This window comes from Pelmatolapia mariae, linkage group LG5 (genome assembly GCF_036321145.2).
Source record: "Pelmatolapia mariae isolate MD_Pm_ZW linkage group LG5, Pm_UMD_F_2, whole genome shotgun sequence".
NCBI lineage: Eukaryota > Metazoa > Chordata > Actinopteri > Cichliformes > Cichlidae > Pelmatolapia > Pelmatolapia mariae.
Window position 1 is genome coordinate 33,463,647 of NC_086231.1, and position 119,840 is coordinate 33,583,486.

The 119,840-nt window shown below is 40.2% G+C and overlaps 3 protein-coding genes across 6 annotated transcripts; 2 read left to right on the forward strand and 1 right to left on the reverse strand.

Annotated features, from left to right (window-relative positions):
- Nucleotides 1-2,747: 2,747 nt before the first annotated feature.
- cdk18 (cyclin dependent kinase 18) lies at nucleotides 2,748-58,480 on the forward strand. 3 transcript variants are annotated; one of them, XM_063474823.1, is made up of 17 exons: nucleotides 2,748-2,874; nucleotides 2,961-3,112; nucleotides 24,825-24,960; nucleotides 34,509-34,645; nucleotides 38,365-38,496; nucleotides 38,890-38,946; nucleotides 42,192-42,306; nucleotides 43,333-43,427; nucleotides 43,538-43,600; nucleotides 44,943-45,066; nucleotides 45,448-45,568; nucleotides 46,233-46,330; nucleotides 50,217-50,322; nucleotides 50,826-50,868; nucleotides 50,955-51,045; nucleotides 51,740-51,817; nucleotides 52,328-58,480. In XM_063474823.1, exons 3-17 carry the CDS (start codon nucleotides 24,843-24,845, stop codon nucleotides 52,360-52,362), a joined length of 1,413 nt encoding a protein of 470 aa, XP_063330893.1. In that variant the 5' UTR covers nucleotides 2,748-2,874; nucleotides 2,961-3,112; nucleotides 24,825-24,842; the 3' UTR covers nucleotides 52,363-58,480. The 3 variants fall into 3 exon arrangements, with proteins under 3 accessions (XP_063330893.1, XP_063330894.1, XP_063330895.1); XM_063474824.1 differs by having other exon boundaries at nucleotides 2,748-3,108; XM_063474825.1 differs by lacking the exon at nucleotides 2,961-3,112.
- A 2,798-nt stretch (nucleotides 58,481-61,278) lies between these two features.
- mfsd4aa (major facilitator superfamily domain containing 4Aa) lies at nucleotides 61,279-85,231 on the forward strand. Of its 2 annotated transcripts, XM_065470754.1 has the most exons (10): nucleotides 61,279-61,564; nucleotides 71,750-71,948; nucleotides 73,124-73,378; nucleotides 79,049-79,172; nucleotides 79,254-79,369; nucleotides 81,042-81,215; nucleotides 82,100-82,247; nucleotides 83,714-83,784; nucleotides 84,122-84,242; nucleotides 84,583-85,231. In XM_065470754.1, exons 1-10 carry the CDS (start codon nucleotides 61,335-61,337, stop codon nucleotides 84,633-84,635), a joined length of 1,491 nt encoding a protein of 496 aa, XP_065326826.1. In that variant the 5' UTR covers nucleotides 61,279-61,334; the 3' UTR covers nucleotides 84,636-85,231. The 2 variants fall into 2 exon arrangements, with proteins under 2 accessions (XP_065326826.1, XP_063329297.1); XM_063473227.1 differs by having other exon boundaries at nucleotides 79,049-79,369.
- Nucleotides 85,232-89,474: 4,243 nt separating this feature from the next.
- elk4 (ETS transcription factor ELK4) lies at nucleotides 89,475-111,923 on the reverse strand. The gene is made up of 6 exons (XM_063474826.1): nucleotides 111,717-111,923; nucleotides 101,013-101,227; nucleotides 97,819-98,592; nucleotides 95,039-95,281; nucleotides 93,075-93,194; nucleotides 89,475-92,994 (listed from the first exon to the last, which is right to left on the reverse strand). The coding sequence occupies exons 2-6, from the start codon at nucleotides 101,217-101,219 to the stop codon at nucleotides 92,896-92,898; spliced, it is 1,443 nt and encodes a 480-aa protein (XP_063330896.1). The 5' UTR covers nucleotides 101,220-101,227; nucleotides 111,717-111,923; the 3' UTR covers nucleotides 89,475-92,895.
- Nucleotides 111,924-119,840: the final 7,917 nt, after the last annotated feature.

Consider the following 119,840-nt stretch of genomic DNA (forward strand, 5'->3'; position numbering starts at 1 on the left):
GAACATTTGTTTGATTTAGCCTGAGTAATATAACTTCTGTATAGAAAGGATGGGCGTGGTTGTGTGTCTTTTAATTGTATTCTTTCTAATGGCCAGCAGGGAGCAACTCCTCTGTTTGCAAAATGTTCTGCTTCCTTTATCTTTGACTGCAGTCAACACTTTCCCGATGAGTTTCTGGGGTCATTTAATAGTTTCTTTTATTCACAGTCTTTGATTTAGTGTCATAACATGGACCAGACCTACCGGATGTGTCATGGTCTTCAAGTCCTCCTATGCTGCCTCACTCTTTTCTATCTTTTCTCTTATCTTTATTGCACGATCTCTCGTTCTCCCTGTCTATCTGAATGTTGGTGTCAGTGTGTGTGCTAGCCACACGCTGTGTTTCAGGGGTGGGTCCTACTCTGGTTTCCCACCCTCAGAATCTGCACACCTGGAACTAACAAATTCACCTGTTGGTTATTACCTGAGTCTTCTACCTAAGAGGAAGGAAGACCTTCAGCTGATGCCTGATCATTTTTTGGGACCGACTTAGTGATGGTGCCTCCTTACCTGCCTGTTGCTTTATTTTTGCTCTGTGACTTTGTCTAACCTTCTGTTCTCCTCTGTGCAGAAAACCTGGAAGTGGAAACTGAGTGAGTTACCAAGAGAGAGATTCCTGAGAGAGGTTTATTCTGTGCATGTGTTTGTGGGAGCCCAGGCTAAGCTAACCTTGAACCTTCCACCTTTAATTACTGTAAATAAACATGCTGAACTTTTCTCCCAAGTCCAACCTGTACCACTAGTCAAGAAAACATAGTATGATAATGTCTCAGTAGCTCTTCCATGGTAGCTGGAGCCTGGCTATGTAGAGCTTTATGAATTAATGATAGAATTTTAAAGTGGATGCTGAATTTCACTGGAAGCCAGTAAAGTGAAGAAAGAATGGGAGTGTTGTGCACCTGCCTTCTAGCTCTTGTTAGCAGCCTACCTGCTGCATTCTCAACCAAGTGAAGTCAGGCCAAGGAAGACAGAGATGCACGTAACACAGTAGTTACAATAATCACAGCAGGAGAGAATCCAAGTGCGTACTGAAAGTTCCAAATTATTGAATGACAGTAAATGTTTAATTTTTGCAAGACTGGATAAACTTAGAGATGTAAGATTCAAACTTCAGATCGATTCAATTCAATTTTATTTGTACAGCGCCAAATCACAACAACAGTCATCTTAAGGCATTTTATATTGTAAGGTAGACCCTACAATAATACATAAAAACCCAACAATCATATGACCCCCTATGAGCAAGCACTTTGGCGACAGTGGGAAGGAAAAACTCCCTTTTAACAGGAAGAAACCTCCAGCAGAACCAGGCTCGGGGAGGGGCGGGGCCATCTGCTGCGACCGGTTGGGGAGAGAGAAGAAAGACAGGATAAAAGACATCATGGTCAAAGATGATACCGTGGTTTTGCTTTAAAGGGGGCCGATATAATGACCAGCCTCCTTAGAGAAGCTGTCAGGGTCAAACACAAGAACCCGAGATATCTCAGGGTTGAGATGGAGGAAATATGGGGACATCCAATTCTTAATAGAAATGGAGAGGCTTTTGAGGTTGTTTTGAGGCTGCTGGGCTTAACAGAAAAATTGAAAATAATTATGATGAAACCCATTTGAGAACATCACTGTGCCAATGATGCGAAAACAGTTCTATAATCCATTAATAAGAAAAAGATGCTGAAAAACTGAAATGGAAAATTCACCTTTGTCTAAGTGCATAAAAATATTAGTCATTTTCAGTAAAGTGGACTCAATGAGCGATGGCAGTTTGAAATAAATGGCAGTTTGGAAGTAGGCCTGTAATTCTAAAAGGACAGAACTCTAGGAAGAAGTTGTTTTAAGCAGAGGAAGACATGAGCTCTTTGACCCCTAAACTGGGCGAGTGGCTCCAGCAGATCCCAGGAACAACATCTGAGATCTCTGTCCAGAAGAGCGCAGTCTCAGGCCTCTGGTAGAGGACCTGAGATTGAAGGGCAAAGACTGTTGCTAGGTGAAATTAGAACTCTTTGGCCCCTAGCTAATTGCTTCATTTGCCCATAGTTTGCATGGAAGATGCTGACTTGTTTGCCACGCTCGCTAATTAACCACTAAGCAGTATTTAAAAAATGAAGACATGAGGCAAACAAAGTAAAATCTGTGCCCTGCACACATAATTTTTTATGCTCATCAGCCATTCTGTGAGATCTTGTGTTTTATTACCAATTATTATAGAAATGTTCCATTACAGGTGAGCATTTAGAGGAACATCCTGAAACTTTCCTCCAAGGGAACAAGTAGACCCAAAGCAAAACTTCCCCACAGCATGACAGATTGACAAAATCCCCTCACTGTGGCGGTCAGTGTTTCATTTTGTTCCTTAAAGAGTTGGAGTCACGCACACAGACACTTTATGTGCAGTACATAGAAACAAGGATACTGTGCATGTTCAGATTTACACACAAATATGCACTGTTATATGCATTCTTTCACACACAGAAACACACACACATGCTTTCATAGATGTCGCCACGCTAGTGTGTGTGCCCTGTCAACACCACAGGCTGGCTCTGGGGGAGGAGGGGGAGGGGGAGGGCTGAGAGGCAGAGGCTCGTGTGTTCCCGAGTGGTAATTGGCAGTCGCCATACCAACGAGGGAGGGCCAAAGTCAGAGATTGGTGGGGGAGGAGTTGCAGGCTGATTAAAAAGCCCTCCTCAGCAGCAGTTTCTCCTCTCCTGAGCTGTCTCCACTGTATTTCTGTGTCTTTATTTAGTCCTTCCTGTTATCTGGCCAGTGAAGCGACGCTTTGCGTGGAGGACGGAAGGGAGGGTGGAAGGGTGAGCTGTCAGAAGGACTGCTGGACAGGTTGGTCAGTTTCTTTACCCTGCCAAGTCATCTGTCCATCACTGTGGTAGAGCTGCCTGCATCCTGTGGATTTATCTCTGTTTAAGACTGTGAGTGACACCTGGGAAGGCGAGGAGAAACCTGAGAGACAGGAGGCAGGAGGCTGCTCAAATCCCCTCCTCACCTCGCCTCTCACTCCCTCCATCTATCCATCCATCCATCCTCTGTGTGTGTGTAGATGACCTCTGCTCTTCTGTAAGTAAGTAGCTCTGCTGCAGCAACGTCCACTCACAATGTTTATTAAAGGCGAACAGACTTCATAGCACCGATCAGGGGTTCAGGAAAAGCATACTTACATTTCTTTTTTTTCTTTTTTCTTTAGAAATCCTCATTATCTCACTGAATATCTCATTCAGTAGCTGTAATTTGCCACATAAGTCGTCAGTTTCAGTTTGACGCTTTGTCTGGTGCAAATACAAGGTCAGACTTAGAGACTGTTTACCCATAATAAAAGCTGCTATTACATAACATGCTCTAAGTACAACAGGTACTGATATGAGGAAGCATTTTTCTTAAAGTTGTACGTCTGTACAATAACTGTAGCTGCTACAAAAATAACATCTGAGCACATCTGAAATCCCTGCCTACTCCCACCTCTCCCCTCAAGGTCTCTTCTCTGTGATCAGCTTCATGCATTAGTACTCACATGTAACCTGACACAGTGATAGCTGTGATGTAATAAGGACCCCTCACCCCAATTTACAGAGATCCATCTACAAACACTGTACACACTGCACTGTTTGCCCATAAGGGCCTGCAGGTGTAATTGTGCATCTGATGTGTGTATATGTGTGTGCAGACCAGCTTCTCTTTTCCACTTCATTGTCACACGTTGTTGAATCATGCAGAGTTAAGTCTGCAGCGTTGCTGCTGTGGCATCACGAAAATAACTGACTGTAACATTTTAGTGAGAAGTTTTACGTCTGCTTAAGTGTTGCATACTGAGCACGCTAAGAATGTGAAGTCATTATTAAATAGTTTAAAGTCTTTGCAGGCGTCAAATAGCTTCGACTTTAATTCAGTTTCATTTTTCTGCAACTGCATTTAATGACATACAGTTGGCAAATGTTTAGTTTGGCAATAACTGATCTCCCCTTATTCTGGACAGCAACTATAAGCTGGCCTGGCATGTTTGACAGGCTTTGATTATATCAAAATAGCAAAGTAGTGTCTGCAGGGCTTAAAGTTATCAAAACACCTCAGTAAAGGTGCACAGGCAAAATGTGTGTTTTAGTTACTCCAACGTTACCATTAGCTTGCTGCCTACTGTGGTACCTTAGTGCTGTGTGGATATTAGCTGCCATTACGGGTAACCTTAAAAAGCCACTCAGGACCAAAATATACTGAACACAGAGCTGCAAGCAAGTGTGAAAACACAACCAAAAATGAATCTTTGAACTTGTTGCTAAGCCATCCAGGTCATTATAATCCTAAGTGGTTGAGTTAAAGGCAACGGGACTCCTTTTTAGGTGCATGAAGATATTTCTTTGAGACATTTTGGTTACACAACTTGCCTCATTCCCCCATTTACACAAACACTTTTTTCCTCTTGCCAAAAGATATTTGGCATGCAGACTGGAGCAACCAGGGATGGAACCACCAACCTTCCGATTAGCAGATGACCTTAGCTTGAGCAAGAGGTAGCCAGGGGTGCCTAATAAAGTGTCTGGTGAACATAAATATGTAGCCATAGACACATCGTAGCTTTTTGCAGGGTTCTTTGTTGTAAAATAGATTATCAGGTTACAATTTGAATGTTAACTGGCTATCTGGCTAGCTAGTAGTTCTAAAACTCCCATTAGCAGTTTCCAGCTTACCTGGCAAACATGCTTATTTTTGTATTTGTTAACTGCATATGTGTCAAGCAAAAATGAATTGCAAGTGTAGCAGCGGTGGCTCAGAGGGGTCTGAACGGGATGTGAAGGCTTACCTGTCTGCATGCAAGACAGCAGCTTGGATGTGAATAAAGTGACGTTGCATAAACGGTCACTTTCTTTCTAGTATTCAAGTGTTTAACACTGAATTTGTCCCATCACTCCAGGATTAATCCAACAGACCAAACACAACATTTGCTCCTGCTTTTTTGTATTCTGTTAGTCTTTGTCAGCCTCATGACAGCTTCCCATTTCAGATGACATTATCACATGCCTCACGTGGTTGTGGGTTTTTTTAACAGTTAACACTTTGCCACACAGAGAGGTTTTTATAATTTGGAAATCATCATCATGTGTGCAGCTGAGGCACAATAGTAATATTTACATAAGCAGCTTATTATTGAGTTCCTAATTACAGAGCTCTAGGCCCACTCAGCCATGATAATGTGAAGATAGACCTTATCGTATTCAACAATAGCCATGGCACCAGCTCTCAGAGATGAACAAACACACGCAAACATTTGGTCAAACACACCAAATGGAAGATCGCTTGCCTTTCACACAGCACCAGGCCTCTCTCGCAACTAATGTGATGAAACATTAAAAGATTAAATGCTCCAGCAAGCCAGAATCTTTTGTGCAAATATATCCACCGTGTCCGTCACCTGAGACTCCATTTCTCTTTACTGTGTCTGCATTATTACAAAGGTGTATTTCATTCATGTAACCTGTTTAAACAGGACATGGCGCATCACCACTTTGTTTCTTTGTTTTCCATGAGATGTACAAAAAGTTATGTTTACTCGCTGTTCTCATAAATCATTTGTCAATCTTTAATAGTACATTTGTAATCATAAACTAGCAGAACTGCCTGACATCCTTACCACAAATGTGCATCATATTGCAAGTGGCTTCGCATGAATGCTGGGCTGCTGGTGGGACCTTTAAATACGATCTTCTATAAATCATATTCACATTTTATAAAGTGTTATAATGTTCCAATATGTGGACAAACTGAAAACTGTCAGTAAATTGCATGTAGCAGTCAACTGAATTCTGTTTTCTTATTATGCATAATCCGAGCTATGGTGGCCTCACCTGGCTGACTAAAGCATACTTGTTCTACAGCAATCAAAAACATTAAATTAAATTAAATTAAATTAAATTAAATTAACTCATAACTTTCATTTAACTGATAACAGACTCCAAGGAATGAGAAATTAGGTGAAAAATGGATATGTCTTCATATTTTGCACTGTCACTGTGCAGAACCGTATGTTACTGGTTAAAAGGGCTGAACTAGTGCTGCACAATTATCGCCAAAATGATTATCTTAATTATTTTTTATTAATATTGAGATGATAAACATTTGTCAAGATTATGCAATGGGTTCAGTGACAAAAACGTTTTTATTCCACATAACACTGGTTTCACATCCATATTGGGGTGACATTCATTCATACATTGTTGCATCACATAAAACTGATGACGCTTATTCACCTAAATTCAGTTTTATCTTTTAGAAGAAAAGTGTAAAAATATAATTAGAAGAACTGCATCAAAAACAGGGAATTGTTTTCACTTTTAGATTCTGTTCCATTCCTGTTGGTCGCATTGGAAGGCTGGCCCTCCCTGAGCCTGGTCCTTCCAGAGGTTACTTCCTGTTAAAAAGGAGTTTTTCCTTCCCACAGTCGCCAAATGCAGGGTGTCATCTGATGGATGGAGCGTTCTCTGTATTATTGTAGGCCCTTTGCCTTTCAGTAAAAGCTGCCTCGACACAAATGTTGTTGTGAAATGGCACCACATAAATGAAATTGAATTGAATTATTTAAAACATCTATGTAGGCAAACAAGGTATTTATTCACCTGACCTACGTGCATCTATTAGAAGCTCAATGTAAAGTCTTTCACTCTGTTAACTGTGCCCGCATTATGGATGTGACTAAAACCCATATCAAAGCACTCAACAGCTGTATGACAGCTGTACGCTGACCATTTTCCTGAAGCGTGTTCCTCACTGTGTTTAATGGACAGATGACTTTGGCCAAAACAAATCTGACTGCTTGGTGATTTCAGTGTGTCTTAGTGAGCTGGATGGATTGTAAACCAGCTGTACAGGCTCATCTTTATATAAGCCTGAGTTGATGTTGTAACATTCACATTAGTTACCTTACATTGTTTTTCTTTGCTTTCATGCAGTAATTATACTGCAGCCTGTGGTGGCTTTCCAGGCAGCTGAATAAATCAGTTGTGTTGCTTTACAGCACAGACAAAGCTCTAGACCGCTCTGCATATGATTTGTTCTTGATCACTTGTGCTCAGTCCAAATTATTTCTAAACAACAGCTGATGGTCCTCTTCGAGGGACAAACTCTTCACTGTCTGCCGTTTGATTTTTGTTTAACATAGTGTTACTCTTCCAGACTAGTACAGGAGACTTCAAGGTGCACAATACACGATGAGTGCATCATTTGGTTTTGTTTTGTTCTATTGGTGAAGCAGCCATTTTCAATACCGCTTAGGTGGTAGAGTGCACGGTCAAGTCAATCAGAAGGTCGGTGAATCGAACCCTGGCTTTTATAGTCCACGTGTCAAAGTAACCTTGGGCAAGATACTGGACCCCAAGTTGCCCCTGATGCATCTATCAGTGTGTGTGTGAGAGAGAGAGTGTGTGGATGTTAGATAAAAGCACTGCATGAATGCATTTGTGAGCATTATAACACACAGTCAATATATGAAATGGTCAAATTTCACAAGCATTCACAGACTGCATGTCAGATTATGTCATGTGCACAGGCAGTAACCACATACTGCATCGTGTGCAGCGCTGGCTGCTGCTGCTGCCAAGGTCACACTAAATTATTATTATTATTATTTTTTAAAGCCCTAAAGGACGCAGTGTTGCTGGGTATTCTTACCTCACTCACACCCATCACGCTTCAAATGATTGTCACAGGTGTGTGGGCAGCGCTTTCGCAGCCTAGCAGTCCAGCTCATTTAAATGATCCACCCTATCTCAGGCAGCCAGTGCTTTTTAAAGAATAATTGTTGTTTTCAGGAATGTTGGACAAAAGCAATTGTTGTGACAGGCTCCTTCTCGAGGGGGGGTTCGGTGATGGCATGGGAAAACTGACATCCAGGATCTGCTTCCTTCTCTGTTCAGGAGGATAAACACTTTAAACTGTGAGCTCAGTTTTGTATTTGAACACTCTGGATAATTGCAGGGCTTTTTCTCAGAAGTTGCTACAGTGCTGCAGCTGTGTTGGCTTATTAGATGCCCGCTCACACACAGACATGTAGAAGACACCTCTGGAAATGTGGTGTAAGGTAAGCTGTGAGTCACCAAGCTGCTCCTGTCAGAAACCTGACCAGAAGCTAAAACCTGAGGGAAGAGTCTCAAAAACACCAGAATAATCACACACACCAGGTGATGTGAGGCAGTCTGACAGGTGTGAATGTCTGAAACACGATTCCTGTTTCTGGCTTTAAAATGTGTTAATTTCACAACCAAAGTTTGTTTTTCCGCTTATACAAACTGAAAGAAACAGAAGATCCATAAAGCTAAAAATCACAACTAGCAGCCCTAATCTGACAGTTAATATCTGTCAGTGAAACACTGTTTTGAGTATTTGCCCCCTTTCTTAATTATTTTTGCATAGATTTGAATGACTTTGTTTCTCAGCTGTTTCTTTTGATAGTGGCATGATTTGTTGCTTTCTGAGCTATTTTAGCCTGCTTCACTTTATCAGACAGGTTTTATTTAAGTGATTTATTTCTGTTTAAGGTCTGGCAGTAACCAGGCCTGGGTGTGGCTAGTGAAACTTTGGATGTTGATTGGTTAAGCTATAAGGACATTAAATTGTAGCAGGTACAATGCACAGCTCCTTATCAGGAGTGCGGAGCAATATCAACAGTAGTACACATGACCTGAAGGATAAGCCTGAAACGTGCCCTCAGTAATTCCTCAGACGGCGTTTGTGAGATAGAAAGCAACACCAGTGTCAAATAAAGCGTATGTATGGTGCCGATCAGAACGCCCTGACTAAACTTAACATTTCTTTCTGTCAACAGGAAGTCCCTCACTCTAATTTTGCACTGAGCCTTTCTGGCCTCACTCGAGTAATTTCATGTTTTCAGTCACAACAAATGTCCATTAGGCTGAGCTGAGCTTGTTTGAGCATGATAGCCTTTCAGTGACACTGCTCCTTTTATATTCTGACTTTATAGTCTGGGATTTGTTTTTCTTCTTTGTTCTTATACCCTTTGTTTTTCTGTTTGGCAGCTAAATTATTTGGAGAGACATTTTATTTATGCTGCACTTTGCATCACATGATACCACATTTCAGTCTGAATCCTGAGCACTGTCAATGTGAAATCTCCATATCTTTAAGTTAACAGTAAACCTGAGCTAGCAGGATGGTTTATGTTGTATCTATGTGTTTATTGTTGTTCGTGGTGGAGTGCAGACACTCGTTCCCTGTTCTTTGTAAGGATATTGCGTGCCCTGTTAGCCACTATGCAGGTGTAGACAGTCTAAATAGATGCAGCAAAAAGGAAATCCCTTCATTCATTTAGGTTGCTGATGCAAAATTTTTACCCTCATTTGTAGAGAAAATAAAGGAAGCCTGTAGCAGTCATGCAGTAATAGCATTTTGGCCTCTGCTTTTTTTGGAGGCAGTGGTGACCATAGTTGGTAGGGGTTGCTTAAGTTTGGTTATCAAAGTTTATTCATAAGCTGTATGTGTCCAGTGCACAGACACACATGGTAAATGGACTGGTTCTTATATAGCGCTTTTCTACTGAAGCACTTCAGCATTTTATACAACATTACCCAGTTATACAAACACCGTCTTTCTACACCTAAGTGCTTTCTATCAAACATTCAGAAACACTCATATTCCAATGAACGGCTCAAAGACCCTTGGTGATCAGTGTCTTGCTTAAGGATCCTTACAATGCAGAGTTGAGACTGGAGAGCAGTCTGGCATTGAATCTGTCACGGACTGCGATGGCAGACCGTGGGAATGCGGGGAAATAGGACCCAAATGCAGGACAGGATGAATGCATAAGTACCTTAACAATGCGGCAGACTCACACTCACTACAAACAGTTGCTGAGAAACGTAGTCATGCAACAATCCAGCGTCGATGGGAGCTCAGCCACACTGCTAAGTAGCTCCCCCGAAGATCCTGATCAGCTGCAGGTGTGTGAGATCATCCTCGTCAGGTGTGGCCAGCCTCCCAATGGGACACACCCGGGACACAGGGTTGACAGGCCTGACGGTTACTGTAAACCGGTCCTCCAGAACACGCACACACCCACACACAAACACCTATACACACAAGCCTGGAAACGAGGGACACAAGCACCACGGACCAGCAAATATACACAATTCCACAACCTACTCAAGAACCCTGGTTCCACAGACCCAGGTCCTTGACAGTACCACTAAGTTTCCCTTGTCTTTTTAATCGAACTGTGTGACAAATGTTGTCACCTTCTGTGTGGTAAGGCCTCAGTTTTGGTGACTGGTATTTTTTTAGTCCGTTACCTAATCATAATTAGGAGTTTTCTGTGGGGTGGGGTGGCTGTAGCTACTAATCAGAAAGGAGCACAAACACAGTTGGACAGTCCAAGTGATACTTGAATTAAGCCTAGAAGCAAGTGGCTACAGCTACATAAGTCAGAGTAGTCATGCCCCTCACTGTAAGTCTCACCAATATTATATTTATTATTAACTATTATAAAGTTTTACAAACTTTCCCCACTATAGAGTTATTATGAAAGGGGAAACTGGCCAAAAAGGCCAAAGCAATTTATGTGCTCGGTTGTTAAGGTTTTCCAAGCACATTCATCTGTTAGGAAGTCAGATGCAGGTTCTGGGAATGTCCATCAGCTGACTGCCTAGAGCAAGAATTAATTTTAAAATAAATACTAAAGCTCTTACAAACACATTTGCTGTTTTATTAAAACCTCTGACTGATTAAAAAATAAGCAAAACTCTAAATGAATTAGAGGATATGATAAACAAGGAAACAGAACAACCTCTATGACATTTAACACGTGCAGCACAAACCATGTCGGCCTGGGTTACAATAGGCCAGTCTGACCTGTTTGACCTCAGTACTTTTGCTATTCACTCATGAATACAGTGGGGCTACTGTTGACACGGGGACATGGGGTGACATGTAACAGAAAACAGCAGAGTACAAAGAGATTTATTGTTTCTGTCAAACGTCTTGTCAGTTTTATCTCTATTATTAGCATTTATCTTCATCATCGAAGATGTGAACTGAGAATTTAAGAGCGATGGGAGATGAACAAAGTGATGGAAATGGCAAATGATGTGTAGCAGAGAACAGAAGGCTGCGACTGTAGTCTAGTCAGCCTTGATTGAAAAAACAAGAATAGATGGGATGGAAGCAAACAAAATGCCATCTTTATTAAGGCTTCAGCCTGGAGACAAAGAGGAGGCGAGAATGTGACATCATATTTCTAATTACAAGTATTGTGTAATATGTCACACAAACGTTAAGCACAACAATGCTTGATTTTTCATCATTGATAAAAGGGGGACACCGACTCATAAACAAGTGAGTCGGTGTCATTCAGGCTCGACTTTGCTTAACACAACACTGCACAGAGACATGTCTGGCAGAATTGATTATCACTGTGGGACATGGAGGCAGGGGGAATGTCTGGGTTGCTATCTCTTAAGCTAATCACACTTGTTCCTGACACGACTTAAGTCCCTATCAAATGTGCTTTAACTCTAAACTCTTCTTAAAACTGTGCTGACGCCTGTGAAAAGTAAAGAGTAAGCATTCAAGGTGCTGCTTTGTCCACAGTAACTTCAGATTTAGTTAAATATGTTAAAGGACATGTTAGACTGCTGAGAGCTCTTCTTTAAGTTTGGTTTAAAGTTTCTGAGATGTTTGATTGTTATTTGTATTGTTATGTCAGCCAGCTACAGGAAGCTCACACTGTCATGGACTAAACTCAGGCCTCAAGGTCTAATTTTAAAAAGCCACAAAAGTTACAGCTTGCTTTTAAAGCTCAAATTATAAATGTTTTTAAAGCATCAGATAATAAATGACTACATGTAATCGTACTTCTGGTGGTGACAACATTAACCGTGTTACAATCCCTCAGTTTACTCTGCTCCAAAGAGCTTTTAGCAGCTTTAGCAAATTGCTTTGGTTCCTCTTGGTCACCAACTCCACGTTCATTGTTTTACCATTAGAAGGTAGTTATTCTATCTTCTAAGTTCAAGACTTGACCTGTTTTAACATTTAAATGACCAGTATTTAACATTTAGTCTTCTTGTGGTGAGAAGTTGAAGACTGAAATCAGTGCGTACCCTTCTATCACACCTTAACTTTAGTCCACACAGGACAGAAGAGACTAGCAGCAACATGGGGACCAGAGATCATGAATTGGCAAAGAAATTCGGCAATTTGCAGCAAAAACAGGTGAAATAACTGCTATAGACCCTTTCCACTAGTGCCTGCTGGGTCAGCTCAGCATGACTCTACTTGGTTTTTAGGCTTTTCCATTAGGTGGTAGTACCTGCCCTTTTAGTACCTACTTGGGCAGGGTTTCAAGCAATTGGCTGGTCAGTGGCGTCACTGGATGAATCATGAGTGTGTGTCTTCTTCCTTAAAATCAAAAGTGCCATTTCTCAGAGCAGCAGGTATACCATCGCCTCGACGTCCCCCATTGTGTTGTTTGTGTCGCATATAAATGACATCAAGGGACTTTCAGGCACGTTGCTATAGCAACCCTACGCACATTAGGTGCTACTTGATTGTAATGGAACCAAGTTGAGTTGAGCAGAGAAGATTGATGGGTGGGTGGGGGGTACTTAGTGGATCATAGCACGGTTTTTGTGCTCTCAAAGAACTGGGACTGTGGACAGGAAGAATTCATTCATAGCGTGATGGCATTGGTTCCAGGGTGGATGAAATTTACTCTGTATTAGAGAATTACCTATACAACCAGGTTTCAACTCCAAATAGCTTTTAATGACTGTTCTGGGCTACAGTAGAAAGAAGACAGCTCACTTCCATCTAAATAAAGTGCTTATTTGATTAATTTTACTAATATTCATATAAGGAGTTCATTGCCATTGTGATTGTTCTGTATTCAGGGCTTATTTATGTAATGTCTTAGATTATATAACACTTTGCTCATACAGAGACGTGTATTTGATTATATATGTGTATTGTTGCAGTATGGCTGGATAATGGCAGCTAAACCTTGATTGGCTGCATTACAGACTGTACAGCAGCTATTTCACAGTGATTGTCTTTCACCACTCTGTGAGCAGCACTGTCACTCCCATTCATCTTCTTTTAGGGAAAATGCGCGTGTATTTGTGCCCGTGTGATGGTGGGTGTTGTGCAAGCAAAGGTTTTTTTCAGTTTATATGAAGCAGTGGAGCACACAGTAATTTAACCCCAGGCTCAAGGTCAGTTAAGAGCGCATGAGCCATCAAACGAATACACAGAAGACACTGACAGACATGTTCACGTGCTGAACTCTACTCCCTCTGTTTCTCACACACGTTGAACATAAAGCAGAGAAAAGCATGTATGACAATGATTTTCACACATGAACAACATGCGAGAACATGGCATGAACTACATAGAAAATAACAAAGTGGTGTGTGATAACAAGACCAACCTTGTGGAATGCACATATACAGTACAACAAACTGTTTACCTTTGCACCACATGTGCTGTTGGTGTGCAGCTGGAGACGTTCTTGCAGGAGGAGTCATGATACTCAAAGAATCCTGAACAGAAATCTGTGGGAGACTTCAAAAAATGGTGGTTACCTCTGCCCCTCAAGAGCTAATTAGCAGCTGAAATATATTAGCTGTTCCACTGACATCGGTGCATGGCAGAGATTTAGCTGTATGGTAGACTCTCTTATTCATTACCAAAGTAAAGATTTACATAAGGGTACTTTTTAATTTTTTTGTCTTAGTATCTATGATGTAATGTGAGCCTTTGATCACACAGTGAGTTATTAATACAGCTTTAATCTTGTGAAACTTTGAGCATTAAAGTGATTTATTTCTAAAGGAAAAAGTCTTTCAAACCTTTTTTGTAGATCCTAGTGGTGTGGATCAGATCACAGCTTGTGCTGTCAGAAACAAGAAACGGCCATGCCAGGTTTCACTGGACAAACACAGCAGTCAGATGATGCAGCAGTGTGAGTGATAGCAGGCTTATGGCCTGCTCTGACACTACGCCAGAGCTGCTTTTTACCAGCCTCTCAGGGTCATTCATTCACTCACTTTCAACAAACTGAATGGAGAGATAAAAATATATGTTTGCCCAAGGCTCTATATCTGAATGAGTGCACATGTGAACTCATCCTGTGGTTTGAGTCACAGTGGTACATAGTCATGCCTGTTCTGTTAAATGCAGATGGACTGTTGAATGTGTCATATTTTCTGAGGTCTGTGCTTACTGACCATGAAGCCCATCTAAACAACCCATCAGCTGGCCCCATTCTAAACAAGCGCACACAAGGGGAGTTGTGTATGCCACGGTTCACTGGGCCATGGGTATATGGCTTTTTGCTGAATCAAACACAACGTCCACTGAACTACTCCAGTAGATCTGATTCTAACCCAAAAGTGCAATATTTTGTTAGCACTCAGCAGCTGAGCCAAGTTACTTGATGCATTTATAAGTACGTAACTAACAGGGCTACTGTCAGCTTTTGCGATTATCTAAACCACCATAGTAAAAAGCAGATTGTTATTTCCATCCACAGTACTTTATATTTAGCTAAGCCTGCACTGGACCTCCCCGTCCTTTCATGTGCATACATGGAAAGCCAGAGGGAGGGAGAGCAGCAGCAAGACCCCCCAGCACAGAAAAGGACAGGCATCAGTGACAAGTGTCTTCTATCTGCTTGGTTGTGGTGAGAGTGTAACTAACCCTCTGCAGTCCAACTCACCATAAGTGCCAACCCCTAATCATATATTTTGAAGAAAGGCAAAACGGGGGGGTGACTTACAGGTCACTCTGTGCATGTAAGTCATCATACTGCTTATTTTGCAATCACAATATAAAATTGTCTGTATCCATGGCCAAATCATCATAATAATATACTCTAATGTTATCCTAATACCTAGAGATATTTTGAAGAATAAACAATATTCCATCCTGTTAATTGCCAAATAAATACTGGTGTAGAGAGTAGAGCCATATGTGTCCAAGCGCTTTCTGATTGGCTGTTAGTCGCATAATATGTTTGTTAACAACATGACATCAAAATGTAATTTTTAAAGTTTTCATAGCTGTGGTTTGCCTGGATGTAGAAGGCCAGGCAAAATAATTCAACTAGATTTTTTAAACAGACACTGAGTCATAGTGAGCTCAAAGTGCCCAATGATTTTAATCTGAAGCTTAATAAGCAAAAGGATAAAAAAGAAAAAAACACAAACACAAACACACATTAACTAAAAACTGATCATTAGTGATTGTTTAGATTGACTTGGTTCCAGACTCACAAGTTTCACAGCTGCATCTCTTCTTTATTCTCTTCCTCTCTACTTTGCTTTTCTTTCTTTCCTTTTTCCTGATTGATGTGTCTAACATTGGCTCCATGTGTCCATTTACGTGTGTAATTAGCCATTAGAGAGCATGCAGTCTGTGGCTGAGACTCTGGCACCTGGCACATAAACTGTTTGCTGATCAAGTGGAATCGCAGTAAAGTGGCTCATGGTGTTGTGGGATTCCTAATGCTAACAGAAATGTATTTTAATATAACTCAAATCCATAAAAACATCTAAAAATGGAAAAACACATTATTTATGCATGAAAAGAAATTCTGAATTTTCAGAGCTGAAAACTAATTGATAATAACACTAAGACAACACACATGAATATGTCTAGCAGGCCAAAATGACCCTCGGGACACCAGGAAATATCCAGTGTCCCCTGGAATAGTGACCAGTCTGCCTCTGACAGTTACAATCATTTAGTATTTTAATTTCTTTTACATACATATCATTCTGTTAACCAGCTCAAATCTAAATTATTCACAGTAAAAACAGCATATTTTAAAGAAAAGCTGGTGGTGCAGCAAGTGCAGTGGCTCTATAAGCTCTATGGGTTAGGGCTTTGTCTACATTCACAAATAAGCAGACTATAATCAGCTAGACTTCCTTGTGGAAGAACATGATGTTCATACAGGTTTCCATCCATTCCCTTCTGCTTATCCTTTTATACCTTCATTTTTTTCTTGATTCTGTTCTCTTACCTATCATCCAATGTTTTAGTCAAGATCCTGTTTTTAATGTTGTGCCATAGAATATCATCTTAAGTTCATCGTATGTATTTACAGTGACAATGTTTATTTTTTAAACTACCAGATCTCTGGCAGTTTATTCAGGGTGAAGGTTTGGATTTTGTTGTGCTGAACTCGGGTGTGCCAGATGTTTCATTAAAAAATACAATAAAAAATAGAATCTAATTGTAGCCTAACCTTAACTGGTCCACAGACAGGCTTGTTAGTGTTAAGAGGTTAAAAATAAAGTCACTGGCATGTTTCTGTCTGCAGTGGGACCGAGGGTGCAATGCTGATTTAGAAAATTTCTAATAGAACAAATTAAGGTTACATGAGTGACGTGTGTGAAAGAAGCCCTCATCCAGATGCATGAGAGGTGGGAGGGTTGATGGAGAAAGACAAAGAGAGATCAAAGAGGAGAGTGGGTGCTGTAGCAACGTGAAGTGTCCAGGCAGGATCACAGTGAGGGGAAAACTGAGATATGCTGGCACCTTGCTTTGAGCAGATGCACTTATGAGATCAAGCGTGTGTGTGTGTGTGTGTGTGTGTGTGTGTGTGGTCAGACAGTATCACACAACTACAACCACAAAGACCAGCTTCCTCCCTTTGATGGAGTAACTCTGAGTGTGATGCCAGATTCTGCTGATTGGATGCAACCATCCAGGACCTAAATCTGCACTCTTCTCCAAACAGAGGAGTCTGTTGTCTAGAAGATAAATACAACACACCGCTGGTCTCACAGAAAAACACACAAACACTGTCCACTGCAATCAGGAACTTTCTCCGTCACGACCTATGCAATTATGTTGTTCAAGAGGGCAAATGAGGGAGCAGAGAGAATAAAGGGAGGCTTTCAATCAGATGTTTTTCAAAGTCCTGTGTGGAAGATGAAACTTTTGATTTTCTTTCGGAGAGCAAAAGGGCAAGATCAACTGATATTATCTTTGTGTGGACACTGCAAACAGAAAACATGTTGTGGCTGATTGGCACTCTGTGTGAATAGAGTTGGAGGGGAACTACAGATGAACAGATCTGTGGTTAAAATCTGAGGTTTCAGAGACTATTTCCACTTTGCTCTCTGTCTAAACTTTGGAAATTAAGTCATTTCACATATGCATAATACTGTACATGGGGTTTCAATTGCGCTGGCCTAAAGTTGCCATTAAATCTTAATGAAATTTAGACAAAGTAATTTGGAGAAATAACTGAAGAGCAATAAAGTTTACAAATGTCATTTTAATACTCTGGGCAGTGTTGTGGTTAGCACTTGAATCCGCAGGGTTCTGGATTCACACTTCTTGGTCATCTGGGGCCTTTCTGTGTGGGGCTTGCATGTTTTCCCTATATTTTTGTGGTTTTTGTGAGTGTCAGTGTGTGGTTGTCTGTCTCTCTGACCTGCACACTCTATGTGTGCATTAGCTTGGAGTGCCCAGCATATTAAGTGCTGTGTCAAACCAAGTAGTGTTAAGTGGATTTTAAAGTCCTCCAACACTAATGCATACTTACTAACCTCACTCCGTGAAGGAGCAGCACCTGGTTTGTTTCTGCTATGGAGGAAACAATCACTTCCAAAACTTAGTTTTTATTATTTCAGTGGAAAAGGAATGGTTTTAATGGAAACTTTGTACATGACTTTCTACATCTGTACATTTAACCCTCAATATTGAATTTTTCCCTCTATTGCATACCAAAAATGTTTTTTATTTTGAATGAAGTAATGCCAAAACAGATGCCAGAGACTTAGTTTGAAGGGTTAGAAGCTTCTGAAACTAAGCTTGTTTAGTGTGTTGCTGAAATGCAACTCTAACCCGAGTTCTAAGTAGTTCACTGGGTGATCTGGTGGATTTGAACCCTTTGGGTCTAAGTCATAATCCTGCCCCTGTGATGGACTGGCAAACTATCCAGGCTGTACCTTGCCCTATGGCACAGGTGTCAAACTCGAGTCCTCGAGGGCCGATGTCCTGAAACTCTTCCGTGTGTTCCTGCTGCAACACACCTGAATACAGTCATTAGCAAGACTCTATAGAACCGGACTGCATGCTGAGGTGACAATTCAGTTACTTGATTCATGTAACAGCAGCTCATGAGTGAATGAACATGGTGCAATGAAAGTACTTTTAGAACTACATTTTCCCAACACTTAAATTTACTTAGATTTACTTGAGTAGAGTCTATAGAGTCTTGCTAATGACCTACTAATTTTATTCAGGTGTGTTGCAGCAGGGACACATTTAAACATTTCAGGACACCGTCCCTCGAGGACTGGAGTTTGACACCTGTGCTGTATGGCATCTGGTTGTCTCGACACACTGTGAAATAATCGGCAAAGACTGGTATGTAAAAACAATATTTACTTAGGGTTTTAGGCCCAGTGTCGGGGGCAGAGTTAGGGGTTAGGAGGTTTATCTAAAAATAAAAACTGGAAACTATTTTCTTCAATGATGCTGATAAAGATAAAAAAAAAAAAAAAAGAAAAAAGAAAAACACCTCCTCAATCTCCTTAGAAAGAACAGCTCAGCCAGTACGCCAGTGCTGATGTAACACGAGGAAGTGTTTGTATTGCTGGTTTTTTTTGCTTTGTTTTAGATCAATTTCCTTGACTTCAGTTTTAGACCACAGACTGAGCTACAATGTTCCTTTGTGTAACTCAGCTCCTGGATAAAGTGCATCGGAGGTACTCCTTGTCTGTGCAGCAGACTTCCATACCCTGCTGATACACTGGGGAATTCAGCCTTCACACAGGCAGCCCCACAAATCCTCATGGGGAAAAACATTTGCCACAACTACAAACAAAGCAACACTTCAGTCAGCCTGCTGGTATTGATTTCTGTCTTCTCAGTAAGCCTCTTTCCGCTTCCATTCTCAACTCGTTAATCTGCTTTCTATCTGATGGCTTTTATTATTCCAGCTTCCCAAATTTAGAACTATTGTGCATTCCAACAATTCACAATAAATGCCTCAGTCGTCAGGGTTCATTGTTTATTCTAGTCTCTGGGGTTATGGGATTATTATTGGCATATTATGGACATTGCTTTAAATAACTGCAGCAAAGATATTTACTGGTAGTCAGAACAACTGCAATTTTACTGATACATTTAACTTAATCTAATGCATATATAAAATGTGAAATATCAGCTGCTCGTTTGACTTGATACTATCAGGTCTTTAAAAAAAAAAAGGTGATCTTTAGTTCTTGTAGCACTGCTATGACAGTGCTGTTGCGATTTATGCCTCCAAGAGTGAGATTCCCTCTACAACGAGGCTTCACGTGAGCTGAATTTGATTTCTAAAGGCTTCCCCCTTTAGAAAATTAGAAATCCTCTCTTTCTCTGCACTGATCTGGGGATTATTTGCTTCCACCATCTTCTTGTGAGCGGCTTCCTCTCCTCTTATTCACTGTTCAATTTATGGCTGCCACCTACACGTCTTTGGTTCTGAGAATGCATTCATTATCTTCTCCCAACTTCCTGGCCTTTATTCATTTTTCACACCTTTAAGTAATTTTTATAACAGATTAAAGCACCAAACTAGTTATGCACTGTCATCTGTAGAGCTGAAAAATAACTAAATACATAAACATATACACAGTATGTGGTAACTGTTCCCTGGTTGTTGAAATGACAATCAGCTGAACACAAGCTTACAGGCAGGGCTGAGGATACTGTCTCATAACTGTTGCTGTCTGGCCAAAGCCATCAAAGGAATCTTAAATAATCAAACCAAAACAGTTAAAGCAAACTTTAATAAGTCAGTTTTTGATTTTCTTCCCGACTCCAGTCTCCTTTTGTATGAAGATCCAGATTCCTGTTACTAAAATGAGAATCAGACCTCAGCCAATGCACTTATAAATCTGCTTATATTTCCTGTTTAAAAGAAGAAAAAACTATTGGCTTCTATATTGCAGTGTCAGACATTTATCCAGAACATTCTTAATAGCCCTGTATCCTTTGGGTTATGATGAGTATGCTACAAAAATATTATGTATGTATCAAAATTTGTTTGACAGTTACATTGATACTTTCTGGATGTCTGATGACAGCATGAAATAAACTTCTTCCACTTAACATTAAGTTTTAAGAGATTATGGATATCTGCCACATACACAAAACCTAATATTAGATTAATGCTAATGTTGAAATTAGCCTCATATCAAACTTTTCCATTTAATAATATTTAATCAGCTACAAAAACCTATCAAGATTATGAACGAGTGTGTGCACACCTGTTTCTAATGATTTTTCTCTGAGTCATCACAAGGCTAACATTATTCATGCTAATCTCATTAGTCTGCAGTCCCACTGTTATCAAAAGTATCAGTCGCAATATTGACTAAGCAGCGTGTGTTGTCTTACCTTGAAGCTGGATTTTAAAGGTTATTCACCACCTTCAGTGTTTCCCCTGGATTGACCAGTTTGGAAAGGGGGAGGTGGTTTGTAGTGGCAACATCACCGAGTCCAGCAATGACACTCTTCCCTCAGAGACCATTTAGAACTCAGAAGGTGCACAGACTTTGTCATACTGACTGCTCCGGTGCCTGCCTGCTTTAGAATTCCTTGGAATGTTGTGGAAGATTCTGGAAATGACCATTGTCGTACTGCTGCCTTTAACTTTACTGAGAAAGAATCAAGAAAATAACTGAAATTAAAATTAAAAATGTTATTTTTAGCTCTGTGTGCATATTTGTGAATAATTCATCTAATTTCACTTACAGGAAATGTGTGTATGAATCATTTCTGTGAGTGAAAATTTCAAAATTTTAATTCCATTCCCAGATCTCCAAATACAAGTCTAGATTTTTCTCCTCAAGGTTTTGTGGCCAGCTTTGTGTTAACATGTTGGAAATGCTAAGAGTGATTTGATGTCCTGTTTGCAGCAGTGAGCTGTTGTGTAGGATTGGGCACAGTCTGTACTTTACCATCATGTTCTTGTCCTTTTGCACAAAAAAGTCAAAGCATTTTCAGAAAAGACCTCCTTTCTGAAAGCTGCAGAAGTTTTAACTAAAAGTGCTCTCACGTTAGAGTGATCTGAATGCAGTTCGTACACTGCCTCCTGATTGTCAGCTATTGAAAGACACTGTATGGGCATGCTTTAATTTAAGCCTAAAATGTTACCCACCTTAACCAGAGACTAACTAAAAATATTCAATCTTAGCAAAGAGTGAAATCTGCTCTGTCATTAATAGCAAAATGCTAAACATAAGATGTCATGGCTCAAAATATCAGATTTTCTAGTTTTTTGACAGAATAAAACAAGATATCATAAAATAAATCTTCCCAGAAAATAGAGTGCTGCTGGCGTGTGTCATGACTTTTAGATTGCTGCTATTTTCTGTGTGCGTCTTTGTTGTTTTTGCTTTCAGTCTTTGTTTCTCTGCCACCTTGTGTCTTTCCTGCTCCTTTGTTCTGTTTTCTTCCTGTCTCCAGCCTTGGTGTTTTCACTGTATATGGCAAATAGACTGGTATTTACATAGCACTTTTCTAGCTGTAATGACTATGAGCCACATTTATAAAACATTCATTTCAAATACTTTTTCTGTTTTGCCCACACTCTCTCACACTGGAAATTAAAAGCTCAGTATCTTGCAGACTGAACCATCCAACCTCCAGTTTGCAGATGAACAGTTCTGCCTCCACAGCCACATCCCCGTGCTTTTCCCAGTCTTTTTGCTTTTCCTGGAATTGGATATGTTTGTGGTCCTGCATCAGACCTTTGTTCATTATACCTCCCTCCTGATCTACATCTGTGTCCTCTTTTAAACTCTAATGTCAGGGTAAAGGGAGATGAGTAGTTTGATTAGGTTTCTCAATCATGCTTTTATCTATTAAAAAACTTTAGTGATTGTTAAGGAGGGAAAATTCTGGGTAACAGATTCATATCAGGGGTTTGACATTTTCTGCAGTTACAAAAGATCTTTGTGAAACCAGGCTCACTAATCATGAATAGCTAACATGTTCGCTTCTTGGAAAATTAAAGTATTTCCCACTGATTGCATGTGAATTGTGCTGCTTGGCACCAAAATAACTCCTGATATTCATCTTGCATTTTTGGCGCAGATGTTTAGCGAGGTAAAGGTGCAGCTGCTGTATTTCCCAGAAAGAGAAAAAAATATCTGATCATTTTATGATGGAGAAAGATGTCATGTTGGAATGCAGGAATTATTTTTGAACGTAAGGACTGCTCCATGACATTTGATAAACTGGACATTTAAAGCCTACATGTAATGTCCTTTGTCATGTTAGAGTTTAACAGAGCCAGATCATTTGGTGCTGATATGTTTTTTCTTTTTCTTCTTTCTTTTTAAAATATCTTCCAAAACAAATTGTAAAAAAAAAAAGTATACTAACTTGAGCATGAAAATATTAGGCAGTTTCATGTTAATCAAATCAAGCTGAATTTAAGCTGTTGTCGATCTGCAGAACTCATCAAATTCCAGCTTTATACTGGGTTTATATTGTCTAGAGGTTGAAAATCAACCATCACAGATGCAACAACATCTGTGTATATCTTGTTAAATTCTCTTGGCTAAATCCATAAAGAGCAGTGAATCTCAGATAAGAGAGCACAACTTCTCATCCCAGTCTATACACATAAATCTTAACCTATTTTTAATGGACCTGACGGGACTCAACTGGACTTAACTTTTTCTGTTAAGGTGAGGAGGTAAAGACAACCATCTACAATGTAAGAAACAGCAAATACAACTGGATGTTTTAATTCCCTGTTTCCTGCTTTTCTTCTACAAAATAGATGTTCAAATTGAGCACATTCAGAATAATTTGAATTTAACTTGAAAAAAAGTTTGTACTCCCCTCTACAAAGTGATTTATTTTATGTTATACATTAATATATGTTGTACAGTTTCCTTTGCAAACATTATCTGCTAGAAATGTCCTCCAACAATGTGCTTTTTACTTTTACTCTTTTACAACCTGAACTTTTTCAATGCAAATAAGTTAAATCTTCTACTTCAACTTTTACCAGAGTTTGTTGTCTCTTTAAGTCAAAATGTTTGTACGTTGCCACTGCAAAAGTCACCAGATGCAGATGAAGTGGTGATGATTCCATCTCAAAACCTTCAAATGAAGGATTTTGAGTGCAGCAGGCTTTCCTTTTACTTTTGTTCTGCACCTTTTCCCTGGATGTGTTGTTGGATGTGTAACGGTTATGTCTATACACTAATGCTACTCGGTAAATAAAAGTGAAACTTTTCTAGATGTTGAAGGATTACAGTAGAGCAATACAATACTGTGCACTGAGAAATGATGCTAGAAACATATACAGCAGACTATATTGTGCCAGGGATGGATCCTGACCACATCATTGTGCTAACCATCTGAGGTCTCAACCATAATAAGTGCCAACCCTAACCCTAAACAATATTTTTGTGAAGGCAAAACTAACTTTTTGGGTATATTTTTCTTTTCTTTTAGATAGTGTGATCATTTACTATGTTCCTTAATTACCAGAGACTTGGAGAACAATTGAATAAAAGCAAAAAGGGACATATTCTGATTCACTAAGGGGGATGGGGCTGTCAAAGATAATGACATAAACCTCGGGGCTAAGACTCGGGAGTGAGAACAGGTTGCACTGTACATTAAAATCCATATATTCAAATATTTGGTAGTGGGCTAGAAGATTGCACCTGCTACTGGCAGAGCTCTTAAAAATAGAGAATATTGTCTCCTAACCCTCTTAAGACTTCTGCATCATCAACAACCTCAAACCTGGCTCCAAACCCTAACCTTGACCCTTTTCTAGGAAAATGTAAATAGTTTTTGAAATGTTTCAGTTATATATTCTGATAACACAGGGTTAGCGTAATCACAGATGACAACTTCCCTTACATTATCCCTTACATTATATATGCCTTACAGGGATATATAATGGACAAGCACAATATTTTACTTGGTGCATTCACACATATTTTTACATTTTCTTGACTGGGCTAGGCCGCCGTCTGACCTGCACTGTGTACAGACGCTCTCTTAGTACCTACGAAGATTTCTCTGAGATAGCAATACTCTTATGAGCGAAGGCTCAGAGTACTGGTTGTATTTGAACCCACCACACACATCTCTTAGCTTTTTGCAGTAATGAGCAAAAACACATATACATATATGCTATATGTGGAAATCTTAGATCGTAAAGAAATGGTGGCGACCCTATGATACCAGTCTGTGCAACACACAGACCACAGGAAAAGAGGAGGATCAAAAAAACAAGACCAACAAAGTGAAAACTAACTGTTAGGGCAGGATTTGGCTGTGTAACCTACTGAGAGAGAGAGTATATTGATCAGCTGCTTTCCCGCTGCTTTCTGCCTCATTATCAGACAACACAGATGACTTTATTTGGTCAAGCTGCACATGAAGATCAATCAGAGCTGTACAACATGCCCTGCAGCCTGTGCCATGTAGACAGTGTACCAAGGAGGATTAACACTTAGTTACTTGTATTGATGCTGTCCTCTTTTTCTTTTTTCTTTTTTTTTTACATCAATCATTCTCTTTGCCTGGATGGAGGTATGTGTTTACTGCCGTTTTTTTAGTTAGGTGGCTTTTGCATGACCTTGCTAACACAAAAAGGACGAAGGAAAAAAATCCCTCCAAGTGCACTCATTCTAAATAGTTTGCATTCAAAATGACGGACTACCAAGTGTAGTTTGCATGGCTTCATTACACCTTAAAGGTTTTTGTGAAATCTCTCTCTGCTTGTCTTCTCCTAGAGTCAACTACTCAGCATCATGAACAAGATGAAGAACTTTAAGAGACGTTTCTCTTTGTCGGTTCCTCGGACTGAGACAATTGAAGAAAATGAGTTCACTGAGCAGATCAACCAGCTCAACATACGGCACACTCAGGGTAAGAACACCTTTCCCCCTCAAATCACCAGCACTGTCTGAGATTACTACAATTATCTGTTCAATTTTGAAATTTCACAGATTATGAAATCCATTGCTGTTGCCAGGCAAACATTTTAACAGCAAATAATTCTTCAAAACTCACTATGATGGTCGATTTTTCGTAACATCCACCGGGCCACTGGTAACCCACATAGTGTCATATGATGTGGAATTGAGCACCCGAAGGACGAGTTGTGGGACAGAGTTCATAAAGAAAAAGACAAACATTTATTCAGGTGTACCAGAGAAGTCCAAGTGGCAACTGATAAGCAAAGTCCGTAAGTCCAAACCAAGAGAGGAAGGACTGAAAATCAACAGCACAACAGAGAACTGAGGGGAGACCGAGGGTATAAATATACAGGGTGGGCCATTTATATGGATACACCGTAATAAAATGGGAATGGTTGGTGATATTAAAGTCCTGTTTGTGGCACGTTAGTATATGTGAGGGGGCAAACTCCTCAAGATGGGTGGTGACCATGGTGGCCATTTAGAAGTCGGCCATCTTGGATACAACTTTTGTTTTTTCAATAGGAAGAGGGCCATGTGACACATCACACTTATTGGTAATGTCACAAGAAAAACAATGGTGTGCTTGGTTTCAACGTAACTTTATTCTTTCATGAGTTATTTACAAGTTTCTGACCACTTATAAAATGTGTTCAATGTGCTGCCCATTGTGTTGGATTGTCAATCCAACCCTCTTCTCCCACTCTTCACACACTGATAGCAACACCGCAGGAGAAATGCCAGCACAGGCATCCAGTATCCATAGTTTCAGGTGCTGCACATCTCGTATCTTCACACCATAGACAATTGCCTTCAGATGACCCCAAAGATAAAAGTCTAAGGGGGTCAGATCGGGAGACCTTGGGGGCCATTCAACTGGCCCACGACGACCAATCCACTGTTCATCTAGGAATGCTCGGACCTGGCACCCATAATGTGGTGGTGCACCATCTTGCTGGAAAAACTCAGGGAACGTGCCAGCTTCAGTGCATAAAGAGGGAAACACATCATCATGTAGCAATTTCAAATATCCAGTGGCCTTGAGGTTTCCATTGATGAAGAATGGACCCACTATCGTTGTACCCCATATACCACACCAAACCATCACTTTTGTTGTTCCAACAGTCTTGGAGGGATCCATCCAATGTGGGTTAGTGTCAGACCAATAGCGGTGGTTTTGTTTGTTAACTTCACCATTCACATAAAAGTTTGCCTCATCACTGAACAAAATCTTCTGCGTGAACTGAGGGTCCTGTTCCAATTTTTGTTTTGCCCATTCTGCAAATTCTGTGCGCCGATCTGGGTCATCCTCGTTGAGATGCTGCAGTAGCTGGAGTTTGTAAGGGTGCCATTTGTGAGTAGCTAATATCCGCCGAAGGGATGTTCGACTAACGCCACTCTTCAGTGATATGCGGTGAGTGCTACGCTGTGGGCTCTTGCTGAATGAAGCTAGGACAGCCACTGATGTTTCTTCATTAGTGACAGTTTTCTTGCGTCCACATTTTGGCAAATCCAACACTGAACCAGTTTCATGAAACTTAGCAAGCAGTTTGCTAACTGTAGCATGGGAGATGGGTGGTCTCGTAGGGTGTCTTGCATTGAAATCTGCTGCAATGACCCGGTTACTGCGTTCACCAGATATCAACACGATTTCGATCCGCTCCTCACGTGTTAACCTCTTCGACATGTCAATGGCTGTGAACAAAGAGAAACTTGTAAAAAACCCATGAAAGAATAAAGTTACATTGAAACCAAGCACACCATTGTTTTTCTTGTGACATTACCAATAAGTTTGATGTGTCACATGGCCCTCTTCCTATTGAAAAAACAAAAGTTGTATCCAAGATGGCCGACTTCTAAATGGCCACCATGGTCACCACCCATCTTGAGGAGTTTGCCCCCTCACATAGAGGGCCTTTCTCAAAATGCGTACTTGTGTGTACTTGCGTTCTCGTGTACTCGTGATACGTCATCAGTCGGAGACCAAGTACTGTTCCAATTCAAAGTACGCATCAAGCCGAGAACGCGAAAAAGTCCCGGATGTGTTCTCGCTCCGCCTGTTTTATCGAGCATGCATCGGTGGTGACTTGTGTGGACTTGGTACAGCTAAATATCCCAGAATGCATTTCGTCCAAAGCTCAAACGCGGCAATGGCGGACGAGCGGGGCTAAAAACTTTTAAATATTACTCTTTCTGGGTCACAAGATAAACTTTTAAGTTATTTTCAAGTGAGAATGTAGCTGTGTAAGCTTCAAATATCTGCTTGATTTATCAAGATATCATATATTTCCAAACGTGCTCTGACGTTTTCGGAGACGTCTGTGACCCGCCAGCTCCATAGCAGACAGCGAGATCGAGGATCACTAGAGCCGGCGAGAACAGCGGACTCCCGGCACATCATTTTTAACCCCCCCCCCCCCCCCCCCCGCGGTCTTTTCGCTACTCAGGTTAAACAAACCCCAAACCCCAGCAGCTGTCTGTTGTATTGAGTGTCCACTAAAATAAAAATAAAAGCGTTCTAACATCTCACCTGTTTGTTTTTATTAAGACATACATGTACACTATTTTTATTAATAGAGATTTCGCTACTGAGTTTAAACATGATATATAAGTAACTTAGATCACTTCTAAATGTTAATGTTTGGTTTATTTCAGTGTTTTATTTGTTCCTGGGTAAACCGGTTTGGCTGTGATTAAAGTTAAGCTTCATAACATATTACTCACAGTTAAATTAAGAGGGGACAGCAGTAAAAACTCCGGACATGTGACATTATCAAGTACGCTGGTGTTCCAATTATACAAATTGCGAGTCCGTGCTCGCATTCTCGGCAAGTCCGTACTCCCGTGAGGTCTCGGCAAGTCCGGTCTCGCCGAGAACGCGAGTACGTACTTGCGTACTTAGAATTGAGAAAGGGCCATACTAATGTGCCACAAACAGGACTTTAATATCACCAACCATTCCCATTTTATTACGGTGTATCCATATAAATGGCCCACCCTGTACAGTAGGCAATCAGGGAGAGTGACAAAACACAGATGCAAATAACCAATAATTAAGAAAAAGACAAGGGAAGTAAACTTAAATATACAAACATCATTCAATTTAGTTGCTTCACTTAACAACTTTCTATGCATTGTTTTGATTTAACAGCCAATTCAAAGATGTCCACTCTCGTCAACAACTTTTGGCACCAAAACAACAAACAACAATCCACACGTTAGCAACTAGGTGGTGAATGCAGTGGAGCATTTAGCATCTGCAGCTAGAGAGAAGACCAGAGCAGAGTTGGTGGAATTGATCACTTTACTGTTAGAACAGGTAGCTGATGGAACATTTAGGAGCTTGAAAAGCCAGATATTTTTGCCTTTCTAGATTTAAAGAAAAAATAGTGCATATCTGACTTAAGGTTGTAAGGCGAGCACGAGCTCGATATTAAATGGAAAACTTTGTTCTTTAACTGTTGAATGTGTGATTTCTCAGAGTATTCAGAGGCCAAACGAGCCATTTTACAAACAAAGCACTGGGTAATTAAAAGCATTCAAATCCATTCACATTCCCAACCCATGAGCTCTCCTACCTCTTTGCATCTTTGGTCTCCATGTGAGCATGAATGGCTTGTGTCTAATAATAGAGCGCAAACTGCAATACCGCTCTGGGTTTTAATACAAAAGCCTTCCTTCCTTCCGTGTCTGTAGCAGACCCTCACAGATTAACTGGGGGTTTTCCGGCTATGACTGGTACCACCACCAAGTCGGAGCCAGAGGATCAGCAGGCTTCAAAGGGGAATAAGGGTTATAGTGGGATAAATTGGGGTAGATAATACCAGGGAGCTGAATGCATTCACAAGTAGATCTTTGAGTGCCTGTGCTTGATTATGTAAACCACGTCTGATACTGAGAGATGGAATAACAGTGCAGAGTGTATAAAATGCATCTGATTTAAACTTTCATCACAATTTCCAACCATTTGTTCCCAGGTTCAATTCAATTTTATTTGCACAGCACCTACTGATACAGTGCTATTTTGACGATTCAGTATTATTATGACGTGTTATTATAAGATACGTTAGGCGTTCGTGTGTACTACCACATAAGTAATCAAAATGAGGCATCTAAAGTGCTTGCCTCCTATGTAAATATTACAGTTAAATGAGGATGTTATTCAGCTGTCTAACGGAGTAGCAGCTGGCTATGTAGTCTTACCCCCCCAGAGTCCATCAGTCTGCATTACTGTCTGCTACTGAAGGTCAGGAGAGAGGTAAGCAGACAAACCCAGCTACCTCCTGATATTAACAGTCCACTCGTAGCTCTTACTGATCATTTCTCTTTTTTGTTTTGCTCTGTTCCATCTGAAGCATGTAGGATTATATCATGCCCCATGGTGTAGCAGACTTGAATAAAAAACATCTCGCATTTTCATCAGGATATAAGCATCACATGGAAAAATCATGTGGTGCCTTCACATTTTATTATTGATGTATGCCGATGTCAAAATTTGTGTGGTGATGGAAAAAGTTTGGTCGGCATCAGCAAACATGGTTTTTGGGATTAAATTCAACCCAGAATTGTTTTTCATGCAGCAAAATAAGTAGACTACCATACTACGTCAAAAGTTTGGACTTCTTTGTTTCTTCTTTATTCTCATTACTATTTACATTGTAGATTCTCACTGAAGTGAAACTATGAATGAAAAGATACAGAATTATGTAGTAAACAAAGTGTGAAATAACTCAAAACATGTTTTAGATTTTAGATTCTTTAAAACAGCCACCCTTAGCTTTGATTACTGCTTTGGACACTCTGCATTCTCTTGATGAACTTTATGAGGTCGTCACCTGAAATGGTTTTCCAACAGTCTTGAAGGAGTTCCCAGAGATGCTGAGCACTTGTTGGCTCTTTTGCCTTCACTCTGCGCTCCATCTCATCCCAAACCATCTCCATTGGAGGTCAGCCTCCATATGTCAGGTGACTGTGGAGGCCAGGCCATCTGGTGCAGCACTCCATCGCTCTTCTTCTTAGTCTTCCATTCAGTGTGCCTTCAGTTTTGAATAAATCCCCAACAGTGTCACCAGCAAAGCACCCCACACCATCACACCTCCTCCTCCATGCTTTACAGTGGGAACCATGCATGTAGAGACCATCCGTTCACCTTTTCTGTGTCGCACATAGGTGTGGTGGAACCAAACTTGGACTCATCAGACCAAATCACAGATTTCCACTGGTCTAATGTCCACTCCTTGTGTTTCTTGGCCCAAACAAATCTCTTCTGCTTGTTGCTTTTCCTTAGTAGTGGTTTCTTAGCAGTTATTTCACCATAAAGACCTGATTCACGCAGAAGCTGAGGCTGGTGACTCGGATGAATTTATCCTCAGCAGCAGAGGTGGCTCTTGGTCTTCCTTTCCTGGGGCGGTCCTCATGTGAGCCAGTTTCTTCGTAGCACTTGATGGTCACATTGGGGACACATTCAAAGTTTTAGAAAATTTCCAGACTGACCTGGCAGTAATGACGGACTGTCATTTCTCTTTACTTAGCTGATTGGTTCTTGCCATAATATGAATTCTAACAGTTGACAAGGCACACCTGTGAAGGGAAAACCATTTCAGGTGACTACATCATGAAGCTCATCGAGAGAAGGCCAACGGTTTGGAGCACTGTCAACAAAGCAAAGGGTGGCTACTTTCAGGAATCTAAAATATAAGACATATTTAGAGTTATTGATCAATTTTTTCTTTCCCACATAATTTCATATATCTTGCTTCATATATTTGATGACTGTATCTATAAAGAAAACCCATTAAATGAAAAGGTGTGTCCAAACCTTTGACTGGCAGTGTGTATAAGTGGTCAAATAATTCATGCAAACTCCCACACATGAGCTGGCAATGTACGTGTCTATTTTTAAAATACAATCAATTACATGACTAACTGAATGATTTTACAGACCTGTGGCAACAGGACTGAAAACACCTGATGAAAAATTACTTATACATATAGACCTATACTACAGCGCTGTAATAGTGAAACACAATAGTGCAGGACAGTGTAGTATATGTTGCATAATATATGTTGTTTTGGTAAATTGTCTCTATCATTGTAGTAATAATATGGTACTTTGTCATAAAGATGTAAATAAAGGCTCAACTTATAAGATCCCACTATCCATACTATAATAGTTTTAATGTAGTGTATCCTGTCAAATAATCGGTTTCTATTACATGTTTAAAAAAACATTGCAGCATCAAACAGAGACGATTACAATCCCTGATCATGGTGTACAATCAGCTCATCAGCATAACCTAAAGATTCATGCACACATGAACAAAAACACACACTTTCAATGTTGTCTTCAGTCATTATAAAATTAATTATATTACATTGCAGGAATATTTTTTTGTTTGCATGAAACTACGTGAGAGTGATTTTGTTTTAATGGGTAATTTAAAGCCACTTTGCTGAATATGCCTTTGTATGAGTGTGATATTTAAATGTCAAGTGTTTTCCCTTAAGGAGCTATACCAGATCAGAAATTCTTCTCAGTCAATTGTCTGTGCAGACGACGTGCAACACTGATGAAAAGCAAAGAAAATAATCTAACATGTCCAAGTCAGTACTGAAGGTATTTCTTTCCCCGCTCATTTGTTCCTATTTCAGCCTCTCACTATGAGCACAGTTTGAGATGGAAATGCTACAAAAACATCATGTGGCGTCCCATATTGGATTGTCCTTTTTCTAACAAGATTTCTAGCAGGCATCCATCCATATTTCACAGCAATGTGACACTTTGTTAGCGTGTGTTCATATCAGTGTCACCTTCACTGACCCTAATTAGCATCAAGAGATCAAAGGAGTGCTGTAGCTGTGATATTCAAATGACCAGCAAACAGGTTGTCATTTCATCCCCCCGGCCCATTTAGACAGTCACTGAATACAACGCATAGCATGGCTTGTTAAAAGCCTCTCTGCGGTGCCTCTGCTGCGGTGCCTCTCTGCGCATCAAAGTCAACCAGGCATGCTCAAATCTGAGCACCTGCCTCTAGTTTTGCTTATATATATATATAGATAGATATAGATAGATAGATATATATCTATATATATCTATATCTATCTATCTATGTCTCTCTATCTCTCTAGATCGATATATACATATGTGTATGTATATGTATGCATATACGTGTGTATGTGTGTATATATATATATATATATATATATATATATACATACATACATACATACACATACACACACGTATATGCATACATATACATACACATATGTATATGTATGCATATACGTGTGTGTATGTATGTATGTATGTATGTATGTATATATATATATATATATATATATATATATATATATATATATATATATATATATACATACATACGTGTTGGGATGGGTATCGTTTAGGTTTTATCCGATACCGGTGCCAAACCGGTACTTTTGAAACTGTGCCGGTGCTTAAACGGTGCTCAAATCGGTGCTTAAAGAATGGAGAACACAAAATTGGTCCAAAAACCTCTCATGTTTAACTGTTTTTTGTAAAAAGATAACAATGTTAGCCTTTTCTGCAGCTATAGGGCATATATGGTATCACTCTTGGCTGGAAGCAGTGCTTAAACAATGGAAAAAAAAACACAAACTTTGTCCAAAAACCTCTCATGTTTAGCTGTTTTTTGTAAAAAAAATAACAATGTTAGCCTTTTCTTCAGCTATAGGGCATATATGGTATCACTCTTGGCTGGAAGCAGTGCTTAAACAATGGAAAAAACCCCACAAACTTTGTCCAAAAACCTCTCATGTTTAACTGTTTTCCAGGTTTTCTTTGGTCATTTTAGCCTTTTTGGCCAGGGTGAAGGGAGTATCTGCCATCAAACAAGAAGACAGCCGCATGTAACTACGACGGTGTTTGCTAGTTCACCTTACGTGCATTAATTTAATAACGTGGTTAGCCTACTCAACGTAAATTACACACGAACAACATTAAGCTACTCACGCAGAGAAGAACGGCTGCTGCTGCCATCATCATCCGTCATCATTTCTGCTACACTGGCAGGGCTAGGGGCCAGGACTCTCCTCTTCGGGTTTTTGGGGGATGTTGCTAACTCCGGGTCCGATAACAGGCACCACACCCGCAGTAGATGTGCTCGGTGTGAGGTCTCGCAGCAAGCTATCAAACACGGCGCATTTCTCGGCTTTAAAAAAAACGCTATGTGTCGCCAGGTGTTTCATCAGATTCGAGGTGTTACCTCCTTTGACAGTATCACAGTATCACCTTAAAGCACTTGTTGCAGGCTGCTGAGTTTGCATATTTTGCTGTGAAGTACAGCCAGACTTTTGACCGCTTCACCTTGGGCATTTTTAATCTGTAGCTCTGCTCTAAAAGAGCGTACGTACCTGGGCCCGCCTACTATCCTCGGAAACGTAAAATGATTGGCTAGAATTGGCTTAGGAAAAAAAAGCACCGAAAAAAAGCACCGAAATGTGCGCTGCTTTTCGGTCTGGTTACTACCGTTTATGTCAGAACCGGTGCCATCATGGCAACGGATACCGGTACCCATCCCTACATACGTGTATGTGTGTATGTGTATATTGAGAAAGACCATAGTTACACAGTAAATGTTTACCGTGTACACATATAAATGTGAGTGTGTGTGTGCTGTGCGGAAGCTAAGAAGAAACCTACTGTCTGAGACCTCCTCCTTAACACCGAGACCTGCTTCCCTTGTTAACCAATATCCCCATGGAAACAGGGGCGCTTTGTATTTTAATGCACATACACATGCCTGGAGGCTGCAGATGAGATGAAGCTTATGGACCCCTGTGCTGGCACAGCTGTCAATCAAATCAGGTCAACATTCAAACTTTAAGTCTCAGCAAAATGGTTGTAAAAAATAAAAAAAGTCACACACACAAATGGAAGACAAAATATCCATAAAATCGAATACTCTTTTGTTCCACCCTGTAAACATGGCGTTTAGTTGGGCATTTTAAAACCGTCCTTATTTCACATAAGCATTTAAAGTACATAAGCAGAGTTTTAAACATAAAAGGAGAAGGCAATTTTCTTGGGAAAAACACAGATTTGTGCACACATGGATATCAGGGTCAGATGTACAGCTTTGAAGTCGGACTTAATTACATGGGTTGGGGATGGATGTTTTCCCTTGATATTGAAAGTCAGCTGTAGTTCTGTGATTAAAGGACCATCTCTGCAGAGACTATCGGAAACCCAAACTGAATTACTGCTTAAACTTAATGAATGCCGACGCTTTCATACAGGAGCCAAGGTGCCAGTCGCTGACTGTTCTGTCAACTTTAAAAATTAAAAACCTTAAAATTTACATGATATGTTTTCACAGTCACCAGATTTGAACCCAACTAAATTATGTTCATCTCTGCAGAAAATTTCTCTGAGAACGTATCCCACTGAGATCTTAAGCTGTTCTCAAAGTTTTCGGTGGCCCACCATCGTTGATTATATTTCCCCTCTGTCAGGCCTGACTCCAGACAGACTGGGTCCTCCATCTCATGATGTCAGCCCAGTCAGCCCTGAACCAACCACTCCAGGAGCTCAGTCTCCATCCCACCTCCACTACCACAGCAAGGCCCAGCACAGACGCTTCTCCATGGAGGTAAGTAAAAACTCAAATTGCAATATTACAGTACAGTAAATAAACCAGTGCAGTGGAATTATAAGACGTGTGTGTGTGTGTGTGTGTGTGTGTGTGTGTGTGTGTGTGTGTGTGTGCGTGCGTGCGTCACACATCTGTGTATTATCTGTTGTTTTCTCCTTACTACACTGATACAAATTATTGTACCATTTGCCCATATGTGTCACAGCATGCAAAAACCAGGCTACAGTCCAAAATTTAATTTTTAATTTTTTTAATGAATTATAAACTTTCAAAGCCTGTGGGTTAACATGTAAAAACAGATTGGTTTAATTTTCGATGAATTTGTTGCTTAAACATGTCACACTGTGTCTGTTCTGTGAATTATTGTGGTTTAGCAATGATGCATAAATAGTAATCTATAAATCATCACTTACAGCATGTTTGTAAATAATTAAACTTCCAATAAAAACTCGACCAGGGTTACAAGAAACTGTTAATCAATCAAACCACACAGTGTTTGGACATGACCTGGAAAAATGGGCTGCCAAGTGACTGTAGAGTGGACAACCAGATGATCTGGCAGAGACCATATATACAATGAGTCGAAGAAGAGGAAGTCATAGAAAAGGAGAAGACTATGAGAGCAGGGCAGACAATCACAACAGAAGGAGACAAAAACAGAAAGTAAAATTATCAAAGGTAATATCCGAAACACAGCAACATGAAGATGAGATGTGAAGACTAACACTAAAAAAGATGTCAGACAAAGAGACAGAAAGGACGAAGGCACTGAAGGAGAGACAAGACAGAAGGAGATGAAAGGGAAGCAATCAAAGCAGGGGTCATGGAGTGAATCACTTTAATTCCATCAGGAATTTTTACTGAAAGGTGAAACTATAAAGATTAAAACTGATAACTTCGTCATCAGAAGGACCCAGCAGAGGTGGTTTGGGTATCTGACAACAACCAGGAGGAGGCCCCAGGGAAGACCCATTACAAGCTGGAGAGATTGTATCTGTCGACACTATGAGCTGGTTAAGGTGGGCTGTTGGAAGTCTGGGCTTCTCTGCTCAGACTGTTGCCTCCACGACCTTAACCCAGATAAGGGACAAATGGAAACTGATCGCTAGAATAACAAAGAAATCAAAACAGGAGCCGAAACTCATGTGAACTCAAATCCATCATGTCTAGAAAAAAAATCTGGATGATAACAGAATGACAAATGTTCCTTCTTATGTGCAGAGGTAATGAATTGTTCTGAAGGACTTTACAGCTTCTTTTAAAACCTTCATCTGTCATTTGAGAACTGAACAAAAGAAACTGAGAAAACTCTTAATACTTAGTGTATTTTTTGAGGATAACTAAGTGTTGTCGAGTATTCAGTGTCACTGAAATACCTGGTTTAAAGAATCTCGAAGGAAGACGACATTTTGATGGCAGTGAATTATTCATGCAAAGATTTGATTTTGATGTAAAAGCAATACTTTGCTGTGTGTATGAGTTCTTTTATGGAAAGCATCTTCAGAGGTGAGGCGTTAAAAATGTTGTGTCACAGCACTACAGAAAAACTGTAATATAATAGATGGTAGGGTTTGGATTCCTGTAATGCCTTCCATCTCACACGCTGCTTTCACACTAATTTGTGTTTTGCCAACTGACTGAAAGGAAACTGTCTAGGTTGGAGTGCATATTAAAAACATGAAACATCAGCCAGGCGCAGATATCAGCAGTTACACGAGGAGATGTCCTCCTCCCCAGGAGTTATTTCTCCATTTCCACCTCCGTGGGCTCAGTGAGATGAGTCAGAAGCTTTTAACCCTGCCCGCTGCAGCAGACATTTTTATTGAAAATGTGAGAGTTCACAGTTCCACCTTTGCAGAAAAAGTCCCCGTGGAGCAAATGTGATTCACGCCACACAGCCCAGACAGTCAAGCGAAGCCAAGAGAGAAATGAGTGCTCAGTAAGAAGACAGAAATAGGTTGCAGCCTGCGAGCTTACACAGACTTGGGCAGCTTTTGTGTGCAGCTCTTTCTAATAAAAGGCTTTAAATACTGTAACTAATTAATGTGCTTTAATAAGAGATCGTTTCATGGATGCAGCACTCCTCTGCTCACCTTCAGACTTAGCAGAGTTGCAGTAAATCCAAATAGCCCCTGTGTGGGTGCTGTCTTATCAAGTAACACTTTTTGACCACACACTCTTTAATTACACGTCATGTTGCAGTTACTAAAACCGACTGAGTAAATTGCTCAAGGGCAGTCATTAATGACTGTTTAATAGCAGCGCAGTTACTTCACTTTGTTTTCATTAAAGTGTCATTTCTTTCATTTTAAGATGCAAAAGTGCAAAATGGAATTTAACCTATAACAAAGGTGCACTGCGTCATTTAAGTGTGTATGTAGGACATATTAAATCCGATATGTATTTTAACCCCCCTGCTCCCCAACCTCTCACTTAAGATGATTGCTCCTCCCTGAGCCTGGTTCTGCTGGAGATTTCTTCCTGTTAAAGGGAACTTTCCCTTCGCACTATTGCCAAGTCCTGCTCATACGGGGGCTGTTTGATTGTTGGGGTTTCTTTCTAATGTTTAGGTTTTTACCTTGCAGTAAAGTGCTTTAAGATGACTGTTGTGAATTGGTGCTTTATACAACACTGACTTGAATTGAATTGAAATCATCCTGTAGTAACTATATTACTATTTGTGGGGAAATTTCCAGCTTTTACTAGATCTATGAGGTTTTGGCTGCAAGTAATTAATTTCTGTTTAATATGAATTTCTATAAATGTAGACAACTACATGCCAATTAACTAGACTCAATCCCTGTATTATCACAAACACATTGCCAGTTTGTTCCCATTCTGTCACAAAATGATAGCAGACTGATTGTCTTATTGCTGCTTCATCACAGTCCTGATGCTCTAAAGACACTCGGAAGATGGCAACTGACTGGAGAGTCATCGCAGATCTGGTCCCCATCTTTGAAGCAGCCATTTGAAAGGCAACAAGACTGCATGTTCATTGCACACGGTCAAAATAATTGTGGTAGTGCCGCAGTTTCCAACCACTATTTTTACCCAGTCTGACTTTGGCATGATTTAATAAGGTTGTGTTATGTAGGTTGTGTAGCATTGTGTGGACTTTGTATTTTGAAGGCAGACATGACTAACAAGTGAATTGGACTGAGTGAAAATAAACAGACAATAAAAACTGTTAAGCAATGACGTAATTTAAAAATAATAATAGTTATAAATGGTAAAAGAATTAACAGTATTAATGACAATACAAACAGAAAAAGAGTGCAAAGAATGTTTATGGTGTGGCATGGCTCAAAAAGTACAGATTCTCCTCAGCCTTCAGGAACAGTAAAGCCATTATTGTGGATTACAGATGACAGCTGAGGTGTGTGGAGACCAAGAGAAGGCCTAAGTGATATTCCCTCCCAGAAATGTGCAGCTTGGGACTTTGTACCCAGCCTACTTATTGAGGTCAGGTCAGTTCTCTTGTTGGATTGACCCGTGTGTTGAGGATGAGACTGCTGGTGGAGCACCAAGCTGACAGGTTTAGGTTGACTGTTGTGTCAACTGCAAATTGTATGATGATGTTGTTGCATGAATGGTTTGCGAGCCACGGGTACAAGGAGGAGAGGGCTCAGCACTGCTTTTGTGCCAGGATCAGTCCCTCGAAGCACTTGGAAATGAGAACGTACAGTTTTTATGAATCACTTTTATTCTTGCAGGACGTTAGTAAGCGTATGTCCCTGCCAATGGACATCCGCCTGCCTCCAGAGTTTCTGAAGAAGTTGCAGATGGAGAATGAAAACTCACCGCTCTGCAAACCTCTCAGTCGCATGTCTCGACGCGCCTCACTGGTTAGTGATGTGTCTGTTTTTGCCATGTTTGTCTGCCTTTTTAATAGAATTTTATCATTTTAGTGACTTCATTGGCTTTTGAAGAAATTGCCCTTGATTGAAAGAACATCTCAATTTCCTTTGAACAGATTATTAAGTCCTCTTACCTTGCTTCTGTGTTTTTGTTGTTATCTAGTTCCTTCTGTAATAATATAATGTCTCATTCTGAGCCAATTGTTTTCTTGGACCTTCTCAATTAAGAGGTATTTGCTTCCTGCTTGCTTGACAGAATAAACTCTCTTGCTCTAATTAATATATAAAGCATTAGCTAATAAAAGCAGGGTGTAATCAGATTGAAGGTACTACAGCAGTGGATGCTATAAGATTAAGCTTTCCTTTTCTTCTTGCTTCTAGTCTGATATAGGATTTGGGAAACTGGAAACATACGTTAAGCTTGGCAAACTGGGTGAGGTAAGTTGTATCTTTCAACAGTTTTCATGTTTCATTAAGAGCATACACATAGGTTAAACACTCAATTTTGCTTAGAAAGGCTTTGAAACGAGGGAAATGACCTGGACACATCTGTATAGCAGCCATAATAAGAGCTGGGTGAATTCTCTAAACACCTGAAATTGCATCATTGCTTCCTGTATTACCTCTTTTATCAGAGGGCCATCCTTTGTGAAAGGAAAGGAGATAATGCCGTCCAATATTTCACAGTGACACACTACAAAAACAAACCATCAACAGAAGGTTATCATGTAAGCTGCGGCTGTGTTTCTTATCTTACAGGCTACAATGTGCTGTTAATACATGTTTTGAACTCTATACAATTTGTTAAACCCACCGGTGAACTATAAACACTTTGCTGTCATGTTAAGTAGTTGTTGTGTCAAGTACTTTGGAAATGGAGCAGACTGGAATTTGTATAGTGCTTTTCTAGCCTTACTGACCAATCAGAAAGGTTATGCTACGTTCATACACTTCTGTCCACTCCACTTTATCTACCTCACATCCATGACCAGTGTGGAATCACCAGTTAACCTAATATGCATGTCTCCGAGTATGGGTCAGAGTACTCACGGGTACAGAGCAGTGTTGTTCAAGTTACTTGAAAATAGTAATTAGTTACTAATTACTGATCACTTCTCAAAGAAAGTAATCCCGTTACTTTACCGATTACTTATTTTCAAAAGTAATTATTTACTTTGTTACATAGTTACTTTTTAAAAGCACGATACACAACCTGAATACGTAATAAAGCAATTGACCTTTCAGCCCAATTCTTTTTTTTTCTGCATAATCCATCATATAAAACTGAATCAAATGAAAAAAAGTATCTTTTTAAAACTTGTTTTATTAGTTTTCATCTTTTAACGTTATGCACATTGCATCAAGCAAAAATTCAATGCATTAAATACAGTTATATGCAACACTGCTTGACTTGAAGAAATTTGTTTAACATTGAAACCTATTTTCTGCATATTCCTGCATATAAAATGAAATAATTTTAAACGCTAATGTTTTTGTCACTTTTTACGGACTGAAAATCAAAGTGATATGAGTACTTCCACACTTTAAATGCTGCATGGTCGTGTTCTCTCCCACACTCCATATTATCCATTGTTGATCTGCACATGTCTGTTACCATGGACACCACATGCTCGTACGTCATTGTCATGAGACACTCTCACAAACAAAATCACGGTTTAGTAACGAAGCGTGCTTATGGGAAAGTAACTGTATTTAATTACCTTTTTGCAATAGTAATCCCTTACTTTACTCATTACTTGAAAAAAGTAACTGGATTACAGAGAGACCATGCAGGAAAGGCCCCAGTCAACCAGGAAATGTAAATCAGGAAGTTTCTTGCCATGATTTTGAGCTGTATTAAAATGATAAAGTGGAGTTTGTAGTCTTACTATCCTCATTTTGGACATAGTTGTATTTTAATTAGTTTGCCAAGTTCACAGAATCATTTCAGTAGATTTTCATATTTTTAAAAGTCTTGTTTTTATTTTCATTTTAGTTAACTAAGTTTTTAGTTTAAGTTAACTGTAAAAACCTCCCTCCAAGCACTCTGCTTTTTTCCTGTCCTCCTTTCACATGGTGTTAATTTGCCTCTCGTCCATTTCTAGAAACACAAGAATCTGAACTGATGTGTTTTTGCAAAGCAGTGTGAAGTCTGAATATTTTAACACAGATTACTCCCTATTCAGTTTTGCCTGGAGTGAAGTAATTTCAGTTAACCTAACATAGTGTCATGACACTTCATGTTTCCTGTGAATGCACAGTAGATTTTAGAGGTTGGGAATTAATCGTGTAATGAAGTGATTTTTCCTACTGGTTTGTCCACGTTGACACAGCCATTCATAAAACACAGAAACAATGCACAGGGCAAATATAAAAGATGTGCGTTTTGTAGTCAATCTCTGGGACATGATATCAACTCAGCAGACTGACATCAGCAACATACTGCTGTCACATTATCACGTGTCAGAGCAGTCAGATACACAGTGGTTCTGTTCTCCTCAGTCCCTATAACTGCTGCTTTACATCTTTATTTGAGCTCAGGACAAATTATTAGGAAAAGAAACAGATTTTCACCCACATCATAGTCCAGTGAGATATGAGTGTACACAACAAGTCCACAGATAAACGTCTCCGGAGGATAACGTTGTCTGTGATCAGCCATGCTCATCATATCAAAATGAGTACCACATGCAGTATGTACCTTCTTTGCTTATATACCAAGTCAAACTAGTTTACCCATGTGTCCAGATTTCTAGCATGGCTTCATGACAAATTGCTAAGTGGATTACATTTCATTGGATTTGCCTAAGATGAAGAGGGCTCATGGGCTGGAAGCACCTAAATACCATGCTATTCATGTGAGAACATTTATTGCCTTAAGGGCTGAGGAATGTTTAGTGGCAGAAGCAGCCTGCATCAATCTGAGTCACAAGGCTCAGCAGCTGATAACAGGGGTGGCAGGAGATCAAGAAGAGCTGCTTTTATTGTCAATGATAGTGACAGGAGGTCCACAAAAGCATGGTTAGCTTTACGCCTCGAGGCAGGCAGCATTGGCTGATAATATAATCAGCAGTGGAAAGTTATTCTAGATGAGAAATCATCCAACTTTAATGATCAGATCCTAAAACAATATATACACATATATATTTAATTATTGAACGTGACAAAGGCTGTTCGAGATGTGAAGTTTTGATGCTTTCACACACGATATGTGAAATTCAGTTTGTAAAAGAATGGAAGAGTTGAAGAGGGATGGAAGAGGGAATCTTTTAACAAATGATATTATTATAACATTATAACCTATTGTGACATCAAATTGTTTCTTAAAAAGAAAAATTGTTATTGTTGTTATGGATTTTCATAAACTATAGACTTCATTGTTTCATCCTGCTATGGATGGTTCCACTGCGCTTCCCAGTATTCCCATTATGACTCCATTAGCATGCAGATGTTTGAACCTCTTCAGCTCTTTCCTTTTGATGGAATACCAATGAGAGCCAAGGATACAGTTAACGATTGAAAATATATTAAAGGGTTATTTGTGCATAAGTGATGTGGATGTGTGTGTGGATGGTGCCACACCCATAGTCTCTATGTGAACATGTACTTTTTATTAGTATATTTTATTGTAGTACAGCAACATCAGAATATCAGTAAGCTCTTTGGGGCGTTTCTCTGTGCAGGGGACATATGCTACAGTCTTTAAAGGGCGGAGCAAACTCACTGAGAACCTGGTTGCACTGAAGGAGATCCGGCTGGAGCACGATGAGGGGGCACCTTGCACTGCTATCAGAGAAGGTATGTGCACACAGACACACACACATACACGCTTTACAGTCCAGTGCTGCTGTGTTTGTGTAGCACTTCTACTTGCAGTTTTGGTAATCACACCGAACAGGTAGGTCTAATAATAACACCATGTCCTTTCATTCACCTGCAGCATTAGTAACAGAGCAACTTGAATTAATACTACAGAACTGTTGATACAGTTCAATATATCATGTCGATGTTAGTTTAAACAACTTGCTAAAGAATTTGCTTATGTATGATCCTTTTTAGAAGCTGAATTATCATAAATGGTCATTTAAATGTTCTTCATGTGAGTCATGTCATGGTCTCGGGATTTTACAGTGTTATGGAATTTTGATCATCATTAAATTTTTATTTTTGTTTGGTTTATTCTAGTCTAGTTGTTCTAGTTATTTTATTCTGTCTCTTAGACTGAGATGTGGAAAGATCTTGCAGACCCAAATGCAAGACGCAGAAGACACAAAATCAAACTCAAAACAGACATTAAGTGCAAATTTAATCTGAAGAATTTACAATGTCTAAAGAATCCAAAGGGAATGCAAGCCAAAGAAAACTCCAAATACAAGGGAATATATACAAGTTAAGACCAAGAACACACGAAACAGAGAGCAACCAATACTGAAAAAATAAATAAAAGGGAACTCATTAAATAGTAACAGTAAGTGAAACTTAAATGAACATAATATATCAGAAACTCAAAACACAAAATCTTTGTGTGGAAACAGTGAAGTAAAAATCAGTACATGTACTGAACAAAAATCAGTACATGCATGTGTTAAATTTGATGAGAAGGATCAAAGAGCTGCAAATTCTTCTCTCCCTCTCTCTTTTTGTTGTACAGTGGCTATGCAAACTTTAATGCAACACACAGCTGCTAGCTTTAGACACAGACTGTATTTAAAGATGGACAAATAAGTGAAGCCAGAACATTTAGTTTCACACCTCGGGTGTAGTGTTGTCAGGTTTTGTTGAATAAAATAGCTCACTTCATGTCTCCTTCCCTTGCGCAACCAGTGTCTCTGCTAAAGAACCTGAAGCACGCTAACATTGTCACCCTGCATGACATCATCCACACCGACCGCTGCCTTACTCTAGTGTTTGAGTATCTTGTGAGTATATCACTTCATCTTTATTAGGTTTTCTTAAGATATTGATCTCAAATACCAAAAAGCAAAATTGATCAATTTGACTGCAAAACTGTCACCACTGTGTATTTCAGGACAGTGATCTTAAACAGTACTTGGACAACTGTGGGAACCTCATGAGCATGCATAATGTCAAGGTGAGTCATATTCATGAATCATCATCTACATACTGCACATTGTAGACCAAAGAGTTCAGTTGCAGGCTGCAAGCTGTAGCACTAAGTAAGTTTCCTGAAAAATGCGTTCAACATTTCTTTAACAAAGGTCGGGAGGTCACCGAACCTCACCAAACCAAATTACAATCAGGGGGAACCAACAAAAAATCTGCCACTGTGGAGCCAACTGCTACAGTGACCCACATGAATAAGAGAGCAGCCAAAAGGAGCTATTTGCTTGAAAATGTGAAAACCTTTGGGCAGATCTACGGTCTGTATCAGGACAAAACTGTTTAGTTTTTTGATACTAAGAGTTGCTCTCCATATTCATAACTAGGTCCAGTATAAATTGTGCAGTGGAAAGCTGGCCTTACTGCATATGTATTTATGGGAGCTTCCCTTTCAGCTTGAAAAATTTTGGAAGGAGAGTATTTAAAAGATTGACAGAAATGTGCTTTGTACATCTTGTATGATGTATGTTTTGATTTAGTAAAACGTAAACAGTTTTTTAATTTTATTTTAGAGTTACTATACGAGTTTCCTTAAACAGCTACATCCATTGATCAATTTTTTTTTCTGCTTATTTGGGCCCTGGTCGCGGCAGCAGTAGCCTAAGTTGACCACCCTCTCCCCGCCCACCTCCTCTAGTTTGTCCATGGAAAAACCAAAGCATTCCCAGGCCAGCTGAGAGAGATATTCCCTTCAGCATGTCCTGACAACTACATTGTTTAAGGAAACTCAGATAATAGATGATAGTTATGCAATACACTGAACATAGAAAACATATCAAATGTTTAAATTAAGGGAATGTGCCATTTTAAGATGTAAACAAGGTCTGTACTTACCTCTCAGAATTGATGCTGCCTTTCCAGATCCATTCCCACACTCTCAGAAATGCAGCCTTTTGAACTGAGTGTGATAACAAACTGGATGGTCCCTCTCCACTTTAAGTGGGTGGAGCATCCATGTTTTCTAAAAAGAACTTCAAATTTCGATTCATCTGACTACAGGACAGTTTGACACTTCACCACAGTCCAGTTTAAATTAGCATAACCGAGAAAAGAGGATGCTGTTTCTAGATGCTGTGCACATGTTCACAGACCTTTGACCTTGCTTTGTGAACGGCACGGTGAACTGTGTTCACAGAGGCTGATTTGTGGAAGCGTCCCTTAGTGTCATTTTTATTAAAGATTTTTTTGTTTTTAACTTTTCTTTTGTTTTAAATCTTAACTATTACACAACTACTGCAACTCTTCTTCTCCTCAGATTTGTCCTGTATTGTTGTTCTGGTAATTACACCCTCCTTTCATATTTCTGTCTGCAGATCTTCATGTTCCAGCTGCTGCGTGGTCTGTCCTATTGTCACAAGAGAAAAATCCTCCACAGAGACCTAAAGCCTCAGAACCTGCTCATCAATGATAAGGGCGAATTGAAGTTAGCTGATTTTGGTAGGAAGGAGAACAATAACAAACACACAACAACACGCACACATTAACAAGTGAACTTTGGGAACGGCACATTTCTGGGCATGATCACTTTCCAGTTCTATTTTACTGCCACTCAGAGATCGCCTGTCCTAATTACTTTAGCACCTTTACTTCCTGTATCCTAGCAACTGTGCCCCTCACTCTGAGTTTTCACAGTTTTCTGCTGGAAGTGGGTAGTTAAATCCACAAGTACTTTCTGACTGCATTTCAAAAGTTTTAAATAAACACGGGTAATGAGCGGATAGCGGAAGCTTCTCTTTACCTGCTCACAGTGTGCAGATGATGGACTTATGATATTTCACTGTGCTGTTACTGAGGTCCTGTGACTTGTGTAATGTCCAGGTCTGGCCAGGGCCAAGTCCGTCCCCACTAAGACCTATTCCAATGAGGTGGTAACGCTTTGGTATCGACCTCCTGACGTGCTGCTAGGCTCTACAGAATATTCCACACCCATCGACATGTGGTAAGCAGGGGACAATAGACGTTTCTCTTGAAGGGCCGTCCTTACATTTTTCCACATCAGTCACGGTGAACACTGACCTGCTTGGCTGGAAACTAAATGCTTGAAACACAGCTAGAAGTGTACTTTAAACCACTGAGCTTGTCAGGAAAGGAATTGGTGCCGCCCTGGTTACAGTAAAATCCTGTTACTTGGTGAAACACTTAAATATACTCGAGGGCCATCCAGGATTTCCATGACTCAGTTCTGTCTATTAAAATTTCACAGGTTGTTAGCAGTGAGGTGAGTCACTAGTCATACAAAGGGGCGTAATATATTTGCATTCACTTTCCTTACGTGTTTTTGCACACAGTTTGCTGTGGTGAGAACACCCCCACAGCTCTGCTAAATCAGAAATATAAATGTGGCTCTCTAGCAACACAGCAGCCTTTTATGAGCACATAGAGCTACATACACTCTCATCAGACTGCAGGATGCCTCTTCACCACGCCATCCTGTGTGGAACAAAAGGCTGGACTGTGCCCACTCACTCCACACTAGTTTGCACTTACAATTAACAGTCTTTGAAGTGTGTGTGTGTGTGTTTTGAACTCGACCTCACTCAGAATTTTTATACCTAACAACTCGTCCTCCTCTGTGCCTCCTTATCTCCTCCTCCTTCTCACAGGGGCGTAGGCTGCATCCTGTATGAGATGGCAACAGGTCGTCCCATGTTTCCTGGTGCCACTGTGAAGGAAGAACTACATCTAATTTTTAGGCTCATGGGTAAGAAAAACATTATTCAAATGTAAAGGCCATACTAAAGGATATTACAGCAGCGAGAGACAATAATTAGACCTTTTTGAATCGTCTTCATCCTCGACCAAGTTTAAAAGTCTTAGAGGACTTGGCCACTTCCGCATCATCCGGGCAAGGACAGAGAGACTCAAGAGGAGCTTCTATCCCCAAGCCATCCCCCCCCCCCCCCCCCCACACACACACACACCCGCCCTCTCACATCATCTATAACTGACTGAGACAGGACTCTCTTCCAGACACTCTAAACCCAGGCACAATGTACATTTCAAATTCCTTTAACTTTAAATATGTTTATATTTTCTATTCTGTAAAATAGTCAGATGTCTATTCTTATTAATGTACAGAATTCACCTGCTTGCTGCTACTGCTGCACATTCACCCAATGTATATACTATATATATATATATATATATATATATATATATATATATATATATATATATATATATATATATATATAATGTTATTCCTCTACCCCCCCCCCCCCCTTTTTGCACATGTCGAGGAGCGTGTCAGGATACATTTCACTGTGTGTTATACTTGTATAACTATGCATGTGACAAATAAAGAGCCTTGAACCTTGAACCTTGAACCTGAACCTTGAACCACTACATTTAATATTTCATTTCTATTCCAAATATTGCATATTCAGAATTCGATGCAGATCATATATGTTCTACATTCAGCATATTCTCTCTTCTATATTCTGCTCTGAATTGTTATTCTGAAGCATTTTTATGGAGAGAAATTTGCCTCAAAAGGGTTCCAAATGCGTACGATATGGTCCACCAGGGGCCTAATTTCCAGGGGGTTGGGGGGTTATGACCCCCCCCAATAATCAGACCCAGCCAATATACCCTACATCTAACCTCTCTCCCGCTCACTTACAAAACTTTGCATGCTTGTGCACCAATCGCCTGATATTTACAGATCGCATCACGTGCCCTCGTGGGGTTTTGAGACCGCAAATTGCACAAAACCACCCAGATCCACAGATACAAAATCATCCGATTCGTAAAGTTGAACTTAATAAATAGAATGACTACCTTATGCATATACAAACTGCCGCGTCTTTACCCATATGGAAAAGATATATATCTTATAAAGTTTGTATCTGTCTTGTGTGAAAATTGTATGAAAAGCATACAAGAGTGAAAACAGATATAAGATCCCTTGAAAAATTATATAAATGAAACTTGCATGTTTTGGATACTTCCTAAAACAATATATGAAAGTAATGAGAAAGTGGTCACTTTCATGAGTAAATCATATAAGCCTTATATGATTCACTATATGAAGTAGGCCACAGCTTATGCAAGTCTTTTATAAGTTTTTTCTATTTCTTTTCCATATGGGTACACAGTACTGTGCAAAGGTTTCAGGCAGGTGAGAAAAAATGCTGTAAACAAAGAATTCTTTCACAAATGGAAGTGTTAATCATTTATTTTCATCAATCAAAAAAATGCAGTGAATGAACAAAAGAGACATCTAAATCCAATCAGTATTTGGTGTGACCACCCTTTGCCTTCTTCTAGGTGCACTTGCACAGTTTTTGAAGGAAATCTGGTGGTATGTTGTTCCAAACATCTTGGAGAACTAAGCACAGATCTTCTATGGAAGTAGGCTTCCTCGCAGCCTTCTGTCTCTTCATGTAATCTCAGACACACTTGATGATGTTGAGATCAGGGCTCTGTGGGGGCCGTACCATCACTTCCAGTACTTCCAGTTCTTCTTTACACTGAAGATAGTTCTTAATGACTTTGCTGTGTGTTTGGGGTCGTCGTCCTGCTGCAGAATACATTTGGGGCCAATAAACAATCATTTATATTTCTGAAAGCATTCTTTGTTTACACCATTTTTTCACACCTGCCTAAAACTTTTGCACAGTACTGTATGTGCCATACACAAAGCTGCCAACCAACATTTTATAAGGCCGGGTACTCTCCCAAGAGTAAGTTAGTATAGACCTGAATATCATTTGTGCATATTGTTATTTTAAAAACATTTATTTAATCCTTGAGATCATGAGCTCATTTTAGGAAAGGCCTTTGTACAAAGCACATGTAACAATATAGACAGGCACACTTATGTAATACAAAGATACATGTTCACACGCAAATTTAACCTTTTAAAATGCTCTAATGAAATAATAAAATGCAGCTCCATGCTTTTTTGTAGTTTATCGTGTTCATAGGCAGCAAAGATTTCCATCCACTTTGTTTCAAGTTCAACGTAACTGAGAAGAAGAGCTGATGTTAACATGTGCTGAGTGCCAAAAAGAATCACCTGTGAAAACACACAAAAACCCCACCAAAGGTAATCAAGAAAAAAAATGTAAAAATTGATTTATAACTTTCAAATTTACATTTTCTCAAATTTACTCTCCTGAAGTCTCACAGAGAAGACAATTCTTTCCATGATAACGATTCCATAAGTAACATCGCACCAATCCTCAAAGACCGATGCATCTGACTTAAGCCATGTCTTTGGAGTTGCTTTTCTGGTAGCTACGTAAAAAGATGGAGAATAATTGCAGATAAAGAATGTAGAAAAGAGAAAGAAATGTTTCCAAATGAAAGTCATATGTTTTCTGAATGATCCTGAAATGTGGGACTTCTGGACAGGTGGACTGGAATATTTTTGAAGACTCTTCCTGTCAAACATCTAAATGATGTTTGACAGGAAGGAGGGGCCCTTCGCCCCTCCTTAATGCACCAGCTGATCTGGATGCACACTAGCCCATATAATGTGCATCCTACCTCTTACGGATAAAATAAAGGTAATGGAAACACTATCTCAAAAATGTTATCTCTGTCACGGCGGGGATCGCCGGAGTGTTTAAGAAGCAGACCCAAAAGGCAGAGACGGGAGAAAAACAAAGTGTAACAAAAAGCGAACCTTTATTGTGGCTGAATATCATAAACAGAAAACAAGGCAAAATGAGGGAAAAACTCAAACTTATACTGGGATAAACTAAGATTAACTATGAAAACTGTGACAAAACACATGAACATGAATCTGGAGAGGAGCAAAAAAAACAAACAAAACTGAAACGTGAAGCAAGACAAACAGACACACCGACACTGAACAGAGGAAGACAGAGGACTTAAATACTCAGGAGGGTACGTGAACAAGTAGAAACAGCTGGGGAGACACAGCTGACACAAATAAACATGACGCCACAGGGAAAAGTAAAACTAAACACATTAAACATGAAAACATTAAACTCTTCAAAATAAAACAGGAACCGTGGAGAGACGTAGACATGACAACACAACACGCTGAGAGAGGGACACACAGGCATAACTGAAAAGTAAAAACACTGAGGACAAGACAGACTACAAAGAGGACAACAAAAGACTTATAAATCAGGAGTTATAGATGAAACAAAAAACTAGAATGAAACTCAATTAAATTCTAACTAATAATAACAACCAAAGAACTAAACATATTTCTAATATAACATAAGGAATCAAAAATGCAAAATAAACTCAAACCGCTCGGTCACAGACCCAGCGCCTGACAATTTCTGTGAGCAAGCCAGCATTAGCAATAATATTTAGCCTTGTTTCCAGAGATTGTTGATCCATTTGTTAGTTCCTGCAGATTTTTAATAACATTTTTCTTGCCCAACTGTGCTTGAATCCCAAAAGTGTGCCCTTTAATTCCCTTCCATCTTCTACTGTAGTTTGCATTGCACCATTATTTTATTGGTGTCTATTCAGTAACAATTCAGTGAGCTTAATGTTTGTCTTGTTCCTGATGTAAATATTGATCAGATCAACATTTGTATGAAAATGTTAAGTGGCAGTGTCCTCTGATCAAGTATTTCTTTTGTTTCTTTGCCCAACAGGCACTCCGACAGAGGAGACCTGGCCTGGTATCAGCAGTAATGAGGAATTTATGTCCTACCTCTTTCCTCAGTACAGACCTCAAGCTCTCATCAACCATGTGCCCCGGTAAAACTCACAATCTTCTGTTCACTGCCTATTCACTGACACAGAATACAAGCTAACATTTGGTAATTAGCATCACATGCAGAATAATTGCTGATGCTGGTATCAGTTTGCTTGAATGTTTGTTTGTTTGTTTGTTTGTTTGTTTGTTTGTTTGTTTGTTTGTTTTAAGGATGCAAAACATTTTTGAAGAAAGTAACTAGTTTTTGAGCCATCACATTTATAATGGTAACTTTATTTGTCCCCAACTGTCAAACCTAACAATTAAATATTATAGCATATGCTAATGTTGGGGTTGGGGTCATGTTTCAGGTCTTACATAGTTAACTGAACTCAAAGTTAATTATGTCAATTATAAACACAAAATACAATACAGTATAAAAATGTTATTCATTGTTTACAGTAGTAATATGTATTTAAAGGCACAATTAGTGTCCTTTACAGAAACTGTATTTCTTGCAGCGAAACTCATTATACAGTCTGAACTGTTGCTTTGTGTCCCTAAGGTTGGACACAGAAGGGATTGACCTGCTGTCTGCTCTGTTGCTGGTAAAGGACAACACATCCACACTCCTGGTTATGAGGACCTAAATATTCAGACTCACCGATGAGCTGTTTTTATCTCATGATTGCAGTATGACACCCGGAGCAGACTCTCCTCTGAAACCGCTCTACGTCACCCCTACTTCCTGAGTCTGGGAGACAACATCCATAACTTGGCAGACAGTAAGACACACACACACTGAGAGACAGCGAGAGAGAGTTTGATATTGATATACAGAGTATATCAATATCAAACAAAGCATGAACACTGATGGTTTTCTGTACTAAGTTAAAGTACTAAACTCAATATTTGTTCTAATTACTGTAGGCAGGAATATTTTTACTCTGTGTGTGGATAATATTTTCCTGCCGCTGTATTATCACTCTTCAGAAACAAATGTCTTTTCCTGCATGTCAGTTTGTCTTTTCATAGCAGTGTATGACCAGTGTGTAGCTAATTTAGTTAATTATGACCCTGTTCCAATTGGGGGGACACCCATAGATTAACCTCTCCAAAGCCTGCTCTTCAACATTGTTGAAGCAGTGTGGGCATAGCATAGCATAGTGATTAACATTTCCTTGACAAGCAAAAGGTCAGTTGTTCAATTCCAGCCAGAGACAGAAATCCCCTTTGGGGTCGAATCAGAAAGACGGTATCCAGTATGAAACTCCTCCAAATCAAGCATGTGAAGCTGCCCACACTGGCAACCCCTTTGTGACAAGGGAGGACCTAAAAATAAATTCTCCTGTTACTCAAGAGGATAAGTGACTTTGCCCTTTGCTGGGCTGAGAGAGGTGCCAGCTGCAGCACAAAAGTGTCCTTACTTGCTTTGTGCTACGTTTTTTTTGCATAACTTGTTCTCCACCTGTGTTACAGCTGCTTCAGTGTTTTCTCTCAGAGAGGTGCAGCTCCAGAAGGACCCAGGACACCGCAGCTCAGTATTCCAGCCTTTAGGTAAGGGATCTGACCTCAGTGCAAAATCTGGCCACTTGTTGTACACATAAATAACATTTATAACATTCAGTCTTTGTGTTTTCTTCATATTGGTCACAAGAGAAAAATTTCCTTCATTGTTAATTTATCTGAGCCTTAAAAAAAACAACTTTGTTCTTGAAATGCTGAAGTGTCTGCACATGTACTTTGTCAATTAGCAAAGCACTCTGAGAGGCCAGCATGCCATGTTTGTTTATTCTAATGCAATAAAATTGCCACTCCAAAAACTCTCAGGGGAACTGAAAGACAAGTAAAAGTAATAAAGACCTCGCTACTTTTTTATTTCCTTTTCTTTTATTGGAAAGTAGGCTCAGCTACTGTGAGATTTCTACTACTCTTTAATCAAACTAATTAATGTTAGGTTGAGAGATTTGTTTGAGGAAAAAAACATGAGTCATTCTTTCTTTTAAAAATTGCTTTCATTTGTTTGAATTAGTCAATGCCAACTACAAGTGTCAACTTCAATTACAGGTCGAGGAAAGAACCGAAGACAAAGCATCTTCTAGAGATCGTGGAGAGGAGGAAGAGAGACGCACGCAAAGCAGAAGACGGCGAGGAACTGCCTTTTCAGATCACAACACCAAGGCCATCGCAGCTCAGCACATTCACAGCATGTTCACCTGCACGGACAAACACGCACTCATTTCCATGGCAGCTGACCGTGGAGGCACACAGAGTTTCTGGAGACAAACTTGTATTGCACTTGAAATACCTTCTCTATTCATACATATTTGCACACATTTGCACAATCAGCTACACTGAACATGCTGCCGTGATGTAACTGGACACACGTGAGATTCATCCTCCCGACACGCACATGCATTTCAGCCTAAGAAGAAACGGAGCACTAAATGAAACGCTCTGCTATGCTATACTTACACAGGCCTGCTTTACATAGTGTTCAGAGCACACCCAGGGTTCTAGCCATTCAAAGTAGCTGCTATCACAACTGGAACAATGGATACAGTTGCAGGTGTGCGTGTCTTTGCCCTAACAGAAATGCAAGTATTGCATTATGTGTTGAGTTTGTTCTAGGTCAGTTGGTTTCTAAATTATTTTCTGGTTTTATCTTACAAAACTTATGGTCTAACACTGATATGTAGCTTAAAGACACAGTTTGGCAACCAAGGACCCTTATGAATCCTAATTCTTCTCTCAGCTCAACAGTGATTCACCAGGGATTTGTAGTTTGAGGACAGGGTTAAAACTTATACACCACCACTACCCACAGAAAAGGCTGACCAGAAACCAAAGAGAATAGTCACATTTTTTTCTGTTACTTGGATTATTGATTTTGTGATGTAATTTGTTTAAACATTGTGTAAATATATAGTTAATATTTTATTGTCATACAAGACGTTCATATCATGTTTTTAAGCCCCTTTGCTTTGCTAATCTCAAATTTTAAAAAACTGTAATGTTAGATATAACTCTGGGTGCTGCTAGGCACTTGCTCAATAACGGACTCGTATGCATTTGCAAAGTGTTTTGGTGAACTGATGAGGCAAAAACATTATGTGGCTCACAGAAAAACACTCAGTAAGGCTTCATGGTCATTCATTACTTTGCATAATGTGACGAGCTATGCATAATGTGCATTAGCTAGTGATGGTTAGCTATCCCAGCTAGCTAAAAACTTATTCCAAATCCCACTGACATTTGTAATTATGCTAATAGCTAAAAGTTTATTCTGGAAGGGCATCTTTTAAAATGGCACGTGATAGGCACACAGATATTAAATTAGATATTTGAAGACTGATATAATATTATTGCTCAATAATCAGTCTGTTTAACAGTGCAGGGTTGCATGGCAGTTTTAGCATGTAGTGGTCAAACCATGTTCAGTTTCTGTGTTCACTGTGTGTTGCAGAAGGCGTTGATGCTCTCTTGACTTTGTAATGAATATATACTTGTAGGTGCTGCTTTCAGTCTTGTGAGGTGCTTCTCTGCACTCTCGCTTACCTGACCAAGGATTCAGCACGGCACTAATCTGAAATGCAGTCGCAATTTACTTACACTTTGACAGCACAGTAAATGGATTTAAATGGTGTGAGTTGCATTTGACAGTTGATTTTTACCGCTCAAGTTTATGAAAAGCACCTGTAGAATTGGAACGTTAACTTTAAGTGTTATATTATCGAAGTATTAGGGTTGCTAACAACAACATAAGATATTTTGTTATTAAAATATTCTTATAGGGAAACCCACAGATTAAATATAACTCTGTATCTCACATCACATTATCCTATCCAAAATCATTTTAAAATTCACTCATGGTCATTTTTAATTGAGTATGAGCCTCTGTCCCATAGTTACAACTGGAGGTTCAGCTCTTCTGAACAATATGGCAACTGTGTTGACACAATGGTCCAATGAACAGAAGTAAGCATTGCAGCATCTACATGTATATACCTTATCTCAGCTGTTGTTATTGAACAGAATGGAATCGGATGTATTGTGATATTACCTCCGACTTTCTTAGGCCCCAGTGTGGCAGCTATGGGTTACTGTTATCATATAACAGTCTTGAAGTTGTAGGCATAGGGTCACACTGCTCATTTGCAGTACCTCTGCCGTCATGTAACAACCACTGAAGCTACCATAAAATCTGACTCCGTTGTGAACATAAACCTGGAAACTGGATAGACTCGCCTTGCTACAGTGCCCGTGTCTTCTCGTTGTGGGGGTAACATTCCTTACAGTGTTAACAGCTGACTTTCACACCAGTTTTTTGAAGTTGCCTTAGTAAACTGTGCATGATATTTTAGCTTGTGAAGAAATTATATTTGCTTCAGTGTATCCAATGTGCTAGGAGGCATTTATTTTGTGTATGTAAATAACTCACTATGGGTGTATGTATTTTTGTAGTTTCCTATTTGCACAAGCCAGAAGTGTCCTCTGAAGCCTGTTCCCCTCCCTTTGTGTCTTTCCTTACACGGTTCCAAAGTATGACCCCATATTTTACCAAACCCCCCATTCCTAAACCAGTGAATGGAGAAAATATGCCCTGTAGGTACTTTCTAGTATCAGTTTAATAGGGGTCACCACTACCCTTCATAATTTGCACAGCCTGTTGTTAGAGAGCAGCTTTTCACAGTAGATTCACTAAACAAAAGTGCATACAGTGATAAGTACACTCATCTGTTAATAGACAGGTGAGAATTTCACAACTGTGTTTTTAATAGTTCCCATGTGATCATTTGAGCCAAGAGCTTATGTGTATGTCCTGTTCAATGAATATTATCTGGAGACAAAAGTGATAATGGCTTTTGGATATTGATACTCTCCTCTGTCCTTAATTTGCTCTGACATCTTGCCTGTCCTCTTCCTTCTTGTTCAGTGCTGCTGAGGTATCCTCATTAAAACCTCTGATGAGGTGTTGAGGCAACTGAGGTATTATTAATAGTTTTAGATACACCGTTTGGTGCCCTTGGACACATCATCAGTGATGTAACCTGAGGTCATGGGGGGTTTCGGGTCTTTCAACAATCAGACCCCCTCTGCCAGGCGACCCAGCTAGTGTTGATCAAGCCCCAGCTTGTGGCCAGTTAGTGCTACCCTACATGCCACGCCTCTCCTCTTCTGATCCACAGCGACTTTGACGCCGCTTCTGCTGCGTTGGTGGCCAACTTGATGGCCCTTCGCTGGCTGGCCCCTACGATGCCCAGCATTTTGTATGCCCTGCAGAGGGATTGACCCACGAATCCTCAACATCCCACTTCGATGGCTTGGCATCTGGCCAACCATTACTCCGGCACTCCTCCACTAGCACAGAATACTTTTCCCTCTTTCTCTCATTGGCCTCCTCCATACCATCTTCCCAAGGCACAGTAAGCTCCAAGAGGATTACGTGCTTGGAATCAGCTGAGGTAAGAACGATGTCTGGCCTCAGCGTTGTCTTGGCTACCACTTCAGGGAACTTTAACTGCTTTGCCAGATCAGCTTTCAGTTCCCAATCATGTGCCGTTGCCAACAGGCCAGGGAAGGTGTTTCGGACTGCTGCTGCTGGCTTCTCCCCAGCTTTTATGAAAGTGACCTGTAAAAATCCTGTTTTAAAATAGCTGAAAACCTCTCATTATTTAAATTAATTAAACCTATCAACAGAATGTGAACAAATGACTACTTTACTTTACCCTCGGCTGAGACAGCAGAAAAAAGGAGTGCCAGTAATTTTCATAAACTTGCTCCTTGAAATTGATCTCTCCATTGAAAAAGAAGATAGGCATTATTTTGTGACACGTTCAAGGCCTAAGTATGTGATGTGTATTAAAAAGGTCCATAAAATATGTGAGAATCTCAAAGACCACTGTACTCGGACCACTGCTCTCCTGCCTCGCGGTATGTGGTCACCTCTGAGCTAAAGCGGTACTGAGTAAGCACTGGTTTTGAAACTTTCAGGGTGGTGCTTACACCGCTGAACGTTGCAGATATATTAGGTTTTTTTTGTTTGTAGTTACCAGCCCGGCTGCCTTTGTAAGAATTCAGCACTGTACGTATGAGAGAAAGACATGAAAAAGTATTTCCCTCCTTCCTGTTTTTTTTTTTTTGAATCCTTTTGCATATCTGTCACATTTACAGGTTTCAGATCATCAAACAAGTTTTAATATTAAAATATTAATATAATATTAATATAATATTTTAATATTAGACAAAGACTGATCCAAACCCAGTGTAAGGTTTATGTCACAGCTTGCTAACAGTATCAGTAATTACCAACAGTTTTGTTTCTGTAACCCTTAATCCACCAGTTTGTGCAACGTATTTAATCAAAATCATATTTTTAATACTACAGTATAGTAATTGTCATTATCTATGAACTTTTAAATTTACTATTATACATAAATCCAAAAAAAATAAAATAAAAAGCACATTATTATTTTTGTATTAAGATAAATTGTTATAATTTTTTGCTGATATTCAAGTACAAAATTAGTTTTGGCGGTTGAATGCTACACTTGATTGATGTCTGACTAAAGTCAAGTGTCGGCTCAAATTTGAGTATAAAAACATGAATTCAGTAATAAATAACAATCACATTTTTAGTTTTAAACGTGTTTTTAACAGATATCTAAAATATCTAAGATATCTAAAATAATTTTTATGAAAGGTGGTCTAAAAAATTGGTAAGCACTCTCCATACAGTAAATAGATATAGGAAGGCAACCCAGCAGCCTTTGTAAGGCTTTTGGTTGGGAGACCAGTCATTGCATTTTGAGCAGAATGGCTCTAAATCACTGCTGTGTATTCGGACAACCAATGTGGTCGTGCTTTAAACTTGCATTCTTTCCTAAGGCCAGCTGTGAGCAAGTCCTCTAGTTGCAAAAAGAAATGATGGTCCCTGCTAAAGTGAAAAGGAAGAGCAAAGCTGGGAATGCTGTAGGGCTGTGATTGATGTGTTGCTATTGTATAAGCTTCACGCATTACAATAACCTGAGGATTATGATGGACTGTGAAGTGGATGGGCTACTATGTCACTGACATTCTGGTGTACATGTGAGTCTAGTTTTAATATAATTTTAATGCACAGTAACTGATGTCACCACCATGTGATGTAGGTAGGTTGCTAATGGTTGATGGCTGTGTGCTGTTTTACTGATGTCAAGGACAGTTTGAATTCATCCTGGCTGCTAAAAAGGACCAACCCTTGATTTTTATGTTGCAGTATTAGGTATTGCTGCACATCTAATGTGAACAGTCTCACAGGCTGCAGCAGTTTGTAATCTGCCTGTGATTTAACATGCCAAATGAGGCGTTGAGTGGGGATGGCAATTCCAAGAGGCTGTAAAAGCCTTTTTGGGTGAGTGTAGATATGTCTTAATGAAATCTACTGCCAGTCCAGTTGTATTTTACTTAGCTTGAATAGATAAGTCAATCCACAGATTTACTGGCTATGTGTGCTCTCTATCCAAGTGCAAGCAAACAAATGTCACTTTAAAGTGCTCATAGAGGACAGCAGTAGAGAAGCAGAGAGCTGGGTGTGTCCAAGTGTCCTTAAGTCAAGCACTGAGCCTCTAAAGCAGGTGCTTGCTGAGCACCGTCAATGGGGTTACGTTTGTATATGAGTGAAGAGACAGACGCCAGTCAAATTTTTTTCTACCTCTACAAGTGGGTGAATAGAATAATGGTACAACCATCCCAACCTCTGTTCACCTGTCAGCGTGTTAGAGCAAAGATAGACACCGAGGAGAGGAATTCAGGGCCCACCTGCAGGGACTTCAGATGGATGTATCACTGTAGACGTTACACTTCCAACCTCCCCCTCCTCCTCCCTCAATGGCAGAAGTATTACTGTGTGTTTAGTTGTGGTAAATGAAGCTATTTTAAATATTGTAATAAAGAAAAAATAAATAATATATGTATTTTAACAGATGTTCTCATTTTTCTCAGTGAGTTTTATGATGTTTAAAAAAAAAGCGGAGCTCTTAAAATAAAAATAAAGAAAAAAACTGTAGATGACGTCTAAATGTTTTATAAACAATGAGTTTAGATTTTGTATAAGATGTGATATTTTGTGGGATTTGTCTACACTGTTATACAACGAGAAATTGAATGTACTGTGACCGCCATAGGCATAAAACTGATTGAATAATTGCTCAATTAATGAATAAATAAACTGCCGAAATTGTGGAGAAAACTGGTTCCAGTCTTTTTGTGTACGTTTACCATAATGCTGCTCTTGGGGGACACAATACCAAGGAGAAGAAGTAGTAACTCAGATGAACACAAGGTGGTGCTACTGGACAACTACAGGCTGTTTTTTGCTGGATGAATGAAGAGAATATAAGGACAGTGACAGCTCCAGTAATTTCAGTTAACAACAATTAAACTCAGTTGTTATTATTAGTTAAGGTAAATGATTGGAGGACCAGAGAACTGACTGTGACAGATAAACAGATCCAGAGAGTGTCAGTGTCACAGGCATAATGAGTTTGTAGACCTGTAAACTGCAGCAGGAATTCAAAGAGTTGATTTAAAAGAAACAAAGACATGTCAGACGGTGTGCAGAGACGCAGGATGTGGCCACAATCCAAGTCATTCCAGAGTGTCAGTGAAACATAGAAATCATATGATGCTCTGGATATGTTTGCAGCTTCTGTAACTGGCACAGATGGTGGCAGCAGTGAGACACATGCAGAAGTGTGCAGACAGAAAGTAATTCCTTAATTCTCACTTTTATCCCACAGCCAGATGATGATCTGAAAACACCCATCAACCACAGTTTTTATCCCAGTATAAAACAGGAAGTGTTAGAATGGTTAAATCAGTCAGGGGTGTTGTAACAACAATAAAGAAACGCCCTAGAAAGAAAGCTTTTCTAAAGCAGATGTTTAGTTCTGTCAGTAAGTCTGTTAGCTTAGAGTCAAGATCATCATTACTGTTTGTATGAAATAATACAATTTATATGCATTTACATGTATAGAGTTATGAAGATCTCTGCTCCTTTTTATCCTCCATGCAGTACAAACCAGTCCTGCAATTCAATTCAACTTTATCTATATATCACCAATTCACACCAACAGAGACATTATATTGTGAGGTAAAACCCTAAAATGATAGAGGGAAAACCCATAATCAGATAACTCCCTATGAGCAACATACTTGGCAACAGTGGGAAGGAAAAACTCTCTTTTAGCAGGAAGAAGTCTCAGGCAGAAGCTTCTTCCTGCTCAGCGAGGGGAAAGCAGAGAGAGACCGAAGAGAGCGGAGAGAATGAATGTGTTTCTTAATGTATTGTAGAAACATCCGATTGTGCCCTGTATGCCATGGAAAGCATCATAAATGAGCTATTATTTAAGCAGTTTAACAGTTCACCTTTCAGTGTCCACAAGGTCAGTGGCAACCCATGAAGAATCAGGGTTAGGGTTTAGGTGAGGTTAATATCCCCTCTTTTTACAAAATTTTCACCCGTTTGAAAAATGGTAAACCTTCAAGGCCAAAATGAACGTATGATGCTTCATTTGAAAGATGCATCTTTTATAGTTACACCCTCCCACTCACAAACCCTAAAGCTAACCCTGAACATGTCACTGCTGGTGACTTGGTCGTCAGAAGGCTACGCATGTCTCTCAGTAAAGGGAACAATGCATTTCCACTGGAAACTGAGGGAACTGTTTCACCCTGGGGACCTATGGCTCAGATTTTTTGTTGGAAGAAATATGAGTGTAAGATGTACACATATAATAATAAATAAAAAATATTATAATTATATTTCACCAATTACTGTTCTCCTTCAGATTTTCCAAAGCCAACCAGCGGGCCAGATTGGAGTCTTTGCGGACTGTTTGACACCTGTTGTGGGGCGATCGTAGCTCAAGAGTTGGTAGTTCGTCTTGTAATCGGAAGGTTGCCGGTTCGAGCCTTGGCTCGTTGTGTCCTTGGGCAAGACACTTCACCTACCGCCATCGGCCAGAGGGGCCGATGGCAGCCTCGCTTCTGTCAGTCTGCCCCAGGGCAGCTGTGGTTACAACTGTAGCTTGCTTTCACCAGTGTGTGAATGAATAGTGGAATTGTAAAGTGCTTTGAGGTTTCTCGAAAAGCGCTATATAAATGCAATCCATTATTATTAGAGAAAGCTCTAGCTTAACCTTTTAAGTCACATTTGACATTATGTAGTCTGTGTAGTATTACAGAAGAGAAGGAAGATACAACTAAACAGTTGAGACAAGTTCCCGAGATATTGGACGACCTGCACAACTCTGAATATTGATCATATATCGGATATCCGTATCTGTCTTGTAGAGGCGAGAACACGCCGCAGCAGCTGTAACTTACTTTAATAAAAATACCTGTGTTAAACCTGTAATTAGTTCTTAATTTGTAGGTGAAATATTTGAGATGACATATTAAAATAAAATTATTTAATAGTTATTGCAAAATATATATTTCAAAAGAGCTCACAGTGACACAGGTGTCACCGCCCATTTACACACTGAGGAAGGTTCCTGCTGAAGTTCAACACTGACTCTGCCATAGTTTTCCTGACAGTAAAAAAGCATCTGGGCTCAAATGGATTAACTATGATTTGTTTCTTAGATCTTCCAGTTCTATACGCCATTTAATGTCATCATCTGGCATTATGTATGGTTTGTTTTTGAAGAATGTTGCTTTGAATCTTACAGGCACGCCTGCACAGCCTCCTGTAACGATAGTCACATGAGAATTCCGTCAACCCTTCAGGAAGGACCACAACAACTTTTAGACGTTTGTGACCTCACAGAAAACGGATCTCGGATGAGACAAAAACGGATCAGACCTGCAATTATCATGAGGGCGGTGCTTTCGACAGCCAATCAACGTGATTTTCACTACAAGCTCGCTGGCACAGCAGTGGAGGACGCCTCGGCTGAGTGCTCACACTCTGTTTACTTTGTCGGCTGGCAGTGTGTTCAGTTCAGTGTGAAGGAGCCGGCTCTGTGGATATGAGCAGCTGGCAGCTGTGAGGCCTCTAAGGACTTCCGTCTGCTCAGAAGTGTTAACGATGCTGCTAGACGAGCGGATCTGGTTGCTGTTTAAGCGCCACTGGCCACAGACTCTCACCTACTGGAGCGTGTTCTTCAGTTTCGGCCTGTGCATCGCCTTCCTGGGACCCACTATCCTGGACCTGAGGTGTCAGACCCAGTCGACCCTGCAGCAGATCACCTGGGTGTTTGTCTCTCAGCAGTTCTTTCTGCTGGTGGGCAGCAGCGTGGGAGGACTGTTTAAGAAAACGTGAGTCTGGTTAGTGAACACCGAGTGTTTTCATGAGGTCTAGCTTCACATGTAAAACACCTCACCGCTCAGTGTACTCACTGTGTTTCATCCAGTGCGTCCTCTGCCAATCATCAATGCTTTGACTTGTGTTTGTTATCAGAGCTCAGCTGTGAAAGCTGACGGTGAATCCTCTCTCACTCTGTATGTGTGATGGGTTAGACACAAGCCCACTGGGAAGGTTTCTAACAGGGTCCATGTGAACCCACACCCAAGGAGTGTGTAGGATAACATAGTTTGCATGTCAGTGATGAACTTTATAATAAACAAAGGATTATATACTTCACCTTTAAAGGTCCCAGCTGTGCGGCAAAGGGAGTTACTATGAACTGTTTTCAATCTATGCCCGGTTCCACACATTTCCTAAAAGAACCTGGCTTGTACTAAAAGCATGATATGAAGAAACTGCTGGCTGCAAAGCTGAAGCCACTGACGTCAGTGGTTATAGGAGAGGCTACTCTCTCAGGTGGGTCTGTTATCAGGGTTTCTGTGAGTGCACTACAAGCACAACTGCCTGCAGGAACCTTTCTAGATACTAAAACCACAATTGTTAAACTAGTTAATATGTCTTATTAGCCTTCTGTTACATGTTGAAAATACTCTTATTCGCAAGGGGGTGCCACAGTGGGTAGCTTGGCATGTTTGGATCTTTAGCTTGTTAAGTTTTAGGGAGCCACTTAACCATGAAAGCATTTTAAAAAAAGTTAAAAGTTTTTAAATAAGGAAAAGAGGACGAGTTTTAACTGTTAAGTTTACGTCAGTTCACTTATGTCCTCTAATTCACCTGCATCCTCTAATTACAGGACTTAACTGCAGTTCTGGCAGAATAACTGGTTCTCACATTTGAGCAGGACAGTGGTTTAGAGTTTCACAGAGTACAGAGCCATATACAGTAACTAACCCTGTGGGTAACAAAGACATGCCTTTGCTGATATCTCTGCTACCTTTAAAGCTTGCTTTTTGGCCCTAAAACAGAATAAAGTTACATTGTAAATAAACACATTCAAACGAGAGTTCAGGTTTATGAATGTACAGATAAAATAACTGAGCAGATGAATTATTACACCAAATGGGATTTTTTTCTTTTTTCTTTTCTTTTTTCTTTTTAGTGACTGAAGTTGAGAGTTTGCAAAATATTGTGGTCTTGATGGAGGGCTCAGTATGAAGTGTTTTGTTCCTGATTAACAATAGTGTTGAAATAATTTTCTGACTGCAGCTAGACTTTCACCTGTGACAGTTGGACTGAATATTGTATTTGACTGGCAGATCTATGGCATGCAAATGACAGAGTTTTGGTTCACATCTCTGTTTGAAATTTCCAGCCACTGAGCAGGAATGACAGATTGTGTGAAATGGAAATCTACATGTGTTGGGACACAATGGACATACAGTATAATGCCAAACGCATTCACTCGTCTGTGACATCCCATTCTTAATCCATAGAGCTTAATATGATGTCAGCCACTGTTTGCAGCTATAACAGCTTCACCAAGGTTTAGTTTTTATGGGAATTTCTGACCATTTTTCCAGAATCACACTTGTGGGGCCAGACACTGATTCTCTAACTCATCCCAAACGTGTTCTGTCAGGTTGATTTGAGGACTCTGTGCAGGCCAGTTAAGTTCTTCCACATCAAACTAACTCGTCCGTGTCTTTATGGACCTTGCTTTGTGCAGTGGTGCACAGTCATGTTTGAACAGGAAGGAGCCATCTCCAAACTGTTCCCACAAACTTGGGAGTATATAATTGTCCAAAATGTCTTGGTATGCTGAAGCATTAGGAGTTCCTTTCACTGAATGTTGGGGTTTTTGGTTAATGGGAAAAAAGCCTTTGGAACCTTGGAACGTTCCCATGGAAGCCCAGTCTCTTTCTTATTGTTAAATCATCAAAACTGACCTTAACTGAGACAAGTGAGACTTTTGAGACATCCTGGATGAGTTGTTCTTGATGTTTCTTTGTGCAATGATGTGTTGCTTTTAGAGATCTTTCAGCTATTTTTTGGTCAGCAGCTCACTGCTGAGTGACATTTCAGACACTGAGATTCACCCTATAGCTGTCAGTGATCATGCTCCTGTATCTTTAAAATTGATGCACAAGAATAATACTACACCAAGTAAAAACTGGAGATTTAACACATCACTGCTCAAAGATGAAGACTTTATTAAATATTTTAAAAAAGAATGGACTTCATATTTAGACTTTAACGACACTCCCGGAACATCTGCTTCTGTTCTATGGGAAGCAGGGAAAGCTGTGATGAGAGGTAAAATAATTTCTTTCTCATCACATAAAAAGAAAGAAGAAAACAAAAATATTCAGGAATTAGAAAAAAACATCAAATCCTTAGAAGAAGCCTACGCGTCCCACCAAGATCAAGAAATAATGAACAAAATATGCAAAACAAAACTAGAATTAAATGAAATTATTAATAAAAAAACAGAATTCCTAGTACAAAGACTTCGCTTGCAGAATTTTGAACACAGTAACAAATCCGGTCGATTTCTAGCTAACCAGTTAAAAATAAATAAAGAAAAAACAACTATATGTGCTGTTAAAGATCTATCGGGGAACACAATATATGACCCTGGAAGAATAAACAACATTTTTAGGGATTTCTATGAAACTTTATATTCACCACAAATAAACCCATCTAATAATGAAATTGATCAGTTTCTTGACAACGTAAATCTTCCGAAATTACTAGACAGTCAAGCAATGGCACTGGATTCACCACTGACGCCAGGTGAACTCCAGGAAGCCCTGATAAGTATGCCCAATAATAAGGCTCCAGGTCCCGACGGCTTTCCTTCAGAATTCTACAAAGAATTCTGGACAATTTTGGCACCAGTATTCCGCGGAATGTTGCAGGAAATCAAGGAAAATGGCAGACTTCCATCAAATATGAATTCTGCCAACATTAGTCTCCTACTAAAACCAGGCAAGGACCCTTTATTTCCCTCAAGCTATCGTCCAATATCTCTTATAAATGTAGACCTCAAAATAATCTGCAAAGCTCTCTCAAAGAGACTAGAGAAAATAACCCCCCTTTTAATTCATCCTGACCAAACTGGTTTCATAAAAGGTAGACACTCATCAACAAACACTCGTAGATTACTTAATTTAATAGACTACTCATGCAGTAAAAACATTGAAACCATAATATTATCTCTAGATGCAGAAAAAGCATTTGACAGAGTAAACTGGAAATTTCTATTTGCAACTTTACACAAATTTGGTTTTGGAACCTCTTTCATAAACTGGATAAGAATACTATACAATTCTCCAACAGCTTGTATCAGGACAAATGACCAGACATCCTCCAGCTTCTGCCTCCTGAGGGGCACCAGGCAGGGATGCCCACTCTCCCCTTCACTTTTTGCAATTTTTATCGAACCACTAGCGGCAGCATTTAGACAGGCCACAACAATTAAGGGCATAAAATGTAAGAACGTAGAACATAAAATCAGTCTCTATGCAGATGATGTGTTGCTTTTTCTGCAAAACTCACAAACCAACCTTTCTGAGGTAATTACTCTAATAAACTGGTTTTCAAGAGTTTCAGATTATTCAATTAACTGGTCAAAATCTACAGTTCTTCCCATTAACTGCTCCTTCCATAACTCTTCTTCTGCCCCACTACAATCTGGAAACATTAAATATTTGGGTATTAATGTTTCTCCTAAGCTTTCAGACTTAACTAAATTAAACCACATCCCACTTCTTAAGAAAGTAGAAGGTGATCTGACTAGATGGAAATCTTTACCCATATCACTCATGGGAAGGGTCGCCACTATAAAAATGATGATCTTGCCAAAAATAAATTACTTATTTTTAATGATCCCTAACAAACCATCACAAGATTGGTTCAGATCTCTGGATTCATATATTTCTAAATTCCTTTGGAAAGATAAACCCCCGCGTATCAGCTTAAAAACGCTACAAAGAACTAAGGATAAAGGAGGATTAGATCTGCCTAATTTTCAACAATACTTTTTAGCCAACAGGCTTCAGTTCATTTCAGAATGGTTAAAACATACCCTCTTAGATGAGCCCTGGCTAGATGTTGAACAGGCACTATGCAATGATCTAGAGATTTCAGACCTACCATTTATCAGCTCAAACATCAAAAGATATGAATGCTTCAAAAGTGTTAACATCAGCTCTTCTCTGACAGCATGGTGGGAGTTTCTAAAAATAACGGAGTCTTCATTAATCCCATGCAAACGTACACCTATCTGGAATAACCCTGACATATTACAAAACAATAATATGATTAATTTTCCAGAATGGAGTTGTAAAGGAATTAAATACTTAGAACATATATTAGAGGGAACAGAATTTATTTCATTTGACAGACTAGTTGCACAATATGGGATCAACAAGAAAAGGTTTTTAGAATATCAACAAATTAAATCCATAGTAAAAAAGAAATTTTACCCCAGTCAAGCTGAATTACAAACACCACCAAGTGTGGTACATTTTCTTACTCTTAAATCCCCCAAATTATTATCTAAAATATACAGAACACTTTCTAAAATAGATGAATCAGTATCCCTTCCTATTGCAAAGTGGGAAGCAGATTTATCAGTAAGCTTAGACCAAAACTTCTGGTCTCAGGTATGCTTAAAAACCTTTAAATTGATTAAAAATCCCAGTCTGCAATTAATACAATACAAAATACTACATAGAGTGCACTATACTGGTCATCGGATGTTCAAGATGGGCTTTACATCTTCCAACAACTGCTCACACTGTCAAGGCAATACACCAGACAATTACATCCACGCTCTTTGGTTCTGTTCACCAGTTCAGAAGTTTTGGCGTGAGATATGTGAAGACTTATCAAAGTGTCTGAAATGTAAAATTCCAGCCTCCTCTTTAGTGTGCTTGTTGGGAAAATTGGATGATGTCACTACAGAAACTAATACAGTCCACATTGTTTTTACAGCCCTATGCATCGCCAAGAAAACGATCCTCATGAACTGGAAAAATAAAAATAATCTTAATTCTAGCCAATATAGAAACCATCTAATAGATCACATTAGTCTTGATACAGCCTCTGCCACCACATTAGATCAATCCCTCTGGGCTCCTTTGATCGGCTCCGTCACCTAGAGGGGGTGGGGGGTCGTGGTTTGGTCCCGTCTTAGCTATTGTGGTTGATGTGGAGGTTGGGACGGGCTTAGGGCGCCTGGAGGACCCCTAGAGACGTTATCCTGGGAGGGCTCAACCCGGGGGGCTGTGGTCATAACCTGGTCAGTGGCTCTGGTCGCTCTTAGAGGGTGTTCTCCTCGTGGCTGCGTGCAGCGGGGGTTGGGGGATGGTCTGTGCTGGCGGACGTAGGTTACTGGCCTGGTGGCCTGGCTGCCCCTGAGTGGATCCGGGGCAGGCGGGGGGACTTGGGGTTCGGGGGTGCTTCGTCTCCATGATGGGGCTCTGGCTGGGCCTTGGGGCTTCGGTCCTAGTCGGTGTGTCGCCGAGGTTGTGGGCGGGTGGGTGCACGGGGGCTCAGCCCTGGCGCAGGGGGCCTCTGGTGCATCGGCCTAACTGGGGGGCTCTTTAACTGGCGGGGAGGTTGTTCCATCCTTGCAGAAGTCCACTCTGCAGGTGGGGGAGAGACATAGGAGAGGTGGAGAACAAACCTAACCTGGGTGTCTGTTGTCTTGTGTAGTCTGGGAGATGATTGAATGTTAGGGTGGGTACAGTTTCCTCTGCGGTGGGGTAGGGTGGGCTTCCCTGGGTCCTGTGGGGCTTGGCGGTGCTGCTGCCGTAGGCCCCGGTCTGGATGGGCCTGGACTCCCTTGCCTTGGTGGGTGCCAGAGGACGGGGGTGCCTACTGGGGTCAGCGGGGGAGCTGGCCCTAGGGAGGAGCATCTTGCCCCTCCTTTCTTTTCCTCCCCATCCCCGGCTGCCTCCCTCTTCCCGCTCCACCACACCCACCCACACAGGTAGGGCCTTGGGGTGTGGGTGTGTCACCAGGGTGCAGGGGAGACATCCCCCCCCTCTGTCCCCTTCTGGCCACCTGTGCCTCAATTTTATTCCACAACTTAGACATCCACATTATTCACACTGTCATAACACACACATATATATAGGGCCTTGAGGGTGACCACGCCAACGGCGTCCAGTGAATGGTCTGAGTATTCAACCCTACCTCTGGCGCCGGTGCCCACCTCTCAATTTTAAATCCATGTAGACATTGAGGGTTCTCGGGAGGGGCCGTGCTAACACCTGCTGCTCTCCGGCAGCAGCACCATGCCCTCCCCTGTTTTAAATGCACTTTAGAACAACACGCAGCAACACTACACATGAGCGGGAGGAGGGAGGTATGGGGTCTTCACACACCCCCGTTCTCTGCCAGCCATCGGGGCGGGGGGCTGGGAGGAGGTGTTGGCTGACAGATTGGCCTCCCTGCTTCTGCGAGGCCTGGGGCGGCCTGCTTGCCTCCACCCCGGGGGGAAAGGGTCACATCTCTTGGGTCTGGGTGCCGTTTCCCCCTCTGGGGGCGAGGGTACCTGGACCCGGGGTATAGAGTATGTTTGGGGAGTGCGATTGTGTGTACATGTGCATATATGTCTATTCCTACGTTGGATGAGTGCTGAGTGTTTGTATATGTGTGCATGAGGGTGGGAATGCATGTTTGTGTCTGTGTGTGCCTGTTTGTCTGTGTTTATATGTCAGGTCAGGTCTTAGACTCCACCTCCCTGGGAACACCCAGGCCCTCCAAAGTGTGGAGGCCTATCTCCCCTCACCACACTCCCTGCCGGTAACTGATGCACTCAGGGGTCGGTGCATTGGTGGTTCTTGGTGTCCGGGGCTGGGCGCTCAGGTATACACCAGCTCACTCCCGGTGGCTACTTGGCGGGGCCTGGTGCCTGTCGCTCGGTCAGGCCTCTTCCGGGGCAAAGGGGGCCCTCGAACCTCCGGCCTCGGGGCCTGCAGCTCGGTTCACTCTGGCACAGCTGGCTGCCGGCAGAGCCGGCGGGCGCGCCAGTGCAGCCCCCTCTGGCTTCTGCTCCGTGGCTACTGGGTGACCCCTCGTCTGGGGATCTCCTCAGCCCTTCCCAGGAGGGTGGCACGGATGCCCCTCCGGTGGTACTCCTTGGGCTCTCGCACTCTGGGGTCCCTGGATGTCTGGAGCCTGGATCTCCTCCATGCCTGCTTCATGCCCTGGGGGACGGGGCTATGGCCCTCCACACCCTCTAGCAGACCGTTACATGGGGAAACCTTCTGTATACAAGCGCGCTGATCCACACGGGTGTGCACATGGGTGTTCACTGTTCGTAGACATAAACTACACCTTTCTTAGCTGCTACTTCAAAGCACATTGTGCGCTGTCTGTGCTGCACAACAACATTCAATATTTAGTATTTATTGCTGTTTACACTTAGCTAGATTAACATGATGGTGTTGTGTTTAGTATGTTGCTTTGTTTTTTTTTTGCTTGTTTTCTATTCTTTTTCTCTCAACAGGTGATCCAGGAGATTTTTTTTTTCTCTTTGTCTTTGTAAGTGCCCTTTCTCACTGTCCCTCTTCCCTTCTGTTTTTCTTTTCCTTCCTCTCTTTCTTTCTCCCTTTCCTATCCCCCAATCATGTCTGTCTCATCTGTAACTACTGAAAATAAAATAAATAACAACAACAAAAGTTGATCAAATGGACCAATACGGCAATGCCATGATGATCCATTTGGCAAAATAAATCCATTTGGTATCCTTGTTGATCTTCAGACAACAATTCTGACGGCTAAAGAACCAAATGGGACAGACAAAAAAAAAAAAAAAAAAAAAAAGTAGTTTTCATTCATTGTTGGTGTGCATAAAGGTTTAGCTGGCAAAGCCTTTATACAAAGACTCCTGAAATGACGAATGACCTTTTATCAGTTTGTGTTGTAAACCGTCTCTTTATCCACTCATTCACCACTGAACTTTCCTGACATCCCCCCCTTCAGAAGACATAAGGTTCAAATTGCAAACCTGTCAATGTTTTAATGATTAAAAGGTACATATTATGCTAAAAAAAAAAAAAAAAAAAAAAAAAAAGAGATCTTTCAGCTTACTTCACTTTGCCATACATTTTCTACTTCAGTGATTTCTTCACTGAGCAGGTCTGGCAGTACTCAGGATTGTGTGGCTGTTGAACCTGAGATTAGCTTTCCAGAAAATGTAGTTAATCACAGTTAATTTATGATTGAATAAGGAGGGAACTATTTTTTTTTTTTCACATAGGGGCAAGTAGGTTTGGATAGCGTTTCCCATAATAAAATAAATCATCATTTTAAAAATTGATTTTCTATTTACTTGGGTTATTTTTAAAATAATTAAATTTGTTTGTGATCTGAAACATGTGAGAAAAAAGAGAAAAACAGAAACTAGGAAGTGGGTAAATACTTTTTCACAGCACAGTTTCAGCCTGGTACCTATAATACGGGCATATGGAATTCTCTAAATACTGAGGAAAGGTGCTTTTTTTTTTCTTTGCTCCTTTACCAAAAACACACTGGACCATCCATTACGAACAGAGAGGACATAATGCTGCCGCATTCATACAAACAAACAACATAATTAATAAGTGACTTTGATCATTATGTACATTGCTGTGTTTTCCCCTGTTACTGTTACTTGCCAATATGTTGTTAGGTGTTGAACTTTCACCAGTTTGAAGTGTTTGAAGTGCATAGTTCACTTATAGATTTAACAAACTTGAAGCACTTTACAAAAGCTTTCGTGCTATAGTTAATGACCTACAGTACTGTATGTTTAAATAATCCACAAGAATTTTGGCACATTGCAATAAGCAGTTGGAAAAATAGGCACGCATAAGATTTTGAGGGACTTTGACAAGGGCCAAATTGTTATGGCTAAATGACTGGGCCAGAGCATCTCCAAAACTGTAACTCTTGTGGGGTTTTCCCAGTCTCTATGAAAGGGAGTCCAAGGAAGGAACAGTGGTGAACCAGAGACTGAGTCATGGTTGGCCAAGTCTCAGTGATGCATGTTAGTGGTTGGCCTATGTGGTCAGATACAAGAGAAGAGCTGACCCCTGTCCACTGCCGAATGCTTACATAACCCTAACCCAGGCACCAGGATGCACTGTAGAGAGAAGTCAAGCCGCTAGAAAGCCGCTAGAACATGTCAATGTTCTGCTGGGAAACCTTGGGTCCTGCCATCCATGTGGATTTTACTTGTACATGTACCACCTAGCTAAGCATTGTCGAGGACCACGCCCACCACGTTTCATGGGTGTATTCATGGGGTTTTCCCTGATGGCTGTGGCCTCTTTCAGCAGAATAATGCACTCTGCCACAAAGACAAAATGGTTCAGGAACAGTGAGTTTGAAGTGTTCAGCTGTGATCCATCTTCAGCTTCGCAAAATGGGCCCGTTTGGCATGTGGCTAAAGCAAAGTCAAGTGGCTGTTAAGAGGTTAAACAGCCAACCATGTTTCTTGGACATATGTTTTTTTAACCATTATCTTTTAGTGCACCTACACTGTTTTTTCATTATCACTGTTGCGAAAGCTCCTTTATCTTTATTGTGTTTGCTGCTCACCTTGCCCACCTGCGTAGGTGAATTCATTTCCCAAAAGCTAATCCTGGATGTGTTTGTGTGCACTTTGGAAGCCTTAAACAGTACATTTATATAATTTAAAGTGGAAGCCTTTACAAACTCAGCAGGTGTGATTCATTATTTTTGCTGCTGGTTTTTCACCCTCTGGTGGTTTTTGTGAATGTCCCTGGAGCTAGCTAACAGAGGATTATCTGGGACAAGCTGAAAGAGAAGAATGGAAAGAAGGGGAATGTAAGGTGAAGATAAGATGTAGGTTTACTGAAGCTGTGTGTGTGTGTGTGTGTGTGTGTGTGTGTGTGTGTGTGTGTGTGTGTGTGTGTGTGTGTGTGTGTGTGTGTGTGGTTGGGGGGGGGGGCTGTGATAATTCTGGCTAGGTAAATAAGTTTTAAGCGACAGACCATCAAGGTGACTTTACTGCAGCAGTAAGTAGGTGTGAATGTAGGCTCAAGATTATTGTTGGTATTTTCCTTTAGTTTTAGGTTAGTAGAGCATAAGAAGTTTATTTATTCAAACAAAACTCTATCATGTGTACACTGGATGTGTATGTGTGTATTCCATCCTCTGCTCCCTCTTTTTTTTAGCCTTAAGTCCTCGCTCTTAGCCCTCTTCTTCTGCACCCTCATCATCTCGCTGGTGTTTGCCGTCATACCACTATGTCACCACGTGATACTGCTGTCCATCGCCATGGCGCTGGCTGGCAAAGCCATGGGCGTGATCGACACCATCGCCAACCTGCAGCTAGTGAAGCTGTACCAGAAGGACTCTGCCATCTTCCTGCAGGTCACTAAGATGCTGATGTGTCTGTGTGTTTGTGTCGGTGCAGTTAAAAAGCTGCTGTGACTGTGGGTCAATTTGAAAAAAAAAAAAAGAAAATCACTGTTCGACATAGCCTTGTTGAAAAAAGTAAGGGGAGTAACTGAGAATAATGGTGCCTTAATGAGCATTTTTATTTAGTCAAACAGTCACATGGTTTTGTGTATGGATTTTCATGGGTTTTATAGGTTACTCATTTGTTTACTATACTGTTTGGATTCCTTTCATTGGGCTCATTAGGAGGCCAAACTAGGTTAAAAGGAGAGTGAATGTGTGACTTACATTCATCATGCCAACAGAAACCAGGCGCCTGCACAGTCAGGTGAAAATCCTGTTTGCTTGTCATTGCAAATGACCCCTTATCACGCTGCCCTTGACACGCCGCACTAAGGCTGCACAATTATGGCAAGAATGATTATCACAATTATTTTGTTCAGTCTTGAAATGACTTTTATTTGTAGTGATTATTAACTAGCTTTACAGACAAAGTGTCTTTTTATTGCACTGTCATATAAATTGAATACTGCTTTCACATCTCAACGTCTGTATAAATCTTAGCATCAATATAACATCTCCTCATTATTGAGCTGAGCATCTCTTAGAAGAGAAGTAGAAAATGCATGTAAGAAAAACAAAACACACCAAAATGTAGCACAGAATTAATTCAGAAGGACACTTTCACTTCATTTCACCTTTACATTGTGCTACATTATGCTAATAAATTAGTCTTTGCAGACAAATAATATAGAGACTAATTCCGTCCTGTCTCTAATGCCGTGTATTTGTCCAGACTATTCCAAGAAACTTCAAGCTGTGTGGTTCAGGGAACAGCTGTGATAATTGGTCAGCGGCTGATTTGGTCAACAGAGCATGCATTTTAAATATCGCTTGATCATGCTCATATGATTGTTGGAAACCAAATTTGTGATTGAGTTTAAAATTGTATTAATTGTACAGCCCTGGCTGATAGTACAATGCCAGCTAAAATAAATGAATAAGTACATGCAGAGCTGGAGGAGGGTGCAATATTTTAAAAAGTAAAAACAAAACAACTTTTTTTTTAATCTTGAAAGTTCTGACTCCTAGACTGCTAGATCCTCTTAATTTGAATAACAGAGGCCGCTGTTCGTGTCTCTTGCTAGGCCTTGCATTTCTTCACAGGCCTTGGGGCACTGGTCAGTCCGCTGGTGGCCGATCCCTTCCTGGCTGAGGACAGCTGTGTGCTGGGAGCTAACTTGACCACCAACTCATCCTCTCCCAGGGACCTACAGCACCTCCGCAGCACCCTCGCTGGCCATGGAGCAGCACTGCACAACATCTCTCACTTTCGTCTGTATACTGAGGGGGTTGTCGTCACCAGGGTGTCGTATGCTTTCTGGATCATGGCTCTTATCAATGTGAGTTCAATGTGATGATCCTTGATTTCTTAGTTTTTTGTATATTTTTCACACTTAAATGTTTCAGATTATCAAACCAATGTAAATATTAGGCAATGATAACCCGAGAAAATACAAAATAGAGTATATAAGTCATGATTAACTACATTTTTTGGAAAGAAGGTCCATTTCTCTTACAGTAACCAGGCTTAATTACTTCCAGACCCACTGAATCAAAAAAATCAATTTCTGGACTGATGAGATAAAAGCTGAACTTTCTGGAAGCTTTGAGTCCCATCATATCTGGTGTAAAACTAACACAGCATTTCATAAAAAGAACATCATACCAGCAGTCAAACATGGTGGTGGTCTAGGCCTGCTTTGCTGCTTCAGAACCTGGGTGACTTGCTGTAATTGGTGGAACCATGAATTCTTCTCTCTAACAGAGCATCCTGAAGAAAAATGTCCGGCCATCCCTCCATCTCCTAAAACTCAAGTGCTCTTGGGTAATGGTTCAAAATAATATAACACACCTATGAATGGCTAAAAAAAATGTTTTACAGTGACCTAGTCAAAATCCAGACTTGGATTTGACTGGGATGTCTTGAAATGTCCTTAAACATTAATGGCTGTCCTTAAACAGCTGTTAATGCTTGAAAATTGTGCAGTGTGTCTGTGGCGCTACCAGTTATTAGGTTTAAGAAACCATTACTTTTTCACGTAGGGCCACCCTTTGCTTTGATTACTGCTTTGCAGACTCTCGATGAGCTTCATGAGGTCGTCACCTGAAATTATTTTCCAACAGTCTTGAAGGAGTTCCCAGAGATGCTGAGCACTTGTTGGCCTGTTTGCCTTCACTCTGTGGTCCATCTCATCCCAAACCATCTCAATTGGGTTTAGGTCAGGTGACTGTGGAGGCCAGGCCATCTGGTCTGATCTGGGGTCATTGTCCTGTTGAAAAATAAATAATGGTCCAACTAAATGCAAACTGGATAGGATGGCATGTCGCTGTAGGATGCTGTGGTAGCCATGCTGGTTCAGTGTGCCTTCAGTTTTGAATAAATCCCCAACAGTGTCACCAGCAAAGCACCCCACACCATCACACCTCGTCCTCCATGCTTCACAGTGGGAACCATGCATGTGGAGACCATCCGTTCACCTTTTCTGCGTCGCACAAAGACACAGTGGGTGGAACCAAAGATCTCAAATTTGGACTCATCAGACCAAAGCACAGATTTCCACTGGTCTAATGTCTATTCCTTGTGTTTCTTGGCCCAAACAAATATCTTCTGCTTGTTGCTTTTCCTTATTGGTTTCTTAGCAGCTATTTCACCATAAAGGCCTGATTCACAGTCTCCTCTGAACAGTTGATGTAGAGATGTGTCTGCTACTGGAACTCGGTGTGGCATTTTTCTGGGCTTTAATCTGAGCTGCTGTTAACTTGTGTTAACTTTCTGAGGCTGGTGACTTGGATGAATTTATCCTCAGCAGCAACGCTGACTCTTCGTCTTCCTTTCCTGGGGCGGTCCTCATGTGAGCCCGTTTCCTCGTAGCAATTGATGGTTTTTGCGACTCCACTTGGGGATGCATTCAGTTTTAGAAAATTTCCAGACTGACCTGACAGTAATGACGGACTGTCATTTCTCTTTACTTAGCTGATTGGTTCTTGCCATAATATGAATTCTAACAGTTGTCAAATAGGGCTGTCAGCTGTGTACCAACCTGACTTCTAGACAATACAACTGATGCTCCCAACCCCGTTAAGAAAGCTTGAAATTCCAGAAATGAACCGTGACAAGGCACACCTGTCATGATAACCATTTCAGGTGACTACATCATGATGTCACTGAGAGAAGGCCAACGGTTTGGAGCACTGTCAACAAAGCAATCTTCAACAATCTTAAAATATAATACATAGTCAGATCAATTTTTTTCTTTGCTACATAATTCCATATATCTTGCTCCATATATTTGATGTCTTCATTTTGTATCTACATTGTAGAAAGTAGTTAAAATAAAGAATAACCATTAAATGAGAAGGCGTGTCCAGACTTTTGACCGCTAGTGTACATGTGATGAATATGCAAAAAAAAAAAAAAAATCATGAAGGGGCACATACTTTCCCATGGTACTGTACATGATATGAATAATGCAAACACATAGTTACATAATACATGATCTTGAAAGTTAATCTATGAAGTTGTGTGTCGTGAATAGGATTCTCTTATGAATAGAACAGTAGTCAGGTGTGGTTCTGAATTAACAAAGAGCCACCCCTGTTTCATTTTACATGTTTGCCTCATTGTTAGTATAGAGTTTTATTTCTGCAGGCGTGGTAATCTTTGTTGCTAATAAAAAATCATAGGTTTGTAATTGCATCAAAGCAGAGATCTGAAAATATGATCTTCTTTTCCAAAGGACCCAGAAGAGTAGTCAAACATGCTAACAATTAAGGCAAATTAATGGATGCCCTTTGCTTGATTCAAGAAAACCAGACTTACTATACATAAAGAAATGTATAATGATCATGTTTTGTTCTATAAGGACTGCATTGTTTCAGCCAAATAAGAATCTGGTTTAATCAGTTCTAATGAAAGTAACTCCAGGTCTCTCTTTTCATTGTTCAGTAAAATTACAAAACCTCCAGACACATTTCCGTCCCACATGTATTCTGCTGACTTTTGTAATTCTTTTATCTCTTTTTTCACTTGTAAAATCTCAGATATCCACTGTCAACTTAACTCTGTAGGAGCTTCCAACTCTGAAGTAGACTTCCCGTTTCCCCCACTGTCTTCCTGTCAGTTATTTTCAAGCTTTACTCTTCCCTCCATAACTGATGTATCTAATCTTATTAAAAAATCTAAATCATCCACCTGTCAACTTGACCCTCTTCCCACTGTGTTAGTTAAAGCCTGTCTTTCCTCGTTATCTCCTCTCATAACCAGTATTATCCATTCCTCCCTTAACACTTAACTCATTCCTTCATCTCTGAAAAAGGCTTCTGTTATTCCAACTCTCAAAAAGCCTGGTGCAGACCCCAATAACTTTGATAATCTTCACCCTATATCAGATCTCCCCTTTATTTAAAAAAATTCTTGAAAAAGTTGTCGCCTCCCAGCTTCACTTATACCTCAATGACCATAATCTTTATGAACAATTTCAATCTGGTTTCCACCCCATTCATAGCACAGAAACTGCTTTGTTAAGGATTACCAATGACCTTCTGATGGCAGCTTATTCTGGTCTCCTATCCATCGTCATTCTTCTTGATCTTAGTGCGGCGTTTGATACCATTTCTCACAATATCCTCCTGAACCGGTTAGCATCCATTTGCATTACTCATACCCCCCTTGCTTGATTTGCCTCATATCTTTCAGACCGCACTCAGTTGATCCAATTTAAGAATAGAATAGAATAAACCTGTATTATTCCACGGATGAGAAATTTCGGTGTTACAGAGCTCTTACGGCAAGGGAAAATAAAATATAAAAGGAAGACACATGGTGGTCCTATAAACATAAGCAACCGAAGTTCGTATATACAGGTAACAATGTATAGAAAAATTGTACGGAGATATGTATAAAATGTACAGCAAACAAACAAGCTGGTGAGTAAGATGACCAAAAGAATGTTAAGCTGTATTAAATCACACTCTTCAAGTCTCTATCCTGTTTCTGCTGGTGAGCCCCAGGGTTCAGTATTAGGGCCTCTTTTATTCATTATTTACATGCTCCCTCTTGGTCATATATTCTGAAAATATAATATAAATCTTCACTGTTATGCCGATGACACCCAGCTCTACATTTCTTCTAAACCCAATTCATCCCTCCCACCTTGCTCCCTCTCAAACCGTCTTATCGAGATTAGATCATGGTTCTCCTCCAATTTTCTTAAACCAAACAGTAATAAAACAGAAGCTTTACTCGTTGCTACAGCATCTATCTTAACCAGATCCCACAGTTTTTCCATTAACATTGAAAACTCTCCTACCATTCCCTCCCCTCAGGTTAAGAGTTTGGGTGTCATACTTGATAATAGGATAAACTTTAAAATCTTACTTCTCACATACAAGTGTATCCATAAATCTGCTCCTTCCTATTTGTGTGACCTGCTTCATATCACCACTGTTTCCCGCCCTCTTAGATCCTCATCTGCTATTCATCTTACTGTTCCGTCTGCACGTCTTATCACTATGAGGAACAGAGCCTTCAGTCGCTCTGCTCCTCGGCTCTGGAACCCTCTTCCTTCAGCCATAAGAAAAATAGACTCTCTTCCCGTATTTAAGTCACAGCTCAAAACACATCTGTTCAAACTGGCTTATTCGCTTTAGTGCTGATTTTATCTGTTGTCAAGTTCTGTTTTGCAACTAATTTTATGACTATTGCTCCTTTTATTAATTTTGTTCTTTTATAAGGTGACCTTGGGTTTTTGAAAGGCGCCCTCAAATAAAATACATTATTATTATTATTATTATTATTATTATTATTATTATGATAGCATGCATCCCAGCAAGTCCGTGAACATATTGGGAGGTCAGTTCCTTGATCATTAAGCCAGTGATTATGCACATGTACTGTTTATAAGGTTGGGGAAACCTGCAGTCAGCTGAGACTGAAGAAGTCACTTGGATGAGTGACGAAACGTTTCTCCCACTGAAAACGCTACTTCCAGATGAACAGAATCAACCTTTTGGGATTTCCTTGGTTCCTTTCACCCAGTGACTGTGGACGACCTAATAGCTCCCCAAAAATGAAGCCAAAATTTCTCTATCGCCCTCTGGTGTCTGGCTGCAGTATAGGTCATAAACCCCACCTCCTCCATGTTAGCAGATGGGACTGGGGTCAGACTAAAATAAAAAAATTCACCTCAGATGATTTTTTTTTTTTTTTTTATCAGTAGTTCTCGTCACGCTGATTTATGTCCAAGGGGTCTCCTTTCTCATAAGTTTGATTCTAATTACTACCATAATGCTGTTAAATTGGGGTGCAACGTCATCATAACAGCTTTGAACAATGATTGGTTTCAGCTCTCATCCGAGAAGCTTCTTCAGTTCTTATATAGTTTTAATATTTTTAACAGCTCTTTGGTCCAAATGATTATTCATCAAGTAAAATACATCAAATTAAAGTTTTAAGTTGAACTACTACTAGTAAATCATTAGAACAGTGTAAGAATTATAATTAGCTTTCTCTTAAACACTGAATTTGTGTGTAAGTTTGTACCTAAGTTAAATGTTTAGCTTGGTCGAGTAATTAGCTCGGGGTGCTGGTGGCCAGTCTGCACTGATTTGTAGCATAGTTTTCTTCCCCATAATGAAATCACTGATGTATCCCATGACTAGATTTCCCAAGTAGTGCTGAACAGTTTCACATGAAAATGGCTCCAATGGAAGTTAATGATATAATGACATTTCCAGATAGCATTGCTGCTCCTCAGAGTTGCCTAAACCTCTTGTTTACAGTTTATCTGGGTTAGAAGTAACAGAAGTTCAGATGAAGTAAACAGACTTCCCCATCACTGCGTGCAACATTTTCAGTGTGTGCTGGATCAGTTTCAAGCGGACGACAAGAAAAGTAGATTGTATGTTTGTGAGAACCTCTTCTCACAAACAAACAAACAGGAAGTGTTGCCTCTTCATTTGGTGAACAACGTTCTCATTGTGTGTCTGTGTGTTTGTGTGTGTTTTGACAGCTCCCTGTCCCAGCGGCAGTGCTCGCATTGATGTCCCATGAGCGATTGCTGCCTTGCTCCAGAAGCAGTCCACGTCTGCTTGATGCAGACTCCAACAGGAGCCCCGCGGGGGACACGGACCAAGGTAGTGCACACGTGTTTGTGTGTCTGTGTGACAACTTTACTGAGATGAAAGTGCAGAGTGTGAGTGTGACTGTCTCCCCAGGACATGGGAGTGTTTTTAGCTGCTGTAACCCTGCCAAACTCCGGGATCGCCCTGCTACTTTCTTCATCATCCACGCTCTAGGAGGAGCTATCCTCTTTATCACAGATGGGATTATAGTAAGGCTTCCAGCTAACACCACACACAATTACACATGAACTTTTTACACTTTGCTATAGTGTCTGAGGTGAGAGGGCCAGGTGAATACCTGAATTGCTAACCATGATGGTCATATTTATAGCAATTCCACTAATTAAAGCCATTTAGGACTGCAGTTAGCTTCAAAATGATGACGAGTAAAAAGGCGATTGTTAAGATGAAAACCTTTGGAGGTATGGAGATGTGTAGGAGAGAGGGCAGTGGACCCCAATCTAGGTGAAGGAGAAAAGTGACAATCAGTGAGCAGCAGAATGGCTCCATGGAAAGAAAGAGCATTACAGATGCAATGTTTTCTTTTTTAGACTCAGTGTTGATGGAGAAGTATACAACGTGTTTTTGTGGATCTAGAGAAAGCATATGATAGGATGGCAAGAGAAACTGAGGTACTGTATGAGACAGTCAGGAGTGTCAGAGAAGTATGTGAGACATGTATGAGGACAGTGACTTCACCGTGGTAATGTGTGAGGTGATAGATGAGTTCAGGTGGGGGTGGGATTGTATCAAAGATCAACTCTGAGCCCCTTCTTGCTTGCAGTGATGTTGGTGAGGTCAGGAAGGGGTCTCTGTGGACTTGGATGCTTTCAGACGACACTGTGATCTGTAGTGAAAGTAGAGAGCAGGTGGAACAAAGCCTCAAGAGAAGAGGAATGAAACTCAGCAGAATACATGTGTGTGAATGACAGAGAGGCAGATGTGAGGAGCAGAGATAATGAAGGTAGATGAGTTTAAATAACTGGCATCAACCATCCAAAACAACAGAAGGTGAAGAAGAGAGTGCCGGCAGGGTAGAGCAGGTGGAGATGAGCGTCGGGGCGATTTGTGACGGAGGGACGGCAGCATTGTGAAAGCGAAGGTTTCCAAGATGGTAGGAAACCATAGAGTGACCTGCTATGATGAGTCCATCAGAGGGACAGCTCAGGCTGAGCTGTTTGAAGACAAAGTTGAGGGAAGGTTGAAATAGCTTGACATGTGCAGAGGAGACATAGTGGATATACTGGACAAAGGATGTTAAAGATGGCGTTTCCAGGCAGGAGGAAAAGATCCCTGAACCGGTCCAAATTTGTTTTGATAGCTGTAGGTAAGTAAAATGGGAACAATCCAAGAATAACCTTTTACACAAGAAACAACAAAACAGGATCGTGATATGTGAGAGCTTCAGTGGTTTTGGCTTTGCTGTATTAAAAGATCATCTAATCGACTAAGAGTCTGCTTAGGAGTGACACAGAGCAGTACATCGATGTACCGTCAGCATTAAAAAAGAAAGTTTGCACTTGTGACATCATGACTGTTTATTACAGTGTTATATATTATATTGCACCCATGTTATATTTATAGAAGCAATATCCTGAGAAAGGATATTGCTTCTATAAATGTGGTAAGAAATCATACAAAAAAGAGCACCTTTAAACTGAGTTTCCTTAAGAAACGTCATTATGAGAGTGACCTGCTGAAGGCTGTCTGTGAATCCAGTGTAAACAGGCAATATAAAGCTTTAAGAACAAGGCTCAGATATTATGGTGCCTTATTTGATCTGATTATATGTTACCAATGAGAACAGGAAAAAAAGTGAGTGACAAAGTTTGTTCCCGGGCCTGATCTAACTGGCCTCCGGCCGGGTTTCTTGTCCTGCAGGGCTCTTATGCTGGCTTCGTCTACACCTACGCCGTCTCCCCTCCTCTGCTGATGGGCCATAAGATGGCAGGCTGTCTGGACAGCATATTCTGGGCCGCGATCACTGTGGGAAGACTGGCTTCAATGTACTTGTCCTACAGATACACGGCACCCAAGCTGCTCACCGTCAGTCTGGTATGGACACATGTCTGAAGGACAAATCTGCATGAACACAGATATCACAGAGCAGGAAAAGCAGAGGTGACCATCAGGGCTTTATTCCTCTTAAAGCAATAAGACAGTTGTCTTACGACAGTTCAAACCAAATATTTGAACAGGGTGGGAATGCAAGCCACTGAGAAGAGGATTGTTGTCTGAGTGGATACACAAAGTGTGTTTGAGCTAACCTGGTTCAGTCTCACTTTACCACATCATTTCAGTCTGATTCATTCCGCTCAGTTTCGGCATTGTAGTGTGGTGTCTCTGTGGACAAGCGGTTCATTACAAACGTATAGATGCCGTCCTGCTTGATCTCATAAATAAGGATCGTTATTATCAGTTTTCTGCAGTGTGAGCCTGAACATAAAGTTTGCTTTTCTCACGCAAACAGTGTTACTGTTATTTGTTATTTTTTTATTTTATTTTTTTATTTTGTTTTTGCACTTCATAATTGATGAAGTGCGAAAACAAATTTTTTTTCTACAGTTTCCTGGAGCCCGAGGTGATTTTAAATGATCGTGTTTACAGGTTTTAACCTGTAATGGTTTGTAGTTTTTTTTGCTTTTTCTAATTTTTTTGTCACAACAGGCTCTCTGTTATGTGTTGAAATATCTCAGCTGGTCAAGTGTTAGATTGAAGCCGACTTTGGTTCTTTGCTGGGTTTTGGCAGCACTTAGTTCCCTTTTAACCTTTAGCAGGACTTTCCAGTGTTAGTCTAAGCTTTCAAATCCAGTCACCTGTTATTTCCACTTTACAACAGTATGTGTACATTTCCATCAACATCTGTGCGTTACCTCTCTCTCTGTTCTTTCTGTTTATGTATATTTTATATTTAAAGTGTGTGTGTGTGTTTCTCTCAGGTGGGAGTCATACTGGTTCAGTGCCTGCTGTTAATCTTCTACACCAGCTCTGTGTTTCTGTTCTTTGGCACCTGTGTGTTGGGACTGTGCATCAGCAGTGTGTTTCCCTCCGTGTTAGCCTTCACAGAGGACATATTAGAATACAGAGGTACACACACACACACACACACACACACAGCGTCAGTGCCTCACAGGAGTACAGCCATCAAACAGTCATTGTTAATATTAGGCTAAGATAACCCGACGATTTCATTTATTAAAGGGAAAAGGCTTCCCAACCCTACCTGGCCCGGTATAAAAAAGTAACCTCCCCAACAGAGAGTGGCTTACGAAATTGAATTCAGTTTGTTTTGCCACACTCTGGCCTGATTACTGCCAGACCTGTTGAATCAAAAAATAAAAAAATAGAATCTGACCAAGTGAAGTTCTCATAAAGCAACACTTCATGCCAAAATGTAAAGAATCTCAAGAAGAGAAACAAAACCAGTCTGCAAAGGTTTACAAAGTCTTTTCTAAGACTTTGAGAGAGCTAATTTCCAAAAATGGATATAACGTTGAACAGTAGTGAACCTTCACAGGAGGGAAAAATGACTCCTATCAAAATAAGAGCGCACTCATGGCTTATTCAGGTCACAAAGGAATGCAGACAAACATGTAAAGAACAGTTAAGGTCAGCGTTCATACAGTTTTACACTGAAGTATTTTCATTTGTAATATTTCTTTCTTTGTTAGGATTTGTAGAAAAAGAAAACAGAAAGGGGACAAATACTTTTTCACTGCACCAGGGTGCATACTGCATTTGCTAATCTGATAAACAGTAAATATATTGTAAACCAGTAGGAAATGAGTAAAATCATTCCTGATGACACTCAGTTACAGACAAGTAACGGTGAAAGTGTAAAACAGAATAACTTGTTTGCAAAACATATAAATACAATATTGGATTAAGAGCAGATCAAACTGTGAGCATGAAAATATGTGCTCACTTTGAATTTCATGCCACAAAGGCAGCAGAAAGAGAGCTTTATAATAAATGAAATTAAAACTATCACATAAAAATGTAGATCCATGCAGGCATTTTTACATGTAAAAATAAAATATTGATGTTCTGTTTACAATACGCATCATAAATAACTGTGTTTCTACAGTTCTGTTGAGGGTTTTTTTTCCACATTCCTGCACTTGAGTGTAATAATTTCCCCAAAAAGACAAAGATTGTTTAAATATACATGTTTGTCTTTAAGTATGATTTATTATTAGTTCTTAATGATCAGATCTTACTGATTCATTTGTACTTTCATTAGTTTTTACAATTTTTATGTCATCCAATTGTTTGTTTTTATTATAATATTCAAATTAATTTAAATTTCTCGATATATTTTACATCAAGTATTTAATGTAAAGAAACAAAAACCCTGTTATCCATGTAACACACACATATGATCATAATCTAATACATTTGTTCATTTTTGTTTGATTATTAATTATTATAACTTAATAATAAGCATTGATTGATTTTTTTTTTTAAATTAATTGGTTCATGTACACTTTTACAGCGTTCAACTTTTGTCCCATAGCTGTAGATTATTTCTGTGTGCTTATTGTGTGTTACAGGCTGTGCCACAACAGTGCTGGTAACGAGTGCCAGCACGGGGGAGATGCTGCTTCAGCTGCTTGTTGGATCGGTAAGAAAGGATTCAAGACTCTTCTGTCTTCCTGAACATTCTTATAAAGTATTCACTTTCACAAAATGCTTTTACATTCAGTGTTTTATATGAATTTCTCGTTTCTTTCTGAAACATGTAATAACTGTAATATAATAGTGCATGTCCCCTCATTGGGGAACAGGCTTTCAGGTCACTACTGAGCATTTGTGCAGTGACTGTAGCCTGCTGTGTCTGAATGAATTAGGCTAAAGCGCCTCAATAACGTTGCTTGGTGGCTCCATTGCTTCCCAGGGTTGACCGCTGAGATCTTTGCGATTTGGAACTCAGTGTGTGTTTATGTGTGTGGCTCCTGCAGGTGATCCACAGTCAGGGCAGCTACTCCTTCCTGCTGTGCGGTACAGTAGCATCCTTTATCGGCTTCTGCCTGTTTCTGCTGCTCCTCTATATCCAGAATATACACAGAAGCCAGCACACAGGTAAATACATCCAGAAAGACAATGATTTGCCAAAACACTGGTGATGCCATCTGAAAATACAAAATGCAGCCTCAAGTGGTCATTAGAGGAATTGCAATTTTGGCACTTGCGCTTCAGTCACATTTTCTGCCCTGGAGGTTGCTGCCTGGACTCGTTTGGACTAATTCTGACGTTTCATTCTGGTTCTATCTGCGCTCACAGGTAGCGAACCAACAATCAAACCTCCTTTTTCATAGATTTTTTCAGCTTGACAATATCGCATCTGATGTGACGTGTCAGCCTGTGGATGTCTTTTTTTTTCTCCTGTTTTCCTTTAGTAACCAACTCTTTTACCTCTCAGATTTGTCTCAATGCACAGACATGAAAGAGAAGCCGAAGACCGGAGACTCATGACGCACTGGAACCCGAGAGAGCAGAGGACACAGCAAAGGGAGAAATACTTCAGGAGAAGCTGACACTCCTTCACGTTCCCCCAGGGTGGAGGGTTCACAATCACACTCCTACGTCATGGAAATCACATGCTGAATAATTATTTGCACCCTACTTTCACAGCCTGATGATCAACAAACAGCTCAATGGATGACTAGAGTGTACACCTCTTCATCTCTTTGAGCACATTAAACTGTGCATTGATTAAATACGACCTCTTCAGTATGAATGTAAATGGACTTTTATAATAGCACTCATTCGGTGGTGGAAAATAAAGACACACGGTGTAACATGCAGTCGGTTAGAGATCTTTTATTATTGGTTTCTCCTACTGTAATTCTTCTTATATGAACTCTTCCTCACACATCAATACGCAATACAATCAATCCTGTGTGTGCATATAAAGTGAGTCACTAATGGTCATTTTAAAAAGTGGCTTTGGATGGGGCCAGACTGCAGGCCTTTCTCTGAAGTGTTTCACTTTTGAACTGGTAGATATTACGAGTAAAGAGTTTCAATTCACTTTCATTTATATAGAACCAAATCACAACAACAGTCACCTCAAGCACTTCATATCATAAGGTAAAGATCCTACAATAATGTAGATGGTAATCAGACCAGTTCTTATATAGTGCTTTTCTATTCTACCTGAACAATCCAAGCACTTTATACATCATGTCTCATTCACCCAAGTGCTTTTTTCCCTATGCTCAAGTACTTATAAGTATCCAACATTTACACACTAATGGATGCAAGCTTCTGTTTAGTAGATGACCTCCTGAGCCACAGCCACACCAGACAACAAGCAAGGTGTCAGATACCAAAAGATCTTATCTTTTAATTCAAGTGTCTTATATATACTATATGTTAGGCATATTTGACTTAACGGTTCTTTTATTCTAAAATTTAAATTTGGTTTTGCCATATGTCATTTGAAAGGGTACTAAGTGGTACTGTAAAGACGATTCCCACGTCTAGTAGACCTTCAAAAGAATCCTGAGGGAGGCTGGGGAGCTTAAGTGTACCATGTTCAACATACCATTTATATGTAAATGGCTAAATGCATTCTCAGCTTAAATCTAAATTTATTACAGTTTTTGCCCGTTGCTTGAACACTATAAACCCATGCTTAGACTAAAGTAACACAACTTGAAGCTTTTGTTACCATACCTCAAACACATGTACCCATACCTTAAACAAAAGCGCTGCTTTGCACTCTAGTTGCAATTATGCAACACACTTACTCCTTTATGCAACACACATGGTCCTGCATACTACACTCTATTTCATACATAAGACACTTCGTTCAAAAATGAAATTTCAGGGTGCCATTTGGAAAACACATGTATCCAAAATACAAAACACATCGGGCAATTGCAACCACTCAAATACACACCTGAAGGCACTTACTTGCAAAACTGAACACCAATTAGCCAACTACAAAAAGCCCTCAGTTTAGCCATTTCAAGAACTTTGCAAGCATGGATGGAGGGAGAGCAAGAGGAGGAGGAGGAGGAGGAGGAGGAGGTGGTGGTCGTGGTCGTGGTCGAAGAGGCCATGCACGGACCCATATTTCTGATGATATAAGAGCAACTTTGGTGGACCATGTCATCAACCATGGCCTGACTATGAGGGAAGCTGGGCAGAGAGTCCACCCACATCTAAGCCGCTTCACAGTGGCATCTGTAATAAGAACATTCCGACTAGAAAACAGGTATGTCTTCACCTCTCTACCTTCTACTCTACTCAGATGGTTTTTATAGCACTGTTCTACAGTATATCACATTACCATATCAAGTGTACAGGGTATTGCAGGGTGCTAATGCTCCTTTTGCAGCCAAAGTGGTAGTTTCTGTGAAACATACCATGATTACTTATATTGAAGTACAGTGTTGTACAGTGGATGATACAGTATATACAGTAAAGTACTGTAAGAAAAATAAGCAAACCAATGACAATATGTGGTTGTAATTCTCTAGAATGACTCGAAGACCTTCTGGGGGAGGACGCCAACGCCTGTTCACACAACAGCAGGAACTTGCCATTGTGGACCTAGTGAGGGCAGACAATGCCATCCGTCTCCACCAGCTACGAAAGAAAATACTTGCAGACAGGCAAGTGTTCAACAACATAAACCATGTGAGCATCACCACCATCAGACGCATCTTGGGAAAACACAGCATCACCATGAAGCAGCTCTACAGAGTCCCATTTGAGAGGAACAGTGACAGGGTCAAAGGACTTCGAGCTGAATATGTACGGGTAAGTGTAACTGTCCTTTACATTTACAATACAGTATTGGTGAAATCCAGTAGCAGCTGAATATGTACCATATCAGTACCACATGGATCCATTCTGAGAGCTACACAGGTACCTGTGTGATGAGGTGAGGGTTCTGTATGTGTAGCACTGTAGTACAGTAATATGTTCTCTTTTTTTTTAACAGAGAATCTTGGCCATGGATGGAGCTGCACAGCCTCATGAATTCATTTTCATTGATGAAGCTGGATTTGACCTGTGCAAAACAAGACGACGGGGTCGTAATGTAATTGGCCAAAGGGCAATTGTGCACGTCCCAGGGCAGCGTGGGGGAAATATCACATTGTGTGCCGCCATAAGCCTTCGAGGGCTTCTGCATCATCATGCAAAACTAGGTCCATACAATAGCCAACATATACTCACATTTCTAGATGCTCTCCATAATATAGTTGTACAGAACAGACCAGATCATCCCAGGTTTGTGGTGATATGGGATAATGTCAGTTTCCATCGGGCTGCTCTGGTCCAGGCCTGGTTCTCCAACCACAATCAACTTGAAGTGGTATACTTGCCCCCTTACTCACCATTTTTAAACCCTATAGAGGAATTTTTTTCGGCTTGGAGATGGCGTGTATATGACCGCCAACCACATGCCCGCATGCCTCTTCTGCAGGCAATGGAACAGGCCTGCGGCGACATTCAGGTGACAGCAATCCATGGATGGTTTCGACATGCAAGGGGATATTTTCCCCGGTGCCTAGCGGGAGAAGACATTGCTTGCGATGTCGATGAGGTCCTGTGGCCAGACCCCAACAGACGGCGGGATCCATGAGCCCATGTATGCACAATTGTCATGATTTTTTGTGTTTACAGTATAGTGTTTTTTTTCTATTACTGTATTATGGGGGTTTTTTTTTTTGCTTTATCTGAATTCATGGTACTGCAATGTACAATATTGAGTAGGCCTATTTGCTTTTTTGGTTGTTTGAAAATGTGTCTCCTGAAAATATGCCTTCTGAATAAACAATGAAAATCAAAGACTGCAGTGTTTTATATAAAGTAGACTAGTGTGTTCCCCCTGATCTGAAAGTGTTTGCATATGATGCAAGTATGTGTCATTTTGTCAACAGAGTTACATTTTGACAAAGGAATGTTAGGTTTTGATAGCAGAGTTTAGGTTTTGAGAGTAGAGTTTCAATTTGGCACAGATGTGACTGGTATATTTCCCAGTGTTGTGTCATGTTTACTTGTGTTTAGAGTTTTGGCACAATGAGCGAAGTTTTGCAAAATGTGTTCAAGCAACGGGCAAAAACTGTAAAATGGTTACCTGTGGTAAAACGACTCAGTATCCCAACACCTTCCATAGTTTCACCTCTTTTGTAGCTTGCAGCTCATAAAAATCGGTAATCCATTATCTCAGATTATTAGAATATTTTCCAAGGTCAAGCAGAAAAGTATTTACAGAAATGTCCAACATCTGAAAAGTATGCTCATTTAAACACTGACTGCATCAATGGAGTTCATTAGCTTGTAGGACTGCTGAGGTGTTATTAAAGCCTAGGTTGCTTTGATAGCGGTCTTCAGCTCATCTGTAGTTTGAGGTTGGGTGGTTCTTGTCTTTTTTTCAACATGTGGAGTTCATGTGTGAGTGAGTTAGCTGGCCAGTGGGAATACGGCCAGAAAATCATTTGGTCAAGTCCTACTGAAAGCTAAAATCCATCTCCATATAGCTTGTCAACAGATTAAAGCATGAAGTGTTCTTAAATTACATGGCAAAGTTTGGCTTTTGACTTTATAATAGTGGACCGACCACCACAAATACCAGCAAAGGACATGGTGCAACAGTCATCACAGGCTTTACACTAGACTTCAAAGGCCTTGGACTTACTGCCTCTCCACTCTTCCTCCAGGATTTTCAAATGAAGTACAAAATTTGCTTTAATCTGAAAAGAGGACCGGATCACTAACAAAAGTCTAGTTTGTTGTCTCCTTAGCACAGGTAAGAAGCTTCTCACACTTCATTCAGGAGTGACTTGAGGTGGCTGTAGCTCAGGAGGTCATCTGTTAATTGGAAGGTTGGTGGTCTGATCCCTGGCTGTTTCAGTCTGCATGCCAAAATACCTTTGGGCAAGACATTAAATTCTTAATATTTAAGAGTTTATGAAGGTTCATTGTTAAAGTCTCAAAGAGTTTTCAGTCAAGACGCTTGCACTGTTTGAACTGGACAGATCAATGTGGTAACTTAAGCTGGACACATAACCCAGTCTGGAACAACTTGTATTCAAAGTGGTGATGTAGACAATGTAGCAATATTTTCAAGCTTGATGCTAATGCTGCTGGACTATAGCACTACTGGAATTACAACAGAGGTCTGATTGAGAATCGATGTATTTAGAGGCTATTCCTGATAATTTTCAATCAATAAAATGAAATTCACTTTTTCTGAGTGAATAATTTTAGAAAGTGAAATTCATTTAAAAGTGAAACTGATTTGTGTGAGTGTATGCGCGTGTGTTCGTTTCCTGGCGGACATTAAAGACGTAGTCAGTTAGAGATCTTTTATTATTGGTCTCACCTAACTCTTTTGATATAAACACTTCCTCGCACATCAATACGCCACTTAAGACAAGCAGCTTGTAAACATTTGAAAAAAGCATCAAACAGTTGGAGAACTGGACAATACAAAGCAAGAAGGGGCTCAATTTGTCCAAAACAAGATTTTACATTTGAAGGAAAAGTCAAGGGGGGAAGAAAATCAAATCAAATCAGAAAAAACAAAATACAAAAACAACTATGTCGGTGAATAAAAGGCCAAGAGGAATTTTAAATGGAGTTGAGGTTGAGGTCACGTTCCAGCTATTTCATAGATTTTTTTTCATTAAAGTTACTGCAAAAATATGCAATATAGCTTACCAATTCTATTGGGTATAAAGTCATACAAATAAATATTAAGTGGCAGTGCCTGATTACAAATTATTGTAAATGTATTTGATACACTGTAAAAGATTAAACTCTTGTTTGCCATATAAAATACCAAGTGCATAATTGTTTCCTCCCTTTGGGAAAATAGACATTTCTCAGTAAGCAAACAACATTTCAAAGAGCAACTCTGAGGCATAGAAAAGTGACAGAATCCAATACTACAGGAACCCCGAAGATTTAAGTGCAAACGTTTCATCACAACATCTGCATTTACAATATCAGCACTATTATCAAAACACATAACATAGAAAACGCAGATTTAGATTTATCCCATAAGGCTTTGATTCCCTACAAAACAAAACAAAAAAAATGGCCAACATTGCCACGGGCTGTCATTGCCACCTCCTCCTAAATCCACAAGAGGAAACACATGCACAGAGAGAACATTAAATCAGAAAACCCAACATAGGAGACATCTAACTACTTGGCCATTACAAAAATAGAAATTAATCTTAAAATTCTATTTGTGTTACAGGAAAATAAAGGAGATTACACACAAACAAAAGCTTAAACAGGTCTTCTATATATATTCATATACTTTCTGAGTAGAACATTGAGAAGCAGGCTGGAAACAGACATGGCTGCCAACTTTAATACACGGCCTGATTACATTTTACATGCTGTGCATGTTGCTGTCCGTATGTACAGTAAAGCATCCAGAAGGTCACTGCGGCACATTTGAGCTGCAGTGTGCTTGTGCACAAAACATCCCTGGTGAAGTTTTACTCCAAACTTCTGGGGTTTGGTCTAAGATATGGCATAAAAGCGAAGAGGAGAGCTGTGGTATACTGTTCCATCACTTTACCTCCATCCAGTATCGGGAGAAACGTGGGCGCGGCTGTGGTAAGGCACCATATATCACTCTGATGGACAGTGGGGTCTGTTAGTTGAGCAGAAATGAGCAGTAAGTTCCCCCACTCCCCAACATCCATCCCTGGGGTGCAAAGTCTGGTAAAAACACAAACTTCAGTGTGTTTTATCCAAGTATTGTGTAAACATGTCATGTACAATTTGCATGTTTAGCGTAGAAAGGTGGGATTTACCACCTTTGGGGTTTCAGTCTGTCACTCAGACGTATGGCTTTAAAATCAGTGGCAAAGAAGGTGCAAACCTCTCATGGCTGATCAGCGAATAGAGGGTTCTAAGGGGGAAGGAGCTTTTCTGCAGATGAGCCACAACATGATGGCTGCTCTCATGAAGAGAGAATAATCTGGGGTGTGTTTAAAGGTACTGTGAGCAAACTGCAAACTACTAAATCTTGGAGAAACAAGCAGATAGCTCTTACAATGGCCAGCGACAACACAAATGGAACACCAAGGCTGGCGTGTGGGGTAGTAACCAACAAACCACATTCAACGGTCTGATATAATCCCCAACACAGCAGGTGTGCGCTGTGGCACATGAAGGTTCATTAGCATATGATGAGGGGTGACCATAAATGCTTTGGCTCATCACTGCATGTTCAGATGACTAACAGCCAATGCTGGGATGGCAAGAGTCTAACCAACAACAGCACTGACACGCCAAGCAACAAGTCAGATATCAGTGAGACTGTAAAAGCTGCTGGGAATGTTTCCTGGGAGAAGAATCCGTCTGGTTTCAGCTCCCACCAAAATTAAATAATACATCTGCTCAAAGATATTACGTCTTTAAAAACACCACCTCAGCTGACAGAATAACCCAGTATATATCATGTCTGTCATTTTTACTAGATTTTGGCATGTTAAACAAATTGTACAGAAAAGATGGAAACAGTCTCCACGACATTGCCAATTGGTTTTGGTTTAAACATTTTGAAGCCTCAGTGTTAGGAAACAAGAGGCTGTAAACATACATTTTAATGCTGTAAAGTACTGGAGACTTCTCCACATCACCTGTCTTTTGCATAACTACATCAGATAATGATAAAGTGGTGTTGGCACAGGTGAGCTTTCATCCATACTGAACTAACGTTATGCATGTTAATCACTGAGCTTTAGCGGTTTCTGCTGGAGTGGCAGTAGAGTGGCTGCTATGCAATGAAGTCCTTATTTTCTCTCGGCTTTTCTCTTACATAGTTTGTTTGAGACACTTATGGTAAGAGCCGTTAACATGATGCCTGAATTACAAATGAAGGATTTGTCGTTGCTTGGAGAAAGAGTTATGGCTTCGCTTTCTTTCATTCCCACGTGAAAGCTTTACCAACCGGAGGCAGACCAGCTCATGCTGGCTTTCAGACCTATTCTACTGGAGATGCACTATACACTAGAGCTGATACACCGAGGCAAGGTTCATGGTTCAGCTTGGATTATGGCCACGTGTCACGATAAGACAGAGCAGCTGAGGCAAGGCTTAACATTTAAATTTGTGTTGAGACCTGGCTAAAAGATAGAGGGGCTGCAGGTAAACATGCAGGTTGAAGTAAATCCTTTAAACTAGAGGAAAAGTTAAGGACTGAGCACAAAAACAAACAGAATCACTGTGAGCAGGCCCGGTGAAATCTGTCGTGTTTGGCAAGAACACTTTAGCACGAGAAAAGAAGGTCTGAGTCTACAAAAGGAAAGATTCAGCTGCTCCGTGTGTCCAGGTATGAAGCAGACTGCGGCTGCTGAGGGTTCAGTCCATGTGCATATCTGCTTCCATAAAAAAGGTTTTTCAAAAAACAACTTTCTTTCAACTTTTGTGACACAAGGAGCCCCAAAAAAGCCAGACTCCGTTTAAGTGTGTTGGTATTATTAAGATAATAGTGAAGATGAAAATAAACGAGCACAGCAAAGCAGTCACACAGCAGGCCTGCCGACACTTCTCCACACACCTGAGTGTAGTGTGAATCCTGTGGCAGAGAACTTCAAAGCACCAGAGTGATGTGAAATAAACACTCAGCTCTCACATCATCGTCCTGGATGTGGGTGGAGAAGGTGGAGTAGGAGCGGGAGAAGGGTGGGTGTCTGGCTTTCTGGGTCCAAATGTGTTGTTACTGAGGATAGGAGGAGACGGGCTACTCCTATGTTTTCTGAGGGTCCGGTGAAATGGGGCCAGGTGTGTTGGTCCCGTCCATGCTGTGCACTGGGATCTGGAACTGGGGGGTGACGACCGACGGAAACTGGAAGAGATTATCAAGGGGTGAGTTAGATGCACCGATAGATACAGAAAGACTGACTGAGAGCAGAGAGCGGCACTGACTTGGAACAGGTGGCCTCCCTGGCGTCGCGTGGCTGGGCTGAGTGGAGCGACCGGACTGAGCGTGCTCCAGAAGTGGATGTTGGAGAGAAGCGGGCTTGGAGTCAGCAGAAGCGTTGGAGTCTAAGAAGGACAAAACAAGGCCCACACTTAAACTAGACTGAGATTGATGTACATAAATGATAAAGATGTTTTTATAGCAGATTTTTAAAAATAAATAAATACACATTTGGTGTCAGTTTGGCTCAGTGGGAGAGTAGCGGCCTGCTGCATGTCTTCCCTCTCCATCTTCACTGTTTCACTATCCAAATATGCCAAAAACACAGAGTCATGACTTTCTAGTCATTGTGCTACACAGAGGTGTCACGTTGCATTTTTGGAGTTTATTTCTAGTCTAACTGTTAAGATCAAAATGCTTTTGTTCGACTCCAGTTTTGCCCATTAGCAGCAGCGGCAGCATGTATTTCTTGGAGGAACCCTGAGAATGCAATTACAACGCACTAATAGACCTTATCAAGGTCCCCGAAGTAGGATGCTGAAGATGCTGCAGCATACCCAAGGGGATCATAGAGAATCTGCACATCCTACTTGAATGAATAAATATGCATGCAATATATGATCTGATATGGCGTGGAGAGAGAATCACAAACCAAAAGAACAACTACCACCGAGTTAGTGCCAAACCACTTTCACTTGGTTTTCTTTTTTGTTTTGTTTTTTTGTCTGGCAGTTTTTGCAATCAGAATTGTGATCTGAATCCTTTGTGGTGCCAAACACACTATGCTTTTGAACAGCTCTAGAGAATCTCTACAGGCTCGTCTTGCTCACATGACTCTTTTAACATTACTCATTTCTATTTGTGTTATTTCAGTTATTACATTATATGTGGCATATAATGACGATGTCTAAGGCAGGACAGGCAGGGGGAAAAAGAAAGGGGAAAGTATAATAAAATCCCAGAGGATCGACCCGCCAGAGGCCAGCCACCCTGGTACAAGTCGAGAACGGGGTCCCAGGTGTCCAAGCCACCTCGAGGCACCAAGTGCACAGAATAAAGTGTGCGTGTGTGTGTGTGTGTGTATGCGTGTATGCAATTGTGCATGTGTATGGTAAAATGTGCTTTGAGTAGAAAAGGATTATGTTAGTACCAGCCTATCCTTGTGGGTGTGAGTCTTTGCAGATGTGGAACTTTATTTGATGGTAACTTACTTATTTAAGCTCTTGCGTTTCAACATCTTAGTTACACACTGACACATTCAAAGACAATACACAGAATAATAAATACCAAGTGACCAAATTGAGGTAACGGTTGACAAACAAGTCCCAGGCTGTGTGACGTAAGAGACTTTTCCCCCAGTGGCGAAACCTCTTTACCCAACAACACAGACATTATGTTAGACATCAGAAAAAAGAACAATAGTTTCCTGAAAACATAAAGACACATTCAAACAGAAGCAAACTGCTTTTACATGACACCTTGGAAATTACTCTTTCATTGTTATTAAAAGTGATCGAGACTTCACACATTGCTTTAGTTGAAAATATCCCCATTCAGTCTAAAAATATCTGGATAGGATTTTGATCTAGTTTTATAGAAAGACAGGAAATAACAGGATGGATCACCATGCGTTAAAAATCAACTACAGCTAAAACCTCCGATGCTACAAGTGCAGATCTGACTCCATCACAGGCTGCGAACAGAGAAAACATGAACTCAGACTGAGCTGGATCTCATGACCAGACCTGGCTGGCCTGCTGGGGGACAAACAGTGAATCAACAACACAATTGCATCTAACAGACTGTGACATTTTATACAGCAGCGCACGCAGGCATGTGATCTGTAAATAGCATGACCAGGAAGACTCAAACATCACAACAAAGCAAGGGAGCATTAGTTAATCCTGAAGCACTGCTGCCCCCTGCTGGACACGATCACTACCTGCTTGAGCTGTTTCTGTGAGCTCACCTGAAGCATTGCTGGTGTGAGCGAGGCAGTAGGCAGTGAGGGGCTGCAGAGATTCATGGGGGAGAAGTCAGAGGCAGTGACGAGCAGAGCTGGCGGGCTGATCTGCAGGATTTTGGGGGGCTTGCGTGCCTTTCCTGAGCTCTGGGTGCTGACTGTGGTGCTGCTGCTCACTGAGGAAGAACTGGTTTCAGTGTCCAACATGCTGGTCTCATCTCCAGACAGGACAACGCTGCTCTCCATCTGCTGCTCAAAAACAGGTTCTCTGTTTTTACTCTGACATATTCAAACTATTAATATGTGACTCAATATGATGGACAGCAAATCAACACAACCCCCCCAAAGAGAACTAGAACAGGAGTCCATAGTGACTTTAGTGGGCATGCTCATTCCATTTAACTTTAGTTTTAAAATGTCTAGTTTTAATGTGGTGTTTATTGTTTTCAATTAGTTCTACTTTTCATATATGGAGGGGTATTTGTCAGGTGTGCCACGTCGAAAAGATATATTCTAACAGACAAGTCAAAGTTTTAGCTGAGTTCTACTTAACTATAATAACCTTAGTAAAGGTGCATCGAGTGTAGCGCTGAGAGGAGATTAAAGTCAGACTTTGACAGGTCTGTAAAATTTATGGAGTAATCCAGTCAGTTGTTTTATCACCAGTATTTACAGCATCACAAAAAAGCAGCTGCAGAATTCTAAAATACACTTTGACGTTCTTTTATAGACATTACTATCAATATAAAAACACACATAATAAACTAAATCAAATATCAAGTATTATAAAAAACAAAAAAAACGTTCTACCATTTTTAAAGAAAATGAACTGCTTGAAAACTCAAAATATGTATGATATCCAGTACTGTGTAAAACTCCAGACTTTGTGTGGTTTTTTTGTAATCTTGAACAAGAGTTCTCCAGACTTTCTGAAGGACTGTCAAAGTTTTTTCTGCAGACATTGGCTGCCTTTTCCCCAAGTCCTTTTTATTGGTTTTGTTTCTTTAGCCGCTTAACACTGACCTAAGAATCATTCAAGCAAAGAAGAAAGGCACATAAATAAACAGTGTTGTATATACATGTAACAGAAAACTTGGCATTCCTATTTCTTTTTGCACTTTTTGCAAGGTGACTCAGAGAGAGCTATTAGCTGCAAACTTGGCATATCAAAAAGAAGGGGCAAAAACAAATTACTTATAGAAGATGAACAGTATCTAAAGGTCATGTCCTGGGAAGAAAAGGCTGGCAAAACTGCCAACAGTGAGCATCCAAAGTCTGTTGAACACAGCGGAGGTCGTGTCATTGTTTGCAGCTGCATTTCAGCCAGTGGTGTTAGGGATCATATCAAAATTGGTGGAATTATGAACACTGAAAAGTATCATCAGATTTTGAATCCTCCATGCGATACCATCTGAAAAGCATCTAATTAGCAGTGGTCTCATTTTTCAAAAACATATCTAGACAGAAAAAACACACAATCAGTTAGGGCTGTTCGGTATAACGATATGTATCAGATGACGATATGAAAACATCTATCGTTTCACATTACGCTACCGTGTTTCGTGGTGTCGCAAAATAAACTGTTTACTGCAATATTTTTTCATGGTTTTGATGGTCACTGTAGTGGCTATATTAATTGCTTAAAGTTCTCTCTTTTCTTATATTTAAAATAACTACACTACGGATGGACCAGTGACTGTTTTTACGGGTTGTCAATAGCAACAACGACGGTAAACCCAGCGTTTCGGCTCCACCGTCCGCTTGTTTATTTTCCATATAAACACAATAAAGCTGAAGATCATGTTGAGATTTTTCAAAATAAACTGAAATGATGACAAACAGCAAAACCAGTCAAAACAAATGGAGGACCTTATTTCTAAACGAGGGGCTCCCTCTGTAGCATGGACATGGTTTGGTTATGAAAAGTCTGCCACGGACCAGAAAACTGTACTATGCAAATTATGCAGAAAACCGGTCCCTACCTCAGACTGAAACCCGGCAAACCTCTACCACCTATGCAAGAATCACGTGAAAGAGTATGGAGAGAGTTTATGGATGAGAAGCAAAAAACAGCCGTCAGGTGCTCAAAATAAACCTTAGACTCAAAAGTTAAGACAGGCTTTTCCCCGCAGCACGCTGTGTAATAAATACTCACAAAGACAATGACGGCCGTTACAACTATGTCTAAAAATGTACAGTTTCATGCATCGGTCAAAACATTCAAATCCAGGTACACAACGCCCAGCTGGAAACACTTCACGCAGGTCGAGTTGCCCGAAATTCACAGAATTTACAGAAAATGTAAAATTTTTGTGATATATAGCATTGTCGGGACAATATATCGGGATATGAGATTTTGGTCATATCGCACAGCCCTACTATCAGTCAGTGGCCCACCCAGAGCCAGCACTGAAGCAGTGTGGGATCATTTTAACAGAAACATCCAAACAAACATCCAAACAAGGGCTTTCAATGTCCTTCAAGAAGTCTGGAGAACTTTTCCTAAAGACTACTTAAAGTACCGTTGAAGAATAAAGGTGGTCATACCAAATATGAAGTTTCAAGCTCTTTAAAATTGTACAATCTCTTGTGTACTCTATTTCCACGTGTGTTTGCACGTTTCAATAAATCGTTGCACCTCCAAGCAAAATTTAAATAATTTCAGTTTTAATTATAACTAAAATTGAGGCATGATTCAAGGTTCTTGCACAGTACTGTACTATGATGATGTGTGATTGTTCCATTGAGCAGAGTGACCGTCTCTCTGCATTTGAATGTATACTTGCCTTCTTCTGTGCCTGAGAATTTGTGGGCTCCGGTGCCTGAGCGTCTGTGGGCTGAGAAGATCCAGACTCAATGTCGCTGTCAATCACCAGCTCCTGGGAAGAGTCTGGCACTAGATTGGGCGAGGGGCTGGTTGAGGTCAGATCTGGGAGGCTGAACGTTGGTTCTGATGGGCGGATGTTATCGAATGAGTAAATGGTCTGTGGTGGCAGGGAGGAGTGTGTGCTGATGTCTTCAGCCCTGTGGGGAGGAGTTTGAAGAGAATCCAAGGGGCTGGGCATGAGGCCGGGCTCTATAGCAACCTGAGGAGGCAGTGCTGGTGCTGGTTTTTGAGGGGTGTTCCCAAACTTGATGACCGAGGGCAAAGCAGTGGGTTGCTGTGTTTGAGGCAGCGTCTCCTGGCCCTGTGAAGCGGCAGTGACAGCCCTCTTCTCAGCCATCTTCTCTGCTGGATTCTCTATTTTGATGGACTTGAAGAGCTGCCGTCCATTTTGCAGCGAGTTGAGCGTGAAGGACGTGTACATGCCAGAGTGAATGTAGTCATTACGGTTCGACTGCTTGGTGCTGGAGGCAAGTGATGCTGCGCTAATTCCCACCCTGGCTCTGTCGCCAGACTCGGCCTCCTGCACAATGTCGTCTCCCCTCTTCGATAGTGGAGTGGTACCCCCTGCGCCCGCATCCACGCCCTCTGCTCGAGTGACGTCTCCTTTGAGGATGTCAGGATAGGACACGAAGCGATAGACAAACTTCTGACCATTCACCTTCTTTATGATGTTCTACAAAACAGAAACACAGCGTGATAATTATGCAGGCACACAGCTAGTGCAGTGTGAGACTGTGGTAGTATGTTTCTAAGAAAAAATATAGAGTCAAACCACAGAAAGGCTTTGTGCGTGGGACAGATCCGTCTTTCCTGTCTGTACGAATCTACTAACCACGAATGCTGCAGCCAAACATACCAGACCAGCCCTGCCCTGCACGCCCACAGGGTCAGCATGAGACTCAGCCAAACCGCGAGCAGAGTGGGAGACAGACAGCTCTCTCCTTCTCTTCAACATGTCACAGAGCAGTAGGTTTGAAAGGCCCCTCCCCACACTCAAAAATGCATTTGACTCTTATTGTGGACAACCAAGTGTGGTACTTAAAGAGGAAGTGGGAATGATTCGGTGACATTACTACTACTTTGAAGCCAATCATGGTGCCACAGATTACTACTGAAAACTGTTTTCCTATACGTCTGTATATACTCTGTAATGGTTGCTCTTTGATGCAGCTGTCTGGAGGAAACAACCGCTGACTCTCCAGCTGCTACTTCAAAACACACTTTAAATTCTGGACAGCAGCTGCACACCTGATTTCACACACATCAGAATCGAGCATCACGTGATCAAACTTACAGTACACGTTTTGGAATGTGAGTCTTTATGTAGCTAACATTCTGTCTCCCGGACACCATGCCGGGGAGTATTTTTAAATATTCAACTTTTCAAATTTAAAATTCCCTTCTGCTTCATCTGACCTCAGGGGCTTTTTGAAATTCGAAAAATAGGACAAGAATAGAACAAGTGATGCATCATAGATTAACTGTGCTAATGTCTTATACTCCAGCATTATCTTATTTTTAAAACAATCATCAGTATCTAGAAAACAAGGCCAGGAGACTGTGCTGCACATTTAGTGGGAAAACTATTGCTAATCTCTACTAAAGAAATCAGAGATGATCTGAACCTGTATGGCTGTACCTCAGCCCAAGGTGCCATCTCTGAAGCTGAATGACGCTACCATGAGTAAACTGCAGGTCCTCTAAAGGTCACTTGAGCCTGGCTGTAAAAGCCAAGTGATCACCACAGACTCCCAGTTTAAAAGCCTTAACTTGACAGCATGAAAAAGCATATTTACATCCCAGTTTAAAAATGGTTTTACCAACTAATGGCTATTTTACTCCTTCACAACAACTGCATGGTAGCTGAGGTTTTTTTTGTTTTTACTTCTCCTGTTTGGATTTTACTGTGGTTTACAGTAAGGAGCATGTCTGCTTGGATTGACAGATGCGGTTATACAGGCCGCTGCAGCCGACAGCTGCCTGCTAGGCCTTAACTCTGCTAATTGGAGTCAAAGAACTCAATCACTTGACCACATTTGTGGGTTTGAGTATGTTAATGGCCTAATTTGATAAATAACGTCCCGCTGTGAGACAAAACCCATTCAATAAGTCTGTGCTTCAATTTCAGTGAAATTCAGTTATTCTATTAGTCTGTTTCACCAGTCACTCTTTGTGTTACTTAAGTGGTGTTACCAGTAACAGACCAGTCTCAGATTCAGATTATAACAGTTGCAATCACTGCAACTTTCTTGGCTGATTCTGATTTGTTGTAACTGCATTACGCCAATACAGATTTTCTTTTTATACCTGATTTTCTTTCTAAAACCTATAATAAAATAAAAAACAACTTTTCTTCAATACAAAGTTTTATTTTCACAATAACAGAAATGATTCAACTTTACAATTTTCACAAGTTCTCACTTAAACAACTGAAAATAAACTGCTCTCCTGCTGTAAGAGGTACAAACTCTGAAAACAAGTTACCTGACATATTTTAGCTTACAACACAGAAGCAGGTGCAACAGTTTCATACAGCAAAACAAATGGCAGTAACTTGTATCACGTTGCAGTATGTTTATAAACTCCTTCAATAAAGAGACTTTTACGCTACTCTTTTTCACCTGTCTCTATAATTCTCCTCATAACCACTTTGATCCTTTGCCCGTACTTAGCCTGCTAGCTTGTTACTGGCTATAAGTAGCTTTAGCTTTAGCCCTTTTGCCTCTGCTAGCTTCTTTAAAATACCCATGTTCAGCTGGGTGAGGGGGATTTTTAAAACACCCAAATAATAATAAAAAAACAAAACAAAAGAACAACTTTTCAAGGCAGTTAAGGCACACAGCAGCTGGTCGCCCACCAACCACACAGGACCCACCCTATCAGCCACAGGAAAAAACATATCCTGACATCATCTGGCCTACATGAACACCAGCCTGCAATTGGTTGAATGTTTAAGAATACTGAAGAACAATGAATAGTTTAGGTTCAATCTTAATGAACTGAAAGTGTAATAACTGTTACCTGAAGAACAAAAAAAACTGAGCTTTCAGCTGCGATGTATCCCACCTGATAGAAGACTATAGACGTACTTACCTTGTCATAGTAGTATCTGAGTGCCCTGCTCAGTTTGTCATAGTTCATATTGGGCTTGTTCTTGCGGGCTCCCCACAGCCGGGCCACCTCCTCAGCCTGCAGCAGTTTGAACTCCCCTTCGTCATTGGTCCAGCAGATGAGCTGCTCATTGTTGGAATCTAACAGAAGCTGAAGCAGGAACTGCCACAGGGTGACGGAGTTGTCCATGTCTCTCACTGAAAAAACGACAAGGCAGGGACAAAAAAAAATTAAAAAAATGACGCTTTGGGTCAGTATGAAATCCAGTACTGACATCCCACAGAAATGTGGCCCCAATTTCTGTCTTATATTACATCTTATAACTAAAGATTTACAGCTTTTACAGGACCAGGTGGAACATCTGCTACAAGCACTGTTCACCTGTGTGGTTCTGCCATTGTATGTATTACTGTAGGGTCTACCTTACAATATAAAGCGCCTTGAGGCGACTGTTGTTGTGATTTGGCGCTGTATAACTAAAATTGAACTGAATTGCTAGATAATAATGCAGCCACACACTCTGCTGAATAAACGGAAGACTTGTTTCTTTACCAGCTGGACTGAGTCAAAAATCTTCGATGCCACACTCTTTATGGAAATTTCTAATACGCAGAGAACACAGTCACTTTGGATCGTCTTCATATCTTGGTGAGCAGGAGAAAGTGCATTCTGAACGACTGCGGTTGTTTACGACCATGACACACTCATACTAAATGGAAAATCACATACTTCACTTTAAGCCAATTATTCAGAGATAAACATAAAAATTAACAATGCATTGTGGTTACTATGCAGTCCTGCTCAGGCCCAAATATCTTTCTCACATCTGGGGAGGTATTCACAAAATTCCCTTCCTAAAATGTAATAAAGACGGCTCAAAAGGAGACTTGCTGAAAGGGCCCAGGATATGCACAGGTGTGTCATTTGCAGAGGTGTTTATGTATATATTTATGTCTACAGTTCCAATTAATGACTGTAGGAACAGGACTCTTTAAAATAACTTATGGGTTTGTTTGTTTTTTTATAAAGATGATCAAACTTCATGCCCTTCACAGTTTCTCTGTGTGTGATTTAAAAAAAGTGTCTGACATGTTGCACTGCACCATGTTGTGAATTGAATTGACAGCAGCTAAGCTTCGATCACTGACCAGAAAGGAAGAATTCAGTGCAGACCAGCGTTTGTTATTTTTATGTACCATGCCTTTAATTTAGTGTTCAACATTGCGGGGCTATGAAGCACTTGTGACATCCACAAGCAGCAACCCCCAACTGGGTAGCAGGCAGCTATTTCTACCCTGCTGCTAATGGCCCACGCTTTGCTAGACAGGGCTGTTTCCAAATTTTACAAAAGGCAATTAAGACAAGCAAAACAATTTTCCGTATTATAAACTACAATAGAAACTGTCACTAACACAAATGCTGGATTTACATTAAAACAATTTAATAAAAAAAAAAAAAAAACAAACAAACAAAAAAAAACCCCAACCTAAAGCCCTTTAAAAAAAGAAAAGAAAAGAAAAAGACCCCACACACAATTTCATTCTTGGTCTTTCCCAGAAACTTTAGACTGTTTTCCATTATCTGGGGATACAGCCGCCTGAACACCCTCAAAAAGTACAACGAAGAAAAACAGGTGAGTCCTAAGTATAATAAGTAGTGCTGGGCGATATGGAAAAAATATTTATCACGATATGAATTATTTTATATCATGATAACGATATATATCACGATATACCACCTGACCTGTGGTCATCTAGAAAGTACGCAGTCTGTAAACAGCGAGTGCCGAGGGTGCAGTCTTTGTTTTGAGTTACCGTAGAGTATGTCGCAAATCCGGGTGCACGTACAGCAGCACCAGCTCGCAAACCACGAGATGGAGTTTCTTTGCGAAAAATATCTTTTTTTTATACTTTATTTTTTCTTGCATAAAGTTAAGAGCATGTATAGTGAGAAGACAACACTAATATATTTTCCACAGGCTATTTAACCCTTTAAGACCTACCATAGAACCAAGTCCGCCAGAGCTTATCTTTATGTTTTTACATGCTGTAGTGCCACTTGTGGGAGTATTTCAAGTTTCCATATATCAATACAACCGTTATAGCCCACATTTTAATAATATGTATGCATTAAGTCCATAGTAACTACATAAATTGCAAAAACTTGTAGTGCAATAAACTACAAAAAAATTGAAAATCGTTTTTGTTTTGTTTTTTACATATATTTCTAGTTAAAAAGAATTTAAGAGGTGGATCCCTCAAAACTGTAAATACAAAAGTTTCCAACCACGAGAAATTTATTTTGAGTGTCTTCATAGTTTTATTTTTGAGATACACTAATTTTTATATACTACAGGAAAAATGAAAATAAATATTATAATGCATCAAAATAAACTATTTCCAACAGTGTAATTTGAGTTCTAAGCATCCCAGAAACGATACAGAAAAGCATAAAGTCAAACATGTCTTTTAAAAACACCAACATAGGCTTATAAGGCCCTTTCGCGAAAATGACGTCACTTCCGGTTTCGGGCAGGTAATGGCGGACATGCGATAGTTCGCGCTGACGTATATGCCAACGTAGGAAGTCTTATGAACGTCGGCAAAGCGTGTTTCTGGAATATTATGTTTTTGTTGCTGCAAGTTTGGAATATTATGTTTTTGTTGCTGCAAGTGCTTCTTATGCAATTTTTGCAAAGTTATATGTGGAAGGAAACCGTGACCTTGGACAAGCTAATGGCATTAGATGTAAGTACAACTCCGGTTTCACATGCAAAAAAAAATATTGCACTACCTTACGTGGTTCCAGTTCTACAGGGATTTAAAAATAGTTAGGTAAAACGGAGTGTGCCTGCTCCGACCGGTTGTAAAGGGTTAATTATATATTTTATGTAATAATTTATAAAATTTGGGTTAGTACAATATAAACGATAGAAGACAAATGGCACGATAGACACTTTTCTATCGTCCACACGATATATATCGTCATATCACCCAGCACTAATAATAAGTATAAGTGATAAGTGACTGCCTCCACTTTACACTAAAATTAGCACCCTTATTCATAACAGATTCCACACACATTTACCCACACAGTAATCAATTACATTTATGTGGCTAATTCTGCCTCATTCTGCCATACACTAAACAGCTGCTCAAGTGCCAGGAAGACAAAGACAGAATCACACACACAAATCATGTAAATGTATAATAAATAACCAGTTCTTCCAGGCACATTTACACTTTGAAACAAAATACAAGTTATTCTGAACCAAAAATGACACACCTCCTTATCACAGGCACAACAAGCAGCAGTAGTTACACTATAACAGAACAATATGTCAAAGGTCACATTTAATTGGCACTGCTTTAAAGTAATGGATCCAAGTCAAAGGTGACTCGTTTTTGTTAGAAGTTAGAAGGCTGTTTTCTTGCCTCCTCTGCTCACATTTCTAGTGGAAGTGACTAAGACATGAGGGGAGGAGCTGAGGATGAGAAACATTGATGTGCAATTCTGGATAACTGTGACAGAACTCGGACAAAGATTGCTATAAGAATATTTACAGCTTGGTTATTTAACGCACATCTTTTCAAATGCTAGAAGATGCAATCACCACTCAAGAGTATGTTGAGAGAGGGCTGATAAAACCAAAGTAAATGGTCACTGTTGGCTAGTTGAGCTAAGGCTTGGAGCTAGTGGATTTTTTTCTTAAAAAGAAACTGAAGGAATGTGAAAAGCTCTGGCACCCTTTCATTTTTGACTGAGTGTCCATTTTTGTGGCAACAGCTCTGATAGTCCTCTTCTTGTCTCATTTTCTTCTTACTGTTGTTATTTTTCATTGTTTCCCTGTTTTGTTTTGTTTTTTAATTGTGTATCTTTTTTTAAAGCTAAAAGACAGGGACGTGTGAGCATTTAAACAGCCAGAACAACTCAAGCTGTCAACTCATGCACTAAATTATATGTAGGAAAACATTCCACCTTAACAGTTGCCAGCTGCCTTGGAACAACAGTAAATTTGATCATTATTTTGTTACCAGAATATACATGGACTGTCTGATAAAGACGGTGAGTCAGAAGCCCTGGCACAGTCAGATGAGTTTAGGAACTGTCTACTCAAGAACTGCCATCATAAGAACTGTGGTAACATCACTTCACAAATCAGCCACAAATGACTGCACTCTGGTTTTTAAGTAGACAGCAATTTTAAAGAAGGGTAATGTCTGAGGTGGTCACCATCAGAAGTGTGCATCCCCCAAATAACACAATAACTGCAGCAATGACAGTGGTAGCAGCATTAATACGACTGCCACCCGTAAAAGTGTAACCATGCAGCCTTAACGATTTGGCTCTGTCCAATCCTTACCGGCTTGTGTGACGAAGCAATCAGTTTCACTATGGCCTCATACCGTGGCGTACGGTACTGTTCAAAAGCCTCAAGCCAGCTCTCATTTTCTTTAGATTTGGCTTCCAAAAAGCCAGTAATCGTGAGCAATAGTTTTCCAGGATTTCTGAATGTCTTTCAAATTTTTACTTCACTCACTTATTTTCAGTCCAGTCCTCCTACCTGACCATTTTCAGAGGAATGGGTTAGGATTTATTATTATGACTTATGAATCATTCAAGTACAAAAGGCACCTAACTCAAAGGATGAACCAGCGTAAGAGAATTTAGCACAGAACCAATATATAATTCTATCTTCAGACACACAGAATTTGGCATCATTTGTGTAACTAAGCCTACAAAAACTGAAAAGATCTGACAAACACAAAACAGTATTGTTGCACCAATTAGTAAAAGCGTTATTAGCCAAAAACTGATAACTTATATCAGCGGTCCCCAACCCCCGGGCCTCGGACCGGTACCGGTCCGTGAGTCGTTTGGTACCGGGCCGCGAGAGTTGAGGCTCGGGTGTGAAATGTATGGTTTTCAGGGTTTTTATCGGTTTTCAGCGTTATTTTGTTATCGTTTTTTATCGTTAACACAGTTTTCCTGGGTCTTTTCACGTGTGTTACGAATAAATCTTCTTTTTTCGGTACCGGTACTAGTTTTATTTTGTTGTATTTATCCGCGACACCTTAAAGGCCGGTTCGTGAAAATATTGTCGGGCATAAACCGGTTCGTGGCGCAAAAAAGGTTGGGGACCGCTGACTTATATGATCTTTTGGTGCGTAGCGTGTCCTTTTTAAGAAGACATTCTTAAGGAAGGGAAACGGGGAGAAAAGACTGAGGTATGCCAAATGACAAAGGAATTGGACTGAAAAGCAGCTGGACTTTTAAAGTGATGAATTCAAATCTTAGGGTTTAAATCATCACCAAATACCCAGAGGTCAGGAGACAGTGTGTTTCCAGGCATCTGTACAACACGGTGGAGCGTCTGTCATGGTTTGGAACTGCATTTGGGGATCTTGTCAAAGATGAAGGAATAATGAACACAGAAAAGAGCAATCTGATTTTGTCATACCAAATATTGACTTTCAAGCTCAGTAGAATTGTACAAACTCCATTTTTGCCATATTTACATATTAGATATGCAGGCCTGCTGAGGCCCATGTGTTTCTGACTGTCTTTGAGTCATGGTGGGAAACAACACCAAGTGAATATGCTTATTATGCTAATTTAGCAGAAAAGAGTCCAGTTATTTGCAGATAAATCGCAGTTTCAACAACACTGCAAACAACTGAGTAACAATCAAAAGGCTGACTTTTGATAACGCTTTGGTTTCCTGTATTATTTTGTAATTTTCAGATCATGCCCTCGGTGCGATTTTCTTTCATACTTGTGATTGACTTTACTGATATGACAGTGCGCTGATTCCAGCCCACAAACACAGGCGGCACACCCACACAGGTGTCCTCACTATAACTAATTAGGACTATGTAGGAGTGTACAGAATGTTGTTGACTGCCATCTCTCTCCACATTGCAGCTCACATATTTGTAAGCACCAACTTTTATTTTCTTTTTGTTCCATGCTTTGTGATCTTGAAATCAAGAGCACAGGCAACTGGTACATCTTACTTCAAACCAGCCAAGACAGCCTAACTATAGTTCTTCCTGCCTGTTACCTCAGCTGGGTGCATCTCTCAAGGGTCACCTAATTATATGGTTTCAAAAAGAAAAATGAGAAGTTCCTTTTCTCAGCAGGGAAAAGGCTTCCATGGAATTAAAAAAAAAAAAATCAGCTGAGTTCATGTTGTGAGTGACACTGCAGCAAGTCCTATAGTGAAGCCCGGAGAGGAACAAATGTATATAGAATGAGTGGATACTACACATAACCCTAAAATTACACAAGAGTATAGCTGCCCTTTGTCTTCGGTGCTCCTTATCCTGCCAACTCTCTGGACTCGTGCAGCTTTTTGGATGTAAAAAAAAAAAAAAAAAAAAAAAAGAGTGGACAATCTCTTTCTTTTCGGCTGGGGGCAGGTGACAGTTTCATTATAACAAGATCCTGCTTTTCATGTAACCTTTTTTCAACCTGTTTAGAATTATGAAAACAATACCCTGGAATCTCTGGTCCTTTCTCACACTTTAATGCTATGACAACAATTTTCATGCAGTTGCTGTGCTGTGGAAAGCAACAGTCTAAAGCTAAATGCTTTCAATTTTTTCACTGCATATTAAGAGCAAAAGACCGTGCAAGTGTAGGGTAAATGTAGCTAAACAAATCTGAAATGGAGGGCGGAAAATGTATGTGATAAGCAAGCAAGCTGCTCTACAACTTGTATCTAATTGTAGTAAGATTCGTTAACAACAGAGCTGCACAACTAAGACCATCAGGCACAATAAATCTGGCCCTCCTGCTCCAAAACGTAGCCAATCTCCATAGACTCCCATGTTAGAATGCACGGTTTTACAGCACATTTGCAGCCTGGTACAAAAAAAATTCACATCACTTTTGGCTGGAGAACTGGTTCCAATAGAATAAAAAAATAGAATAATTAAATGCCTGCAGGCTTATCAATTATTTTAATCACCACTGGAATGCGTACGACAGTTTCTCATTCCAAAACAATGACATCAAATTTAAGGCAGTGGAGCTTTTGCATTTAACAGGAGCTTTTGCTTGTTGGTTTCCAACAGTAAGCTGGTATTAATCATGGAGTACTAATTATGGGTGGGCGATATATCGAATATACTTCATGCATATTTCCAAGTTTTTCCACGTACAATGGTTAAAATGGCTTTATTGTAATCATCACGTATATATTGGAAATATTAAGCTGTCTGCAGTGTATCAGCTTTGGGGTTTTTTTCTACCACATGCTGTGAATGCATCATTAATTCCCCCTCTCAACCAGGAAATTTTCTACCTAGCACACTACGCTAAGCATGCGTGCTTATATACTACCAGATAGGGAAAAATATGGAGACTGCGGGAGTTTCAGACATGCGAGGGAATACTCGCTGTCTTTTGGATTTCATAAGGAGGATGCCGAACAAAATGCAGTCATTTGCAAAGCATGCCATAAAACTATTGCTGCAAAAGGTAGCAGTACCACGAATTTATTCCACTAGCTGAAAAGTCATCCACTGCAAAATGAAGACTGTTTTAAACTCGGCATGTCAACGTCTCTCCACACGCCAAAGAAAATGTTAAATAAATTAGCTGTGATACTTGTGACTGTTCTTGGTCAGGTGTTTTTATAGTCACTCACTGTCTAGATCTGTAATTTGAGGTCATCACATTTTTTGTTTTACAATTTTTATATAAGCACAAAGGAGCACCTTTTTAATTTCAATTGTTTTATTTTGTCTCCTGAATTCTACGGCACTATGTAGTTAAAAATAACATTAGTATACAGTGTATCGTGATATAGCCAAAACATGTTGTGATTAGATTTTCCTCATATCGCCCAGCCCTAGTACTAATGGTATCAGTCTACAGCTCTATGCTGACTGTATGCCAGTGTTAATTTAATTATTTCATTCACTGAACACAATTGCTTTACATTTCACAATTTACTCACTCTTCTTTGAAAATTAAGTCAATGCTAACCAGCTAGCTCTGCACTGGTTGGTTAGGTTGCTATTGTGGTGGTCATCAACGTCATTCAGTTGTCTTAAGTTCTTGAGTTGAGTCTTGAGAAAAGATCAACCTTCGCCATCTCGGACTGAATGCAATGCATGCGCTCTGTGAATGCAATGAATCAAATGCACAAACAGCACATAAATACAACGTCTTTGTCTCCATCCATACTGGCTGTATTCTCCAAAAGGCACTGGATCGACTAGCTAAGCTGCAATGTTTTGGTTTTGACTGGGTTCCATTTTTGTACAGTTCATCGTCCAAATGCTGTGCCACAAACACTCTCCTACTGGCTTTAATGGTAGTATATCATAGAATTCCCAGCATTTTGAGTCAAGCCCCATAATTCAGCACCAGCACAGGTCCATATATGTGAGGAACTGAGAACCCTGTGCTTAACTTATTTCCAACAGCAATGCTGCCACAACAACAGGGAAACCAGCATGTTTTCAATGAAGGAATAATCTGAAAAAAGTTCCATCTCTCTGCTTCTCTTCTACTTTCTGTGTTCGCATCATGTTTTTGCTGTCAGATGACTGTACCGGAAAAACATATTAACACAGATTAAACCTGCCAAATTTTCAGTTTGCTTTTCTTCACTGCTAAAGTCACTATTTTTTTTAATAAGAAGGCATCTGATAAAATTGCCCATTCACATACAGTAAAGACTTTGCTGGTCTGTGATTTCAGTTCAGTTCATATCATCCAAACCAGGATTTACACAGTCAGGTACAATTTCTTTCCCCAAGCCATCACGCCCCACCCCAACTCACACATCAGCACTTCAAACACACATACAACACATACACGAAACTAGGATGGCCCAACCTATCCCAGGATTCATAGCGCGGCCCAGCCAATTCCAGTTTCCAACAATGGCGGCAGCTACTTAGTTTTAATATTACTGTTATTACTATTTCTGGGTCACAAAATAAACTTTTAACATATTTTCAGGCAAGAATGTAGTTGTGTAAACTTCAAATATCTGCTTGGTTTATCAAGAAATCACATATTTGCAAAAGTGCTCCAACGTTTTTGGAGACGTCTCTTACCCACCAGCTCGATAGCTAGCCGGGGTTCAAGGCTCACTAGAGCGGCGAGAACATCGAACTCTCAGCACATCATTTTCAAACCCACCGCGGTCTTTCGCTACTCAGGTTAAACATGATATATAAGTCACTTAGATAACTTAAAAATGTTGTTTGGCTTTTTTCAGTATTTTATTTGTTCCTCAGAAAATCAGTTTGGCTGAGATTAAAGTTATAGTTTTTACACAGCTGAATAAATGTCAAAAGGAACTGATTAAACAGAAGTGTGAGATGGTCGAGAATTTACTCCAGTGTCCTGTTATATTTTAGATAGCAAGGAGCTGAGTTTATTAAACTCCACTGAGACAATCTGCCAATTTCATCAAAAGTTTAATAAACTATCATCTTGTCTTTAATTTTAGTTAGCACATACCTTAAACACTTCAAGCTGTAAGTCGATTAGTCGACTAATCACAAAAATAATCGGTGACTAGTCGACTATCAAAATAATCGTTTGTGCCAGCCCTAATTAGGACATTAGTACATAGAATTGAATGTGTGTATGTGTGTGTGAGAAAGATTTTTTTTACGCATTTATCAAATGATTGTAATAAAAGCATTGATAAAAGCCACCCAACATCACCCCCGTCTATCTTTTGGAGTGCTGCCTCCCACGTGGGGGGTGTTCTGATGAGTTATATTTATATACACACACACATACATATATATATATATATATATATATATATATATATATACACACACACACACACATATGTACTTTTGGAAAAGGATGCGGCTGCCTTATTTTGTAAGAAGCTCGTTTTTTCCTCATGCTTACTCTTCAGTTTTAATAACAGCTCCTATTGCAGGTTTTATGTACCTGTAATTCACAGCTCCACTCCTCTTGCGCACAAAAACTTATTACTGAGGTGATCGCTGCTGCTGCTGCTGTGTGTCGCTGGCTTTTTCATCTGCGATTCTTGTTATTTTGTCCAAGTAACAGGTTCAATATGACTTGTGCTCTCGTCAGTATCTGTCAACATGTGTGCGTATAAGCTTCTTATGGGCCAGGGAATAATAAATCTGTCCTGACTCATCGAAACCTGCTGGGATGGAGACACCCAAACCCACGCACACACACTCACACAATCTGTCCCAAACTGTCGTGTTAAACCGGTGATATCAGGGCAAAAATAGGACAGTGTCAAAACTGGTGCCAGGGAAGAAGATTACCACTGAACGTTATGTAACTCCTGACATTAGCTGCAAATGTTATCTATGCAGATAACGTCAGCTAGGTCAAATCAGTCAAATGAAGTGTGTTATCCGTGTGGTGCGAACGTTAGGACCCGAGTTGCTGGTTTTCTCCCCTCTCACAGCAAAGCACCCACACAGTTCAAAATAAAAGACCACTTGTTGATAGGTAACGTTTGCTAGTTTCGTCACCGTCAACACAGGCTGGACGTCTTTTTCCCCTCGAGACTTGCAAGTCTCGAGCTATAGCTTCGAAGCTACGTTTAGAGCGAGCGCAAACATCCGCGTACACCAACAAATCAAAGCAGTCTGTTATTTTGCTAACTCTAAGTTAGCACTTAGCTAACCTGGCGTTAGCTTTGCCAGCTAACATTACCTCGCTCGCGGAGCCCGCTGAATTTCCGAGTCGTCGAGCCGCATCGAAATATTCCCCAAACATTTCCGGAGGGCTTTCTATGCGACCATAGCTCAGGAAACAAGTTTCAAACAGAACGTCAAGCAAATGCCTGAACATCAAACACATTAAACTGTATTTGGCTCCCACTGACGAGATATCCTCTGAACAGGAAATAATGTCGCGTTCAACGTTCCTCGTACACTTCCCGTTCAGTGAATTATCCGCCTTCAACCGCTTCAGTGTTCTGGCGGCACTAGATTTTTTTTTTATTGGTAGAAACTGAGCATCAAACGCCTTCGAGTTACGAAACCAGTGTAAGAATAGTCGCTTTTCTTGCTGGATATGCGTTTAATGTTAGCAGTGTTATTATTAAATGGGCTTAAAAGTTATACCGTGCAATCTTCAGCGTTTGCACCTGCTTTTGGTTGCAAAAAATCCTGCTCTACCAAAAGCACGTTAATGCGTCATTAAACTCACGCTGAGCTCACTTCCTTTGTCGTTATTTGTTTATTGCAGGTGTGTCAAAGTCATTGTAGTTAATTTATATATTCTGTAGCTAAACAACAATAGTACTTTACTTACTTGTGATTTAAACAACTTCAGCTGTGGAAATGACACGTTTCTACTCACAGTTCGCAGTACTGCTGGTATCCCCACAGCAGAAATCGCAAGGCAATTACATGAAAAAAGGGATTGTGTCCACTCAGTTTTTACACATTGAAAAGTCATACTTGTAGCCTTCACCGGCTCGTTTTGACCCTTGGTGTCACGTTATTGTTTTACCTAAAAGTTCCAAATAGCAGTGGGCTTCTTCTGTGTAGTAGTCAACGTATTGCTCTTACAGATAATAATATAAGTCCAAATCAGATTTGATAAGAAATGAAAACAAACGTCTCGTAACATTGAGTCTGTAATACAGACTTTTTTCACATAGCGCCATGTAGGTTTGGATTTTTTCCTCTTAATAATTAAAAGCTTCATGTAGAAGTGTTATCTTGTCTTATCTTTGTCTAATATTTACATTTGTTTGTGGATCTGAAACATTTAAGTGTGACAGACACACACACACAAAAAAAATCAGAAATCCAGACAGGAGCAAACACTTTTTTTTTTTTACATCACTGTATATTCCCTAGTTTCTTATGGAATTGTACTGCTGAGTGACATTGTAGTTCCTTTAGCTAATGCACTGCCAAGTAATTAAATCTAATAGCAAAAAAAAGTGAGAATGTGGAAGCAGAGTCATACTGTTCACAACTGCAGACTTAACCCCTACACAGTGTTCCCCTTATTACCTGCAGGGTACCAAAGTGGGGTTTTTCACTCTCTCTCTCTTACATACTATCTGTTTAATACTTGGTCATTTGTTTGTTTTGTGCTACTACAAAATAAATAATCCCATTTGGGGACATTTAAGCTATTTGAGGCTCTAATCTTAACTTCAAGCTATTTTAAAAAGATATAAGTTAAGGACTTTTCACTAAAATCTATATAAAAATATTATTTATTTCACAAGCTGAGAATAATTTCAAAGATTTAAAAACCCTGTGCCACTGGAACAATCTGCTTGAGTCTGTCACAACTGTAATTGCATTCAAATTCAAAATGAAAACTCTCAGAATAGTTACAATGTGTCTCTGATCTATGTTTGTGGGACTGTTTAAAAAAAACAAATAAATTCTTATTTGTGGAGTGGGTACTTTATCATCTGTTTAACACATATTGTGTAATAAAGTGTACCATTTAAATGGTCTCTTTATTCAAATAGAATTTCAATTAAAGACTACAATATAAGAGAGAGCAAGTACTTGGCAACAGTGGGGAGGAAGAACTTTACAGTGACATGCAGACACTGGGGTTGGGAAATTTTAATGACCTATGACCTATATTCCCTGGTCTATGAAATCTTCAGAGAGAGAGAGAGAGTTTCATTATATATACAGAGATGCAAACAGGAACCAGGACAACAGCAGCCCCCAAGAGTACCAAAGACAACTGCACCCAGCAGGAGAAGGAGGGAGAGGGAGACCCTAGATGGGGTGCCCAGGGCCAAAGAGTCCCAGAGGACCAGAGGCAATGGGAAGTCAACCCCGCTAGAGGCTGGTCACCCTGGTACGAGGGGGCAAATACTTTTTCGCAGCACTGCATGTATTTGACACATGGAGTGGCTATTCACAGTCCATGTGTGCGGGCCTTCAACTGAGCCAGATGCATATGATGTTAGGCAACAGAAAGAATGCTGATCAGCTGAAAAGTGGACATGAGCAGCAAAGGAAGTGACAGCATAATTTACCAAGAAGAGGAAGTTGAAAAATAATCAAAGATTAAAAAAAGAAGCACAGAACGTGGCTGCTGTGGGCAGTTTTTCCTGTTTTTAACACTCAAATAAATATCCATGGCAGTCTGAACATAAGTACTGCTGATCTACTCCAGCCATCTCTTTAAGAGTGGTCTGAAAAAGAGAAATTATCCATTGAGGACAGAAGAGAATGGCTTATTTTCAGCCGACAGGAAGTGAAATAAATCCTCATTACAACCAAGATATGCAAAACATCTCTGAACCCACGACATCTACAATCTTGAAGAAGATAGGCCACAGTGGAGAACACCAAGCCACTGTCACTCCTGTCAGCTAAGATCTAAAAACTGAGACAGTAATTCATACGGGCTCTCAATCAACATTAAATTGCAGCCAGGGCTAAAGAATCTCGATTTTGGCAGACACAACATAAAGTACTCAATCCATCCAGCGTTGTATCAACAATTCAGGCAGCTGGTGGTGTAATGATGTGCAGGATATTTTCATGACACACTCTGGGCCTCTTAGTACCAACTGAGCATCATTTAAGTACCACAGCCTACCTGAGTATTGTTGCTGGCCGTCCATTTATGACCACAGTGTATCAATCTTTTGGTGGCTGTTTCAGCAGGGTGCTGGATGCAGACATCATGTCACAAACCTTAGATTATCTTAAACTAGTTTCTTGAACATAACACTGAATTTAATGTACTCAAATAGCCTGCACAGTCACCAGAATTCGATCCAAAATAGCACCTTTGGGATGTGAGCACATGTGAGGATCACACACGTGAGCAATAGCACACATGTGATGCTATGATTATTATGCACCAAAATCTCTGAGGAAAACTTTCAACCTCTTATTGAATCTGTGCCATGAAGAACTAAGCCAATTATAGGTACAAGTAGATCCAGCCCAGTTCTAGCAAGGTGTACCAAAAAAGAGTTGATTGAGTCTAAATATTACAATTGAAATATTATATTTTGTGTGTACACAAATTATACAAAAAGCAATTTGTAAAAAAGAACCATGTTAAACGTGATTTTGGATTTTCCATCAACACAGAACATCATTAGCAACAAAAAACAATATGCCTCCATGTCAGAAGCTGCATGTTGTCAGATTAACCACCAAGTGGCAGCGTATGCTAACAGTCACAGTACCATCAGCGAGCCCTGCGCATATTCTAGTCTTGTTATTGTGGACATTCATCTGTTATTATCTGATGTTGTCAGAAAGCAAACATACAGCTAAATGTAGCCTAACTGCATTAAAAAACTGAAAAAAAACCAGGTTAGTTTATGTATTATTTAAAAAAATAAATTAATAAAAATTTAAAAAACAAAACAGCATTATGTTACTACACGAAAAAAAAGTCTGAGCTGTTGTATACACCTCTTACTTCACTTTAGTGAAAAGTCCTCAGTGAGAGTACAGAACCAGACCCAACTGGCACATTTAGCTAAAACAAATACCAACATTATTCAGACATAAATGCAAAGCAGTCGAAGACCAGAGGGTGATTATTTATAGAGTGGTGGAGCTGGATTGACTTGGCGTATGAGTGACTCATTCGCAGTTGAAGGAGAAATCTGCTCTATATGAATTGCCCTAATTAATATCTTGTGTAGGATTACAATAGCCTCATATTTGTGGATGCCAGAAAAAGGCTTGTCTGTCAATGAGAGTCTAAGGGCTTTGAAGACATGACAAAATCAGTTGTAATGAGTTTTGTGTTTTATTTTTGGTCCCTGTCACATTAGTCAGTGTGAACATCTAGATTTCAGGAGTAAGACTGCTGAATCCCAAAGAAGCCTTACATTATTTTAACATTTGACACTGAAGCAAACCCAGCTTTTATTATTAAATATATTTTTTGTCACTAGAGGGCAGTGGAAAAGGCAAAGGTCTACAGTTGTTTTGGTAAATGGTCTTGTGCTTTTCTACCCCAACTGAACACTCAGAACTTTTTGCTATAAGCTTCATTCACCCAATTACACACCTTCGTGCTTTTAAGCACTTTGATCTAATTCAGTTTAATTTATATATTTACAAATTACAAGAACAGTTACCTCAAGGTGCTTTATATTGTAAGGTAAAAACTCTGCAATAATACCCCAATAATCAGATGACCCCTATGAGAATTCACCTGGCGACAGTGGGAAGGAAAAACTCCCTTTTAACAGGAAGAAACCTCTGGCAGAACCAGGCTCAGGACAAAAGACATACTATTCACACAAACAGTCACATTTCAATGAATACATGGGAGAAGGGGGGGGGGGGGGGGGCACTTATGGTTTAGAATCTTGTCCAAAGATACTTTGAAATGTAGACTTGGGGAGCCAGGGATTGAACCACCAAACTTGGTAGACAACCTGCTCTACCACCTGAGCCACAGCCAGGTGGTCTGTCATCTCTGCTTGTCTCACTGTAATAAAAGTAATTGCACACCACTGTGTTGGAATAGTCCAATCACAAGCCCCTATGGGTTGCTGGTGAGTATTAGCACCAGCAACCCATTAACTACAGCAGTACGCCAGCAGTGGTAACAACTCTATGTATCACTATGTTCTGGCATCTACCAACTCCCGAGACAACCATTTGTCCCTTTAGCTGCTACTAAATGTTCACAAGCTAGCTCCTTACTTTGTCTCCCTGTAGTTTTGTGGTGCACAGGTATCACATGGCAGGTTTGTATATGTTCGGAATAGCTGCCTGCTGCTAGAAGTAAGTAGATGAGAGCTGTTAGAGAAAACAACAATGCTGAAAAGCAGGCTGTAAAATAAAAAACAATGTGCTTAAAGACACTAAAACAAGTTGCAGAGCTCAAGGGATACAATGATGAGAAATGTGTCACTGTAAAGAACATTTCATTACCCAAACTGGGAGGCTATAGGGGTTTTGTAGAAACATGACCGCTTACCACGTGACTAGGGTTCCCGTTTTAGCCGGGGCTATTGTGCTTGTGTCCAGTCACAGCCATCAGTGATGGCCCATCACGCACACCAGATGTGAGGATGTGCACCAGATGTGTGATTCATAAAAATAAGGTGCCGTTTGGTCCCAGTTACATAATAAACTGGATGACTGAAGCCCTTATTTTGTCTTTTTTGCTTACTTTTCAAAAGAAATGCCCATGTGATTTCTGTTATCATTTACTGTATTTTTCTGTATTGTTTCAGATGAGGTTTTCATTAGACTGAATACCAACACTGTACTGCATTTATATTGTACGAATATGAACATACAGTTCCTATTTACACTATGCCCAGCTGACTGTGCATTGTGCTTCTGGCAGGCCAGAGTGTCCTTTTTTTGATAGTTAAGAGTTGGCAACCCTACATGTGACATTAACTTGTCGGCCATTTTGGATGTGTAATAATCCTGAAATACAGTGGAAAAACTTATTAAACGAGATAAACTATGGTAAGTGACTAAACAAATAAACATATACTCATAAACATATACATATACATTGCTCTAGACTCTAGACAAACTGTTAATCAGAGGGAAATTAAGTTTTAGGATGCTAGAGGCTAATGTTAGCTTGCATGACTAGCTCATGGTTAGCTTGTTACGTTGTCGTTTAGCCATCTCTTGTTACCTGTCCAGAGACGGGAGGGTCACATCTGCTGACAATAACTCATTGCAGAAATATCAAGATTAAATAATTATGTTCATATGAGACTTCTTATTTTAGAACCCTAACGTTAGTTCAGGAGGAAGAGGATGAAATGGAGATGAGAAGGCGAGAACTGTGCTGGAGGAGGCAGATGAAGAAGACGAGAGAAAAAAAACTAGAAAGAAATAATGAAAATATAAACGTAAAAATTTTAAATGGTACATATTGTTTGAAACAGATACTGGTTATTTAAAAAATTCAACTAACCCATAATTGTTATACTGTTATACTATTTATCTGATGCCTTTATTCATTAATTAGTTTTTTTTTTCATATTCTTCTATCTAAAAAACATGAAACTGATTAAAAAAAGATTTTCCCTCTGTCCTTGATTGTCCTTGATGATTACTGCACCTAACCCCGCAGCATGTAGGCGTTGTGAGGGAAAAGTAGTGATAATTTCTATGTAAACAACGGATTAGTGATGATTACATCCAACATGGCAGACAGGTCTTGAGTGACGTGCGCATGACGTCCTCTGTATGTAAAGCCTCTGTATGATTTCAGAATCTGCAAAACGTATTATTAATATCACACTTGAAATTATCCTTATTACCTAGGTTTGATCAGTTTGCTGCATATTGTTTGTAGTATTCAGATCACTGACTTTCACTTGTGTTGTCTATTTTTCACACATCCTCTTAAATTACACAGTTGTTAAACACTAATCTTTCCTTAAGCTGTGTTTTTATTCCAACATGAATTCTATTTAGTTTCCACCTAGGCTGGGTGATGAATGAAAGAAGGTAAGAAGGAATAAAAGGAGTAGTCTTCAACAAAAGTTTTTTGTTAACAGTCACAAAGAATTGCTGCAGGCAATCTATTGAGATAAACAGAAAGCCTTCCTCTGTGTTCTTCAGCTTTATGAGACAAATGTTCTGGTCCCATTTACTGATCATAATAAATCTATAGCTTTTTAAAGGCCATACTGTTCTGTTTTAAAGAGCAGTGCAGCGCTTTGTCCTACAGTAACCTCTGGTCATGACTGTTGTCGACTACTCTTGTTACATTACAGCTTGTGGCCGCATTTCATTTCTAACAGGAAACTCCCTCCTTGCTTCTCTCCTCCTGTTCAGCCCTACGTTCTTGCCAGATGTCCGCCTACAGTTTAAGAATCAAAACAGGACTCAGATGATCAGCATTTTTATGACTGCCTATTCAGGCCACATTAGCAAAAGTGTCCAAGAGCAGAGCAGGAAAGGAGGAAACTGTTTTTTTTGCTTTGAAGCTGGTCCCAGTTCCTTCCAGGTCTTCCCCTCCCATTCCCCATTCAGTCAAGCACAGCTAGAAAACACTGACAGCCAAAACATGATATGTGTAGAGAGCTGTAGCTTCCTCTTAGCTTTGTAGATTACCGAAGTGAGAGGTGGTGCAGCATGCAGCAGGATTCAGAGTACTGGAAAGTAATTACAGGATTGAAACCTGCCTGCTGCTTTTTTTTTTAAAGCCAGATTTGCTGTGCTGTAATCCCTGCTGTCATTTAGCACTGCAGGAAATTCAGATTGGTGTCACTTCTATGAGACAATCTCTGGTATTATCAGAGAGCAGGTGACTACAGAGAAATGAAAGGAAAAGAAGCTGGTAAATTTGCCTGCCAGTACCGCAAAGCTGTCGATATTTGAAGATTCATGTTTCTTTCTTCCAAGATTTGTTGGGGAATGTTGTATATCTGTTACTATCCTTTTTCGATCACTGTTTCTGCATGTGTATTTTTATATCGATGCTAATGTTTCCTTGGACTTGACAATTTTTTGCTGTGTTTCTTGTTGTTTCTTTTGATGTGAATCAATGAATGTTAGACGAGTCAAATGGAATCTACTCATAACAGACATTTGCATGGACACAAAGTGAAATTAGCATTCATTTTGACATGTGATTCTGGCCAAATGGTGAATTAAAGTCAAACTTGTTTCCTATTTAATTATTTTTTGTCTTCAACAAGAACATAAAAAGTCTCATTTAGTGCCAGTAAATAGATATATCAGACTATTCATGTGAACTAGGACCCAAAACAAAAACCCCAAGAAGACAGCTCCAAATAGCCCTTTAGCTTTTTTAAGAAACCTTTGTTTCCCACAGTGCATTCGAAACTATCACTAAGAACAGTACTCAAGATTTCTG

Excerpts from the sequence above, each read along its gene's own strand:
- cdk18 (XM_063474824.1), top strand. The coding sequence starts at position 24,843 with ATGAACAAGATGAAGAACTTTAAGAGACGTTTCTCTTTGTCGGTTCCT. Across the intron at positions 45,569-46,232 it reads TCCACACCCATCGACATGTG|GGGCGTAGGCTGCATCCTGT; the intron begins GTAAGCAGGGGA and ends TCCTTCTCACAG. Across the intron at positions 50,869-50,954 it reads TGCTGTCTGCTCTGTTGCTG|TATGACACCCGGAGCAGACT; the intron begins GTAAAGGACAAC and ends TCATGATTGCAG.
- elk4 (XM_063474826.1), bottom strand. The coding sequence starts at position 101,219 with ATGGACAACTCCGTCACCCTGTGGCAGTTCCTGCTTCAGCTTCTGTTA. Across the intron at positions 98,593-101,012 it reads TCAGATACTACTATGACAAG|AACATCATAAAGAAGGTGAA; the intron begins GTAAGTACGTCT and ends TCTGTTTTGTAG. Across the intron at positions 93,195-95,038 it reads TCACACCAGCAATGCTTCAG|ACTCCAACGCTTCTGCTGAC; the intron begins GTGAGCTCACAG and ends TGTCCTTCTTAG.
- mfsd4aa (XM_063473227.1), top strand. The coding sequence starts at position 61,335 with ATGCTGCTAGACGAGCGGATCTGGTTGCTGTTTAAGCGCCACTGGCCA. Across the intron at positions 61,565-71,749 it reads GGAGGACTGTTTAAGAAAAC|CCTTAAGTCCTCGCTCTTAG; the intron begins GTGAGTCTGGTT and ends TCTTTTTTTTAG. Across the intron at positions 79,370-81,041 it reads TTATCACAGATGGGATTATA|GGCTCTTATGCTGGCTTCGT; the intron begins GTAAGGCTTCCA and ends CTTGTCCTGCAG.